The 143,175-nt window shown below is 45.3% G+C and overlaps 2 protein-coding genes across 4 annotated transcripts in view; both read left to right on the forward strand.

Moving 5' to 3' along the window:
* Positions 1-2,765: 2,765 nt before the first annotated feature.
* Positions 2,766-84,789, forward strand: DCX (doublecortin). 3 transcript variants are annotated; one of them, XM_036401926.2, is made up of 7 exons: positions 2,766-2,849; positions 4,357-4,747; positions 15,786-16,126; positions 59,399-59,501; positions 64,214-64,351; positions 70,322-70,416; positions 72,771-84,789. In XM_036401926.2, the coding sequence occupies exons 2-7, from the start codon at positions 4,384-4,386 to the stop codon at positions 72,825-72,827; spliced, it is 1,098 nt and encodes a 365-aa protein (XP_036257819.1). In that variant the 5' UTR covers positions 2,766-2,849; positions 4,357-4,383; the 3' UTR covers positions 72,828-84,789. The 3 variants fall into 3 exon arrangements, with proteins under 3 accessions (XP_036257819.1, XP_054372277.1, XP_036257821.1); XM_054516302.1 differs by lacking the exon at positions 2,766-2,849 and adding an exon at positions 3,287-3,298; XM_036401928.2 differs by lacking the exon at positions 2,766-2,849 and having other exon boundaries at positions 3,877-4,747; positions 64,214-64,336.
* Positions 84,790-100,923: 16,134 nt separating this feature from the next.
* The window catches only part of CAPN6 (calpain 6), a 47,412-nt gene continuing 5,160 nt past the window's right edge, over positions 100,924-143,175 (forward strand). The window contains 11 exon segments of the mRNA XM_036402173.2: positions 100,924-100,944; positions 101,763-101,934; positions 126,585-126,716; positions 127,557-127,765; positions 128,127-128,319; positions 132,619-132,812; positions 134,389-134,466; positions 135,643-135,838; positions 139,028-139,150; positions 141,086-141,288; positions 142,409-142,530. Coding sequence (XP_036258066.1) covers positions 101,770-101,934; positions 126,585-126,716; positions 127,557-127,765; positions 128,127-128,319; positions 132,619-132,812; positions 134,389-134,466; positions 135,643-135,838; positions 139,028-139,150; positions 141,086-141,288; positions 142,409-142,530 — 1,615 coding nt within the window. The 5' untranslated portion in view covers positions 100,924-100,944; positions 101,763-101,769.

Genomic DNA, 143,175 nt, shown 5'->3' on the forward strand with positions numbered 1-143,175 from the left:
GACAATGTGCTGTGCCGTCAGAGGCAATTTTTATATAAGTCAGGAAATTACATAGCAAAGCAACAGGGCATTGACACAGAGCATTTGAGACTGCAGCTCCTGGTGATGCTAAAACCTGGATTTTCTAGGTGTATGTGAAGAAGCTAGCACACAGCATCACACAACCCCTGTCACCTGCAGTCTGCCCCTTTCCAAAGTGTCACAGTTGCTCAGCAATGTCAACAAACATGTATTTATATGGATTTAGTGACACAGGCAAAAGTCTAAATATTACCTTCCTGGAGGAAAGATGATTCACCTGATTTGAAGTAGATAATTTAATGGGAAGAGCTAAATTTATCTTTCCTTTGCAGCTAGATGAAATTATTGATGGGAAGTGGAATTTTCTTTCCAATTCTCAATCACTCACGCTGCCTAAAATTGTTTATAGTATGATGTCTCAGAGGGTGAGTCTCTTCTGATGTAAACATGTTTTGACTGGCATTAACTCCTTAAGGCCAGGGAGGAAGCTCTGAAGAAGAAATGAAGTCAGGAGCAGGCCCTTGCTCTCCTCAAGAAACTGCTGCTTGTTCCTGGCTGATGTCTGTGGTTGAGGTGATTCTGTTCTCACCTGGAGAGAAGCAGGTATGGTGTGATTTCACTGAGGACATGTGAAATCAGTCTGGCTCCAGGCCTCTTCACCTCTGATGATGCTCTGCCTTGTGAGATCCTCCTGGTCTTGTGGAGGGATTAAAGGAGGTGTTCTGGAACACTGGGGGTGTTCTGGGCACTGTTCAGGAGGAACTCGAGGTTTTACCCAAGATGAGCATTACCATGATTTGCTGTGGAATCCTTATCCTTCAGCCAGGGACAAATCCCAGTTCTCCTGTTGGAGTAATTAGTTTCAAATGCTTTTCACAGGAAGTGCCTGTGCTTCAAAACCTTCTGTCCCTGTGCTGAGCAGAGGTGTCCATGCAGACACACTCATCTCACAGTGGGCATGGGCTGGGGTGCAGAAAGAAGAGCCACCTGTTAATGGTGCTTGGCACCCTTTGCTGCCCTCAGAACTTCCCATACAAGCCAAATTTGGGAGATTGACACATTGTGGTGCAATTCCACCTGGGTCTACATCATCCTGCCTGGTTACTTTGGTGTGGTACCTGGATCCTGAGCCATCATCCCAAAGATCTTCCTCTTCTCTCTCAAAGCTGTGTGTGCCACTGAAGGCTGAATGAGGACTCTCCTTTTCTCTATTCTTGCTGCTGCTGTACTTGGCACATGCTGAATGATTTATATTTTTGGCAATTTTTTAAAGCACAGGCAGATTTAGATTTACAGCAGTATTGTGTTAAAGGAAAAAATTGTTAATTCTGGACAGATTAAGCTCATGGTGATGAGCAGCCAGGAATTATCTAATTCAGAAAACAGGACCAAATGGGAAGGACAAGGTTTGAAGTCCCACATACCCTTTACTGAAATATACCCTGGGGAGGACAGACCCTGTTCTTCCTCTCAGGGGCTGATTCCTGAGCGAGGAGAGCAGCTCTGTCTCCTCTGCAGTGATCTGACCATGCACACAAGGGAGCAGCCAAAAGCTCCAGCAGAGGATGTGTGGGAGCCTTTGAATAAAAGGCTGGTTTCAGGGAATAAGAAACTTTTTACAAATGTCATGTGTGAAAGTTGCTGGCAGACAGAGACGAGCTCTCAGTGGGTTTGTGTCAGTGTTGCCTGGACTATCATGCACAGGGCAGACAAAGCTGGAATAAATACCAACTCCTTCTGTGTAAATGTGATACTGCTGGGATGTGCCAAAATGACAACATCTGATGTTTTCACTCGAAACAGACACAGTGTTGTTAGGAAAGGTTTGCTTCTACAGATGGGAAAACTCTCCCATTTCCAAATCCCATTCTTTTCTAATGTAAAGATGAGGCCAGCAGCAGTGGGGTTAGGAGCAGGGTTAGTGGTGCTGCAGCATAGGAATCTCCACCCAGAAAGCAGGTGAAAGATTTTGCTGTCAAAGTGAAAGAGCTCAGTACAATTTTTTAACAGCTGGCTCCTCCTGTAATGGAATCAGAAAATAAACTTCTCTTCCAGTGGGATATGAGCCACACTGGATCTGCTGGGTTTAGCTTGTGCTGGATGACTCCATCCCGAAGCCCCTGGGGGTTTGAATGAACTGGGATTCAGCACTCTGGCTTTGGCTTGTGTCCAGTGTTAACAGAGAAAAAGCATTCAGGGGCACCTCATGCAGAACCACCAAGTGAATTCTCCCTTTCTGCTTGCCAGTGTAAACCACAGATGCTGTGTAAAACCAGCACAGGAGCAGGACTGTGCCCAGTTCCACTGGTCAGAGATTTTCCCAGTTGCCTTCCTAATGCACAGGAGTCTTGTGCCAGCACAGTGTCACACTGTGGGATTGTGACTGTGACCCCCCTGTGCTGCTAATCCTGTAGGATTGGGGTAATTATCTTGGCTTTTTTGCTTTTTTTCCTTTTATTTTTTTTTTTCAGTCGAACCAGATGATTGCTTGGTACAACTGGATTCAAGGGGAAATTTGCATCCTTCCCTTCCAAACACCACCCCCAAGCGTGCCCTTCTAAACCTTTTGTTTTCTGATTTGCTGACCTATCCAGAGCTGGAATCAGCACCTCGTTTTCCCCTCAAACACAGCCTGTGAGCAGCCAGCTGATGGTGAGAGTGAGAATCACTGAGGCAAAGTTACCGTGAGGGGATGGAACAAGGCACTAGGACCTAGGAGGCGTCTCATCCACCCTGGCAGGAATTTCTTGCTTGGAGCTCAGACAACAAAGGCAGAGTGAGCCTGGTTTTCTTTCTCTGAGCATCTCCACCCTGCACGCTGAAAACCGGTGAGTAGAGCTTTCCTGAGTGACTTGCATGCAGAAAAGTAACAGAAAGGAGGAATCTTTTCTTGCTGCTTTACAGCATCTGCAGCTCATTTTAAAATCAAAACCCCGGCATCCTCTGATTCATCCCCGAAGTTGCTTGGCTGTTTCATTGTTCAGTGCATGACACCAGACTGAATCTACCCGGGCTGGCATCGTTGGGGGAGCGTTCCCAACTCGGGGTTTCTGTGTGGAATGCCTGCATTGTCATCTGCCTCCCTGCAGCCTGGGGACAATGATTTTTTCTCGCATGGGTCACGCTGACATTGTAAAATACAGGGAAGGAGCTTCATTCCGGCGAGCGTAAAGGGCGGGGATGAGATAGCAACAGCTTTTCCTGGGTTTATACCTGGCTGCCAAGCGCTGTAAATCCCCTTTCAGCCCTGTGTTAACATGAGAACCACATCCATGAGGTGCATGTGCCTGGTGCTGCTGGGGGAGTGGAAGGGTCTCTATTGCAGCGTTGGGGGGGGGTTTCCTTCTCCTTTTGTGTTGGGGTTTGGTGCAGGAGAAAGGTTCTCGAGCATAAACTAGAGACAGTGCAAAATTCCTGCTGGCTGGGTGTCAGCTCCAGCCCGGCTTTGCAGTGCTGGGAGCCCCCGTGCTCAGAACAATGAAAGGTGAGGAGCAGGGGCGGCGTGTCCCTGGGGCACGGGCACTTCCAGCTATTAAATCACTTAGGGCTGGGAGCGGGGGGTGGAAATAGCCCCTTTATTTTCTCCTCCTCATTAAACGGGAGCAAAAAATGCAATTCAGAGGGGGCTCGGGCTGAAAAGAGCTTACCGAAGCTGCGTTTCAATGACAGATTTTTCTTTGCAGTCATTTCTTCTTGGAGATGTAGGCTGGTCCTGGGAATTGATTGATGGGCTAGGAGGGGGCTGCGGATAGGGGGAAGGGTGGGCTGGATCTCATTGCTAACCCTTATTGAACAGGCTGTCACAAAGAAACTGCTTATTCCCCTGTGACCATTCTTTCATAAATGCCAGTTTATTCTAATGTTAAACATTCAGATGCTCTGGGTCCTTCCGTGATTCGACAGATTGAAGGGCTGACTTACTGGGATCTCCTTGTTTTCTGTTGCCAAAGGAAACCTCACAGGGCTCAGAGGTTTAATTCATTGCCAACTGGTGTTTGGATGAGTTTTTTTGGGGGCTGGGTTGTGATTGTCATGTATCCCTTTGGCCCCAAGTCCCAATTTGCTGCACTTTGAAAACTCCCAGGTGCAGGAGGAGCAGGCAGCTCTCTGGAAACGTGTTCCCTGCCCCCAGTAGTTGGATCCCTTTCAAAATGCGAGGACCCCTCCTACTCTCAGTCCCCAGAATCGATACAAATCTGGGTCAGGGGAGGGGGCGCTTCCCAAATGCATCTGTCCTGCTCCAGACACAGCCTTAGCGTGGTTTTGCTCTCTGGATCGCGGCTCTAACCCATCCCTTCGCCCTCCTTCTCTCCCCATCTCCTTTCTGCCCTTCAGCTTCAGATCTTTAGGGCTCACCAAACTATGGAACTTGATTTTGGACACTTTGACGAAAGAGACAAGGCGTCCAGAAACATGCGAGGCACACGGATGAACGGCTTGCCCAGCCCCACTCACAGCGCTCACTGTAGCTTCTACAGAACCCGGACCTTACAGGCGCTCAGTAACGAGAAGAAAGCCAAGAAGGTTCGTTTCTATCGCAACGGGGACCGCTACTTCAAGGGGATTGTATACGCCGTGTCCTCCGACCGCTTCCGAAGTTTTGATGCCCTCCTGGCGGACCTGACCCGCTCTCTGTCCGACAACATCAACCTGCCCCAGGGGGTGCGCTACATTTACACCATCGATGGCTCCAGGAAGATCGGCAGCATGGATGAGCTGGAGGAAGGTAACGAGCATCAGCATCCCTTGGTGCAGTGTGCAGTGAGGAGGAGGAGGGAGGCATGGGCAGGGGGCTGCGCCGCTCGGGGCTGCCCGCAAGGTCACCTTTCCCCGGCCCTGGGGGTGCCGAGCCCCGCTGTGCCCGCCCGGGGCTGGGGCCACCCCCGCCGTGTCCCCAGCGCCCTGCAGGTGTGCGGCCGGAGGGGCGTGTCCGGCTCATGGCTGTGTCCGTGTGTCCGGCTCCTGGCTGTGTCCAGGTGTCCTGGCTGTGTCCGTGTCGGTCCGGCTCGTGACCGTGTCCGTGTGTCTGGCTTGCGGCCGTGTCTGTGTGTCCGGCTTGTGGCGGTGTCTGTGTGTACAGCTGCTGGCTGTGTCCGTGTGTCTGGCTCATGGCTGGAGGGGTGTGTCCAGCTCGTGGCTGCTGGCCGTGTGTCCGGCTGCTGGCCGTGTCCGTGTGTCCAGCTCGTGGCCGTGTCCGTGAGTCCAGCTCGTGGCCGTGTCCGTGAGTCCAGCTCGTGGCCGTGTCCGTGTGTCCGGCTTGTGGCCGTGTCCATGTGTCCGGCTTGTGGCCGTGTCTGTGTGTCCGGCTCGTGGCCGTGTCCGTGTGTCCAGCTCCTGGCTGTGTCTGTGTGTCCTGCTCACGGCCGTGTCCGTGTGTCCAGCTCCTGGCTGTGTCTGTGTGTCCGGCTCGTGGCTGTGTCCGTGTGTCCGGCTGCTGGCCGTGTCCGTGTGTCCGGCTCACAGCCGTGTCCGTGTGTCCAGCTCCTGGCTGTGTCTGTGTGTCCGGCTCGTGGCTGTGTCCGTGTGTCCGGCTGCTGGCCGTGTCCGTGTGTCTGGCTCGTGGCTGTGTCCGTGCCTCAGGGGCTGCCTCAGGGTGTCCCCACGTCTGTCTGGGCTGGGGTGAGCCTGGCTGGGTTTCCCAGTGGGGTGGGTGGGGATGAATGGAAAGGGAAGAGGGGCTGAGGTATTCCTGAGTGTGGGATGGGCTGGGAAGGGTTCATGCGCTCTGTGTGGGGTTTTTGGGGTATGGTGCCCACAATGTGTGTGCTCAGGGGTGTGGGAAGGGTTTGTGCTCTCTGTGTAGGGTTTTTGGGTATGGCACACATGATATGTATGCACAGGGGTGTGGGATGGGCTGGGAAGGGTTTGTGTGCTCTGTGTAGGGTTTTTGGGGTATGGCACACATGGTGTGAGTGCTCAGGGGTGTGGGATGGGCTGGGAAAGGTTTGTGTGCTCTGTGTAGGGTTTTTGGGGTATGGTGCCCACAATGTGTGTGCTCAGGGGTGTGGGAAGGGTTCATGCGCTCTGTGTAGGGTTTTTGGGGTATGGCACACACGGTGTGTGTGCTCAGGGGTGTGGGAAGGGTTCATGCGCTCTGTGTAGGGTTTTTGGGTATGGCACACACGGTGTGTGTGCTCAGGGGTGTGGGAAGGGTTCATGTGCTCTGTGTAGGGTTTTTGGGTATGGCACACACGGTGTGTGTGCTCAGGGGTGTGGTCAGGGCCGGGTGGGCACCTGGGGGTGTGGAGAGGGGTGCTGGGGTGCGAGGGGTGTTGGGAGGACACAGGGGTCTCTGTCTGGGGAGCTGTGCAGGGATGTGTTGGGAGTTCACACAGCCTGATTAGGGAGGAGATTTAAGGAGCGAGGCTCGTGAATAGAGAAGGGCGTTTTGGACAGGCTGTGCTTGGTGAAATTTGGGGTTTATGCGTGTGGCTGTGAGGAGGGTTAATGACAGGGAGCTGTGGGGGTTTCTTTGCGCTGGGGATCGAGCTCAGGGGGTGTGGAGGTGTGCGGGGCTGTCTGTAAGGGGCTCTGGGGGGTCTGTAAGGGGCTCTGGGGGGTCTGTAAGGGGCTCTGGAGGGTCTGTAAGGGGCTCTGGGGGTCTGTAAGGGGCTCTGGGGGGTCTGTAAGGGGCTCTGGGGAGGTCTGTAAGGGGCTCTGAGGGGTCTGTAAGGGGATCTGAGGGGTCTGTAAGGGGCTCTGGGGGGTCTGTAAGGGGCTCTGGAGGGTCTGTAAGGGGCTCTCGGGGGTCTGTAAGGGGCTCTGGGGGGTCTGTAAGGGGCTCTGAGGGGTCTGTAAGGGGTTCTGGGGGGTCTGTAAGGGGCTCTGAGGGGTCTGTAAGGGGGCCTGGGAGTCTCTCAGAGATGTGCACGGAGGGCACGGGAGTTCGTGCGCTGCAGGGCTGTGAGGAAGGGAGCGCCTCGCTGCCTTTGGGGAGCAGTCGCTGCGCTGGCTCTGGAGCATCCCGGGGCTGCTCGGGGCAGGGCCGAGGTGTCCCTTGTCCCGAGGGGCTGTGGCTGTGCCTGCTCCTCCGCGGGGTGAGGGATGAGCCCGAAATCGATGCTGCTCGGAAGGGGCGCCCTGGGGGAAGGTTTGCTCAGCTGCCAGCCGTGGGTGCTGCCCTGCTCGCTGCCCTTCCCGGCAGGGCCAGGGATGGGATTGCAGGGATGGATGGGCAGATGGATGCTGCCTCCCTGCCCATCCCCAGGCGGGAGCGCGGGGCAGCTCTGGCAGAGCAGAGCGGGGTGGGCAGAGGGCACCGCAGCCACGCTGCTTTTCTCTGCCCCGAGCAATCCATTCTTTGTTCGGACCTGGAATATCCCGTTGCAGGAGGGGAGGTGCTCTTCCCTTTTCCTTGGTGTTTTTCCCCAAGCAGACATCCCTGGACGGTTTGGTAATTACCAAAAAAATCCGCGAGGCTTTTGCCTTTAGCGAAAGACAATGGAAGTGAGGCACGAACTGCAGAGGCAGCCTCGGCTGGGAGTCATTGTGTGACCTTGACTAAAGCAGCTCTCCCTCGAATTCCTTCTCTGTCAGGCAGGATGCTCATCTCCCCAAAATACTTTGCAGGGACAAGAACGTGGAATAAATCTTGGTTTCCATAGAGGAGTTTTCCTGGGAAGAAATTGCTGCCGTTCAGAGCTGTGATGCTTCCTGGTGGAGTTATTCTCAGCCCGTTTACAGCTGTCGAATGGAGGTGTGGCCTCCCTTAATTTTAGAGATTCTGCCATGTTTCATTCTGGTCTCTTAATATGGCCACAGCCTTTCTCTAATGGAAGCTCTCAGTCCTGCTTGTCCTAGGTTTTATGCAAATCTTCAGAAATAACTCCAGGAGAAAATTGCAGTTCTTTATTCTCTTTTTACACTCTTCCTCCCCTTATACTCCTCCTTCTTTTTGTCAGTTGAGAAAGCTTTAGTTGTTACACCTCCTTTAAATGGGTTTTGCTGCAGGTAAGGAGGTACCTACTTCATGGAAATACATTTTTCTTGTGAGGGAAAGACAGGAGATGCTGGCATTTGGGTACTGGCTTTGTTCTGCCAAAATGGCATCTGGAAACAGCACTGAAGAAGAGGCACTAAAACCAAAATGGGATTGTCTGTGTGGCTGTGTCCTCAGCAGAGCATCATCTGGGAAAATAAAACCTGAGCACAGTGAAGACAAAGGAATCCATTTTTGACCATGCCAGAGTAGGTCTGCACGCTGTTATTGATCCCATATTTCTGGGGGTGACCTACACTGCTGTTGCAGAAAAGCAATTTACAACACCATGGTTATAACCAGCCCTTGTGGTGAACTCTGCCCTCAGCTTGGGTGTTTGCATAGCTGTGTACAAAATACTTGAGTGCCAAAATGCAAAATACCTGCATGAAATCCAGAATTTGGGAGTAATTCTGCTGTGACATACAGGAACAGAGCACACACGACCAGGGCCTGTCTGCCTTACAAATTGGCTTTCTGCTTGGAGACTGAGGGTAACCAAACCAGTGCTTGTTGCTATGATGGGGCTAATTTACCATTGTAACTTCCAATAAACCAGTATAATCTAGGAAAATTCATCCAAGAGGCTCATCTCAGTGGTTTGATGGCAAAAACTTGTGAATTACTGACAATATTTCACATCGTGTTCTAAGTACCTGATTACTTCTGATTGAAAAATGTACTTGCATAGTGTAGCCTGAGTGTAGTCCTGGAGGGTAGAGAATGATATTGCACAATATCCTAGAGACAGAGATTTCAGGTGAACAAAACCCATGTGGTGTGCTGTTAATTAACTGGGGCTTGGAATCACCCTTTTGTTCTCCAGACCCAGAGCTCTTCCCTGGCACTCAAGGTTACTCCCACAATGAGATCAAGGGAAGTTTTTCACACTCTTTTTTCACTTTCCTTCCATCTGTTGGGCTGAGCCTCTTGGTCCTTTCCTGTACTGCCCCCTAAGATGTCACATTTTGGAAGTCCTCAGAGCTCTGTCCCACAGGTGCCTTTTGCTGCCAGCTGAGTTCTCCCTCACTGGTCACAGGTTGCTTTTTCCATTCTTTTCCAGGGAGCTGTCTCATCTCCCAGTGCCTTTCTCTCAAAATCCTCCCACCTGATCCTTTTTTCTTCCCCTTTTCAGTCCTAGCAGCCATCTTCCATCACTGTAGTCATTGTCTCAATCCTGACTTTCTATTTTCAGCATTCAGCTTTAATAGAAATAAATAATAAGCTATTATAATAAGTATTAGTACTAATATAATAATAAGCTTTAATATAAATAAATAATGCACCTTCTGATGTTGCTTAGGACTGCATTCCTCCTTAACCTCTGTGCTGGTCAAGTGCAGGGCAGATCCTGTTCCAGCTCATCCTTCCACTCAGGTCCCACTGCCTTGGCTGGGTCAGGAGTGGATGTTGGCCCAAGGTGCTGCTATTTATGGTGGCAGATGAATTTTTTGGAAAACAGCACCATGTGGGCTTTATTCCCCTTCATACAGAATTGGTTCCAGTGGCCAGGGCTTTGGGAAGTTGTTTTGTGGAGCTGCATTTAGTGGTGAGTCACTTGTAACTGATAATTCTGTGCCTTGTGCTGTGATCAAACTTGCATATGAAAGATGCTAAAATAATCATGTGCCATCCTTTGCAGCCTTTCTCACGATGATCATAGAGCAGCTTGCATTTCGTCCGAGTTTCAGCTAAAATTTAGTTCCTTTGGTATCTTGACGTGGTGGTTTGGTTCATTTTGAGCCTCTTCTTGTAGACTTGATGTGATGAGAAGCTGTCCCACCTCAGCTCTGATTATTGTTTGTCCTTTAATGGAGGGCTGGGTAGAGGTGGAAGCTGATGCTGTGCATTGACTTCAGCAGCAAAGGTGGCTTAGGAAATGCTGCTCTTGGCCCCTTGTTCCAGTCCCCATTGTCCCATAAATTAATTCTTTGTGGGACAAAAGGGATTTTTTTTAGCTCTCTTCATAATTTTGCTGCTTTCCCATATTCAGCTTCTTGACATAATGAAATGGACAGTGAGGCACAACCTGGGAGGGAAGGCAAGGCACATCCCAAGGTGGATTTTATGCCCTGTCCTGGGCTGCTTGTTTGAAATTTGCCTTTGTTTCAAATCAAACTCTAGAAAAAGCTGAGTAGGATTTGTTTTGCTCAGTGTGGTTTTATTGCAAATGTTCTTGGGCTGTGTGAGATATTCCACAAAGTGATTCCAAGCTTTTTGTATCCTGTCATGCCCTTGGGAATATTTTCCATAATCTTGTCCAGGAGTATTTAAAGTAATCATAGGAGGGGCTCCACCCTGGAACTGAGGAGTCTGGTGTGTGCTGGGACTGAGGGATTTATAGGAAACATCCTGGAACCTCCACCCAATGTGTGTGTTCCAGTTTGCCTGGAAAAGTGAAGTTTCTGTAGTTTCATACTGCAACCTTGGTAACCTGTGCAATTGTTTTCTGTGGGTGTCTGTTGGCCTGATAGCTCAGCTAATTACATCCTACACAACAACATTTCTCCATGGGGCTCTGTTTTATTTGCTTGCTCACCCCAGCTAGGTGCAGCCAGAACTGATGTGGGCCCAAAATTCTTTAGGGGCATCGTGTGGTTCTGAGGTGATTTCTAATCAAGCATTTCTTCCACTTCTCCAGCAGAACAAGAGGTGCTTCTGTTCGTGGAGGAGCCAAGGGAAGGGAGCTCTTCCAGGGCTCATTGTGCCATGCTGGAGTAGTTCTTTCTAACTGGAGTAGGTCTTTCCAATTGGAGTAGGTCTTTCCAACTGGAGTAGTTCTTTCTAACTGGAGTAGGTCTTTCCAATTGGAGTAGGTCTTTCTAACTGGAGTAGTTCTTTCCAACTGGAGTAGGTCTTTCCAACTGGAGTAGGTCTTTCTAACTGGAGTAGGTCTTTCTAACTGGAGTAGTTCTTTCCAACTGGAGTAGTTCTTTCTAACTGGAGTAGTTCTTTCTAACTGGAGTAGTTCTTTCTAACTGGAGTAGGTCTTTCCAATTGGAGTAGGTCTTTCTAACTGGAGTAGTTCTTTCTAACTGGAGTAGTTCTTTCTAACTGGAGTAGGTCTTTCTAACTGGAGTAGTTCTTTCTAACTGGAGTAGGTCTTTCCAACTGGAGTAGTTCTTTCTAACTGGAGTAGGTCTTTCCAATTGGAGTAGGTCTTTCCAACTGGAGTAGTTCTTTCTAACTGGAGTAGGTCTTTCCAACTGGAGTAGGTCTTTCCTACTCATGAAGCAGCAGCAAGTTCATGCATTTGAAACTCAAGGCCTCCTCCAACACCATATGGAATGAACTCTGCAAGGTGTTAAGTCCACTTAATTCCCGCTGCAGCCCTGGTAAATTCCATGAAACACAAAAGCTGGGCACAGTAGCACATTCTCAACTTTGCAACTGCAGATCTAACAGCCAGAATAATTGACTGCTGCCCACAGAGACTGTTCCTGGAATAACTGTTAGCACTTAGACTTTCAAAATGGCCTCAATCCAGCTTTCCTGATTTTTCTCAAAAGACTTCTGCCCACAGTTCATTATCCTTGGAAAGTTGCTGGTGCATGCTGAGGAAGGATAACTTTTCCTGAAAGCACAGCCTGTCATTTTTGGTATTGTCACAGGGAGCTGCTCTAAGAGGGTTGGAGGATTAGCACTCATCTGGAGCTTAGGGTTTTTCTAAAGGAACCTTCTCCAAGGCAAACCTTATCTTTGCTGAGATCATCCCTTCTTTAGGAGCTGAATAATCTCCTTGTGCTTCCAGCAGATCGGTGCCACTGGGATGTGTCATGCACTTGGAGTAATTCTGTGTGATGCAAGCCTGGCTTCAAATGGCAAATATGATGGTCATGACAGCAGCTCTGAGGTCTGCAGCCAGCCCAGCCATTGCTGAGGGCAGGCAGGAGCAGTGAGGAAATGCCTTGGCTGCTTTGGTGGCACCATAGGAATTGTGACACCTCTGGAGCACCCTGGCATGGTGACAGTGCTCATCCCCCTGTGGGCTCTGCAGTGTAAAAAGGGCTTCATGCTCTGAGCTGGCCCTGCACTGAACCAACACCGTCCTTGGCACCAGGGGTTTTGTCAGGATGATGCTCTCAGCCCCAGTGCATGAGTGTGTCTCTTTGGGGCTCCCTTTTTGGGGTTTGTTTGGAATTAATGACCTGGCTGTCCATTGTACCTTCTCTTGCTTGCAGTGGGATTTCTGCACAGCTGCTTGCTGGCTTGAGACATGCTCCTGAAAATATTTGTGCACAGATTTTTGTGCTTAGGGCTGGGAGCAATGTTCTTCTTGGAGCTGTTTCTTTTGCTCGTGACAAGATCTCACATCCCCTTCCCATCCCTTCTGTTATGCTGAGCACATCTTCTGCTCTCACGCTGTGTCTGTCAGTCATATTTCTGTGCCTGGCACAGTTGTACACCTTGACTTCTCATTACAGGCTTAGCACAGACAGATGTGGCACAGAAACCCACAGAGAGCCCACTCCTCCCTCCATGGTAGCTCTATTCCCTGTAAGGTTTCTCTTCTTTATCATCTCCTGGCCACATTGTGCACTTCAAAGCTTCAAAGTTCACAGGTCTCCAGCCCATGCTTGCTCAATCCTGCTACTACCATGGTAAGGTTTGAGTAAAACTCCACTGTGGGAGGTGAAATACACTGTGGAAAGTGTGTTCCTGGCTGGCAAATGCATGTGCCTCAGTGAGGAACCTGAATGATGATTTTGCTGCTGTTTGAGGGTCATAAACTGAGTCAGGGAAGACGTTGGTTGAAGTGGTTTTTAAATGAAGTTAAAGCTTCAGGTCACATCCTTAGGTCGGGGAGGAAGGGAAGAGAAGCTCCTCTTCCCTGGAGCTGCGCTGCTGTGACTGCAGAGATGCTGCTGGGAAGAGCTGCTGCTCTGAACTGCTCCTCTGGGGTGTCTCTCCAAGGAAATGTCTCTCAGTTTTAGAATGGAGTATACAGCACAGATTTTATTTGCTGGAGTTTGGGCTCAGTGGGAGAAAGGGCAGATTCCATTTTGCACTCGTGAGTGTGAGCACAGCTCGAGAGGCCAGTGTGTGGATGTGCACAGCTGCCCAGGATCACATCTGTGGAACAAGCCCCACAAGAGCTCTGCCTTCATACACTGTTCCCTTTGGTGTACAGTGGTGTAAATCCCCCAACAGCTGTGCTGTGCTGTGAGCAGCTCAAAAGGACTCAGCTGGAACTAAGGGTAATGGTACTGTACCAGACAGTTCAAGAATCTCTTCAGCTTACTTTAAAATATGCCACTTGTTAATAGAAAATATGCTCCAGCACCTCAGGTGTCTACAGAACACAGTGCAAATGTGCACTTTCCTTCACTGTGAAAATTATACAGATGAAGTTCAAATGCAGATGAAAGCCAAGCCTTGCCACACTTCAGTGGCTGATGGTTTATTTCTGTTTTTCAGGTGGGGAAGCAGAGGTGAATGTGAGGTCAGGAGCTGGCACAGGGAAGCTGGGGTGACAGCAGCATTCAAATCACTAATTCTTAGTGCTGCATTTAAACAGAGAAATCCCTATTCTCAGAGGATAATGCACAGTTCTGCTGAGCACACTTAGGAGGGCTCTGCTGCCCGGGGATTATGGGCTTGGGAGGGCTCAGGTTCTTAGGATGGTTAATTCGTGGGAGCATTCCAGGCTCCTTGCTGCCCTTCTCCCAGTCGTGGAACTGGAGAGGAGCCTGGGCCTGCTCTGCACCAGGTGTTCCTTGGCTGAAGCAGATGAATAAACCACAACTTATCACTTATTAATCAGAAAGATCTGAAGTATTCAAAGCTTCTGGAAAAGGATATCCCCAGAGGGAGTTTTGTATAATGCATGGTACTCTGGGGGGTATATTTGAGTTTTTATTGAGTCAGATTCACAAAATGTTGGGGATTAAGGAGCTCCAGCTATGGGCAGGGCTGCATGGTTGGTTTATTGAGGGGTGTTGCTGTCAGAAAATAGAGATTTTTACTGTTTGTTCAGGCCAAAAGAACCTGCTGGTGGGATTATTGCTGGTTTGGTCTATACCCACTGACAAAATGCCCAACTGAGTGTTCATCATAAACCTTGTCAGTTCCCTTCTATATTTGTATTCCATCTTTAGAAGGGGAAACAGAATATCTGCTTCCTTTTGATCAAGGATTTTGGTCATTTTTATACACCTGATGGAGAGGAGCTGCAGTTGGTGATGCAAACACTATGAGTGGGCATCATGGTGGCAAATTGGGTACAAATGTGGGGTTAAAATAAGTGAGAATCCTGCATCTTTTCTATGGCTGCTTGTGGCATCACACCCTGGTCAGTAAAAGGGACAGAAATACGAAGAGGGCTGTTATAAGCCTGTTAAAATCTGTTTATTGTGTGTCTGCTGTGGTGTCACCATGGGTTCTGGTGCCTCCATCAGAAGTGCAATTTAGTCAGCAGAAGGAGCTCCAGTATGAAATTTATCCTGGGCATGTTATGTGCCTGGGTCACGTGAAAATCAGTGGGATGTTTGGAAATCCATATTTTGCCAACTGGATGTCAAATCCTGTCCTAGAGATCCCTGAGTGGGAAGCCAGACTTGGCTGTGGGATAGGCTTTTCAAAGATGTCTGAGCCTTGGAGTTTGCAGTCAGGGGCAGACAAGGAAATGCAGCCAATCTGTTTTTGGTAAAGAAGGAGTTTCTTTTTTTAAAAAAAAATTGTCTTTCAAAATAGTTAAATCTGTATTTTGATTTCAAACATATTGTAGTACATGAGAAACTTAATTCTGTAAGATCAGACAAAGAAAACACCAGAAGAGACTCTAAAATCCTACAGGTCATGCCTTCAGTTCCTATTAAAATTTTATCTAATGGCGAGACGAAAGCTTCTTCCTCCAGCAGTGAGTGACTTTTTTTCAGTGCAGCCTGAGTCATTTCAGACCAGACAGCTACATTCCCTTAGGGATACTGGTTTACAGTCTCATTCTAGTAATAACTCTTCCAGCATCCATCAGATTTGGAGGCCCGAAAGAAGCTCCTACAAATCCTTTAAGGTGCTTTTAAAACCTTGGATAGATAGGATCCTGTAAATTACAGACAAAGCCTGAAACTAATTTTGGGTGGGATAGGGAAGGGCTTTTTGGGAATTACTAAAAAGACCCTGTAACTCTTCTCTGCCATGTCTAAATTTGGATTTAATGTATTTTTGGTTGGTATCAGCCATGTAAATCAAGGAGTGGTATTTGGTACAGTGTTTAATCTCAGCTGCCACTAGGTCTGTTCCCTAATAAACCACTGATGCTCCAACAGTGCATAGCTGTTATGCCTGCTAGATTTATCAAGGCTACTTTTAGTGGAGACTGTTCAGGACAAGATTTTGATTATTCTTCAGGCATGATGCAAAAGGCACTTTGTGGATGAGTGATGTCCTCTTGGCAGGGAATGACACACTGAAGTAGCATCTAGGTCTGTAAAGATAAAGGGAAAACTGGCAAATTTATAAAATAATCGAGGTGGTCAAATGAATTTGGTGTTCTGAAGCTTTTAGAAAGCTTAGCTGCATCTTCAAGTACCTAAATACTTTTATAACTCAACCTCTCTCAATCCCTGGTTCATTGTATGTATTTGCTGATGGCTGACACCCTTACTTTGTGGAAATACCAGCAATATTTAAAATAACCATAAACATAGCATTAAAACAAGGCAGAATGTTTTAAGAACAAGCTGTCGTGGGAGTGCTAATGGAAACAATTATCAATGGTGTGCATGATTTGTGGGGGAAGAGCACAGAGCTGGTGCTTACTGCAGAATCTCGTTTCTTCCTCAAGGCGAGAGTTACGTCTGCTCGTCCGACAACTTCTTCAAGAAGGTGGAGTACACCAAGAACGTCAACCCCAACTGGTCTGTCAACGTGAAGACCTCTGCCAACCAGAAAGCACCTCAGTCCCTGGCCAGCAGCAACAGTGCCCAGGCCAAGGAGAACAAGGATTTCGTGCGCCCCAAGCTGGTGACCATCATCCGCAGCGGGGTCAAGCCGCGCAAGGCCGTGCGCGTGCTCCTCAACAAGAAGACTGCCCACTCCTTCGAGCAGGTCCTCACTGACATCACTGAAGCTATCAAACTGGAGACAGGGGTGGTCAAAAAGCTCTACACCTTGGATGGGAAGCAGGTAAGAGGTTTTTACAGATGTTACGTCTTTTTGTCCCTCTTGTTGTGCGGCTTTGCTGACTCAGAGCAATTCTTGAAGGCTAAAATTAAGCTGAGATGATTGCTGCCATCTGTTGCCTTAGAAGTATGGCTTCTAATGCCAGTGGTTAGGTTACTAAATTTTCCCTGATATTAATACCAAGTAAAGAATGTAGCCATGGGTCTGGGTGGAGCAGATGCTCGCCCTGCACGCTGGCGTGCGGCGCGTGTCCTCTGGGCCAGCTAAATAAATAACAGGGGGGCTTGGGCTCACAGCCTCCAGCTGCACTGGCTCTGGACTCACTGGAAAAGCTCTCCAGCTCTGGCTCCACTCAGAGAAGTGCTAAGATAAAGCGATTGATCCAAGCCTGCTCTTCTGGCCAGCTCCAGAGTGAGCAGGGAAAGTGTGGAACTGTGGAGCATTTCCTTGACTAAATGCAGGAGGAGGTAACGTGCAGAAAGAGTCAGAAATATTTAGCAGGTCATCAAAATGTGCTTCATGTCTACATGTTGCTGGAACTGAAGGAAACATCTGTGTCTTGTTAGCAGCTACACAGCTACGAGCCATTTCGTATTGCTGTATCTATGAAAAGCCTTAAAGGAATGTGGGGGATCATTTTTAGAGCTGGGAAGACATAGATTCTTCAAGGACGATTCTGAGCTTGATTTAACTTTTCTGTTTATTGTAATTGAGGAATGATCTTATTTTTGTCACTATTTTTCCTGCTCCAGATTCTGGAGTCAGGCAGCATGCCTCTTGTGTGGGTTTGGACACTGGTTATTCTAGAGATTGATGGGTTTGCATTAAATTAACTCTGTCCTGTCTCTGGAGAAAGTTATTCAAGGACTAGTTCTGCCCAAGGAAATGCAGATTTTACAAATAAAAATGTTCATCCCAAATGCAGGTTCCTACAATGTCCTGCACAGTCCAGGAGTGCAGTGTAGTTCCTGGGAGAGCAGCATGTCACTCTGACCTGATAGTCTGGTGTCCCTGCCCATGGCAGGGGGCTGGAATTAAGTGATTTTTAAGGTCCCTTCCAACCCAAACCATTCAGTGATTCTTGCTTTGTCTCATCCTGTGTCCTGCACATTAGTTACTGTCTGGTTGCAGCTTCAGATGCACAGAACATCCCATCTGTCTGACAAAACTTTCCTTTCCACTTGTCTCAACACAGCCCTTTTCCTTCCTCAGATGCACAGTTTGAACATGAGAGGGTGCCTGTCCACAGACACAAAAACCTGCTGGAAATGAGCAGTGATACCAGGACAGGTGCACTGGAAACCCTGGGAGAGACCAGGGAAAGAGGAAGGGGATTCTGAAATGACCTGTGCTCGCTGAGGTGATCACACCTGGGCACAGGCCATGCCCTTTGGGTCACAGCAGCTTTGCAGGGGTTCCATGGCTGGATCTGGCCTGAGAGCAGCTCCCTGCTCATGCTGACACAGAGTCCTGCTGTTCTCCCAGCTGGGAAGGGGGATCCTAATCTGAACCTGTGAGTGGCCTCAGTTCTTTGAGAGCTGCTGGCAGCTTGGGGCTGAGATGTTGCTTTGGATGTTGCAGAAATAGGGATGCTCCATGAGCTTCCATCAGACTGCTCTCTTCTCCCCCTTTTAGCTGTTTGCAGGGGCAAGTGGTGATTCCCTTTCACCTCTGGCTGGAGAGCAAGACAGGATCAGCCCTGATATGACATTTAACTTGTTTCTCTGGCTTTATAATTCACCATTTTATGAAATCAGATATTTGATTGCATGTAGGAGATGCAGCTGGGAGTTTCAGTGTGTGCAAATGTACACCCAGCAATGCAGTTATTGAAAACAGTGAGACTGTGATTTGGCAATAATGGGATGTTTGATATTTGTTTGCAGCACCAATTGCTATTGAAGCTTCCTGAGGAGCAAACCTGGGTTCACCAAGGCTTTGTTTTTAGTGGAAGATTTCTTTCAATGCTTGTTCTTTCTAACAGATGTGTGTTCTTAGTGTGGAAGTCAGAGCTAGAAGGTTATGCTGGCTCTTAGGGTTTCCATGACATACTGCTCCATAAAATCTGACCTCCTGACATGACATTAGGGGGTTTTGCATGTCTGATGCTGACATTAGAAAGAGATTACTGCGTGCGTGGTTCTGACAAACAGCGCTTTATTTTCAGGAGGAAATATTCATGCAAAAATGCAAGCTGCTCAAAGCTGAAATACTGACAAGAATCCTGACAGTCTGTCTCTTTGAGTGCCATCAGAGGCACGTTGCTCTCTCTGTTGTGAAATGATAAAATTTACAAAAGGAACGTACAAAGGGAAATCATCCTGCCTCAGTCCACGAGCTGGAACTTAATGAGGGGAGATGATTATTTTATTTATAGGCATTTCCATAGTGCTCATCAGTGCCGTAATCAAGATGCTTTAGAAGTACAGACAGTGGTGGCAGTGACAGGGTGGTGTGTGAATAATTACATTTCTGTGCACTGCAGACCTGCTGCAATTGGAGTGCCAAAGCAGCTAATTGAGAGCTGGTGGGCTGTGTTTGAATAAATGTAGCACTCAAAACAACAGTGGGGTTAGTTATTTTAATGAAATTGTGTCTTTTTATGTCTTGGGTTGGCTGGAGGAATATGGTCCTTGAAGCTGCTAAATTAGCATCTTGTGTTTAAGTAGTTTATTTAACTTGCACATATTTCTAACGTCTGTACTCAGGCTCCTTCCCTCCCTGGAGCACAGCATTACCTCTTGATGCACACCCCTGAGCCCAAAAGGCTTTTCAAACAGTTGACCAAAAATGAGCGTGACAGGGGATCACAACAGAGATTTAACTTTGGAACTTCCATGGCTGTACAGGAAATGGAGTGGGTGAGAGAATTCAGTGCATTAAGCAGATGCTGTAATGGGCCAAATTCAGTACTTGGTTCTGTGACTACAACTGTGTAGTGTTGAGATATAAATATTGACAATTAAAATACACACATCCAGGATTTAATTTGGTCAGGCCTGTGGATCATGCTGGAAAAGAGTTATTTTGGTAGATTCTTCCTCCTTTTTTTAAACTCCTGGTTCTACCCCATGTCCCAAATAAGTCTGGGTTCCTGGGAGCCCTGGCTGCTTCACAGACACACGATGACAGTTCCTGCCCTGGCTCGTTAACAAGCCAAATTAGAAAGCAGAATTTGAGACCGTGGATGGAGTTTCTTTGGGATGTTTTGAATGCAGTAGGCTGAGCTAGACCTTGCAGAGGTTGTGTGGATTTCCTGTCCTGCTCATGCTTGAGCTCCCTCCTCACCATGGTGCACAATGGGTCGGTGTTCACAGGAGGCTGCTCCACCCCTGGCAGCCCAAAGCTGCTGCTGTCAGCACCTTGCTTTGCAGGTGGGCTCTGCCTGCATTCCCCCTGCCTCTCAGTGACCTGTGAAAGCTGATGTTCTGTGCGCCCTGAACTCCTCTTTGCCTGCCCTGTATTTTATTCCAAGGCCTGTGAGTTGTTCAGCCAAGTGCCTGAAGAGATGCAGTGACAAAAATCAATCCTTTTTTTATTGGTCGTTGGCTGAGTTTGGTGATACTCTGAAATTCATCAGGCATCAGTCTGAAATTCATCAATCCAGCTGTACTTTAGCATTAAGATATTCTTTTGTGACGTGGAATTTCTTCTTTTTCTCCAGCTGTTTTATTGCCATGCCTTAATTAACTAAACACCCCATTGTGTGACCCAACAATTATCATCACCAAAACATAAGCAGAATAGGCGCTGTTCAGAGCAGGGAGAGCTTGTGTGCTTCAGCTGCACATAAATAGAGATATTCTGGTCAACAAGCAGGGAGCAGATTGTGGTTTTAGCCATGATAACATCAGTGATCTCCTCTGGCCTTTGAAATCTTCAAACATGGGGAGAAGTCTCCCATGCTCTGCTCATTGGCTGTTCCCTTGCCCAGACACTGTGCTGCTGCTCCAGCTGAGTGTTAGCTGTCTCATCAGATGAAATTACATCCATTTCCATATGTCAGGGCACTTGTGACTGCACTCCCAATAGAATTTCCAGTCTTAATAAAATGGTCCCCTCTAGCAGCCTGAGCTTTGATAAGGATATCAAGTGGCAGGTGATGAGGGGAGCTCATCCTGTGTTTGCAAAGCTGATGCCAGTGCCCTAGGGCCCAGCCCACCTCTCCTGGCCAGGCAAGAAGTTGCCATTTCATTTTAGATTTCCTGCACTGAGGAAGGGCAGCAGCCATAGAGGGAGAAGGATGACAAAGCTTACAGCAAGTTTAAGGTTGGGACTTGGTGATCAAAGTCAATAAATTAGTTGATAATAAAGCATCTCCTATTAGTTGATAATAGGAGATGTTGATTAGTTGATAAGTTGATTAGCATCTCCTAAATTAGTTGATAATAAAGCATCTCACTACATTAAGGCATCTCTACAAGTTGCACTGGAGAAACCAAACTTTGGAGTTGCTGCCCTGATTTTAAGCTGGTATTTGGAAAAAAAGTAGTAAAAAATTAATCACTCAAGTGTTGATAACAGCAGTGGACGAAACTCTTCCAGGATAATGTAGATCTATTGATTGTATTAATGAAATTGTATCAATGAGACGTGGAACAAGGTTTGTGCTGAAATGGAAAAATGCCTCCAACAGCTGTAATCTGTAATTGGTGCTGAGGAAGGAGGTGACACCTGTGTGACTGTGCCCATAACATCTGCACTGCTGGAAGATCAGAGGGAGCCTGTTCCCTGCAGAGCCCTAGCAGGAGTTAACTCACACCCTGAGGCACCAGGTTCAGGGTTACAAAGTGAGCAAATTGCTTTGTGTTACTGCACGTGTTCTGGAGAAGGATGTCAGAACAACTCCTCCCTCTGGGCTGTTGGCTGCCCTTTAGGATGCTGAAGAGCTGCCTTGGAGAGACCCCAGAATATGCAGTTCCATGCACTGGTGTTGTCTTCTTTTTAAAATTTTTTTAAACTTTCTGATGTTGACATTCTTGTAACGAACTTTCTCACACACTTTATGTAAATAACTTATTGTTTTGCATTCTTTTACAGAAGAGGAGAAATTTGATGGACTGTTGGTTTGTCCAGTGTCATTGGAGAGGTGGCACTGTCACCTTCCAATCCCCTGTCACTTTTAGAAATCTATAAATGCTGGAGTCAGAAATTAAACACCCTCTTTTTTTACTTTAAGAAAGCTGTCTTATACTGAGACACTGGAATTCAGCCTTGGAGGAAATTGGAGGGAAGAGCAGGAGAGGGGTGCACTGTGTTCTGTGTCCCACCTTCTGTAAAGCTCCTGCAGCAGCCAGTGCCAAGGGGAGTCCCACCTTCCCTCCCTGCCTCACAGAGCTGGAACAACAAACCCAGATCTGCTTTGCATCTGCTCCTCAGCCCTTTCCTCTCGCAGCTTCTTCTGAGATTTACCAGGCCCCGTGTAAATCTCCCATTTTGATAGAAGAGTCCAGGTCTGGCTGGGCAGAGCTGAGCAGGCAGGATCCCAGCCCACACCCCTCAGGATGGGGAGGAACCCCAGCTCCCTCCTGCCCAGGGCTGCTGCAGATGCTCTGGCCCGGGGTGCTCGCGTGAGATCACTGCTCTGCAGCAGCAGGGAGTCATGCAGGGAGGATTAGTAATAATGTATAGGCTGGAGAACTTCTGAACCCAGCCACTTACAGAGCCAGACAACACAGCCTAGTTCTCCTTCTTCAGGGAGCTCTCAGTGCAAGCTGCAGCTCCAGCACTGCCTGATTCATGCAGTGACTAGACACCAACACAGACAAAACCAATTAGTCCACAGGTATCCCACAAGGATTTCAGCACTCACTAGAATGAGCAAGCCCAGCTTCAATGGGTGTGTAGCTAAGTACTTAGGATAAAATATTCAGAAGGCTTCCTGAGATGTTATTTGGAAACCTTATGCTTATTAATTTCTGTTTCCCCTGTGTCTGTGGGCCACAGAATCTGGGTGAAGAGGGCCCTGTCTGGAGTGCTGTGAATCCTAATTCCTGTGTTTCCTAAAGCTGGCACAGGCTGATCCCAGCAGCTGAACTCTCCATCAGACCTGTTCTCCTGTGACCTGGTTACCACTGGTGTGGGTCCAACCACTCCCCAAGACAGGTAGTGATGGAAATAGGGGAAAATGGATTTAAACTGTCAGAGGGCAGATTTAAATTAGATATTGGGGGGGAAAAATTCTTCCCTGTGAGGGAGGTGAGGCCCTGGCCCAGGGTGCCCAGAGCAGCTGTGGCTGCCCCATCCCTGGCAGTGTCCAGGTGGCACTAAATGAGCTTTAAGGGCCCTTTCAAGCCAAACCAATTCTATAATTCTGTGTGTAGAGCAAGGGGAGGCAGGGGAAGACAACATCATCTTGCAGACTGTGCTGGGTGTTTTGCCATTGCTTTGCCTCACTCTCAGGCTCTGGAGGAGGTGCCATCCCCTGCCTGCCATGCACAGGGCTTTGTGTACTCACTGGCACATTGCAGATCCTGGCTGGGGTAGGAATCTCTGTAAATCCATTTTTCTCTCAAGGCAGTGAAGCTCCCAGTCCATGAGCAGGCTCCAGAGCTGCTGTTTGCTGGAAATGGTTGATTTTAGAGCCATGCACTGACCACGCTCCACATGAACACCTGCTCCTCGTGCCACAGATGGCAGGCTGTCAGAATTATTGAAAGATGCAGTCAGAGCTGACCTGGTGACCTGGGAGTGTTGGCCCCTGGTTCTGCATCCTGGTGCTATTCACACCCCGAAAGAGACGTGTGCTCAAAATTCGATCCTCAGTAGCATCTTTATTTTAGCAGCCCTCTCTGTCATACAGAGTGACACGTTCCCTTTTCACTCTGCATCCCAAGAGAGAAGAGGATTATTCACTGTAGTGCCAGAGGGTTTATCTTGGAATAAATGGGCTGAAAATGAGCAAGGGAAATAAGGCTGAATATCTGGAGCTGTGGACAGGACAAGAAAGCCTTGTTGTTTTTTCCATTGTGAGTTTGTGTCATTATGTGAAACTTGAGTTTCTGGTTCCTTTTTGATGCTTCAGCAGCAATTCCAATGTGAATGAGATTCCCTCCTTTTCTGAGAGGGAGAAGGTTACACTTAAAATATCCTGAACAAGGGTGTGGATTCTTGTAAATGTCTTATTTTGATCACCTGGAATAATCAAATATGTGAATTTCCCCTGTTTGTAATGGGGAAATATCTTGCTTATTCTGAATTCACAGAATAAGCAGAATTCTGTGAATTCTGTGCTTACTCTGCTGTGCCAGGGTCCTTATAGTTAGGCTGTGAGTGGCATCACGCATTACTTTTTGCTCACCTCTCCTTACCTGCAGTAGCTCAAAGACTGAGCAAACACCCCTGAATTCCCTCAGGGGGCCACACCTTGAGGATCTCCGGTGGTTGGTGCCACCTTCCACATCTTCTTGCAAGTTCACCTCTTTTTCTTGACTGCCTGAAACCATTTCTTCTTTTCCCTTCCCTTACTGGCCTTCAACCAAAGACCAATTCTTACTGGCCTTCAACCAAAAAGCTGTTTTCACTCAGTGGCAGGCAAGTTATGAGACAGTTCACACTTTTCTCTAGGAAAAGCCTGCTCTAGGTGTGAATAAAGGCAAACAACCAGGTAACAGAGGCTGGGAGAAATGCTGGGATAGAGCTGTCAGCCAGCACAACAACATCTCCTTCTCTCTTGCCTCTGAAACTGCACATGGGCTGAGCCAGTGATTATCCATTTTTGTGTCTAGTGCCTGTACCTGCATGGAGCTTAAATATTAAGGGCTCTGTGAGTGTGGGAGGTTTTCAAAACCCTCCTCACCCTGTGTTTTGGCCATGATGCCAGTGGCCACAAAGGTGTTTTTATGGCTCAGTAAGGGAAGGAGGGATGGCCTTGCTCCCCTGCAGAGGATGCAGCTTCCATCCACCCTCAGCTCTGCCAGGAGTGACAAAAGACATGCAGAAATGTGTCTTATAACTGTGTCTAAAGGAGCTGAGGAGGAAAAAACCAAGTTGGATGCAATCCCTGGAGCTTTTCCTAGCTGTCTAAGGCAGCCCTGCACACGTGGGGAGGTGCAGAGAGGAGCTGTGGGAGCTGAGGGCTGTCCCTGTGCTCCTCAGGATGCAGCAAATCGATTAAAACAGAGCTGGAACTGCAGGCCTGCTCCTGGAGATTTGCTCAGCCTGAATAGGGGGGAATAAGCAGGGCTAATAACCAGAGCATTCCCTGCTCCCAGCCACAGGCACACCCTGTTCCCTGTGAATGTGCAGCCAGGCCTTGCTGGGTGTTATATAGTGGATATTTAATAATAATCTACACTATTAAACCCAGTTCTAGTTCCCTGGTTAACTGCAAGCACCGTGTGTGTGAGTAAACATGTTTTTATCTGTATAAATACATTTTACTAAGCGTTGTACAACACAGCTCTGCAGCTCAATTTGCTGTCTAAGCAATCCTAACTCTTCCTGTAGTTAAAGAATCCCAGGGACTGGGATTGTTGTGCTCTGATATCCTCGAGCCATGTTATTGTTTTTGTTCCCTAACCCTAATAAATCAAAACCAAAGACACCTCACTGCAGTCTTTAACTGCACTTTGAAAATGTTTGCTTGCTTTTACATTATTCCTGCACATAAATGCAAATCTCAGTGTTTATTACCAGTTTTTAAATTATCCATGTAATCTAAAATAAGTAGGAAATTAATGTGTATTAGCTCATGGTGCTTTTGTATTTTTTATCTTGAAAAATACCTCAGAACAGGGATTTTTCAGCTAGAGTGGCTGCAAGATCTATTCTACCTTTTACTGTTTCTTTTTTCCTTTATTTTTCCCACTCAAATGGGGGATTTAGTTATGAACAAACCCCGACATGGAGAAGATGAGATAATATGCCCCATTCATTAGCAGGATTTTTCCAGGGGATTTTGCTCCAGTCAGAACTGGCATGAGAGGTCAGTCCTGCCAGTGCTCCAGGTCTGAGCTCTGTTATCTGGAGGACAATGAGCTCAAGGAGCTTTGATTGGCTCCACAGGAATCATTATGCAGCCCCTGAGCCTGCGGGGCAGCTGGGGAGAGCAGGGCTGGGGCTCCTTCCTCCCTGCCCTGCCCTGCCCTGCCCTGCCCTGCCCTCACCATCTGCTCCCTGCTGCTTAGCTGCTGCTGCTGCTGCATGCCCTGGGGCTGCAGGACCCACTGCCCAGTCCTGTGGGCATCAGTTCCTGGCCATGGACATCCATCCCTGGCTGTGGGCATCAATTCCTGGCTGTGGATATCAATTTATGCCCGTGGGCATCCAACCCTGCCTGTGGGCATCCATCCTAGGCTATGGGCATCAGTTCCTGTCTGTGGACATCAATCCCTGTCTGTGGACATCAATCCCTGTCTGTGGACATCAATCCCTGTCTGTGGGCATCAATTCCTATCTGTGGATATCCATCCCTGGCTGTGGGCATCCCTTCCTGGCCATGGGCATCCATCCTTGCCCATGGACATCAATCCCTGCCTGGGGACATCCATTCCTGGCTGTGGGCATCAACCCCTGGCCATGGGCACCCATCTCTGCCCATGGGCATCCATCCCTGGCCATGGGCATCAATTCCTGCCCATAGGCATCCATCCCTGGCTGTGGATATCCATCCATCCATCCATCCATCCATCCATCCATCCATCCATCCATCCATCCATCCATCCATCCATCCATCCATCCATCCATCCCTCTATCCATCCCTGTCTATGGACATCCATCCCTGGCTGTGGGCATCAATCCCTGGCTGTGGGCATCAGTTCCTGGCCATGGACATCAATCCCTGCCCGTGGGCATCAATTCCTGTCTGTGGATATCAATTTCTGCCCATGGGCATCCAACTCTGCCTGTGGGCATCCATCCTAGGCTATGGGCATCAGCTCCTGTCTGTGGACATCAATCCCTGTCTGTGGATATCCATCCCTGCCTGTGGGCATCAATTCCTGGTTGTGGGCATCCATCCCTGACTGTGGATATCCATCCATCCATCCATCCATCCATCCATCCATCCATCCATCCATCCATCCATCCATCCATCCATCCATCCATCCATCCATCCATCCATCCATCCCTGGCTGTGGGCATCAATCCCTGCCCGTGGGCATCAGTTCCTGGCCGTGGCAGAGCAGTCCAAGCCTGAAGCACCTCCCTGTGCTCCTGGCAGAACAGTTTCTGGCTGCAGGTGTTGTTTTTTCTGTCTTTATTCAGGTTCTCTGAGCAGGGAACAGAAAAGGGTTTGGGAAAGCATCTCCTGGTGTGTGCACTCTTCTGTGAAAGAAGCATTTCCTCAAGTTATTGCTGTGCCCCTGCACTCTGGACATCTTCTCCTGTGCCCTTCCTCACTCCCTCATGCCCAAAATAGTGCAGGAAGAGGAGCAGAGTGGGACTAATGGTACCTGCTCTCCTCTGTGTGTCTGGCAGTGAAAATACACCAGGAAACTCAGCTTCTGTGCTGGATAAATCAAGTGAAAGACAAATTGTGAAAAAATGTGCTATAACATGCAAAAAACCCTTTCACCTTGCTGATCTATTAATATAAAATAATAAAACCATGGATGAGGGAGAGCCAATAAACATTTGGACTTCAAAATTCATAAGGAAGGAAAGGCTCCTGTGTAGAAACCTGAGGTAGTGATAAGAAGTGAAAATGTTATCACAGATTTGAAACATGTTTAGAAGAAGAAACCAGGGTAGAAATAACTTCTTATCAGAGTAAAGAAAAATACCAATAAACAAGTGGTGTTTACTATCTTCTGGAGTGATCTGGAGGTGGGAGCACTTGGTGAAGATGATGAAAGGGCTGCTGTAATAAAAAACTTGGGAGACTGAGATGAACAGGCAGTGTAATGGATGATCATAAGTTCAAAGCAGCACTGGTAGAAATTACTCTTATATTTGTCTTTTTAAACTAAAAATAGCTATTCTGGAGAGAGGATTGCCTTGCTGAGGCAGGCTAGTAAATAATATCTTAGCAGAGAATGAAAACAGCATGCTAAAGCATATGGTATCCATTCAAAATTCACACAGAAAGGAGCAGCTTTTTAAAATATTGCTGCATTCCATTTATCTTTCCACTTCGCCTCTCCAGGTTCTCAGATGTGTCTCAGAGAATGAAGGAAATAAAGAGCTGCTCCAGTGGCTGTGCTGTGCTCCCACCTTCTGCAGCCTCCAGGAGGGCTGGGCTGGCTCCTGCAGGTGCTTGGAAACTCGAGTTCATGCAGGGTTTTGGAGCTTGGTGAGACACCAAGGGGGCTACAGATGGTCAGAGCCTCTGGAGTGCTGAGTGCTGAATGACCCCCTGCTGCCCAGTCTTGCTGTATTTTTGTGCCTTTGAACCTGGGAGTTTGGCTGTGGCTGGGCTATGGAGGTGACCTGGCTGCCAGCTTCACTTATTTTGGAGACCCAAAGTTTCCAGTTGTGCAAAGATGCTGAGAGAAGCTGCAGCTGTAGCTCTGCAGGTGGGGAATACCCTGAATTTCTACAGCCAGGTGACACATCTTATCCCCCTGCATGGCATGGCATGGTGCAGCCTTTCTGTAAATAAAGGGGGCTTCAATAATGATGAAGGCACATTCTTAGTCTGGGACAAGGTATAATGGTTTTAAACTGAAAGAGGGTAGTTTTAGATCAGATAAAACAAAGTTTTTTAACAATGAGGGTGGTGAGGCCCTGGCACAGGGTGCCCAGAGAAGCCCCTGGATCCCTGGAAATGTTCAAGGCCAGGCTGGACAGGGCTTGGAGCAGCCTGGGATAGTGTAAGGTGTTCCTGCCCATGGCAGGGGGCTTGGATGAGATTCCCTCTAAAGTGCCCTCTAACACAAACTGCTCTATGATTCTGTGGTAGAACCTTTGAAATGAGTTTTTCAAAACTGCATGGAATAACCCTGCTCTTTACATGAGGGACATAAAATTCAGTGTTTGTAGATGTCTTGGTCTTGATGGATATGGACTGTCCATCCTTCAGATGTGCTGCAGAGCCACTAACACAGCATTTGTAGCTTCTCTCAGACATTTCTGTAACTTTTGCTCTCCTTTTAACTACCAGATAGTAAAAATGGAGTGGAGAGAAAAGTACACCCCTCACTTTCCTCCCCACCACCCAGTCTTAACAGGAACTCATAAAATATTTTACTAATGGAAAAAAGCAAAACTCCAGTGCAGCCATTTCAACTTGGTCAAGAATTATAAACTTGGCAGATAAATTATTTGGGGAGAAATGCTGAGAAGCATTTGCAGACAAGCAAAAAATCTGTGTGAAACCCTAAACCTGAGCAGCCTTCCATCATGGAGCTCAGCTTTAGCCCATCATGAACTAAACTTCTCCTTCTCAAATGTGCAGATATCAGGAACCTTATCAACAGCTGGCAGGCTGCAGGATTACATGTAAATGAAGTGTATCAAAGGCTCGAGTTAGGTAGCCAACATTAGGATCTAAGAACGTTATTCTTGCCTACTTGAAAGCCCTTCATAATGGATTAGAAACAAGAACTAACATCTCTTAATACCAGCTGAAATTTGAAGCATCTTTTTTTTTCTGCTTCTAGTGAATTTTAATATTTTGAGAGTAAATGATACTGGGGATTTCCTTCATTTTAGACAGCCCCAGTCATGGAGGTTTGCAAAATGATGTGTGCATTTACAATCAAAATGAAAGCCATAAGGCTGAATTTTGTGCAAGAGACTCAGTAGAGTTGTTGGCAAATGTTATTTTTAGCACTGTAAAGCAACAGAGATCTTTACAGTCTTGGCATTTCTTGCAGTTTTAAAATGGAGAACAGCTCTTGAAATGTCTGCTTTTCCTTGAATTTTCATCCATATAATGAATTTCTTCCTGAACTTTTTGCACTGCTCTTGGCAGCAGGTAGTGATTTAGTGCCAAGCAGTGCAGAACTGCTCCATTTTACACCATTTCTCCAGAAGACCCTTTCTTCCAAAAAGGAGATGCTGGAGAAAATGCTGTCTGATCCTGACATTCATTGTTTGGGGTGTTTCCAGTTGCATGTGCTCAGTGTGGTGTAAACCGGACAGCAGATAAGGAAAAATAAAGTTGGGCCAAAAGTGCACTGAGCACTTTTTTCTCATAATGACTGAAAACCAACTTGTTTTTTTCTTCCCAGCACAGCTGACAAAGACCTTCTTTCTCTCCAAAGCAGAAGAAGGTAATTGCCCCAGGAAATATCTGATGTCACAGATGAGTGGCAGTGTGCTGCAGGTATTCAGGAGTGGCTCTCAGGGCTCCTGGCCTCAACCCAACTGCACTGTGTGACCATGAGCAAGGCAATTAATTTGCTGTTTTCAGACTGGGCTGCTGTGACACATTTAAACTCACAGGGAGCTGAAATGAGTTTGTCAATTTGTCTTTAATGTCCGGGTTGGAAGAGTTTCCATGCATCTCTGTCTTAGCTGCCTTTAGGTAAAACAGGACTCATTTGTAACATTGCTGAGAGCTGGGCAAAGCTGGGGCTCAGGGAAGGTGCCAGCTAGGGTTTCTCAGCCCTGCCTAAATCCTGCACGAGGAATGTCTATTGCCCCTCTCTTAACAGTGCTGTACAATCAGGAGCAAGCAGAGCACACTTTGTATGGCCATTTATCTCTCCATTCCCCCTCCTCTCATTTTATTCACTCCCTGCCTGTGTGCATGGGGATTTGCCTGTTTGCTTTGCTTTCCTTGCCATATTGTTCCAATTACCACACAATCTTTTTTCACCTCCACTTGACTTACACGTGGGTATGACTTACACTGAGACAATGCAGTCGTTCTGGCAGCTGCATCGTGGGCCACCTTCTGCTGCTTTTTGGACCACCAGCTAAGACTGATGGAGAGGAGAAGTGTCAACAGCATTGTAACAGACTGAACCCCCTTCTTTTCATTGCACAGCTCACAGAATACCTGATCTCAGTTCTTGTCGGAGCGTCGGGGGTAGCACGGTCAGGACGGGTGGAGACAGAGATCTCTGCAGCCAGGTCTGGAACTTGGGGTTCATTGCAAAGGGCCTGGGGGCAGGGCCCTGCTGGGAGCTGCCAGGCACAGCTCAGAGCAGGCCTGAGAGAGAGGGGGAGAGAGGATGAGAGGGTAAGAGAGTAAAAGGGGTACGTGAGTAAAAGGCAACAGCCAAGAGCTAAGAGAGCAAGGTTCCCGTTACAATACAATAAATCTCTTCTGTGTTGAATATCTAATTCTCACTAACCAATCTATTACAATGTACAAATCCTACAGCATTTACATACAGCCTATAAGAATCATTACATTACCATCCTGTGTTACATTTTAAACCCTAAAAACTCCTCTTTGGGCCCCTTCTGCCAAGCTGGCAGGGTCTGCTCTGACCCTTGGGCCTGTCTGCAAGCAGAGGGTGTTGTTCCATCAAAAGGGGATCACCTTCAGCTGGCCATGCCATTGTTTTCCAGTTGTTCAGTAACTGAGGGATCTCAAAGCTTGCTTTCATTTCAATCTCGCTTATAGTTTCTATATTCTCAAAATCTTTTGCCAGGCAATCATATTTATAAGGCTCTCCTGTTTCATCTTCCCCAACAAGTTCTGCAAGGGTCTGGCTCTAGAACAGAGTAAGCATCCGGGTTCTGCCCCCTCAGCGGGTGGGATGCACTGGGGGCACTCTCTGGTGCCATATTTAGGCAGGAGACAAAGCTGAGATTGATTCAGTCCCAGCCTTCACGTGTGCTTCCTTTCCATAAGTCATGCTTTCACCTCTCTGAGCCTGGCAGCTGCCAGGGCTGGTTGCTTGGTGACGCTCTCAGCAGCACAAAGAGCTCTCAGCTGGGAGGCTGGGGCTGTCTGTCCGCCACAAACAGCTGGGATAATTTTATTTATCTTTCTCTTGTTCCCAGTAATTGCGAGGACCTGAATCAAAGTCAACATAATAGAAAAGGGAGCACCAGCAGATACTATTTATGGCTTCTTTAGCATGCACCTTTTTCTCCCTGAGTCAGGGAGGTGACAGTGTGTGCCAGAAGTGGCCTGTTATTTCAGAAAAAAATGCAGGAATGAAATGAAAAGCTGTGATTGCCACTGCTGGTTCAGGCAGGCTTTTACCAGGTTCTATATAAAAGCAACATGTGAGATGGGGATTTGGATTTATGAATCATTGTTCCTTAATCCAGTGTGTGACTGCCTGCCTGTTCATTCTTTGTAATAATCCTGTGCTGTGCAGGTCATATCTGTGAAATAGCTATGAATGGCTCCTCCTCTGCCTCAGAAGAGCTCACTGCTCCTCGGGTATTGTGAAAGATAAAACAATGAATAATATGTTGGTTCTAGTCAGGTGTTAATGGCTTTTTGGTAATTTATTTATGCAAGGTGCTATGTGGTGACAAATAAACCCTAAAAGTTTACAGTTCACTGCTGAAATGCACACTAACATGGATAACCTGATGTATGAATGCTGTTAAACTCCAGTCTGGGAAGTGTTGTTGGTTTCTGGCATTTTCCTACCAGATCAAAAGCCCTGAGGTGCCAAGAAGTAAAACTACCTTTTGAGAGTTTGGGCTGCTCTGCTCCCCGGGCTAAAGTCAAGAAAGATTGAGGAACATGAGCTGAAGTGGAAATGAACCTGCCTCACTCAGTGCTAAATGTGGCATGCAGAGCTGCTGAGGCAAAGGGCTGCATTGGTGTGATCTGCTCATCTGATTGTGAGAATGAGGACTCTGAATTTTAGTGCCTCACACTCATGAGCCGTCATAGCAGATGTTGTAGTGGACACCTGGGGGCTTTAGACCTTTATTTATGCCCACATGCCTGCACAGGGCATTATCACATGAACCTTTTCAGTGAATAAACTGCAGATGGGGTGGAATTTCTTTCTTAAAAAACACATACTTAAGCCATAATCTCTTTCTTGCCCTAAAAACATTTTGTCACTCTAATACAGGCACTTCTGGCACAGTTTTCATCCCTGAGCTGGTGCTTCCCAGATGCTTTTTGCATGCGTGGCATTTGCATGGATTTTGCTGATTCTAAATCTAGCAGTTCTCCTCACCGATTACTTTTGGTTGTCTGGAGACAATAATCAGGGCAATCCTCCAGCTCATGCTTTGGGGTTTACAGCGATCACTGAAGGGATCAGGGCCTTTCCAGGCAGCATCATGCAGAAAGATGTAAGTACATTTGTGAAGGAGGAGCTTCCCTGTCTGCTGAAACAGGGAATTCAGCTCTCAGCCCCTGACAGAGGCTGTGCATCAGCACCGATGAACTGCTCCTCTGTGTCAAATCCTTATGTAAATGCAACAGCCTAATCCCCCTGCCCTAACAGGAATTTCACACCTTAATCCTCACTGTGTTCAGGGGCAAAGACATTCCTACCAGGCAGTTTGAGGAGCCCATCCTTTTTGAGGGAAATCACTGGGTATAAGTTTGTGGTGCTAGGGAAGTCTAGTCTATGATTTGTAGGGAAGACTGAAGCATGTCACTAATAAAAGAGAGGGGATTATGTTCCTAAATTGTCAGTGGATTTCAGGGGATTTGCCACACCAAATGAGGCCATTAACCTTCCAAGTCCTTCATTTTGCCCCTGGCTGACTCATTGCTTTAGCTGGAAATGCTCCCTGGGCATAGCAGTAGGGTGTGCAGGAGTGGGAGGGACAGGATTCCCTCCTGACCCCTGCAGCAATGCAGGTTGTGCCCTGAAGCTTGACACAGCTCCCTGGGCCCTGGGCTTCCACTGCTCCGGTTGGAGGAAGTGTCCATCAGTGCAGGTGGTGTCATTCTGAATAAACCTGTAATTCACATTATTATGTAACCTCCAAGAGGTTCTAAAAAGGCTGGAGTACAGCACGTGGCAGGGACTGGGCAGTGACTTGGACTCATCTTTTTTTATAGAGATGGGTATGAATCTCTCAGGCATGGAGATTTATTTCTTGCCCAGCTGCAGTGCCTTGTCCAAAGCTCACTGAAGTCTACAGAGCACTGCCACAGGCCATGACCTCAGTCTGATGGTCCAATGCCTTCCATGACAAGGGGAAAACCAGCACTGCTCCTGAATTGTCACCTCTGACAATAAGGATGCTCTGCTTTCCCCTCACAGGGAGGGGAAGTTGCCTCACACACAGAGGCTCCTTTCTCTGCCTCAGAAGGGCCACGTTTGTCTCCCTTGTGCTCCTGGTTGTGGAGATCATTTTGGGTGCCAGCTGACCTCCTGGATGTGCTGCTATGGAGCATCACTCCCCATGCTGCTTGCTCTCCTCCTCATGCCCTGAGCATGGGTCTCACCTGGGATCCCAGCATGGTGTGTGCACAGCTTTACAAGCAGCAGTGGTTAGTTGGCCATTTGAAGGGAACCTGTGTAAATGTGTCCTGTTTTTCCCACTGCCAAAGCTTTCCCAGACCAGCCTTTTGTTTTACTTCATTCCTCACTGCAGAAGCTTGTTGCTCCCTGCCTGCTCTCTTGTTGTGGCTCCAGCCCTCTGGGCTGCTCTTTGTCTACCCTGTTGTTACTCCATGCTGCACTCTGGACTTGCTTTTCACCAGTGCACGAATGAGGCTCTTCAACAGTCCCCCCTTTATCCCCATTCTCAGCAGAGCCCATTCTCCCCTTGCAGCATTTGCATCCAAAATGCCAGCACACTGACTCAAATCTGCTGCTACACAAAATAAGCCTTGATTTTATGTTTTTTTTTTCCCCCTGGCCAGCTGGCTGTAGAAAGTTTTGTTCTTTTGTAACTCTAAATGCTTGTGTTGTTTTAAATTGGATTTGACTGTAGCTCACTTAAAGTTTGTGGCTTTTCCTTAGGAATGATATCACTGTCCCAGCCAGCTCCTGTGGAGCAAGGACTGGAAAAAACTACTTAAAGGCAAACTATAATTTAGGAATCAGCAATGTCTGATGTAGCAAGAAATGCAATTTTGGAGGGGAAACCATTACCCGGTCATTTAAATGCTTCTGTCATTTGGAATAAACCCATCTGTAACAGCAAAGGTCACAGCATCCCCAAGAGCTGCTTTTATTTTGTATTGTTTTCCTTGTGCCTAGCATGGAGCTGGTGACCTGTGTGCAGGTCTGTGCCCTCCTGCAGATGTCCCTGCCCTGGCTGGGCTCAGTGTGTGGTTTTAGGGAACCCCTGAGAAAGGCAGAGGCAGCTGGGGCAGTAATCAAGTCTCTGGGTGGGTCCCCTGCAAATGCAGCTTTTTCTAATGGTTTTGATAATTGCATGTCATTTTTTCAGCCTGACTAAAGCAATTCTGATATTTTCTGGTCTTGATGCCCTGCATCATCAGCATTTTCTTGCACTAAAGGTGCCTAAGCAGAGCCTGGTCTCTGTTGCCCAGTGCTGTTTCAGCACTTTCTGCTTTTTCTCCCATAAAAACAGTGCATCTTGTTGAATGCAGGAATGGACATGGCTGGAGCTGCCTCAGCCTTACTTCAGATTTTAAATAATACCTGTAAGAGGGAAAATATCCAAGCTTAGGGAGAGATGAAGCTCTGTGACACTTTGCAGGTGAGGACCTCAGCCCCAGCCTGGGAACATCCCCAGTGCCACAGTGTATTTGTAATAACTAGGCATGACACTCAAGGTTTCCACCCCTTTCCTCCTTCCTCTTAGCTGGGAGCAAGATGCTGAGCTCTCAGTGGAGAGCTGTGGAAGAATTACTTGTGGGTAGCACCCATGTAATTGATGGCACAGGGTGGAGATGCTATTTCTGGTAGCACTCAGAACAAACATATTCCCAAAGCACAGTGCATGCAGGTCTAGACTTTGCAGAAATCCATTAGCAGGGCTGGTATGGGAGTTGTCTGGCTGTCACATTTAGGGATGTATTTGCAAGAGAACTGTTAGAAAAATAGATCCCTTTTGACAATGGAATATCCCCAAAGCAAGAATTTGAGACGCTGTAAACAGGAAGGTCTGAGGTGCTATTTGCAGAGGAAGAACTCACATAAGCCTGGGTCACTCTATTAAAAACAGTGCAGATTTATTGACTTACACTGGCTGATAATCTGTTCCTAAAGCTGCTTTTAAGATCAAAGTAATGTAGTTCATATTGTTTTCCTTGTCCTTCCTAGCAGTGTTGCTTCTGTCCCTTGTTTAAGTGCTAACAGTTTAAAAATGCATTTGGAAAGGGTGCAGAGAGGATTTTGAGCATGATACTGTTAGCAGGAGCATTCTTCTGCCAGTCTCAGAAATTACCCAGTTTTCTCTTAGGTCAAAGCTGCCATTTTATCCACTTAGGCACCAGACAAAACAACCTTTACTATTTTCTCCCTGCCATCATCTGAGGCAGCTCCAGGCAGGAGGTTCAGCATTTGTCCTCTTCATGGCTGCAGAGGAAAAACAAAATGTGCAGAAGAAAAACCTCTCCTAAATTATCCCAGCCGAGCAGCTCAGGGTAATTTCAGCATCCTTGCAGCAGAGTTCTCTGAGCAGAGGGGAGGTGAGGGCAGTGGGGCTGAGCATGCAGCATCTCAGTGCAGCTGGGCTCTCACATCTCCCCAGCAGCAGGGATGGAACCCAGCACATCCTTTGTCTGAGGAATTGCCTCAGCCCTGTGGAAAAGCTGAGCTGCTCAGGCTGTGGCAGAGGAGCTGCATTACACAGGAGAGAGCTCTAAGAAATACCTTCTCCTGCCTGCCTTCCAAGGGATATTTTCCTCTGAGGTGCTTGCCTAATTATCTTATTTTCATTCTGTTTGTGTCACTGGCACGGTCAGAGATGGACTGTCAGCCACCCAAGCTCCTGCTGTCCATGATGTGGCCCCTTTCCCTCTGCTGCATCACTGGAGGGTAAAACAAACACCTTCTGAGATGCTGCTCTGGCTCATTAATGTACAGGGATGTGCAGAACAGACTGGAGCAGTCAGAAATACTGGGATTCAAATCTCATCCGAGAGTCTGTAAGCAGAACTGGACTTTATTAATCCAACCATTTGTCTGTTTACCTGCAGAACACAAAACAATCTCCCAATTCCAGGCTTCCTCCACTTCTATGGGGGTAATTTTCAGATTTTTCTTTTGCTTACTGAGCAGACATCTACTCCAGCTTGCACTTGGCTTCTCCACTGTGCTGGCCATCAGCAGGCACGAGTTGTCAGTGCAGCAGCAAGTGACAGGGAAATGAACCTGGACAGAGGCACTGAGCTAGGGATACACTTAATGTGCTGAGAGGAAAATAGGAAAATGTCTGACTGGAGAGGAGGAGAGCATTATATTGAACTTGCAGATACAAATGTGTGTACCAAGAGGCTCGGTGTGCCTGCCCCAGAGCTGCCACCTGTGGTGTCAAGCGCTGCAAATTGAGGGCACGGCCCCAATCTGATTGTTTGTAAACTTGACACACTTGTAATTTAGCAAGAGTCTAATCCTATTAGTGGAGGTGCTTGTTTATTGCCCAGCTGGCCACAGAGCCCCTGATTTTCTGTCTTCCTTTGCAGTCTGCTCTCACTTTATGTTGGTGTAAATGGCCGAACAAAGCCTGGCGCTGCTGGCAGTGGGGTCTGAGGGGAGCTCTGCTGGTGTGAGGTCCCCAAAGCCAGAACAGATCAGAAGCAGGGCACATACAGGGCTGTTGTGCCTTGCTGTGGTAGCTCTGCTCTGCACACAGCCCTGGTGCTGCAGCAATTGCCATCAGTGCGGGTGGCTGGCGGGTCAGCAGCAGCAGCAGCTTCCGCACGTGCCCGTGGAGGTGAGGAAAGAGACATCTCTGCACAGCCCAGTGGGCAGAGGATTCAAACATGTGTCTGTACAGGTGAATGGAAGGATGCCCGTGGGATGTGCTGCCTCCTTCCTGCAGAAAAACATTAAAATTGTTTAGGAGGCCAAATGCTCTAAATCCAGCACGGCTGGTGCACTAGACTGGAAACTGTTCATCCTCTCGTGGAGCTCAGGAGGGGCATCAGGAGGTCCCAAAGTTCATTTCCTTGGTTATAAGAGGTATCCAGTCTGATGATTATTTCAGCCTTATCAAATAGGTCGCCTGCATTTGCTTGCTGGAGCAGATCTCAAGTCTGAAGGGCCTTGGGTAAAGGTAAGCACTGGTTCTGTCAGGGGTCTGTCTTGGGGATATCTTGGGGATTTTATATCTGTCTTGTCCTTATCTTGGGGATAAGGACACTGAGCAGAGCCATTTGCTTGGCATCTCCATCTGTGGATCAGTGCTACTCTAAAAGTTGTCACTGGATGAATTATAACCAAGAGACCAGATCTTGGAAGTCACCAAAAAGAAAAAAAAACACCCCCAAAACCTGTAGGAGACAAGTGTCCAGTGCCTTCTTAAACTACTATAGTGAATTTGACCAGATTCTTCTCCATTTTATTCCAGCATTTATAGAAAATAGGTGGACACAATTTGGTCCTTGAACATCAGGAATAAAATTATACAAAAGAACCAACATTTACCTCCTGGGGAGATGTTATAATAATTCCTCTTGCTTGCTATCCTTCTCTTTCTCCCTAGAATAAGAAAGAATATGGATATTTTAGTGTACAGGTTACCAATGCATGGGGCTTGGATGGGTTTTTTTGGTATCTCTTCAGAGGAAAAAATTAGTGCAGGATATTTTAAGTGATGTACTAAGTTAGTGCAAATTAGTCTTGTTTATTTGCCTGATGTAATGGAATAAAAAGAAAGCAGTGCAAAGGGAGCCAAGTCATTTTCTTGCAGTCTGCAGGAGGGAAGTTCAGCACATCTGGAAGGCAGCAGCATGGAGACAGAGTATTTGTAATTGAACTGGCACATGGCAAAAGAAATGTTGGAGCAAATCTGCCTCAAAATAAGGGTGGTGTCAAATTGGGCTCAAATTCAGTAATCACAGGCACCAAATGGATGAATTTAAGTTCAAAGTTTAGAATTGCTGTGATCACTGTGGTTATTCTGGGCTCCTTTTTCAGACGGTCCCAGCAGGCGGCATGAAAGATTAAAAATTTTCATGTAAGGACTCTGATAGGGAAAGGCACTTGCTCCTGCAGGAATTCAGAGTGGGAAGTTCAGGGAATATTGATGAAATGGGGAAGTACTTGTGATTCAGTTCAATATAGGACACTCTTTAAATTTTCCAGCCCTCAAAAGCTCAGTGGTAACTTTGGTAACTTGCATAAATGGATTTATGCCTCAACAAAACTGGATTACTTTGGTTGAGCACACCTTTTAATTTGGCGGAGAAAGAACACCTTCCAAAACAAGCAGTTAGTCAAGCATAAGAACACTCCAGGCAACTCATGCTTGATTAGATTATTCAAGGGTGAGTCAGACCAAAACCCAGGGAAATCAAGTACAGTTGGTGTTGGATGTGGGAGGTGATGCTGCATCCTCAGGAAGGACAGTGCAGCTCAGGTATGTTACAAATTAAGTCAGTGCTACATCTCGTTTTGTGGTAGGAGATGTCACTCTGGTCCCAAAAGCAGCCAAGAGCCCTTCCCTCACTGATCTCTTTTCATTTTACACCCTCAGCCCTCTTGGCTGGTCCAGGTCCCCCAGCAGGTACCACACTGGAGAGGTTTCAGCATTTCCCTCCTCCCCTGCTCAGCCCAGTGATCCTTCCCACACCTCTCTCACTCCCCCCACTAAGGTTCCCTACAGTCCTTGGAAGGTTTATTTCTATTTTTCCTTGTCAATTAACCAGGCTCCCAGCTGCATTGTGCTGAACTGCTGCACTGTGTGCACTCCATACCTGTTCGAAATTGCTCTTCCTGGACAAAGCATGTAGGCAAATTCCATTTATCAAAGTAAGGACTTGGAGGAGAGCACAATTAATCTCCACTTATCCCTGGAGGACCTCCAGGTGGAAATGGGGCCCGTAGGTGTGAGCAGCTGAAATAACTTGATTTTTTTCACAGCTCCAAAACGAACAAAGAATTTCTTGTGGGGGTAGGTGTGCATGAAGAGTACAGGATGAAATGAGAGGGCAACAAACTGGCTGGTGACCTGAAGCTTGGGATCATTACTTGTGCCATCTGTGGCTGGTAGAAGAGCCTCTTTATCATTATTTTGCCATAGGGAATGATTTGAAAGAGCAGGAGAAGGGAATTAGCTAAAACAGAGTCAGCAGTGCTTTTGCAGCATCCTTTGCAAACACTGAAGTTCTGTTTGGTAGAAGATGCTTTCCAAGCTGCTTTGCTGGTTGGATAAATGGCCTTACCTGTTCCTGAAGCACCTGGATGCACAGGGAGTGTCCTGCCCCTGCTGATCCTGGCTGCAGGAAGGGAATCCTGCCCTCCACCACACCAATCCTGCCCTCCTGCCCCACCACAGAAACACACTGGGTGGGTGTACCTGTCCCCCACCATGCACCAGCTGCAGGCAAAGTGGAGAGCTGCAATGGACTGATAAAAACCACCTTGAAAGCATGGGCTGGGGGATTTTTCAAAAACTGGGTAAACATATAGCAAAGGCCACCTGAGGCTGGTGGTACTGCCTGTCACCTGCAGGGGTGACACTGGGGCAGTTCTTTGCATTGTCAGGACACATCTCTGGGGTTGGTTTGTGCCAGTGCTCCTTTTGCTGTGTAGATGGGGGATTGTAGTAATTACATAACTACATATCCTCTGAACAGAGAGAGCCGTGGTTCTCCCAGGAAAATCCTGGGAAGCTGTGTAGAAGCTGTGGGAAACTTGGAGGAAAGAATTCCAACAATTATTATCTCTCTTTCTGTTGCCATTGTTATAGGTATGGTTTTCCAGAGTGTGCTATTCATAAGTTCACCAACAGGTGAGAGAAGATTCCTAAAGAGCAATCAGGTCTTAGGTCCACCATGGTTTCTATAGGAACTGTGAATTTCTAATAATAAAGTGTCTTTTGATGCCTTCTGAGGATGGAGTCTCTGTATCACCTTTGGCTGTCCCTGACACCCCTTTGGTGACAGGGGATGGTGGGAACCAGCTGGGTTATGTCACCCTCAGAGGGAGAGGAGAATGACTGAGTTTAGCTCAATTCAGCCAGTTCAGTGCCTGTGCTTTACTGGCCCAAGAGCAAACTTTGAAGCCTGCCCAGACAGGATTCTGGCTGCAGCCATGGCAGGGATCCTGACCTGTTCTCCAGCCTTTGTATCTGTGAGATCCTGTCCCAGGGGCCTCCTGTGCCCATCTGCTCCTGGGAGCTGGGTCTCAGGATGCTAATCCAGCCCTTTGGAGCCGGCCAGGCTGGGCTTTGTTCTCTGCCCTTCTGCCCAGAGAACATCATTTGCTAAAACACTTTTTTCTTTCTCTTTTTATTTCCCTGCTCCTCTGTAACAAAATCAGGGTATTGATTTGGATTTTCAGAACTGCAGATAATTTGGGGCAGGAGCTCCTGAGAGGAGCTCTCTTACCTCAAGTGTTGAGGCACCAGCAAAGTGGGGGCTCTGAGGGCTTCCCAAATCCAAAATCCAATACCTCAGGGGTAGCTTTACCTTGAAGGCCCTCACACTTGGACACTGCCTTCCCAGTGGCCTGAAACACATTGAAAAAGTGTCAGTGGTGCCCCTCACTCTTGTGTTTCCCTGGGCATCATTGGGTGCCCACAAAGATGGTAATTTTTATATCTATATAAAAAAATTATAATTTTATATATTTTATAATATATAGATAATAATAATGGAATAACAATAAGAAATTGAATAATTAAATAATTAAATGGAGTAATTAATAAAATTTAATTAAATTAATGAATAAAAATAAAATTGTAGAAATAATTTTATTGATATTTATAACAATATTTTATATATAGATACTATAAATATATTGTATTGTTAATATATATTTATATAAAATATATTATATTGTTTATATATTTATTTATATTTTTGTAATAATTTTTATATTTTATTTTTATATGTAGATATATTTTATATTGTATATATTATATAGAAATAAAAATATATATCTTAAAATAAATTAATTTAAAAGTTTTAAAAAGACATTTTAAGATATATATTTATTAAAATATATAAATATTAAAAATTGCCATCTATATATATATACATATATACACACACACATATATGCGTGTGTATGTGTATGTTTCTTTAATTCATTTCTGTAAATCTGCCCTGATGTGTGTTGGGAAGGGGATGTATTTTGTACTGCTAGAAATAAATACATACAAATTTATTTATTCAATTTCTCTTAGGGAAACGGCCTAAAATTAATGTGTTAAATTTGAATGCAAAAACACATATGGCATTTGATTAAAAAGACATCACTCTGCAAGTGGATTGGTTTCAATTATTTTGATACATTCGTGGAGCTTTATTCAAATGCTCCAAGTTCTAACATGGGTCATTAAAGCCACCAGTGATTTCTGTAGACAGGAATCTATTTCTTTATAGGAACTAATTTGATGTAGGACCTTCAACAGCTGCTTTGACATTTTGTCCTTGAGGATCTGATGGTGAAACCACGACCTCATTTCCTCTGGGATATTGTAAAATATTATATTGTGTGTTCTTTCAAGATGTGAAATCATCTTTGTGTGCTTGCACATAAGGATATAAATATACATGAAATATATAAACATAAGCAGACATGTACAGCTCTGCAGACATGATCTTTTATGCATTTTTAGGTGGCTCTTTATAGGATTAGCTTGGGCTGTGGAGTGAACTGAATAATCAGACTGCTCTACATCCTTCTTGCTGAGCTCTTAAAAGCTGGGAGACTCCTTTGGTGGGTGAAATAACCTGTTGGAAATAATGTACTGCACAAATATTTGTGGTTTCCATTGCCTGATCTTGCAGAGTGTGGTGCACTGCCCTGGCCATCCACAAGCCAGCCTCTTAACTCAGAAACAGCAGCTCAGAAAAAAATAAAGAAAGATGGTGAGCATTGGCTTATCTTTTGTGCAAATATGCATTTTTCTTTATATTTTAGCAAATAACAATCTGTATTTCCATGAATAAAACTTAGTCCAATCAGGATGACTGTGGGTGAAAGTAAAAATTCAAGTTTTTTTGGTTTATGTGGGTAGAGTGGCCATGGATGTTGTATCTAAAAAGCTGGAGGGTGAAAGTTTGTGGGAATGGCCTGAGTGGAGCTGGGAATGGGATCATTCTTGTGATGGAAAATCACGGGCTGAGAAACCCAGGGAGGGAGAACTAAACTGGAAGCACTACAGAAGGAAAACAGGAGCCTGGAAGGATCATTCCCTCCTTGGGACAGGAGGGAATCCCAGCAGTCACCAACACACAGGGCTCCATGCAATCATGGCTTATTAGGCACCATTGCAAAAGCAAAATGCTGGAGGAATTGGTACAAACAGTGCAATAAAATATGCATCAACATGATGAAATATGTATTGGAATGAATGCTGAGTGGGATGAGCATTATTCTCAGCTGAGTGCTGGCCTTGGCAGGGCTGGGTTAGTGGCTGGACTCAGTGATCTAAAGGCTCTTTCCCAACATAAACCATTCTGTGATTCTTTCCTGTCAGGCAAATCAGACAGGCTGTAACTTTTTCTGGGGATTTGTTATGTTTCTTACTGCACAAAATGCTCCTCCTCTATGCTGAGACTGTGCTTTAAAGGAGGATTTAGCCCCTCCTGGTTTCCCCTTCCCAAGGAGGGCAGGCAGGGGCTGTCCCAGCCCCTGGGGAAGGACAGTGTGCTGATGCAGGCTCCAAGCCACAGGGCTGTGCTGGAAGTGGAATGTCACATGTGAGAGTTGTTTTTGTGACAGTCTTTACAGAAAGAAGGAAGAGATGAAATATTTTCTGTAACTCATTCCCACTCCAACACATGGAGAGGAAGAACGAGGCAAACCCCAAGAGGGGAAGCCCTGGGCTAAGTTCTGCCCTGCCTGATGTCATCTTCAATTTTCCTGAAGACATGAGAGTTGGACAGGGCACAAAGGAGGCAAGGCACTGCAATTCTGGCAGTGAAATGCCAGCGAGGTCACAGAATCACAGAATTCACAGAAGAACAGGGTTGGAAGAGACCTTCAAGATCATTGAGTCCAACCTGTTCCCTGACACCTCAACTAAACCCTGGCACCCAGTGCCACATCCAGGCTTTGTTAAACACACCCAGGGATGGGGACTCCACCACTTCCCAGGCAGAACATTCCAGAACTTTATCACCCTTTCTGGAAAAAACTTTTTCCTCGTGTCCAACCTGTATTTCCTTGGTGCAGCTTGAGGCTGTGCCTCTAAGGTCTCTTATTACCAACTCTTCCCAGGGATGTGGAGGCTTGTAAAGGTCTCCAGTCACTGTGGAAGGACACAGAGCTCTGAGTACATCTCCACCAAACAAGATCTCCTCAGGAGGGAAACTCCAAGGCTCCTGTGGTTGTGTTTTTAGTAGCTGTTTATGGGTTTGGCTGTGATCCTATTGTAACTATTACTATTAATCATATTCCTATCATATTCCTGCAAGCACCAGGGAAGGTTTTCCTGAACAGATTAATCACTAATGAATCTGTAATCTGGCTTTGATCACTCATTCCTTTTGAATGCTGGTAGGTGGAGTTTACATGCCAAGATTTTCTGAATAATGAAGATACTGCCCCTAAGGACCCTTTGGAATTAATTTTTTCAAATTTGGATCTAATATGTAAACTGGGTTCCCGTAGTTATCAAGAAGAAGGGACTCCAGCAAATAATACAGATACAGAGGCTTCCACGTGCTCCTCTGGAGATAAAAAGCAACATTCCCTCTCCTTCTGGAGAAAGCTGGAGCAGACAGGTAGTAGAATTGCAGTCACAAGGGCAGACAGGGTGTTATCAGAGGAGTTTGAGCAAACAGCTCTTGAAAGGTTCAATTTCTGATCCTTCCACACCGTGGCTTCCAGCACTGAGCCCTTTTGCAATGTCAGCAGCACCTGACAGCAAATATCCAGCCAATAATTATGATCAGCTTTGACACAGCAAAGTGTAAATCTCGTGTCTGGTGAGGCATGAGTGTCAGAATACGGTCTGCACAATAGCCAAAGGCAGTGCAAATTGTAATTAAAAGCATTTAATTTAAGTTAATCTTCATTAGAAACATAATTATGTCCGCACACAAATTGCTTCAATGTAATTGTCACAGTTGTAAATACCTAGTTCTATTAACCAGCTTTTCTTCAGAATAAACTGGTTGGGAGATTATCAACTGTTTTAGAGCAAAAACCCATTAGTGGATCTGTGGCACGTGTGTGTGTGTGGAATTAGACCAAACTCAGCATCTTTGTCCCTTCAGAGTGGGACTAGCTCACACATCCCCCAGGGCTCCAAATCATCCACTGTGCAGAGAGGAGAGGATGCTGTCTTGGAAGTTCAATAATTCATTAAAAATTGGTTGTAGAAAAGCAGAACAAATGGCCCTCCCCAAAAAACATGGCTTTCCAGGGATGTTTTATCTTCAATGGCACCAGCTTCAGGCTTGTTCCTGTCTTGTAGTTTTGAGCATATGGGAAAAGTCCACTTTCCATGAAGTTTTCCTTTTCTAATCTGATTATCAATGAAATCTGTCCATGGATTTGCCATCCTGATGCCCACACGAGAGCTGCAGGTTTTAGGGGCTGAGTTCCATTAACAATGTTCCTCTGCTGCTGCTCAAGTGGCACCTACCAACCCATTTCTGGAATTCTTTCCCTCAGGTCCTTGATTGCCGTGGGGATTTGGGCAGGGAATTTCCCCAGTGGGGTCTGTGTGGTTGGAATCACATCTGCTGCAGAGGAGTGCAGAATGTGACACACGTGGGGCTCTGACGAGGGCAGCCTGACCTGAACCCAGAGAAGTTTGGGAGTGCAGGATTTATCTTAGGAAAGGAACAATTCAGCCTTCTTCACTGCCTCAGGAAACAATGCCATGAATACATGTAAGAAATCAAATAGCACTTGGGAGATGAGCAAAAATAACCTTGTAAGCGGAGTTGAATGCTTCAAATGGATGTCCCAACAACATAGTTTGAAAGTAGAGGGAGTTTTTAACTCTTGTCAATGCTCTTCCCAAATAATCTGCACTGTTTCTGCTAATTGGCATAAATCTTGCCCTGTAATACCCATAGCAGAGATTTGCACAGAATCCATTGCTAATCCTATAAACTGGTGAGTTTGATAAAGTGGGTTGCTCTGGGCATTGCTAATTTTATTTCCATGCTTTCACTTGCTATCATTCATTAACCCCCAAACAGCAGGCTGGGGGTGTACACAAACAAGAGAGCAACATCATCTTATTAGGGGCTGTAAGCATGAGTGGGAAATTACAACATGATGAATATGTACACAATTCAAATGGGATCCCTTTCCTTGTGTGTTGCTGTGATGCTACCTCCTGGAAAAAAACCAAAATCAAAACAAAACCAAAGCAAGTTGTCATCAGCACATTCCAAATTAAATCTAGTTCAAGGAGATTTTACATTGAATGGCACTATTTTTCACAGGTACCCAAGGCACCTCCAGGTGGGACACAGCTGCTGTTTGTGATCCATTTTTTGTTTCAAATTACCTGTTCCATTGTTCCAATTCTGCCCCACACTCAAGCCTTGATCTCAAGGGCTCAGAGTTTCTCTCTGGGTGTGCTGCTCACCAGGGTAAGCCCAAAATTCCCCCAAATTCTGGGACATCCCTCATCAGCATTAGAGGAGCTGCAAAGGATGGAATAAAAGCACCCCAGGGCTCCTCAGAGATGTCCTTTAATGCAGAATTGGAGTGGATAGCTGGAGCACAGTGGCAGATCTTACAAAAGTGATGCTTTATCTCTAATTCAGTATAGGTGAGTTGAAATGGGATTAAACGGGCTCTTTAAATGACATTAGAAAGGCAAAGGCTCATCATAAGATAAGACTTCCCAGATTTCCATTTGCATCCTGAAGAGAAGAAAAAAAATCCCTTCTGGAAAAGACTGGAACTTTTTCTTCTACTCACTGGCCTAAATCTTACATGCAGTAGCCAGAATAGCACTTTTTTGAGTCACTATGTTATTGTGATATAATGCTTAGTTCTATGACCACCTGATGTGGTCATAAATAAATAAATGTATTATTTACATTTATTTATATAAATGTATATGTATATAAATGCTTATGTTTATATAAATGTTTATGTATATAAATGTATTATTTACATTTATTTATATATAAATAAATAAATGTATATTTACACATAATGTGTAAATACACATTTATACATTATAAATAAATGTATATTTATACAGCCTCCCAGTGAAGGAGATCTGGGTGCAAAACAGCATCTCACTTAGTGACCAGGAGAGTTTGGTTTGCACACATGGTCAGAACCCAGCTGAATAAAACTGTGAAGTAATTAAACACACCCAGGGACAATGGGTGCATCTACAGGACCAGATCAGAGAACCAGAGGAAAGGGACAGCAGAGTTCTCAGTAAAAACTGAAATATAAGTCAGCTAGGATAAATGAATTTAATACTTGCCTTGCTGTTACAAAAAAAGTGAAAAGGAGTTGCAAAGAGAATGTACCATTCATTATCTAAGGCTGATTTTCTAGGCAGCCAGTATTTTTCTTTTGTCTAAGAAGGCTGCCTTGGAACTAAAACAATGCAATAGTGTAGATTATGTATTCTCTGGGGGAAAGAAACAAAATATTTTGCCTGGACTACAAAGGGAGAAGAGTGTCAGGTTTTTACAATTACTTTGGCATGTTTGAGTTCAGGACAGCAAAAGCAAAATGCTTGTTAAGCTGTTGTAGTGTGCAGGTATCATGGCTGAGTTGATGTTCCAGGAATCGACTGCACCAGCATGTTAATTGTCAGGACATGAGTCCCTAATTCTTTCATAAGGATGCTGGTGTTGCCTTATTTGGTTACAGATGTTGCACTGCCCGGGCACACAGGGGGAAATTCGAGAAAGTTGTTTTAGCACAGTGACATTTCAGTGAACTCCAGCACCAAATTCCGGCTGGAAATGTATGTTCTGAACAAGATTTCTTCAGAGACACCAGGGAAAGCACAACACTGGTTTTGTTACAACTACCTCTCTCCACTGATCCCTGCTATCCCAAGCCTCAGAAATGCTGTTTTTCTGCAGTTCTTGAGCCCAACTGGAATTGCAGACATTCAGTATTTCTTAAAAAAGCTCAGCCCTGGCTGTCTGTGCTGGATGTTTATGGGAGTGCAGGAGCAAACTTAAAGCACACCACTGAGGGGAGGGAGAGGCTGATACTGCTGGATTACCTGTCAGAAATGATCTGCCTCTGAGATGGAAGGGTAGGGCAGCAAAGGGAGGCTGTAAAACCTTTGAGGGGGAAAAACTAAAAATACAGAGTTTCAGAAGTGCTGTCAGTATGATCAGGGAGCAAAGCCCGAGTGATGCTCTGTGGAATTCTCCCGTGGATTTGCACCAAGAGGCTCATGTGCCAGTGTGGCCTTGGCCCTTCTATTTACATGCCTGCTCATGACTGCATCCTCAGTGTCTGTGCAGTGCCTGCACATCCATTTATGTATGAGCAGCATTCCCATCGTGAGCAGACAACAAACCTCGTTTCTTTCTTGGCATCCACAACAAAATTAAACCCTGAAACAAACAAAAAACTCCACAATTACAAGCCAAAAAAGACACCTGCATCTTTAAATGGGTATTATTAATGTGTCAGCTTTGCTAAACCTAACAAAGGGTTATTTAAAATCTTTCTGTTTAACTGCAGTTGCAGAGTTTCTGATCGCAGTCACAAAGAGGACTCAGAATGCTTTGACCCAGGGCTGCTGGGCACATAATTGAGATCAGAAACTCACTCAAAACCTGCAAAGGAACAAAAAACTCTTTTGTGCAGAGGTGAGGATCAGCAGGAAGGGTCAGGGGAGGAAAGAATCTGCAATATCCACCCCTGGCAAGGCGAAGAGCACTGTGAGGTGCCCCCTGTGTTCATTCCTGCCTCACAGCAGAGTGGGGATGCCAGCTCAGGCCATGCCTGAGGCAGGACAGGCAAGCACTGTGTGACAGATGCCAGGCTGGTGTCCTGCAGGATCCATTGACCATGGAAATGACACTCAGTCTCTAGGGGTGAGGGCTGGGAAGAGCTGGACAGGGAAGGATGGGTGAGGAGCTGAGGAATTCATGCAGTGAGGGACAGAGGAGTTAAAAATCCTGATGCATCATTCCTGTGGTTCAAAGAAGCAAAGCAACACCCAATTATCCCAGAGAGTGCACAAAGGGAATGGCAGGGAGTGCAGCCATCTGCAGCAGGCTGATCTGGGAGCCCTGCAGCCACCTCTGCACCATTCCAGGGGTGGAATGTGCTGTTTCCTAGAGATTGGCAAAGAAACAGACACACTTCTGCTTGTAAGTCTCTGGCCACCTCCTGTTTCCATCACATATCTCTTGGGGGAATCTCATAGCAATTAGTTTCTAATTGCTTCAGTAGTCTACAATTGATTTGATGAGAAATGCCATGCAAATGTAATGGCTCTTGCATGTTTCACAGGAGCAGAAATTAATTGCATCATAATTTTAAAAACTGGCGTTCTTTCCATTCCCCCTTCCTTTCATCACATAATATTTTACATTGCAAAAAGAAAGGTCAAATATTACAAAGTCATATTTTCATTTCTCTAATCAGGTGCTCTTCTGCCACTGCTCAGTGGCACAGCTCCACCCTGATGTGCTCTGTGTGTTTGTTGCTGAGCTGTAATTTGAGTGGTTGCTCCCCAAAGCAGTGTGGGCCCTGTAATGCCTCTCCCAGGTGCTGTTTCGTTGGGGTAGGAAGGTTTTGACCTCCTGCCTTCTGGAATCCCTCCAGTAAATCAACTGCATCTTGGCATCATCTCCAAATGAAATCTGCTTGCCACGCAGCAGCGAGGAGACGTGATGGGAGTGTAAAACAGGACAATTTTTCACTGCAGAAATACTTGAACTCACTCCAGACAATTATGCAGCCTGCCATTTTACACATCATCTATTTCACTATTCCTGCATCAATTATTCCATTAACGTTGCTGCACACTAAGCTAGAACCTCTCACTGGTCCTGCAGGCGTGGAAGGGATGAAATACATTGCAAAAAAAAGGAAAAAGAAAAGGTATTTTTATGTGAAAGGCTTTGGGACATCCATTTCGGCAGCCTCTCTACATGTGCTATACAAAGTATTTTTATCTCCCAGCCTGCTTAACACTGTTAATTTCTACCCTAATATGGTTTAGCTCAGGACATAAAGCTGAATTTTCCACTACTCTGTTCTCTGTCAGCTGAGTTGAAAAGACCTGTTAATTAGAGAAAAAAATAGTAGCTTTATTCAAAGATTAACAGAAATTAGGGTGAAAACAAAACTCTTCTGATGGGGAAGGGATATGCATTAGCTGTAAATTCAGGATATCTCCCAAAACACAAAGAACAGGTTCAGACTTGTAATTAAGGAAGAAAATTTAGCTCCCTGGAAGAACAGCTTGATAACAATTGTTACTTTCCTTTAGATTTCATGTAGCATCTGTTACAATTTAATTTTTAAAGGCCGCCATTTTTAATTCCCATTAATCTCCAGAATTAACAGTGTGATAAAGATCCTGGCAAACATTGAAATTTAACGAGTCAAAATGCCTCTAGGAGCCTTTACAGAATATTCAAAGAATCGAGCAACAGCACTGATGCTTTGAGTGAGATGAAATGCAAAGCCAGTGCTAATTAGACACAGACCAGTTGCATCCTCCCTTAATTCAAGAACTTGGCTGACTTCGATCATGGGCTGTAAATGAATTTATACTGCTGGAGGATGGGACATTTGTCCCTCACTAGGTTTGGAAATGTATTAGGAAGATTTACTTAGTATTGTATTTGCAGGGCACCCCTGACGAAGGCAGGAATGATGCATCTGACTCCATGTTCTCAGAAGGCTAATTTATTATTTTATTATACTCTATTATATTAAAGAATACTATCCTATACTAAAGAATACAGCAAGGACACTTACTGAATGCTAAAAAGATAATAATGGAAACTCCTGACTCTTTCCAGAACCCCAACACAGCTTGGCCCTGATTGGCCAAAGAGTGAAAACAACTCCCAGCAGAATCCAATGGAACAATCACCTGTGGGTAAACGATCTCCAAACACATTCCACATGTGAGCACAACACAGGAGAAGCAAATGAGATCAGAATTGTTTTCCTTTTCTCTGAGGCCTCTCATCTTCCCAGGAGAAAAACTCTGGGCGAAAGAATTTTTTCAGAGAATGTGAATGCCACAACTTAGAGGTTGAATACTTCACACTGGTGGCTTTTTTCCATGAAGGTTGATAGCAGGAATTAAAAATATCAACTCCTCGACATGTCACTTGATGGGGATGTCTGTAGGATTGTACAGATGCACAAAACAGAGGGGCAGACCCTGTACCTGTGCCCAGGCCCCTCACATCCCAAAGGATTGGGGCACACACCCTGTACCGTGTCTGCCCTGGGCTGGGAGACCCAGGATGGCTCACATGAGTCAAAACCATTTGCCAAAGTGCCAAATAAGATGGAGGGAAAGCATTTATCCTGTTACTCTCTTGATTTATTGTATTTTGTTGTTTTTTGGTTTTTTTTATTGCCACTCTTGAAAAGAAGGTGATGTAGGCCAAACAAGGCTAGGCTGCTGTGTCTTTTTGAGTGAGATTTGTGGGGTTTTTGTGACTTACTCAATCCTAACCAACATCTGTCTACCACAAGTGCCAAGGAGGATGAGGGTGTCCCTTTGGAAGTGTGTCAGTGTGCTGCTGTGCCAGGAGAGATACAGCCAGTGCAAAATTTGCTCCTCCAGAGAAATGCTGGAGCCTGACTTGAACTGAGGTGTCCCCAAACTCTCCTGATGCACTGATAAAAACAGCAAGTCTGACACTCATTTCTCCCCAGCACCTATTTTGGAAGGCAGTCACTGATGTCAGCAGGATGTGGGACAACCTGAAATAACTCCATTTCTGAGAGAGGCTGCCTCAGTGAGTAAAACACATCCACGTGCTACAGGGAAACTCATCAGTCATATTTGATGTCATGTCCTTTGTCACTCTGGGTGACTACTGAGGACAGAATTTTCTCTCACGTCTCTTTGCACCATATCACAGAGGATGTAGGAACAAATACAGCTATTTTGTGTAATCCCCATTTTCCCAGACCTTTATTTGTGCTGGGATGCTGCCCTGTCCTCCCATGGCTGCGTGTTGGGCAGCAGCTGGGAAGAAGAGTGGGTTGAAAAACAGTGGATTTCCCCCTGGAAATGGAAATGCATGGATACATCAGTTTTGTCCCAAACCACTCCATGCTGGCACAGAGTACTGTGTTTGTGTGTTTGTGTTGTAAGCAAGGTGAGGATTTATTTCCCAAAATCTCCTCATCACTGGCAGTGCCTCATTCAAGAGAGACCTGCTCAAAGCTGAACAACAGCCTTTCCCTTTTGTGAAGCTGTGCACAACAGGACAGCAACAGCTATAGATTTTAGGGTTTTTTTGGAGTTGGAAATCCCATTAATGGATATTCCAGCCTCACCTTTACAGCCTCCCTGTGTCCTTACTTTCAAGACTCCCATTTCTATTAGTCTTGCTTGACCTTGGCCATGTAGTTGTGCTACTTCCAAAGTCTCTGCTGCTCTTCTGTCATCCAAAACTGCAGTTTCCTCTCAAGAGTGATGAGGGGATGCTGATTAGGATGCAGTTTTCTGAATTCCTAAGTGCTACCTGTTCTGGGGCTATTTGTGCTGGCAATCTCTCCTTTCAAAGTCAATCTGTCACCCAGAATTCCTCATTTTATGGTTTTCCAGTGGAGAAATGGTGATGTTTTATATATTGGTGTGCATGGCTGTGCTCTTTGTTCCCCCAAACTTCACAGCACGTTTATCTCAGCGTAATACCCTCATGAATGCAAGAGCAAGCCTTTCTTCTGCTTAAAAAGAATCAACAGCCTGAATATCTGTTTCACAGTCTCCTCCATATGTATAGGCAATGGGATAACAAACTAACCTTTCTCCCAGAGGCTAATTGGATTTCACACAGTTTGGAAGCACCACTAATTCATCAGAGATATTAAAATTCAGCTTTAACATTCCTACTGAGTAGCTTGGCTCTTGACCTCCCTCCCTCCTGTTATTTTTTCCATTCTGTTTCAAACTTACCCATTTCCAGTTCTTAGATAAACAGGCCCTGTGTGCTGCAGCCCCTTGAGAGCAGCATTTCTTCATGCATGAACTCTTACAAGCTGCTGTGGACATACATGCATGAATATTCCTTATTCCACTTAAATAAGCATCACAAATGCTTATCCTAGAAATAATGCATATTGGTCAGGAGCTGGTGTCCCTACTCTGCTTCAGTTGCCTCATAAAGTGAGCATAAGCACTCATTATCAACCTGCTGGAGTTATACAGCCTAATTAGGAGGATCTGCAATTTTCAGCAACAAAAAGGTGTAAAGCTTCCCTCTGGCATCAAAGAAAACATTTGGTTTGGTCATGACTGGCCCAGAACTTTCTCTTCTGTAGGTGAGAAAGGAAGAAAAAAAACCTCTGCAGGAGAGTGAGTTTGATTGTTTCAATCAAACTGTGTAGGTAGGGCCTGAATGCTCTCTGTGAACACAAGAAAAAGCTGAGATCTCTGAATAATGCATGAAGGAATGGGAAAAATCTCTGTGTTTCTATTGAGAGGTCACAGAGAAACCCAGATGGCAGAGGTGACTTCTCCTGCCCTTCATGGTGCCTCACAGGAGTAGGGGACAGCATGGCCATGCTCTGGCCAGGTCCCCACGTGGACATTTGGTGGCCCAGGGGGGCAGAGATGGAAGAGCAGGTGACAGAGGCCCCTTCCTCACTGCTGGGTAGCTCAGAGAGGGCTCCCCAAAGTGCAATTGAAATGTTGGTGTGACACAGGCTGGGCATGCAGGGGTGCTCTGGGTCCACTCTGCAATGTCAATATTTGTGCTTTTCCTGCTCCTCTTTTTATTGCTTATCAATTTTAAGTAGTATTTTTTTTTTTCAGGAAAGCAGATAAGTAATTCTCTTTCTGTGAATGCAAATGTGGACTCTATTGAGTGGGTGGGTGCATACTTTAAAGAAATAATTGAATCCAAACATCTCTTATTTTTAAATGCAGGAAACCAGAATCTAATAAAATGTAAATCAATTCAGTATCTGCTTTGGGCTTGCAGTCTTCAGACTGTTAAAAAGAAAAATGCATTAAGTGCTGTGCATTCCAACACCAACATCTTTATTTTCCATTGCATTGCCTTAACCCTTCAGTCTTCTGAAATCTTTTTCTTTGTGGGTGTGTGGTGAGGACCTTACTACCCATGTTCATCAATTCCTTCTGAATCTTTGTGGGTCAGTCTGAGTGTGTTTGGTTTCTGTGCTGGGCTTTGCTGATTGCAGACACCCAAGTGACACATGATCATAAAGCACAATTTCCTTTGTGATGTAGGGCTTTGGCTCCTCAGACCTGAAACAAGCAGGCCACTGCCAATCTGCCTTGGAGTACAGCTTGATGGAGTGTAAATAAATCCCTGAGATTGCTGCTGTGAGTTAAAACAGAGTTTAAAGAGGTTTTAGTGCCATTTTCAGCTCATTTAGCTCTTGGTGCCTGTCTGGCTGCTGGTCTGACTTGCTCAGCTCAGTGCTGAGAGAGAAAGGACAGGAGCAGGCACCTAAAGCACATTAATTGGATTTATCTGATTATTGGTTGTGCTCAATTTTACAGCACCTATCAAAGCAGCCTAGGAAAGAAAAGTGTGTCTTAATTCAGCTCTGTTCTTACAGACATGCAATTGTCTTCTGGGGTCTTTTGGGCCCTTTTTTGCCTTTTTCTGTAGACAGTTTTCCCCCTGTTCTGACCTTTGCAAGCCTACAAGCTGAAGAACTGTGATGATTTAATGAAAGCAAGTGGAGACCTGTTTTCTTTGAACATAACCATTAGATTTGCAGAAATTTAGGGACTTTGAAGCTACTTATGTACTTATCATTGTTCTGCTGCCTAAATTCCTAAATGGGAGGGAGATTGCACAGAGAATGGTTTACAAAATCATTATGACTGAGGAGAGAGCTGAAAATAAGAACATTTTCTGAGTGAAAAGGACACTTCTCTGAAGGGTGAAGAGGATGGTTCAGTTCACCCTCTGTCACTGCTGTGTCCATGATTGTCCTGGAGGGACAGGGAGGGACAGGGAGGGACAGTGTCCATCTCCTGTGAGGGACACTGAGGGGCTGAGAGGGGCAAAAGGAGCTGGGGAATCCCAACCCCTCAAAGCACCCCAGGCTCTGCACTGCTGGGTGATTCAGGCTGAGGCTGAAGTCCTCAAACTTTTTATTTCTAATTCTTTTTCATTGTTTTATTTATGAATAAATCCCAGTTTCTAAATAGTGCTGCTGCCTCCTGGAGGAAGCTGGGGACAGCCAGTTACTCTGAGCTGTGCCACTGTGGCTCTTGTGCTTTTACTGCTCCTTTTCCAGGTGAACTCAGAATTCCTGCCTGTGCCAGCACAGGCATTTCAGCAACCTGTGAGCTCACATCCAGGGATATGTGTGTGTGAGGCAAGCTCCATTTTGTCAAAATCCTGAGAAATGCTTAGTTCTACAAGTGCTGTATTGAAATGAGGCAGGGCTCAGCAGCTCTCACAAGGCTGCAGCTTTTCCTCTCTGCAATTAAAATTGCTGCAGCAGACCCTGATGGACTGTCACTGCAGAAACCTCAGCTAGGCTGCCCTCTCAGGGAAGCTTTTTCTCATATAAGCAGAGAAGGATTTAATTTAACTAGGGAAACCTAAGGAATTGCAAACTAATCTCTACAGCCTTCTATTTCTTCCATAATATGTATTATAAGGGGGTTTAAAGGTCAGGCCTTGGCACAAAGAAAAATGCTACCATCAGACCTATTAGGAATAATGACTTTGTAAGAAATAAATTGACTGGGCTGTGAAGATATGATTTCCTTCCTTGGAATTGCTTAAGCTACAGGAATTGGAGAGTAAACATTTCATGCATTATGATCCTTTCCCAAGTCAATATTGTCCTTTCAATCCTGAATTTCAAATCCAATACTATCCTCCCTTAAACAAAGGCATGCTTGGAAATCAATGCTATTTATCTTGTCTACTGTAGCCATAAACACCAGTTTAATTTTTTGTTATAGATGAAAATGCTTGGAGACTGAAAACTGCAGAAAGACAAATTCTTCCTATTTTGCTGGCTCCTGGTGTCATTGCTGAGGGTGCATGACAACAGCCACCAACAAAATCACCATTTTCAAGTGGCAGCATTGCTCCTTGCACTATCTGACTATTGGGTTTTGTCCTGTGCTTTAATAAATTTATAACTAAAAGAAAAACACAGCATTAAAAAAAAATTATTTTCAGGTTATCATCTGGGGTAAATTTTTGGTTGTTATGAAGCTTCTTTCAGGGTTGGTTTTTTTTCATGGTGTTCCAGGTAAATTATTGGATATAATTAGAGTGATAGATCAGAGTAAGCTAGAGCAGAAAATATTCTTTCAAAAAGTCCACACTGATTGGGGGGAGACTCATACTACATTTATTTATTTATTTATTTATTTATTTATTTATTTATTTATTTATTTATCTATCTATGTATTCATCTATGTATTTATCTATGTATTCATCTATGTATTTATTTATTTATCTATGTATGTATATATTTATTTATTTAAATGGAGGAAACATCAGAAAAAAGACTTCTGAAGGATGCAGAGAAGACCAATAATGTTATTTGGGAGTCACTAAAAGCCTCTACAACATTAGTGCAGGTAGAGGTTTGGCCTTGCCTGTCAAGAACAACCCTTAAACATTCCATACTGGTTAATGAGGTCTCAAACCAGTTATCCCAGCATGGCCTCACTTCCCAGCTTCATGTCCTGCAGGGATGAGCATATCCAGGGCTTTTTCCTGGTGCGTTTCTTTTTTCCATTTTCCCTTTTCCATGCCCCCCTCAGACAAGCTGGCTCTGGTGCTCTCAGATCCAGCAGAGAAATCACATTTTTCCCCAAAGAAAGTTCACTGCAGTGGCTTCCTCTGGGCAGGAACCCATCTGGGACGTGTTTCAGGGGCTCAGAGCAGTGATCAGGGTCTGGGGTTGAATAAACAAAAGGTAAATAGAAAATACCACACACGTGGTGAACATAAGCAGCAGAGCTACAGGCCCCCCAGCACAGGAGCCCAGTTATTTTCTGAGTTTTAGAAAGGTTTTGCACTGTTTAAGGAGGCTGGGGTTGGGTTTTGGCTGCCCTTTCTGCTGTGTTGTGGTGAGCTCTTAGTAGTGGAAGTTACAACAGGAAACAAAAAAGGAACAAATAGGGCAAAGGCAGAAGTGATTGTTTCCTGAATATTCAGAGTTCAGCAAGTAGATGATTGAATTCTGTACCAGCCTCCAGTGCTCACCGGCTGTTCATAACTATTATTTTATATATATATATGTAAATATAACTACTGTGTGTATTTACACACAATAACTGCTCCCTGGAGGAGCAGGCATGCAGAAAAGTGAATTGCAAGTGTCTCTGTTTGAAATGCAGTCAGGTTCCTGCCCGTGGACACTCTGGGACTTCTCCATTGTGTTTGGACCCTTGGATCTGAAGATTTTCTTGATTGCCTGGACTTTGTTTTTGCTTGGGGTGGTTGTGGGCAGTCAAGGACAAAATCCACACTTGGACTTCTGACCTGGAGACAACAAAAGCCTCTGTGGGTTCTTTCTGATGTCATACAAAAGGCTGGGAAATTTCTGAAGCCTTTTGATCCAAGTTTAGATCACAGATTTAACTGCACAGTGGAGCAGAGCAACCCATGGGTCTTTTCAGTGGCGCAAGTGTGGTACTTAGCATTCAGATGGGAACTGGTGGGTTGAGCCAAACCCAATTATTTGCAAATGAACCAGTGCCACACATCCTCAGGGGGAGGGCTGTAATACCAAGTGCTGGTTTGAAATGTCATCTTTTCTTTGGGAGAATTCTCTATAGATGAAGTTAGCTATTTTCAATCTAATTTTAGACAATCAAAAATAGGAATTCACTGGAGTTAGCAGAGGAAATTTTAACTCTGATCATCAAAGGCATGGCAGATTTCAGCCTGCTCCATTTTGAAAGTCATGACAATGTGAAAAACATTCTTTTCACTGAGGTTTGGCATTGTAACCAGAGCTGGCACTCACGGGCAGTGCTTTAATTATACATTATACTAACCAGTGTGAAATACTGAGCCTTATTAAGATAGCCAAAAGCCTTCTTTAGAGTTGATTTATTAGAGCTTGAAATTAACTTTTCACAGTCCAGCTCCAGGAGATCAGCAGATACAGAAGCTCAGCTCTGCCTCCAGTGAGCTCCCCATGGTGATCTCCAGTGCTCTCTGCAGTCCCTCCCAGTGCCCAGACATGGTAAAACCCTGCTCAGCACCAGCTCTCAGCCTCTCACCTCCATTGCAAACACCAGGGCTTGCTGACCCTGGGCTTGCCTGGAAGGGTTTCCTGGGAAAGTGGAGCTTTGGGAAGCCACCCTGGGCTCTGCTGGGTGCTGGCTCTGCTGGAGCTGTTCCACCCTGGGGTGATTGCAGGTGAGCATTTGTGCTGCTCCTGACACAACAGTTGGTCAGGGCATCTGGGATATCAGGAGAGTGTTAGGAATTGTTAAAGCAAGTCCATCATCTGCAGATCTCTGCCAGCTCAAAATGGGGAGGAGCTCCCAGCCTGATGGGATTTTAAATTCTTCTCTCAGCAGCCTGAAAGCATTTTCACATTTCTAAACTCCCAGCTATCAGTTCTCTGATTAAATCCATGGATCTGGGGCTCCCACATCCTGTGCTTTGTTTCTGTTTGCTGCTGCAAGGCAAGGCAGAGTTTGGAGCTCCAGGTGCTGCAAGATAAAACTTCCTCTTATTGAGGGTGGCAAAAATGGGGAGCAAGGCACTCAGTGAGGGAGAGGCTGGCACAACACCTGCAGTAAATCTGGATTTAAATGGTGCTGTGGTGGGAATGGTGTCCTGTCATACTTTGGGTTTCTTCACCAATAGCACAGAAAAACATTTTGGCTTTAAATTTGTCACCAGGATTGCTCAGGAGGAGTCACAGCTCTACACCTGTGCTTATCCCCAGTGATTCTCTGAGGGTTTGGGCTCTGTGGGTACCAAGACAGCCCCAACACAGGCAGTGGTGTCACAACCCTGCCAGTGTGGCACAGGGGCACCTCTGTTCATATTTTAGAAGTTGCTGTGTCATTCCTTCAGGTCACTGATGTATCCTGTCAGCTGGGTGGGAAAGGCCAAACCTCCAAGACCTTGCAAGGGAGTTGTTTGGGGGTCTCATCTCTGTTTTTTGGGGTTATTTAATGCCTTTGTTAGGCTTGACCAGCCCTGGGCAGTTGTGTGATGAGCACCAGCCCTAGGGAAAGCAGGACCACATTAACCTGGGGTGGGGGAAGAGCAGAGAGGCAGAGCCCCCTTCTGCTTCCCCAGAGCTGGGCCCCATCAGGACTCTACTGCAGCCCCACATTTCTCTTCACAGAGAAAAGCAAGGCACAATTCTTCACAAGGATATTCTTATCTCATTTGCTGTGCCTGTGTTGTGCCAAAGTAGAATGCAATATGGAGATTGTTTACCCACAGTGATGGTGTTTTGTTTCCTTGGCCTGTCAGGCCCAGGTGTGTGTGTGTGTGTTGGGACTGTTGGGGGACAGTCATGAGATTCTGGGCAGTGTGTGCAGGGTTGAGTGTTGGGAAGGATGAAAGTTTGACAAGGAAGTCTCACAATATGTGTGCTTGGCAGAAAGATTTTTAAATGTTGAGTCTGATGAAGGAATAGAGATGGAAGCAAGTTTTGATATAGAAGAAAAACTTTGCTGAGCCAGTCTCACTGGATAACCAAGGGTGTGTTAGTTAGAATGGGTTTTATGGCTTAGAGCAAAGGATAAACCCACCCCAAACAAGAGGATATTTTTACCAAGCAGAAAGAGAGCACAGGCAAACAAGTCAGCAAATGTGGTAAGTAGAAAAAAGGTCTCAGAATTTTCCACTGCAAGAAAACTGAAAAAGAACTTCTAGCTTAAACTGTAATGTACTGACTTTGAGTGATTGGAGAATAGTAACATGAATATGGTAATTATAGTAGTTATGATAGGCTATAGATAATAGTTAAGGTATAGATTGGTTCTGCTGTATTAAGATGCTCAGCAAAGTATAAAATGCATTGTAACCTAAACCAAAGGGTCTCCAGGCCTGCCTGCAGCTGGAGCTGACAGCTGTGGGCACAGCTCTGTCACCCACAACCCTGGATGCTGTAACCTCTTTGGTACAATAAACTGCATTTTCAAGAGCTGCCTGGAGTCCCACATCTCTCATTCGGGCTCTTGCAGTTGAGTGCTTGGCAGATTCTGTTTAGATGTAATGTAACATTGTGTAATATAGTATAGAATAATATAGCACAATAAAGTAATTAATTCCCACTGAAATGCATGCCTCTGCTCTCCCTGCAGGTGACCTGTCTGCACGATTTCTTTGGGGATGATGATGTGTTCATCGCCTGTGGCCCTGAGAAGTTCCGCTATGCACAGGACGACTTTTCCCTGGACGAGAGCGGTAACACCAAACCCACCCTGAGCCTTTCCTGCACTGCCCTTCCCCTGCTCCTGCCTGGTCCCAGTGCTGCATGCTTCTGGGCTGGTTTATGAGACCCAGTACATGGAATTTAACTACAGGAATGTGTGTGACCGTGTTCACAGGGGTCTCAGAGTGAGGGAAGAGACGAGGATCTCACTCCATGTTTCAGAAGGCTTGATTTATTATTTTATGATATATATTACATTAAAGCTATACTAAAAGAATAGAAGAAAGGATTTCATCAGAAGGCTAGCTAAGAATAGAAGAAGAAAGAATGATAACAGAGGCTTGTGGCTTGGACTCTCTGTCTGATCCAGCTCACTGTGATTGGCCATTAATTACAAAGATCCAACATGGGCCAATCCCAGATGCACCTGTTGCATTCCACAGCAGCAGATAATCAATGTTTACATTCTGTTCCTGAGGCCTCTCAGCTTCTCAGGAGGAAAAATCCTAAGGAAAGGATTTTTCACAAAAGATGTCTGCGACAAATGTGTTTTCTGTTGACGGAGTGACAAAACTGTCCTTTGTCTCTTCAAAAAGGAAAGAAGCCCAGAAGTTTCTCTCTTTGAAAAAAGCCACTTCATAGGCTCAGGGGACAGAATTTCAAACTCAAGGATAGCTAATTGGACAGAGGCCAAAAAGTCTCACTTGGGCAATTTACTAGAAATAGAAGTGAACAAAGGAACTGATGGCTTTTGTGGGGTGTTTTACCAGGAGCAAGAACCTCTTGCACCTGGCTCGGTTTTTCTGTTTGTTATTTTGCCTTTTCTTAAACCTTTTTGTTTCCAACACTGCAACAGAAGCCATCCTGCTGATTTTTATGCCTCCAAGGGTAGCTGAGCTGTCTTGGGTGTGTTATAGACCTCTGAGAGCTCATGAGACCTGGCTCAAGAAGGCTGCTATGACATTTAACATCCTTTTGGGATACTTATCCAGTCAGCAGAATTATAATCAGGCAAATACTGACTGAGGTATAGTCAGAATAAATTAAGTCCTACAGAATTTTGACATTTACTGCAAAATCTGGGAGTGTTTATACTTTCAATTTTCTCCAGTCACATTCAGAGAGATGCATTTTTCTTGAGAACTAATCATCCTTATGTAGACATATGCATATTAAAAATGGAAACAAGCAACAGTTGAAAAAAAAATCACATTTCCACTGCTTACTTCTACTGATTCAAAAAGCAGGGCAATAATTCCCTTTTTGGGGGCATGGCTGGGACAGCACTGTTATTTTTCCTTGTCACCACTGCCAGCAGAAGTCTGTAATAATGTGAGTCTGTGATCAATTACACCATGAAATCTTTGATTTTACAGAATATACAGAGATTACTTGTAGGACTTATCACCCACCCCACCTGGCAACTGTACCCACCTGTCTACAGGTGCCAGTGAGTGCAGCAAGAGGAAATTAATGTCATTTTAACCATTTAAACTGAAATAAAGTGCTCTCCAAGCATGTAGGCACACTTCCCAAAGCTCTAGGTGTGTTGTGTGAGGAACACAAGCCCCATCCTGTCCTATATGCTGCAAACTGGCTCTGTATTGAGGACCAAAGAGGATTTTTGCTGGATGCCAGGAAGCCAAGCAGCCTCTAATCTCCAAACACTGAGTTTTTTATTACTCCCTTGCAAGCCTGAGTTTATTTTAGTGCTTCCAAAGTGCTTCTTTAGGTACTTCTGACCTGTGTACTCCAGATGAACCCATTTGATGGTCTTGGGGTAATTCAAAGGAAGTTTCCAAGGTTCAGCTGAGCCTTTGCAGGCAGAGAATAAAGCCTGTGTCAGGCTGGGGAAGTGATCTGTAAGCTGAGCTTCACGTTGTTTTTCACCACTCAGCAGCTGAGTCAGCTCCACAGGGAGCTCCACGCTGGAAAACAGCTTGGATGCAGCCCTGGCAGAGCAACTGGATGGAAATCCCAGCCCTCTGCCTCCTCTGGGCACTGCTCCCTTCTCCAGCTTGGATTTCTCTGGCAGAAGGAAGCCAAGTTTGCTGTTGGGAAGGCAGTGAGCAGCTCCAGAGGTGTTTTTGGAGGAGCCTTGCAGCTCCCAGGGAGCAGATGAGGAGCCTCAGCAGTGTTTCCCCATTGCACACCCATCACCCTTCCTCCTTCTGGAGCAGATGCTGCCAGGAGAGCTGCAAATCCTGAGCTTTTGCAGATGAGTGTCGCTGAATAAAATCTCCTCTGTCATGGGGGAATTTCTCCTGCCTGTTTGCATGACACACACCAGGATTGCTGGTTATTATGTTCACTCTGGCAGGACGTCAGGAAACAAAACGAGAAACAGCACAAGACAGGATTATGTCATCTTTTTCCTCCTGGCTGCCCACCACAGCTTCCACCCTCTAATCCTGCTGCTGAGCACCTTCCAGATGACATTGCTCTGTCCCTTTTGTACCCACTGGTTTCAGCATGGTGGAAATGTCACACTTTGGTGACATTTAGAGGCCTTTTCGCACCAAGCTCAGCACAGCCAGGTTTCCACCTCCTGCAAAAGCTCAGGGATTGCCTCTGACACTTGCCAAGGGCTGAGCTGGAGGAATTCCTCAGAGTCAGCCTTTCTGTGCTGGAAAATGCAAAGCCAGGTTTCCTTCCAAGGAATTACTCCCCTGGGAAAAGCATAAATTTGGAAGCTCTTGCAAAGACCTAACATGAAGTATTTTTACTTTTTTGGTTTATTTTTTTTTTAGTGAGTAGTTCAGGTGACTAAACATAGCTGCCTGACACCCTTTGAGTCCCCTCACAACAGCAGAACTGCTCTTCGTGTATAATATAGCCCCAAAAAATTTGGGCTATATTAGGGCTGGACCTCTACAAGCCTTTCAAGTGACATCATCTGTGAGAATTCAAGTATTTTTGAAGGAAAAAACCACAACCTTTTCTATCCCTGATTTACAGTTTAGAAAATTGATTTAGCAGGAGAGAAAATAAGCTGACTGTAGGTTTAATTCTTGCCATGCAGCATCCCTGGAGCACAAGGCCTCCTCTCCTGACATTCTTGTGCTGCATGGCCCAACAGCAAAACTCTCTCAAACCATCCAGAAGGAGCAGAAATGGAGCCTTGGCTGGCTGAGAATGAGCAAAGCCTGGGGAAAAATTGAAGGCAATTACATTTTTGTAGATACACTGATATATAATTAAATAACACATACATTTAGGTCAGACAGCTTGCTTTTGGTTGACCAATTATTTATCTGCTCTGTGCTGTCTTAATTCCATTGGAGACTCCATTCCAGGGGTCCTCAGTGTGGAGCATGTGGGGCTGAGCTGAACTTTTCCATAAAAAGCTGCCTGCATGTGGAACACGTAATTCACATCTGGAAAAAAGACACATTTTTCACATCTTGGTGAGGACAAGCTGTTAGAGGAGATGAGGTGGAACCAGCTAACATTTGACAAAAAGGAAATCCCTTTTTTATTGCCTTCTTCTTAACTGGGTTAAGTTAATAACTTGAGGGGTGGAAAGTTCCTTTTCTGTTAGCTGTCAATGTAAATAAAACCCAGTTCTGAAGATCAGGCATGCCTGAAATCCTGGGACACGTGGAGGTTTGTTAGCATTTCAGTTCCCCTCTGCAGGACTCTGTAGACCATGTTTACATTTTCCACTCTTCCTGGCCTATTTAGTTTTTAAGGAAGCACAGTTGGGGTCCTCATCTGCTCACATCTTCCAGTACATAAATCTGCTGGGCTTGTTTATACAAACCTTGCTGAAAGGGATGAGTGGCCAGGACAGAGGATGTGCTTTGTGAAACCATTTTGTCTCCTGTGCTTTGAGCATCTGAAAAGTTGCAGCTTGTTGAGGACAGAAGAGGCTGGTTCCAGCTGGGTGAAAGCCTCCTGGGGCAGCTGCCCCATCTGCCACTTGGAGGCTTCATTTACAGCACACCAGGAGCTGTTTGCTGGCTTTCTGCACCTGCAGAAAGGGCACTCATCATTCCTGGGACTGGGTCTTCACCAGGAGTTTGACCATGTTCACAGGGGTCTCAGGTTTAGGGAAGAAATGAGGATCTGACTCCATGTTTCAGAAGGCTTGCTTTATTATTTTATCATATATATTACATTAAAACTATACTAAAAGAATAGAAGAAAGGATTTCCTCAGAAGGCTGGCTAAGAATAGAATAGGAAAGAAGAATGATAACAAAACCTTCTGTCTCGGACAGAGAGTCTGAGCCAGCTGACTGTGATTGGCCATTAATTAGAAACAACCACATGAGCCCAATCCCAGATGCACCTGTTGCATTCCACAGCAGCAGATAACCATTGGTTACATTTTGTTCCTGAGGCCTCTCAACTTCTCAGGAGGAAAGATCCTAAGGAAAGGATTTTTCATAAAAGATGTCTGTGACACAGGAGGGTTACAGCAAATTAACTGGATTTTCTTGAGTGTTCCCTCAGTCAGTGTTGGCCATTTTCATTGTGCTCAGGAGAGCCAAGGGAAGGGCAGAAAATGTTTGGTGGGAGCCAGCCTGACACCACAGAGCCTCAGCAGCTCCTCTAGAGGAGCAGAGCTGTTCTCTTTGCCCTCCCCTTGATGAGTCTCCTTTCAGCCCTGGAGAACAAGGGACCATATCAGCTTTTCCCTTGCCCTTGGGATTCCCTGCATCTCTCTGGGGAAGCAGGCACTGAGCTGCCATGGCTGTTCCACAGCAGGGCCATAACCAGGTGGGTCTGTGTTCCCCCAGAGTGCCGGGTGATGAAGGGGAGCCCAGCAGGTGCCACGGGCAGCAAATCCTCCCCCACCCCTCAGAAGAGCTCGGCCAAGAGCCCCGCGCCCATGCGCCGCAGCAAGTCCCCGGCCGATTCAGGTAACCACCAAGATGGTGAGTGATTGTTTCTTGGTGTCTGCCTTTCACTGTGCTCCAGGGAAAAGCACAAACTCCCTGTGCTTGCTAAGGAAACTCAGGTGTCTCTTGGAAACAAGGAGCTAATAAATATTGGGAAGGAATCTCCTGGTTGGTGAAGTGCGGTCGCGGCTTGAGGTTGTTCCAGCCATAGGCTCACAGCTCCTTCCCCAAAATGTTTTAAAAGAAGTTTCTGTTCCCCAGGCAGGAAATCAAGGCCCACAGTGCTCTTAGATGGTCCCTGCAGATACAGAGTGATTTAGGGTAACCTCCTGTGCAAAGCAAATGGTGATTATTGCACAGGTCAGGAGTGGCTCCTTGCAATCGTTATTTAAAGGAGACCAGTGACCTTGCAATTGCAGAACTGCTGATGGGCTTATTGATGGGACACTGAGACACTCATTCAGTAATGGAAGAGAGGGAAAATGGGAATCCTAATTTGCTGCAGCAGCTTGCACCATTTGAAATGGTTCCCTCCTTCTGCAGCAGCACCTGGGTTGGCAGAACACGTGGGGAGCTGCAGGGCTGTCAGTCCAAGGCTGGGCTGCATATTGCAGTAATTCTGGTAATTGTCAGTCTTTAGAGTCATGGAGAGTTTCTGGGGTTATGATTGATCTCTCACCTGCCTGCCTGTTCTGTTCCAAAGGAGAACCAGACATGGCCTCTGACTAAAATGGCCAAATCATCAATTAAACATGTCAGAGTTCCAGGAGAGCTTCACAGCTTGAGTTCAGGTGTCCCACACCATCAACACAGCTCATATAAACTAAAAATTCCTTTTCACCATCATGCTAACATGCTGCATATTGCATGGGAACATCACACAACAGCTGATCATCAGTAGAAATGGGATTATTAGTCAGAAAATTCTCTTGGCAGTCGTCAGAAGGATTTCCCCCAGGAAGCAGTTCATTTATTTAGGGTGTGTGGGTGTTCTTCAGCTACCTAAAGGGACAGTGTGAAACTGGTTGGCACATGCCAAGACTCTGTATTTTTTTAAAGAACATTTCTTTCTGAGGTGATTTTGCATTCATACAGTTTTTCTTCAAGATTCCATTGTTGGCTATTCTCAAACTCAGGCTTGCCATAATTTAACCATTTTCACAAGCCCAAATGCCTGCTGAAGCTGTGTAGGCACATTGAAGGCACAATGGGAAATGTGATTTACAAAACCCAGAAGTAACACTCAGTGATGTGGGAGTCAGCTCATGCATGAGCAGCTTTAAACCTTCTCCACAAGCATCAGGTGCTGAGTCCCACCAGAAGCAGAGCATAGATTTTAATATGAAATGGCAATTATTGTGTGCCTGATTTTAACTGATTGAGCGACTCCAGGCCCAGGATGGTGACTCATCTGATGAGCTTTAATGAACACACTTAGCAGAGCTTTTCAGGGGGGGATTAAAACAACCAGAAAAACTGAACAATAACCAGTTCCTGGAGTTAAGGTCAGTAATGAAGAGCAAATCAGGTTTCTTTAATCCATCCAGACAAGAGTCTTTCGTGCTTTCCTGTAATTTCAATAAAGGAAAAAATGGCACTTGTCCTGCTTAATGAGAATAAAAAGACTGAGCTCTTTTAGTACTGAAAAATAGAAGACTCTTGTTTTCTCAGGGCAGAGAGAAAAAGAATACTATTTTGTATTCTTGTATTGAACTGGTAATAAATTAAGTGGATTTACACATCTTTTAAGAACCAATATTTACATTTAGATGAGATTTTGGAGTTATCACATTCAAAAAGCAAAGAAAGCTGAATGAAGTCTGATTAATAAAAGATGATCTGACCTATTTTTTTCCCCCCCAGAATCTCTCCCATTTAATGTGTGAAACTATTTTAAAGCAGTTTTACTTCAAATATATGCAACATTTCTGCTGTGTGTTTGCTCTCCTACCCATTTGTACCTTTTGTCTTTGTTGCCTTTCCCTCTGCTGTGGTTGTCATGTGGAAACTCACGAGCGTTTCCTTGGTTTTGTGTTGTTTCTGTTCTTCCCAGCTCTTTTCTGTGCACGTTTCTGTATCCTATTCTCCCACCAAGGTCTCCAAGGCCATTGTGACATATCTGGGCACTGATGTCTGGGCAGGTTTGGAGGGGAATCTTTGGGTGAGAGGAGTCTGAGCCCACGTCCCAGTGAGCCTCACTGTGGAAAGCTCAATCCCTTTAGGCAGCCACAGCCCTTCAGTTCCCAGGATATCCAAAAAAGTGAGGTGGCAAATCCACAGAAGCAATTTAAACATTATTTTCTTGGCACAGCGCTTTTCTCTTACCATGCAGTCATTTAAATGAATGAATGAAAATTAAATGAATGAATGCAGAACAAAGAAGTGTGTCCCTGCTCCAAGGATGGGAACTCACCCCAATCCTTGTATTCCCAAGGGAAATCCTTTCTCCTTTCCCTCACTAACACCCAACCCATCTCTGTTCTTCCCAAGTAATGCCAGTGGATTTCTGGCAAAATTGGAGTTACAAAGCTTCTGTGTATATCTAACCTCAATCTTTCTTCCTAGGAGTCAGCTTTGCTAAAAGACCCAGCTCAGAGCAGTGAAATCCATACAAACCTCACCTGCAGGGCACCAGCCAATTCCTTCTCCTAACGTGGCAGAGGAAAACTGGGCATGAGGAGCCTCTGTGCTTCTGCTCTGATCCATGAGATCTAAATGGAGTAGGGTCAGCATGAAGTTTGGCAGAATTTCTTTAACAGACTGCTCCAATAAGGAGTCAGGCTGAGCAAAAGCCAGAGCTAAATCTCAGGGGAGAAATACAGGAGAGAAAATAATGATGTCATTTACCATTCTTTCTTTGTTATAAAAACTTGAATTTATCTTACACAAACTGACATGCCAAACAAGGGTTCAGTTGTATAAAAACATGTGTTGTGATGGGAGAGCTTATGATTATTAAAACCAGGACAGTCACAGGTACCTAAACTGAAATTTGAAAATGTCTTTGCCTTGATTTGGCCCGGGGAGAATATGAGCAGGGCTCTGAGGCTGCTGCAGGACCTTCATGTCTCAGTCCACTAATGGACAGAGGGACAAAAGCACATTCAGCAGGCAGCAGCAATTAGCAAACAGACCCAGAGTGTCCGTCTGTCCTGGCTGCAGGGCTGCTCCCAGGGGTCATTATGGATGAGTGTGTCCAAGGCAGCAGATGTCTGGGGAATGCCATGATGCCTCAGGTTTGGCTTTTCTATTTTTCACATTCTGTGCTGCTTTAGTGGGTGGGTCTGGGTTTCATATGAGGGGATGCTGAGCTCTGTGCACAGAGCAGGGGCACAAAACAATTCCTGCTCCAGCTGGGACCAAGGACAAATGATCCAAATCTCAGCCCAAGAGCACAAACACCGTGGGCTGAGAGAGAAAAACATCAAGGATGGGACTGCATGGGCTGAAGCTGGAATGGGACAATGAACTCTGGATCCAGAGCCCCAGTCATCCCAGCAAACCTAAGCAACACTCAGGGAACAATTCCATGTGAGAAAACTGCCTAAAAAGGGGCCTCAAAAAAGGCTGAAGAGGGACTTTTGACAAGGGCATAGAGTGATAGGACAAAGGGGAAATGGACTTAAGCCAAAGGAGGGCAGGCTTAGACATTAACAGGAAATTCTTTGCTGTGAGGGTGCTGAGGCCCTGGCACAGGTGCCCAGAGCAGCTGGGGCTGCCCCTGGATCCCTGGCAGTGCCCAAGGCCAGGCTGGACAGGGCTTGGAGCAGCCTGGGACAGGGGAAGGTGTCCTGCCATGGCAGGGGTGGAATGGGATGAGCTTTAAGATCCCTTCCAACCCAAACCTTTCTGTGATTCTAAAATACCTGTGGGGGAAGCAGACAGAGAATTCAGTCTCCCTGGATCTCTCATCTCAAATACGACAAGAATATTCTCCATCCTCCCTCTCATGTGCTGGACAAGTCTGATTTCTCTCCTGAGTACAAACTGCCTCGTGCACAGGGGGAGGTGAGGATCCTGTGGAAAAAAGGTGCACATGCTCCTTCAATTAAAGAATATTACAGATACACTTTAAGGTAAATCGATGTTGCAGAACAAATTCAATGCCATGAATAAGCCATAATGCACAAAGAATAAAATGGTGGAAAAACCCCAAAGAATTTAAAGGAAAGCTGGTTCTAAAGAACAGTTCCTGATAGCTGAGTGTAGGTGAGATCCTGAGCTACCCTAAATCAACAGCAGATTTTAGTGGAGCAGCAGTGTTATGCACCACCTGGGACCTGCTCTTTGCCTCCTGTTATTTTCTTGCATTTCAGTTCAAAGGAAATGCAGGCAGGTTTGCTTATGAGCACTATTCTTCATTAGCAGGCAGAGAAAATTAAACTGGGCTTCTTCATTGTTGCTCCCGCTGCAAAATTCTGCTGTCTTTGTAATGATATCCATCCATCTCATTCCATTTCTGATCTGGATGTCACATCTGGTTTTTTGTTGATGCTCATAAAATATTTACATGCCTGCTGTAGCACTTAAAACTCTCATTGTATTAGGGAATTTCTGTCCTGCCCTGCAGCAATCACATCCATTTTGCTGCACACTGGCTCTGCTGTTGTTCCAGTCTTGTTTGTGGAAAGGAAATTGGGGTTTCTTGCAGAGTTGTTAGGTGGCATTCTTCAGCTTAGGAAGGATCAGTGACAATTGGAGATAAAGAAAGAGGCATTTTAGAAATTGGAAATGGATTCTAGCTAATGGAGATTATATCAGTCCTCTTGTTCCCCACATTTTCTTTAATAGGAAACACAAATTCACTCAGTGAAATAAAACATAAAAGAGATCCAAGTTCTTTTTTACTGAATTGCCTTCATTATTTGGCATACAGTTATAAAGAACTCTACTTTTTTTTCCCACCAGCCTGGAGGGCAGCTCATTTTGTAGAGTGGCACAGCTCAGTGCAGGAGCCAGCAGGAAACAGCTCCTGCTTTTCCAGAACAGGTTTTTTCCCCTATCAATAAAGCATGGTTTGAGTAAGATAAGGAGGTGAAGTGTCACACTGTTCCCCAATTATCTATAAATCATTATTTCTTCCACCTTTTAAAAATATCCATTTCCTCACTTAGGTGCATTTGTGATAGGAAAAAAGCTGTGTGTGGTGAATAACCTTCTTCCAACAGAGTAGGAAGTGCATGGAAATGATGGATGTGAAGGCAGAGGACCCACACCACCATGAATTTGTTGCTTTAAGGTGCTGGCAGCTCCTCCTTTGTCCCAGGGCTTTGAGCACATGTTTCTTTTCATACCTGCTTGACCTCTGCCTTTGCTGCAAACCTGAGCTACTCCTGTTTCTGACAAGGAGGTAACAGAGGAGAGCACTGAGGTTTTCTGAGGCTTTAAAGTAAGAGTTGTGCTGGTTTGGCTCTTAAAAATACAACATTCACACATTTTGCTCTATGATACTTTATACACTTCTTCAGTCTCCTCCAGACACTCAAGTACTTGATGAATTTTAAGTAACTGATTTGTAGATTGAGCTGTCACAATTGAAAGCATAATTCCATCAGGCTCTTTGGTCACTTAATCCCACCCACAGCAAACTACATCCAGGGCATTCCATGCTGCTGTTTGTCTAATTTTTCATTTCTATAATTGACATCTCATCTTGCTTGGGTAGGATTCAGGATATCTTCAGCCTCTGGTTTCCAGTCATGCCCTTAAACAGTTTGAGAACACAGAAATTGTTTTTCTGGTGATATGTGCCTTGGATTGTCTTGGTGAGTATTTGTTGGGTGAAATATTGCTCCCTCAATTTATTTTGTATCTCACTGTATTTTGCAGCTGAAATCCTTGAGTTTTGTTTACAGCTATGCTGTTCACTTGGTTTGTTCTTTTTTTCCTCCTGCCTAACATGAATAAACCATGGTGTTAAATGTTTGGAGGCCTTCCATCTCCCCAAAGGAGCAAAGCCTTCCCCTTGCTTGCCTGATTTCCAGCTTGTGTCTTGTTTCCTGCCAGCCAACGGGACCTCCAGCAGCCAGCTGTCCACCCCCAAGTCCAAGCAGTCCCCGATCTCCACGCCCACCAGCCCCGGGAGCCTCCGCAAGCACAAGGTATTACGTTTCTTATACCTTACTACACCTCCTTCTGCCTCAGCCCCTCAGCTCTGGGGGACCCTGAAGTCATGGCCATATCCTCTGGGAAAATAACAACAACTCCTGGTGTTCAGACAGGGGAGTTTGGCCCTTTACCTGTAAAAGTTGTCCTTTAGGGCATGGTGGTGGGCAAAGAGCACTGGCCTGACTTGTCCTGGAGTTGATAATGTGTGCTGGAGACCATCCAGAGGTGGATGGAGAGAACTTAACCATGAGTTTGTACCACTGTTTCAAAAAATCATTGATGGATGTGGTTTCATGTCAACCCTCCTGGCCTGAAAAGCTTCAAGTGTTGGCAAATCAGGCCCATTAAAGAGCAGAAGCAACACAAATGTTACTGGAGCTCTCAGACATCACTTTAATGATGCTCCTGAAGAATTTAAGTTTTTTTTAAATTATTTAAGGCCATGCCCTGTTTTACAGGAAGCAGGTGATTCTTACAGCTGGTGTGGTAATTGTGTTGTGGAACAGGCCAACAGGTAGCACAGCATCCTGGCAGGGACCAGGAAACCTGTGCTGGCTCATGGATAATTCATGTATTGATTTATTTAAAAGGTACAGCAGCTGTCACAGCTTTTTCAGTTCCTGTTATTCAGGGCCACTCTGTGCTGAGTTCTGACTTTCATTTCTGTGGGCCTTTGCATTTCTGGAATAGCCACAATGCTGCTTCCAACAGTTTTCACTTGATACGGGAATTGGAGCTTGGGCACAAAAGTGGGTGAGAGAGGAAGTCAGGGGGGTTTCTCCTTAGTAAAACAGAATGCACCTCTCAGCCTGACTCTGAAAGCATTGACTCAAAGATTTTGAAGAGTAATTTAAAAATGCTGGTGATGCTGAGGTTTTTCAGTCAGCAGCCACGTGGAACCCACCATGGGGCAGCTTGCAGGGGTTGAACCAATTCTGTTTAACAAAGGCATAGCTGAATCCAAATGAAAACTGTGTTTTCCTCAGGTCCTCACTCTGCTCTCAGCTGCTCAGTCTAAGTTTGAGAAAACACACCAAATTTAACACAATGTGTCCAGATTTATTGTTCATTTATAATTGAAGACAGAATCTGGCCCATGGTCTGAGTTCATCAGTCGAGCAGAAGTAATGCTGCAAACTGCATCCTTTGCTTCAGCATTAGGAACAATAAATATTTTCCAAACTTTCCATCTCATTGAGAACTTTGGAGGTGAGGATTTGTTCCTTGGTCAAGACACAGTAAAACTCACCTTTTTAATGCTTTATGTATGTTTGCAGCTGGCTGATTTATGACCTTTCCAGTGCAGCCCTGAGACCATTTGTAATAGATGGTGACTGCTGAGGGCAAAGCCAACCCAGCTATGATTTTCTCCACTAAGTTAGGCCAATCAGCAAACACAAATTCAGCATTTTAGGTTACCAGAATATTCATGCATCATTGTCTTTCTTCCAGGAGCAATTTCCTGCTTATGATGAAATCACTTTTCTTTTTTCCCCTTAAAGCTCAAGTGATAAATGCTTAGGTTGAGCTCACCACAAAGTCCTATTTTACCTCTTCTTATATCAAGATTTCTGTGAATTTCCTTCCTGAATATTTCGGTTTTTCTTCATTTTGCTCAGTTATTACCTGTGTGTGGGTCAGAGCTCAAAAAGATTCCAGGAGAACTCTTGAGCTCATTCCTGTACCTTGTCCCACACTGGACTTTAAACGAGTGGAATAAAATGGTTACCCCAGAAAGGGACACTGGAAAAGCTTTATATTGAGCATTTGATCCAAATAACAAACTTGGGATTATTTTATTAACCTTTCCAACTGATTGTAAGTTACTTTAAAATAAAGAATAAACCATGGAACACGTGATTTTCCTGGAGATTTGTCCTGAGGGCAGCTGTCAAACCAAGGTAAGACTCTTACTGTGGACTTAGGTTTAAAGAGGTGTGTTTAAGGCACGATGCTGCTCTTTCATGCATGTGCTGGAAATGCCATGTTGATCCAGAACAATAAAAAAAACATTTCTGAAACTTATCCCTGAATAGTCATCAGGAACAGAGATGCACTTGCTGGAATGGCCACATTGATCCAGAACAATAAAAAACCCCTGAAACTCATCCCTGACCAATCATCAGGAGCAGAGATGCTCTTGCTCCTCTGTGCAAGGAGCCTGCCTTGGTTTTAGCCTGTTGCTCCCTGGATTCTGGTGATCCCAGCCCAGTCACCAGCGCACTCCACCCTCTGGAATGTGAATTTCAGCCTCTGGGCTGCCCAGAGCCACTCAGCTGCTTCCCTTTGCGTGGCCAAGGGTGGGAGCTGATGGTGAGGGTTAACATTTTCTCTTTTCTCCCTACAGGACTTGTACCTGCCTCTGTCTTTGGATGACTCGGATTCCCTGGGAGACTCCATGTAGAGTGAGATGTCCACGTTGCATTTGGGATACAGCAAAGTACCTCTGCCACACAAGCAGATCGGTGACTGGTGCTTTCAAGTCAAAGGACACACAGTTAAATGTCGTTTTTGTTCTGTGATTTCTCCTCTCTGTGCCACAAACCAACACCTGCCAGTCTATAGAGATAGAGGGATACCATTCTTCTTAGTCACAGGGGTGCAAAATGGGCATTGTGAGAAATTTGGGGCCTCCGTGCCAAGGATTCCGTGCATTTCCCATTTTCTTCTGTTGTTTCTTCTGCTGCTGCAACCATGTGGTTTTCCTGGTGTTAGTAAAGTAGCTCCCCTGGAGGTGTGCAAATGGAGCCCTTGCTGAGCAGTTTGCAGGCTGGAGCAGGGCAGATGATGTTCTCCACCTGTGCAAACTGCCAGCTCACCTGCTCCTCATTCACAGCCCCAGTTTTGGCACCTGCATTCTAAAGAGTCTTGGTTTTATTGTGGAGAGCAGGAAGGGAATTTCTAGTTGGATGCTTAATATGCCAGCAGAAGCTTGGATGAGATTAGGAATGATTGTGTCAGATGCTAAGTAAGGTTAGTACAATAATTCTAATTATTCAAATATTGTTTGGGATTTTTTTAATAATTAAGTAAAAAACCCCCATAAATCAGCTGAGTTATCTGGTGTAGAACATCTTCCACATGCAATGCTGCTAGCTGGTAACAAATATTTATACCTCCCCTATGGTATCTCTCTATCTCTGTTTGTAACAGTAATGCCTTGTGAACAGCCAACACTGAAAACACTGTGAGAATTTGTTTTCAGGTTTGACACCCTATAGGTCACTTTTTATAGCAAAAAAATCAATACACTTTTTATAAAGGAAAACCTTTTATCTGTGTTTTGGGAGTAAGGATTCAAGCTCCTTCTTTTTTATAAAAGCTGGTAATTTTCTTTTGTTTAAAAAACACGTTCAGAAAAAAAAAAGTACAAAAAAAACCAACCACAACTGCAGAACAATAATAACAGCAACTCAGTTTAGAAATCTTGTCATCACTGCCAAAACAGACACGTGTAGGGGGGAAAAAATGGTCAATTCAAAATATTGAATGTTTTGATAGTTTTTGTAATGTTTAAGACTACGTATTTGGTTTTTTACACTTCAGTATTCCTAACTATGGCCAGATTCTCTACTTATATAACAAATGAAGTTTTGTGGTGTTCTAAAAACCTGTATTTTAAGAAACTCTTCTATCTGAGAAAAACAAACTCGCTGTATTTAGAGAAGCTTTTGCTTTTATTAATCAGTAATGCCTCCTCCAGAATGCAAAGTTCATCTCCTCACGCAGGCCTGGTGGTTTTTACTGCGCCAAAGCTTCGTCCTAGGCCAGCTGCCACTGCCTCCCTCCCTCATGGAATAAGCTTTGATGAAACTGATTCTTGCAGAACTTTACCTAAATGAAATCTGTGCAATCAAGCCTTTCTTTGTTGCTCTATTTGCTTTTTTTTTCCTTTTTTTTCCAACATAGACACCTACTCCCTGTTGCCTTGCAACCCCTTGTGGTTAGGATGGATTTCATCCTTGTGATGTTTGATGCTCCATGAATGCTGGGCTGTTCCCAAAGCCACTCCACGTTTTGTTTGCTTGCATTGCTGGGATGAAACAATCTGTGCAGGCTGCATCTTTCGAGGCTCGTGTGATCATACTTATAATGCAACTTTTTAAAATAGATTCATCAGAGAGAGGCCAGGATTGGGAATTGTCAAGGGGTCAGAGTTATCATGCACCAAATTTGCACCCAGTAGTCTTAGTGCATGATCATTTACAGCCAGAGTTTTGCACAAGGAGCCATTTGTTCTCACTGATAGCTTCATTTGATTGAATAACTCTCTGACTGCACAACTGCTAAATGGTCATTTTAAATATTGTAAATAGAATCCTGGGGTTAGTTCACAGGCTAAGGGCTCGTTGAGGGTTTGTGGGGGGAAGGATGGTGCTGTGGACAAAGCTTGGGTGCAGCAGTCAGCACACCTCTAAGCCCTTGGCATTGCTGAATTTTGTGTCTGAATGGGAGCAGGTCTCTGAGTAACCCTGTGCCTCAATCTGTCTGTCTGTCCCTGCAGGGACAGCTCTGTTCTACCTCACTGGGGGTTGTGAGGCCAAGTGTTGGTTAACATTTGTCAAGTGCTTTCAGATCCTCTAACAGAAGGTGCTGAAATATTCTGGGTGCAGATTTGGTTATGGGTGCTAATTTTTGGCTGTTTAATCCTGTGAGTGCTACTGTAGAAGCTGGTCATGAGCAAAAAGGACTTTTTTAAGCATAAGGATGTCAAAGGCCTTGGTTATGCTAATTACAATATTATTCATCAGAGCTTTTGTCTTAGGGAAAGCTTTAGTGGGACAGACTACTTAACATGCTTTTACCCTCTCCTCTGTTCTGCTGGTGGAAATCCCAGAGTCCCTCCTGAGTCTCTGCCTCTCCAGGGACCCTGAGCAGTCACCACGGATGGACTGGAACTACAGTCCAGGCTGTTGTCACACTGTGACAGAGGCCATTCCTGTCACAGTCAGGGTGAGCCTGTCCTGCCACCTTTCCTCAGACAGACCAGGAGACCAGCCATGCAGTCCCACCCAGGTTCTCATGCTGCTCAGTGCAGGATGCTCACCACAGATCCAGCAGGAAACCCAAATCTGGGCTGCTCTCTGCTCAGCAGCCTGAGCTGCTGGAGCCGCTGGTGGAAAGGAATCTGGGAGATGCTCTCACCCAGTTTGTGTAAGAGAAAGCAGGATCCCAAGGGAGGAATGATGCTTTGTTTGGATGGTTGTTGGGCAGGGCTTCCTTTCCTTCCTGCCAGAAGCTCTGTTTGGTTATTTGGAGATGCTTTTCCTGGTGGAGCATCACTGAGGAATCACTGAGCTCTTCCTCCTGAGCTGCACCTGGTGACACATCTCAGACCTGATCCTGCCAGCTCTCCCTTGGGAATGCGGCTTTGTTTGCATGAGGATCATCCTGTGGTGGGGCTGAGCCCAGCAATTCCTTCAGGGAATTAGGGGGACCTTGAAAAGGCCTAAAAGGATTAGAATTAATTGTTCAGTGGGAAAAATAGCCATTCAAACCAGCAGAAGCCACAAAGAAAACAGGGTATGAGGTCAGACTCCCAAGTTTTAGGAAGCAATTTTCTGGGTAGAAATGCCTGGGCAGTGGAAGTCAGTGAGCATTTCAGCTGTAGCATAGAGTGAAGTCTGTATTAATGCCAATATTGCATGAGTTCTTGTACAGAAATGCATGTGGAATGTTACATACATTCAGAACTAGTTACCTTTGGCTTTGTAGGATCCCTCATCTAGATTTGAATACTAAGAGAAACAGTGCACAGGCATCAGACCTTAGTTACTGAAACAGAAGAGCAGCTGTGATTCAGGAAAAAACCTAAAAGCTTAAATTTTAGCAAGTGCTTTACTCCTGCTGACTTTTCACGAGATTAAGCTTGGATTTGGTCAGAAAGCTTTCCTGAACTGCTGTGAATTAGTAATTACTTCCAATTTACTATGGCAATTCCAGACCCTGTGAGATCCTGGAGCAGATGATAGTAATTCCACTATATACTCCACAGTTCACCTTTCATATTGATTTTTTTTTTTACATTTACAAGCACATAAACTCCACATGATATGAGGATTTGCCATATTAATTCTGCTATAAAAACCCTGTCTAATTTGCCTCATGAGGCTGCCTTTAGTGCTTTCAGAGACTAATTGAATCACTGAGACTATATTGTTTTAAAACAATACAGTATTTAAAAACAAATTGGAGAAACTCTTAAAATAGCAGGGCTTTGTTTCTTTGAAATCTGTCTTTATTCAGAATAATTTAGCAAATTTGCATATTAAGATCCCTGTTTCAGACACAGTCATTAAGAAGGAATAGTACATACAGAAGGGTTTAGCATTTTTACACTCAGGTGATGGTCTTGACTGTAGAAGATGAGAGGAATGCAGCAAAACCTTCAGCCTTGGGATTTTTATCACTTGTAAAGCATTTATAATCCTGAAGTTTCTGGTTTAAAGCCTCATCTGGTGTATGATTTGGAGCTAGTTCAGTTCCACCAGCTAAATATCTTGAAGTGATTTGGAAAGAGTTTGATAATGAGATTTTACTTTGCGGTGGGAGTTGGAAGCAGCTTCTCCCTACCACTGTCTGTGTTTCCAATATCTGCACATTATTTATTGTCTTCTCAGGAGTTAGAAACCTTAATTACGTTATTTCCATCGATAATAGAATAATCCTGCTTAGAAAACAACTTCCACATCTCTCTCACCCTCAGCTAACACACGTGTAGGCATACAGAAATCCACACACTTGGTCGAGCTGCCATTTCTCTCTCATCTGCTTGTTCAGTACTTTTGAAGGGGAAAAAAAGGAGGCAGAACCAAAACCTGTGGCAAACAGCAAAGCAGGGTCACACCCAGGCATTTCCAATGGGAAGCAAGGGCATTAAAGTGTTCGTTTCTCCTTATCCACATGGAGAACATTTCCTGGGATGCCTTTTCATGCCTTTGAGGTCAGTGCTGCTCTTCCTGCTGCTTCCCAGCACAGCGTGTGGGAGTGCTCTGGGATTCCAGGCTGGATCCCTACCCAGACACTGTTCCAGGGACAGCCATCCCTGGAAGTGACATCTTCTCTGCAGGGGCCCAGTGTGGATTTTGCAGCCTGAGCCTTCCCCAGCGTGCTGAGAGCACTGCAGTGATTTTGTTGCTGACCTCCGTGGTGCCCCACAGTCATGCAAAGCAACCAAGAGTTCTCTTCCACTGTAGTAGAGGCAGAATCATTTTTAGAGAAAGGGATAAAAGATAGCCAAGTGAAGTAGATATAAAATTAGCCTAGAAAGTGTCTCCTCAAGCTAAGACAATCCATAACCAGAGAAAAGCTCTGTAGAGGTGTGTGTTTGCCACACACCAGGTGCTGATCATGACCACAATGGAATAAAACAGCTTTTGTTTCCTTGTGGTGACTTAGGCTCCAGGTCAATTTTCTGGTTGCTGATGGAAGCAGGCTGGGACAGTGTTTGGGACTGGTGAGGTTCTTTGTAGAAGCAAATGGATGGCATGAGATAAGGATCTTTTTTCTGTGTATCTAAAGAGTCAGGCCAGTCCTTACAACAGGACAAGTGCTTTACACAAGACACCTGGAAGGGATCCAGCTGGAACCCCACCCTGGTGTGATGAGAGCAGGAAGGTGAAGACTTTAAGTGCCTTCTAACATCCCCTGGGCCTCAGAAGCAGGACTGTGCATGTGCCCAGCAAGGCCTGGGGTTCAATGGCCTTGACCAAAGGAGACAGGGCACACTTGAATTCTCGAGGTATGAAACCCATCTCAAATATTGCTGTCTCCAGAACCACAGAATTCTCCTGGCTGTCCCATCTGCATGAATCTGAGCCTCTCCACAGTATCTCAGGAAATGTTAAAGCTGAGTCTTGTGTCTCACAGCTGCTCCTCACTGTGGAGTGAACAGGGCTGGGTTCTGCTGCAGCGGTGGTTGATTCTGCTGTTCAGATGTTCTTCATCCTCCTCCTCTGCTCCTGGCTCGAGAGCTGCTCTCTCCTGGTGCCTGCAGGTGAAAGGCTGGGAGCAGCAATGTACAGACCCCCCTTTGCTTTGTTTTGTTTCCTCTGGAACAGTTCTAGTCAGTGATGACGGAAGGTCTGAGGCCAAGGTGACAAAGCCATGTTTTAACAGGGAGAGGGGAGATTTTCAGGGAATATAAAGTAGGTGGATGGAAAGGGTTTTTCCAGCAATGCCATTGCACAGCTGCTCTGATAGGATCCCAGCTGCAGAGCATGGTGTGAGTGCTACACCTGCAGAGGAAAATGTGCAGTTTTGGGGTCACAGACCACTACCCATCCCTTGGGACATTGCTTAGAGGAGGTTAAACACACCAACACCTATTTTTGGCCAACAGATGAGCTTCTGGGCAAATGAGAATCAAACCTAGTGGATTCAGCAGTGGGTTTCAGAGCTGTTGGGGTGTGGCACACTCTGGACAGATCACTTCTCCTTGTGCCAGTGCACAGGGGGCTGGTCCCAATACTTCCCTCCACCTGTAGGGTGCTTTGAGATAAGCTGATACAAAGAGCTTGATTTTAAAATGTATTCATTGCTCAGCAAAGTCTGAACACGTTACAGAAGCAAACAGGCAACTCTCTCACAGAACTCTGGCTCCCTCAAAACTCTGCTGTAAAAATGTTTAAGTATTTCAGTCATGGGGAAAGAAAGACACCTCATTTTTAGTTCCCCATTGAAACCATGGGGGAGCCAGCAACAGCCCTGGGAGGAAGGAGGTACCCTCATCCAGCAGCCCCTTTCTCTCCTGCCTGATACAGCCCCTACTGCCCCTCTTTTTGTTAGATGTACGTGCACATACCAGGGCAATTCGTGCTAGTAGTCAAAATATGGGGCTTCTGTTTACAAACAGTGATTAAGTCTAATTATTTCAGTGGCTTTCTACCAAGAAAACAGTGGGCCAGGTGTTGAAAACCTTCTTGTTTAGAAAGTGTTCATGGTCTACATGGGAGAGAGCAGCGTCCTTGCTTAGTGCACCTGAACTCTCCTCCTGTGACTCTTGCTCTTTGTCTCCCTGAACTCAGGGCTCTTGAGCCAGTTTGGAGTTTCCCTAGGTCTGACTGTTTATCACTCAAACTGAAGAAAAAGGAGGATGCCCAAAGGGAATTAACAAATCTTGGCAGTAATTAATCTGTCAGCTGGAAAAGAGAAAGCTGGCATCATCAGGGAAGATGGCATGATGGAAAACACAGGGAATGAAGGGAGAAGCCTGGTCCTTGGAGGAATGGTGGGGGGTGTTTGTTAGGAGGTAGGTGCTGAGTCATGAAATGAGCTGGAGCTTCAGAGAAAATCCAGTGGCAGGGAGAGCACTGGACATGTCAGTGCCACTGATGTGTGGGAACAATGAAAGACAAAAGGCAAGAAATTCCAGGGACAAAGAAAGAAGGAGACTGGGGCTAGCTGAGGATCTGTGGCTCGGTGTGGACAGAAGAGCAGCAGCAGCTCCTGGCTGTTTGTTGAGAGTTGTGTCCCTGCAGGTACCTAGGCCAGGGCATGGTGTCTGTCCACAGCAGTGTCTGTCCCTCTCCCCTTGGCAGAAATAAGGCCAAACCTGGCTGCAGGCAGGAGGACCTGGTGTGGAGCTCCTTCCCTGCTGCTGTTTAGTGTGACTGTGTTCACAGGGGTCTCAGGTTGAGGGAAGAGACGAGGATTTGACTCCATGTTTCAGAAGGCTTGATTTATTATTTTATCATATATATTACATCAAAACTATACTAAGAGAATAGAAGAAAAGGTTTCAACAGAAGGCTGGCTAAGCTAAGAATAGAATCAGAAAGAATGATAACAAAGGTTTGTGGCTCAGACAGTCCGAGCCAGCTGACTGTGATTGGCCATTAATTAGAAACAACCACATGAGCCCAATCCCAGATGCACCTGTTGCATTCCACAGCAGCAGATAACCATTGGTTACATTTTGTTCCTGAGGCCTCTCAGCTTCTCAGGAGGAAAAAATCCTAAGGAAAGGATTTTTCATAAGAGATGCCTGTGACAGTTTAGCTCTGCTGCCAGCACGTGCCATCCCTCAGGGGGAGAAGGAAGATCCAGGTTTATTTACACTGCTCCCTGGGTCAGATCAGAAACAGCAATCACTGATCAGCCTGCCCTGGCCTGGAGAGGACAGACCTGGCACTCTGGGGGATGTATGAGAATAATGAGGGCACCTGAGAGCCTCCCACCCCCTCCCACAGGGCTCAGCCAACTCTGGGAAAGGGGGCAGCCAGGGTGAAAAGGCAGCACAGACTCCTCAGGGAGGGTGTGCTGTGTGGGCACAGAGCTGATGCTGATCTTGCCCAGGAAATGCCCAGCCCCTGTGTGAGAGCTGCTGCAGCCACACAGCCATGGGAACTCTGCGCTGAACAAGGGCACCTGTGTTTGCACTGCTTTTCTCATGAGATCTTTTTCCTAAATTCAGTTGAGTTGCTCATGAATTTAATCCTAAACCACAAAATAACTGACTCATCCAAACACTTTTTTGCTCTACAGTCTCAGATTATTTATTTTGTTGCATAAAGATTGCATCTCTTCTATTTCCATAAATTCTCAGACACTCAATATAATGCAAGCAGAACCCAATACACCTAATTTTCTGCTGCTTTAACCAGGCAGAAGCTCCTCTGTAATTAATTTATGAATCTATCTGGTCCAAGGTTGGTCTCCTGTTTCAAAGATTGATTGCAGTTGATAATTCTTGTGTGATTGATTACTTGAGTGCAGATTCAGTTTCCTGGGTGACAGCTGCAGCCTTTGCAGAGAAAACCTCACTGACCCCAGTTATCAAGTGATCTCTTGTATGGACCTTGAATAGCAAGTTATAGATGGGAGATATTTTGTATAGTTGAATTATAGTTACTGATAAAGCTGAAATAGTTTGCTGAAATACATTACAAGTTTTAGAATTGAAAATTAAACAAGGAACCTCAGCAAATCAGGGCCTCCTCCATATTTTTTGCTCCTAAAGAGTGTTGACTTTATCTCACTTCACTCTCACTCGGTCTACCAATAGACATGCCCTGAGCCCAGCAGGTTTATGGGACTAGAAGTAGTATTTCTATTTTTACCAGTATTTTTCTACTCTAGTCCCAGCTAGTACCAGGCAGAACAGAGATTTGTGGTTGGCTTGGTTTTTAGAGAAAAGCATTGCCAAATGCCTCTGAAATAAAAAGGAAGGTTGGGGTCATTTCAGGTGACTCATCTAAACTCAAGGCTGCTTTTGAATTTTATCCAAGCTGGTTCTTCCATCTCTCTTTGCAAGAGTTATTGATAGGAAGTGGAGCTAAATTGGAGTCACATTTGCACAGGGGGGGTTGTTGCAGAGCACTGGGACTCACCTGGCGCGTGCAGGCAGGATGGAACACGGTGGTGGCACCAGGTCAGGGAGAGCCAGAACCAAACCCTGGCTCTGGGAAACCCATGCAGAGGCTCAGACTTGGGAAATACCTGTAAGGGACCAAAGGATTCCAACCTTGGGTCCAGGCCCAGTTCTTAACGTGACAAATTCTATTTTCAGAGAATCCCTGAGAAACATTTTGTGGGGTTTATTTTTGTTGTTGTTTGGGGTTTTGGGGTATGTTGGTGGAGTATTTTGTCTTTTTTTTTAAATTACAGCATGGCTGCTTTTCTCTATCTGCTTCCAGCCACTGCAGAGCATGTATGGATGGACTTGTAATTCACTTTCCTCAGCAGGTGGCAGGTGAAATCCTGTGATATTCTGTTTCCCTCTCATGCTGACCATACAGTCACAGGGGGGTTGCAGAACACACAGCTTTATTTCCTTTCTCTCCCTCTCTTTAAGACAGAGGAGCTTTTTCCAGATTTAGTGTGATGTCTAATGATGCATTTGCCTAAAAAGAAGAATGTCTAGGGAATTAATTGCACTTAATTGGTGTTTTTAGATATGGTGAAGCAGGAGTATTGAATGTAAGAACAAGGAAGCCTGTGAGTTATAATTACATGCTGAATTCTGACATGTGAAATTGTTGTTAGTTTGCTTCTTATTTAAATGATGGGTGATCCAAGCAGCTTGAGCACCATGGCAATCCTAGTACAGCTGTGATTAGCAATTAGAAGACACCCAGGGTCTTTTGGAAAGAGGAAACCCGTCTAGCCAAAACTCTTCTGTTCTCTGAAATGACACATTCCCCTCCATAATTCTCTGGATTTTTGACACAGTCTAGTCTGGAAGCACAGGAAAGGAGGATCAGCCTGCTGGCTTTGCTGTCACTAGCCTTTGTCTGCTTTCTCAGTAACAAATCCTGTCCCAAGCTGAGGTGAGCAGCCTCAGCCTGAGCTCCTCACGCTGCTCTTGCCTGGGGAGCAGGAGCTGCCTCTGCTCAGGACCCTGTGGCTCCCAGAGCTGCAGAGCCACCACCCAGCACTGCTGAGGGAGGGAATGTGCAGCTGAACTGGCACCTGATGGTGGATTACTGTCTCAGACCATGCATTGAGTTCGTATGATTTCCTCATTAACGACAAAGCTGCAATATAATATAATAAAACTGAGAGGCCACGATGGATTTTCTCTTGTGGTTCAGAGGGTGGGGGTTGGAGGGGCAGCTGGGTTTAAAGTTTAGCTGGTATACTTTAAACTCTGTGTACATAACCTTGGAGGACACGGGGGTGGGAAGGGGTCTGTGGTTATTTTGGTGGGATTGGTAAACTTCAGGATGTTTTTGTTTAAAGAGTAAGGTATTTAATTAATGACATTGTACAAAGAATTATTAATTTAAATTGTGCTTTTGTTCTCCTACCCCAGACCTGTCTAACCTTTCTTTTTGGCAAGCCTGCAGCAATGCTGATCATGTTGACTTTTGTACCTTGGGGGAGTGTGTGGAAGGGGAGGGGAAATGCTTTTCTCTTCAGACAAATAACGTTGCCCATAGTTAACTTCCTGCTTGGATATGTACCTTGAATTCCCTTTATGCTGAATTTTTATGTGAAGGTCTCTTCAAAGGGACAGAACAAGCAGAGGTTATTCCAAAAGATCTCAACTGTATCATCTTGTAATATATTGCAGCTTTATGCCAATGATTCCTTGCTTACCTGTACACAATCCATGCATGTTTTGAACTAATTTTGCATTCTCCATTTGTGGTGAGTTACTTAGCATTTTAACCACCTTTTGTGCCATTCAACTTGTACAGAAAACATTTTTATTGATGTTTTAAAGGGAGGGGGAAGAAAATAAAAAGACCCCTTCTGCTCTCTAGTTGTAGGTAGAACTCAGTTACTTAGCAAACAGATGTAGATGAGTGGTTGTAGTGTTAGAAATGTTGGCTTGCTCGTGAACAAGCTCTTGAGAGTAAATGCATGGTCCTGTACCTCTCTTTTCTTAATTAGCTCTTCCTTTCCTCCTGGAAAGATTCTCTCTCTCTCCCTCTCTCTTACTCTGTCTTTGTCTCTCTCTCTCTCTCTCTCTCTCTCTCTCGTGGTTGTAAAGTACAGATTTGGGCATAAATAAAACAATAAACGACCAGGTTTGAAAAGCAGTTCTCAACAGGTTCTCTCGGGGAACGTACTTCTCGCAGTGCCTTGCCTTGGCACGTTGATCAGATCCACCTTGCAGGATACAGCAGGAGGAGATCAGTCCCCAGTGCCTCTGCCCGAGCTGGGAGCAGGTGCAGCCTTTGGAGGGTTGGCTCTGCTGGAGGGTGAGGTGCTGCTGGGCCGCTGCAGCTGAGGCAAGAGGCACGAGCGGCGTTGGCCGTGGCCTCCACTCCTGCTGGGGTGCTGGGGTTGTCCCTGGGACTCGTCCCACGGCCCCTGATTTGCGGAGTTTGCACACGCTTTTGATTTTCCTGGATACACAGCAAGGGGGTGGGGATGGGATATGGGAATTATGTTGTTGGGGGGGTCTGTAAACAACTCCTTCTCCACACTCCTGAGCTCTGAGTTGAGCACAAGGGGCTTCTTGTTTATTAGCTGTGGTTCTGTTGGCAGTGAAAGACAAAAAAATGGGCAAAGTCTTGGAAAAGATGGGGTCACACACAAAGACGCATTTTGTAAGAAATGGACTTAAAGAAACCCCAAAAAGCCGTGCCACGAAATCACAAAGTGTACCTAGATCCACACCTCTATTCCCTATGGCTCTTCTCCCTTAACAGAATTTCCTTTTGTCAGAAGATTTGACTAGGAAAAAATTCCATTTTTGTGAGGTGTTGTGAACTGTTTTTACTACTTGTAATAACCATCCCGGGTCTGAGTATTCTTGTAATGCAATGCCATGCAGCAGAGAACCTGTCCACTTTATAGCTTTGCTCTCAATATTTGTTACTCATTGTTTTCTCATCTAAATGTACATTTGCAAGATGTGTGTAATGTCATTTTCAAAAAATAAAATTTGGTTTCAATATCTAGGCCGATGAAAACCTTTCTGAGGCTTTTATTTGTTGAGTGTGTGTTGACTGTGACTTGTGAATTATAGAACACTCATTCATTGTGATACCTCAGCTTTCCCAAATCTACCCCACTTGTATAAATGCAGAAAAAAAAAAAGAGGCTGGGGATGGAATTTGATGCCCCTGAATTAATTAAGATACAAATCTGCCTGACTGAAGCAGCCCAACCTGTGCAGGACCCATCCTTTTGCCTAAAGGGATGAGCTCTGTGCGGGTCCCACTCTGGGAGAAAAGGGGAAAATAAGGGCAGCTCTTTCCCTGTGTGAGCACTGCAGATCAAACTGCGGATTCAGAGCAGCAAATGTGGCCCCCATCTGAACTCTGCCCTGGCATCCAGAGCCTGGGCAAGGCCCGTGCAGTCCCACATGAGTTTGGGGAAGTTTGGTGAGATTTGAGAGCTGCACTGTGTTTGTCCTGCCTTCCCACACAGGCCTGAAAAAGCTCCAAGTTTTCCCTTCCCAGCCTCTCTGTCAGAACCACAGTGAGGACAAAAGCTTTCCTCCCTGTGAGCCCTGAGAAATGACAATAAAGCTTGGGCCACCAACCCATCGCCCCTCTTGGCAAAGTGCTGGCACCCACTTGTGTCTGGACAGCCAGAGCAGCACAGACAGTGCAGTTCTGTTTGCAGGGAAGGGCCACGAGGAAAAAAAAAATGCAGTTCCCATCATGAAACCAGGAGAAAACCACACTCAGGGCAGCCTTTATGTGAATGTGCATGGGCTGAAACTGAAGGAAATGTTATCAGAAAAGCAGAACGAGTGCTTTAGAAAACTCTCTGCTTGTGTCCCTGTGCACTCGAGGAGCCAACAATAAAGCAGCCTGATGTCTCATTCAGGGGCTGTGTGCTGGATCAGGTCAATAAAATCCTGGAGGAAGTGCTCCTGCCCATGCAAAATGTTCTGAAAAACCTGCTGTGTGCATCTATCACAGCTATTCCAGGGACTCTGGAGAGAGAGTTAAAAGGAAATCTAAATGCTGGTAGTGTGGCACCCCCAACCAGCACTGCAAGCCATTGGAAATGATGCTGCTATCTTTGCAGGAACTCCTCTGGCACATATGGAATCACTCCAGATTTATTGTTGTGTCAGTGAGAGCAAAATTCAGCTCCACAGCCTGGCCTTCCTGCTGCATCAGCCTGGATCTAGACAGAAATGAACATCAGGGATGCTGGAACATGTTGGTACATCAGAGCAGCAAGAGTGTTTGCTTCTGAAAAGTCTCAGTCCAAGTGTGTCAGCCCTTATGTGGTATCAGTTGCTTGGACTGAAGTAACTTCTGGCCTGGTTCAAAACCCCTTGGCTGCTGTCTTCTGCTTTTCCTGGTTTGTGAAGACAACAGAGAGGAGAATATTAGAGCCCTGGAAATGTTGCCAAACGTCTGTGTTCAGATTTTGGGCTTCCTGAGCCATCAAATCCAGAGTCTGACCCCACTTTCTGCTGCTCCCTTTCACCATCTGCCATCAAATCTTGTGATTTAAAAAGCTTTTTTCAGGTTGTCACCCCAGGCTGGCTCTGTGCTGTGCTCCAGACAACACACCAGGCAGTGCTGAGCCACGTTCTAAAGCAGAGGTGTCCCAAAGGATGGGAGTGACCATAACCATGGGGAGATTCTCCAGGGAGCTGTGAAAACCCCTGAGTGGGATGAACACCCCAGTGGCACTGCTTTAATTGTATCAGTGCTTTGTCAGCCTCATCAGGCTGACCTGCATCCTTAGCTGCCTTAAAAACTTATGCAAAAGCATTTAATATCCATATATTCTGAACATGAGAGACCTGACTAAGAGTTCCCTGGTCTGGTTTTGGCTGGGAGAGAGTTAATTTTCTTTGCAGTAGCACCGGCCTGTTGTGGTTTGGAGTTGGTGTGAGGATAATGTTGATAACACTCTTGCTTTCAGTCATGGCTAAGCAGTGTCTGTGCTCAGACTTTTCAGCTTCTCATGCCCTGCCCAGAGGGGAGATTCAGGGCACAAGGAGCATGGAGGGGTCACAGTCAGGACAGCTGACCCCAACTGACCCAGGGATATTGCAGACCATCTGGAGTCATGCTTATCACATAAACTGAGGGAAAGCCATCCATGGGCTGGACAACTGCATTGTGCATCACTTGCTTTGTACATCGTAATTCTCTTTTATTATCATCATCATTAGTTTCTTCATTTCTGACACATTAAACTCTCTTTATCTCAACCCATGAGTTCTCTCACTTTCACCCCTCTGACTCCTCCCCATCCCCTGGGAAGGCAGTGAGTGAGTGGCTGTGTGGGGTTGGGGTTAAGCCAGGGCTTGGGGTTAAACCAGGGCTTGGGGTTAAACCAGGCCACCTGAGATCATCCCCCTGTGTGACAGGGCAGGGGCTGAGCTGGGCAGCACTGCTGGGAGGCAGCACAGCTCCCTCCCTCTCTGATGTGGCCTTGGTGTCTTTGGGGACATCACAGGGTCCCTGTGAGTGCCACAGCCCGTGGAAGAGAACACTGGGGGAAGCAGAAGGACCTTCCTGGGATCTGCTCAGGTCTTCAGGGTTGGTGGAACAGGAGAACTCAGTTGCTCTTCTTGGGAACAGGAGGGGGACAAAGATGCCACTCTGACATGGCCTCAGTTTTGCTGAAAAATAAGGCACCAATGCCAACATAAGGTTGAATTAACACAGGACAGAAGCCTGGAATAACCTGCAGCCAAATCTGTCATCAACCTGTAAAATGGTGTTTCTTCCAGTGCTGCCTAGAAAGGTGAGCAGCACCTAGAGCAGGGTGCAGCAATAAAACCTTCATTTTAAATTAACACACGACCAGCCTGGCCTCTGGAGAGAGCCATATTTGTGCAAGCAGGAAAGAAAATCTTTGGAAAATGCCATTCTGTCACAAATTGTCCATGCTTTAATTAAGAAGTCCTCATCAGGCAGGAAGATAACTATGAGATCCATGAGGGGAGGAACACAGTTGATCTATAATGAAATCAGCTCTCAAATGAGGTCGCCCACCCAGGCACTGCTTGTGCACACGCCGTGGGAGCAGGAGCCCAGTGCAGGGAGATGAGGCCAAGCTTTTGTAGCTCTGCAAATGAATGGGTCATGCTGTGGGTGGGGAGGGGACACGAGGGGGGGAACACAGTTACGTGCTGGAGAACTTGAGGACAAGGGCAAATGTGTCCTCCTGTGCTCTCCTCTTAAAGGACAATTCCCTTATTCCTGTGTTTTGTGACAAAGTGCCCTGGAACAGGCTCCAGGCACACACAGGCCAGTGCAGCATCCCCACAAGGCATACCCCATTAAAACAGAAAACCACCTTTCTGTCCCCTTGACACAGATTTAGGTACATAAAACCAAGCCTGCCCTTAATATCCTTCATTTTTTAAATGACTCACCATACTCTGCTTTTCTGGTCAGAAAAGTAGATCATCTAAATGCCAGGCACCAGAACTAGGAAAGGACTATTTAGAGCAGTAGGCTAAAACTCAGGAGACTTTTAGCTCTTGATGTGGCCACAGGTTTCTGTGTCACCTGGGGAATCACCTGGGACCACAGAAAAAACACAGCAAGTGCCCAAAATGGGCTTAGAATTTCTTTGGTCTCCAGGCACCAGCAGGATGGGGATAATCACACTTCCAGCAGGACAGTCACACCTGCAGACTCCACATGAAGAGTTTCACCTGGGAAAAAACAACAGCACAAGAAATCACCTGCACTGTGAGAGCAGAGCTGGCACCTGAAACTGCAAGAAGACAAACATTCACTAAATAAAAAAATGGCATTGCATGATCAACATGCCACCAAAAATGGCATGTTCCAAGGTGGAACATCCCAGTGTTCAAAGCAGATGTGAACTGCAGTGAGCATGGCCTGGGCACTGCAAAAAAACCCTAAAGCTTGGTGCAGTGGGTTCTGTCTGGGGGTGCAGAGCTGCTCCTGTGCTGAGGGAGGTTTGGACAATGTTCCTGCAGCAGCAGCATCCCACAGAGCAGGAATGACAGGGCAAACATGAGCCAAACCCCGTCCAGCTCCTGCCAACATTAAACAAGGCTCTGATTTCAGGCTGTGTGAGAGGGGCAGCGCTCCTGGAGGCCCTGGAATCTCTGATGGAGAAGGGGAACACGCTAAGCCTGAGCACATTTCTCATGACCCTGAGACAGGAATGGCTTTATCCAAATCCCACCGCGAAACAAGAGTGCTACAGGCAATATTTTAAATATTTAATGTTTACACAACACTTGGAATACAAATGGCAATTCAAAGAGAAGGGAACTCCTGTCTCTGTGAGTTCCTCAGGGAGTTTTCTCTTCATGTGTGTTTTTCAGCTTGATTGACGCCTGCCCACACAGAGGGCGAATGGCAGCAGGGGATGTGTCCTGTGTGCCCCAAAAACACCCGTCCTGCTCCACTGCACAGGACCCTCACTGCCAGAGAAGTGGGGAAGAACTGGTGATTTCAGCTCCTTTGGTCCCCATCCCACTGGGCTGCCCCTGGGCAGCTCCATCTCCTTCCCTGTGGCATTTATTTCAGCTCCACGTGGGTTTGGGTCTGCCTCCAGTGCTAAGTTTTTATGTTCCCTGTGGCCCCAGTCCTACAACCTTTATTTCATAAACATTACTTACCTGTGACAGAGTTCACAGGGGTTTTTTGGATGAGGGAAGAGACGAGGATCTGACTCCATGCTTCAGAAGGTTTGATTTATTATTTTATGATATATATTATATTAAAACTATACTAAAAGAACAGAAGAAAGACTTAATCAGAAGGCTAGCTAAGAATAGAATACCAAAGAATGATAACAAAGGTTTGTGGCTCAGGCCTTGTGTCCAAGCCAGCTGGGCTGTGATTGGCCATTAATTACAAAGATCCAACATGGGCCAATGCCAGATGCACCTGTTGCATTCCACAGCAGCAGATAACCATTGGTTACATTTTCTTCTTGAGGCCTCTCAGCTTCTCAGGAGGAAAAATCCTAAGGAAAGGATTTTTCATAAAAGATGTCTGCAACACTTACCTAGTAAACGAATAAAAAGATACAACAAAAATACTGTATTACAAAACATTAGTGGAACATAAAAGCAACATAATAACAGAACAAAAAAACTTTATGGATTATATTTTTAATATTACTTCAAGCTTTACTGGGCCACATCCTGCAAACTCCTCATTCAAGGACAACTCTCCCCACACAGGCTCTGCACCAGCCTCCAGCAGTGCCTAGGGTTAGGGTTAGGCTTCTGAAAACCACAAAGCCCAGAGCTCCAGGCACAATGCAGCTGTAAAAGGCATCCCAAGGGGGACAAAAACCAGGATGCCTCCCAGACCCAAGCTGGCACCAATGGCAACTCAGGCTGGTTTGTCAGTGCCAAGTGGCTCCTGCAAAGTGACATCAGGAACCTGGGAGGATGAGTTTTGTTTGCCAGGGAAAAGGGCTGGCGTTGGTGTTCGGGCCTGGGGGCCGGAGTGGCTGGCTGGCTCCTGAAATTCCACATTGCATAGGATGCCTCCCAGACCCAAACTGGCACCAGTGCCAGCTCAGGCTGGTTTGAGAGTCCCAACTGCCTCCTGCAATCTGCCATCAGGAACCTGGGAGGATGAGTTTTGTTTGCCATGGAAAAGTGCTCGTGTTTTTGTTCAGGGGTGTTGTCTTATGTATCAAGAGTTCCATTATCATTATAGTGCAAGGATTCCATATCCTCAGAGTTTTGTACCTCCTCGATGTTTCTCGTAGGCATCTCCTCTAAGCACTGACTGTTCCTGGTCCTTGCAGTGGTCATCTGACTCCAGATCCCACCAACCCACTCTTTTATACCACTGTTCTTATTGGCTACAGGTGTGGCCTGTTAAGATCAGGCCTGCTCCTAATCTTTAGTAATTGGTCCAGCTACAACTCATTGGGGGATAAGATTACATTCTCTACCACCTTCATTTACTCATCCTGTACCCCCCTACACAGGGGCCTGTGGGTGCCCAGTCATCTGCTAGGGTTCTGAAAAGCACCAAGCCCAGAGCTCCAGGCACACTGCAGCTGCAAAAGGCATCCCAAGGGGAACACAGAATTATCAAAACATGGCTCTGTCTCTGTGGCCCTCCACTCAGGGCCATAGCCCCCTGTAGACTGACATTGGTGGTTTACTCTGAGAAACAATCTCACCAGGTTCCTGATGGCAGTTTGCAGGAGGCCTTTGAGTCTGCCAGGGTAACCAGAGTTTTATTTCGCTGCAGATTTGCTCTGGGCCATATGGGGTTGCCCCCTCCTAACCCTTACCTTCTCCCCTCAGCCCTCTTCTGTAATGTCTCCTTCTTGCTCCCTGCCCCTACTCCAACTTCCAGCCTGGCTCTGCCCCATCCCTCTCTCCCCCCACTGCCCACCTGTGACTCCCTGCAGCTGCACATGGGAGCCCACTGCTGGCAAGGCATAAACATGATATGGCTGGGGGTGAAACCCCGTGGGGCAGGGACAGGGTAAGGACTGAAGGGTTGGAGATAAAATGAAGATGCTGCCAAGAACCTGGAGCAGCTTCACCTGACAGCAGTGGGGAGATGGAGAGCTGGAGTGGAAACTGGGCTGGCAGTGAAGTAAAGCTTGTGAGGCTGGAGCTGAAAGAACTGTGGGGTTGGGATGGGAGAGCAACTGTAGTGGTGGAGCTCATGGTGGGGCTGGGCTGGCAAAGAAAGGCAAGAGGTGCAGGGAAGGGAAGGCAAGGAAAGGTGCATTAAGGCAAGGGAACACAAAGCAAGGGAAGAATATGCGAGGTCAGGCAAGGGAGCTATCACACCTTAGCTACTCGTCCCTTCCCTTGCCAGTCCCACCTCTCCCTTGCCTCGTCTTTCTCACCCATCCCTTGCCCTTCCCACCCTCGCATCCCTGGGCGATGCCGCCACCTCGCGGCCGCGTTCCCCCCTCCCCGGGCTCACAGGAGGGAGGGAGGGGAGGATTTCGTGTGTCCTGCAGGGAAATAAATCCCGGGGCCCTTCCCTCGCAGGGCTGTTCCCCTGCTCCTCCTTCCCCCTGTGACCAGTCTGCCTGGAAAATAACTCCAAACCCCACTTCAAAGCCTGCAGGGTAGTGCTGCCTTGTCTTTTTCGAATTTTTTCTGCTGATTGTGGTTAAGGTAGTTGGGGGTTGGGGGATAAAGCCTGCTCTGTACACATTCAGCCTCTGTTACAGCTGTACACAGGGGCAAAGCACAGCCCCTTCTGTGACTTTTGTTTTAGGGATTGTCCTCCTTTAACTCAGTGCTAGCAAGCCACCAGTCTGGGGCTGATCCCTTACTCCAACCCCTCATGTCATTTATGCTTTAGGACAAAGTAGGAAGGAACCTGTTATCAAAATTCCACAATGTGAAGGATGAGTGATCCAGGTTCAAAATGCTGTTGTTGAGCAAAATCAGGCATGACTGAATACACAACTCTGAAAATTTTCAGTGAATCTTGCTTAGTTTTCAGATTTTTTGGCTCTTCTTTATTCAAACTGCTTAAACTAGAAAGGGTAGAGTAAACATGTAGGATTTAAGTCGAATCTCTGCTGGAAACCACCTCATGTTTTATTAATAAATTGCCCCACGCAATTAAGTGAATAATAGATGAACATATCTCTGGTGGGACACAAGAACCTGGCAGTGGAGTGTGTGTGCAAGGTGACGGGCAGGAATTCCTGAAGGTGTGATGGGCTCTGAGCTCAAGGTGCTGAACATACAGATGTGGGGTATAGAAGACCTTGTGAAGGAGCAAGTTCTGGTGGTTCCTTGCACTGTGGTGTCTCTTTACAAAGCAGGCTGGCTCTGGGCTCTGGTTTGCTGCTGAGGGTACAGGAGGAGTCAGGTTTAGAAAGCAGCAAGTCTGGAGTAGGGGAGAGTGTGGTGGGGCACTGCTCAGGGAGTGCAGGCTGTGCAGGAGAGCAGGGAGCGAACTGGGGACACCAGGAGATGCAGCACAGCCATGGGTGGAAACCAGTCCAGAGGAGGTGACACATCCACCAAGGAAGCTAAAGGCTGCAGGGTTCATTCAAGGATTTCAGGTACGATGTTGTAAGGTTAAATGGTTCACAATAACTGAGACCTCTTTTCCAGGTTTTTGGGGTTTTTTTTCCATTAGTTGCCATCTGTGTAGCTCATCTTGCTGCCTGTCCAAAGGAATTTCTGTTTCTGACAAGACTTCCAGCAGGAGCTCCTCCTCAGCCCAGACAAATCCCATCCAATTCTTGGATTACACCGCTCACATCAAAAAGTTCTCATGGTTTTGTTCTGCACTGGATCAAAGCAAAGGCAGCTACTGCGAGACCACTTCTTATAAGCTGTGAATATTATTATCAGCTCAGAGAGTGGAATTTTGTTGTGCTCTTGTGGGAGTTTTCATGTTCTTCCCTCAGCTGTGCAAATGAATCACAGTGTGCGCGTAATATACAGGCATCAGCTTTTTATTATGATTTAAACTCTGGGCTACTTACTCAATCAGGAATTGGAAACACATGGCTTTAGTTTGTAAGGCTTTTTTACTCAGGGAATGGTAAAACTGTAGTGGCAGCTTCCAGGGACTTTCAGTCCAAATTTCAGCGTGCGTTCTAAAGGAATTGGGGTAAAAGAGCAAAGAGTCCTGTGGTGAACCTTGCAGTACAGAAATTTGTGATACTTCTTAATCTTCTTCAGAGTAGTTTGTGATGTAACTCATCCCCTGAGGTCCAATCTCCTCTAGGAAATTTGTTCAATAATAATGTTGAGGAGAAGGAATGAACCTATTTGTAAACTTAGACCAGTTATGCAAAAATGAGGATTAAATGGAGGAAGAAAACGGGGGAGAATATATAAAACTATGGTACAGATGAAATTTTGTAGTGCATTTTGAAATGGTGCTTGTTCACAAATGGGACTACATTTACTAAAATACAAATAAAAGCCACGTAATGGCAAAATAAAGGTATTATAGTCCTCAAATCAGAAAAAATTCAAGTCAAATTAACCCAGATGTTTAGGATTTACCCAAGAGGAAATTGAGGCTGAGCAAAGTACGGAGAGAAGCTTGTTTTTCCAAAACAATTTCTTGTTGAGAATTTCTTTGTGTCCTGCTTTTTATTTTGCTACAGCACCTAGAAATGTATTATTTTCTGTGTTCTAAACTTTGTTACCCCCATAAAGTGATACCAATTCCTTTAATAGGACAGAGAGAAAAGAATGAGTGCTGTGCAGTCTAATAAGGAATGTAACTTTTTTTTTTTCATGGTGCACATTAATCTGCTGTTTTCCCTACAACCCTACAAAAAAAAAAACTTAAAAAAAAATCCAAACAAACCCTGCAACTCTTGCCAAACAGCCTGGCCTTATCTCCTTCTTTAAGAGTTCATTCACAGTTCCAGCCACAGCTGATGGTTTGTGTGTCAGGAGCGCAGGAGCCTCTGCACTTTTGGTCAGCTCGGAGCTTTCCTGGTGTCCCTGGGACATCCCTGGAAGAGTTGTCCCAACACACACCCCCCTGGAGATGTGATCGTGGTACAGCCCAGAGAATTGCACTGAAGAAGCCGAGGGATCACTGTTTGCAGGAGCTGCTTTGGAGCTGGGTGTGCCCCAGCAGGTCTGACCCCAGCCAGGTGAGTGCCTGACGGGTGTTTGCTGATTAACACCTTTAACACCTTTGTCACCAGGAATGAAAGCTCTGTGTGAACCCTAACGAGCCAACACAGTGAGAAAATGCTTTGGATTACTTGAGTTTGTTTAATATATAGTTCTTTCAGAAAGTCACAGCTCTGTGCCAACTCTGAGCCAAATTTATTGCAGGATTTATTACCAAAGCGTGGGTACTCTCCTTTCTTCTGGGACAACCAGTTCTACTCTTCTCTCTACAGCCATCCTTACAGTTATTGTCCTTTACAGACTGAGAAAGTGTGATTTGATCTCTGCTCATATAATTCCATTTGCCATCCTGTCTCTGATCTTCCAAAATATTGTCAGTTCTCTCCGTGGATTCTTTCACTGTGAAATTCAAGGGTTTGTTTTGGTTTTTTTACTTTATTTCGTTTTTCTTGTGAAGGAGAGATTTTTGTACTGTATCTAAAAAAATTGATAAGTGGATATATAAAATAATGGAGTGGCCTGATAAGGAGTTACTGATTAATTTGCAATCTCTTTTTACCGTCTTTATTTAAACTAACTTTTCATAAAAGGCAGAATGGAGAGGTACCGGAATTCTGAAGAAAGCTTTTTCCTGTGCTTTCAGCACAAAACCTTGGCTTGAATGAATTAAGTGACGATGCTATTTGCATTTTCTTCAGAGCTTTTTATGGATCACTTGATTGGATTAATGTTAATTGTAACAATTGCCATCTACTGTACTAAATGACTTTTAAAAAAATCTAACTGGAATTGTACCTCTCTGATGTTAACTGAAAATGTGTCTGATTCTGAGGCTATGCTGGAAGCCACTGAAGGACAAGTTTTCTTAAAACATGAGGACACCTGTGCACTTTGGAAAATCCTGAAAGGAGCCATGGGTTTTGTCTCTGCTTGCAGTGATCTTTAAGAATTTCAGGATTTTGTTGAAGGTTTCACCTGGAAGTCAGGTGGAGGCAAAAGTCTTCTCTGCTGCTAATGCCATTGCTTTTTAAATCTTTGCCTTTGCCTAGGGGGGGGGAGAGAGAGCAGGTAAAGTGTTTCACGGGCAGCTACTGTGGGTAAACTCCCATGGGGAGAGGGAGTCCAGCCAGAGTTTATCCCCTCTGAGTGTGTTCTCCAGGACTTTGACTGGTTTTGACTATGAAGTCAGCATTGTACTGCTGAACAATCACGGTGTATATTGATATCACTCTGTTCTCAAGCTGAAAGATCCCACACCCCCTGACCATCAGCCAGCCCTACAAATCTGGGGTGTTTCTGCTCCTGCCAGGTGCAGCTGCTCCCCCTTGGGCACAGTCACAGCTTTCCTCAGCAGCTGTTTGCTTCTCTACTCCCATCCTGAAGGGTCAGAATGAGTTTGCACTTCATCTCACCGAGAGCTGGTGAGGTGGAGAGAGAACGAGCTGTGAAAATCAGTGGCAGGTTCTTGGCAGAGCTCCTGCTCCACTCCCGGGCTTAGGGAATGTCAGGCTTGGTCCTGACCCAGCACCCGCCCTCTGCAGTGCAATCTGAGTTCTGACTCCTGCTCAAGTACCACACAACCTCTCCTATCCCAGTGAGATGAGAAAGAAGAACCCTGTTAAGCACTGTGCTGCTGCAGTACCAGTGTTGTAATTAATTTTATTGTGGAAAAACTTTGGTTTATAGCCTGTTGATTCTGCCAGGCCGCCATGCTGTCTGTGAAAGCAAACAGCTTGTGGGCTGTCCAGTTGCTCTCCCCCACATTCCTGCTCAGAAGTGATAGGATATGGGTTGGGATACTCCCAGATGAAAATATGTGGTTTTCTTTCTCGATTTTAAGTGTGGCAAAACTGCACAGCAGAACAAGGTTGGCATGGTCCTGTTTCTGCAAGAAGGCAAATGCTTGTGTCTCCTTCCCATAGCTAAATCTTGAGCTGAGCAGCAGAGAAACCTTCTTTGTATGCCTATAAAAGTCCTGAGTTACAGAGGCTATAGTCAAACTAACCTTATTTTGTTGGAAAACCCAAATACTGGATGAAAGAAGGGCTAATGCTGCACAGCCATGGCATCCCCAGAGCACACAATAAACTTGGTGTTTCACCCAGTCAGGGAGAGCACTGCCATCCAAAACTACTGAGAACCCTGGATCACAGTCATTTATACTGGACAGGGTGCTATTAAATTATCCTGTGCCGTAAATTTGATCAACATTGAATATATTCTTACTAATGCAATTGCACATCCATGCAACACAGATTTAACACTGACTTTATACATTTTTATTGGCTTATGCAGAGGAAGAGAGGAGACCCAGTCGAGCATAAAGCCTCCCAGTTAATGTCTTGGGCTGTTTAAAGAATTTGAATGAGTAAATTTCTCCAGAAGAGATGCTTCTACTGCAGCAGTAGCAGTGGAATAGCCAAGATCATAAAACCACAGTGTTTATGAAGTGGAAGATTTTCAACTGCTTTAAGTTCCCCTATACTTAATACAGATTTGCAAAGTCACTGTGTTGTAAGGGCCTGTGATCACTCTGCACAGCAAGAAGGAGCAATAACCTTTTCCAGCTGGAGATTTGGAAGTTCCTTTAATTAGTTTAACAGAAACCCAGTTCAGAGTAATTTAAAGCTTTTGGCTGCAGGGCTGCTTTTTTGGAGGCATTCACTGGTTTGATTGTTCTGAAGCAAACTCTGGAGACAGAGATGTTTGGGAAAATACAAAACTATGTTTGCAAACAGTGAAATACATGAGTCCCTGTTTTGCTCTTGTAGTCCAAACAGTGGCTTTGAGGTTTGGTGAGGAGTTAATGTTGAAGGAGCAGAGTTTGGAGCTGGGATGTTTTTTGTGCTGTCAGGACAGGCACACAACTGTGTCACAGACATCTTTTCATGAAAATTCCTTTCCTTAGGATTTTTTCCTCCTGAGAAGCTGAGAGGCCTCAGGAACAAAATGTAACCAATGGTTATCTGCTGCTGTGGAATGCAACAGGTGCATCTGGGATTGGCCCATGTTGGATGTTTCTAATTAATGGCCAATCACAGCCCAGCTGGCTCGGACAGAGAGTCCGGGACAGTTGCCTTTGTTATCATTCTTTCTGATTCTATTCTTAGCCAGCCTTCTGAGGAGAACCTTTTCTTTTATTCTTTTAGTATAGTTTTAATGTAATATATATAATAAAATAATAAATCAAGCCTTCTGAAATATGGAGTCAGATCTCCATCGCTTCCTTCAACACAAGACCCCTGTGAACACCATCACACAACTGCAGGTACAAAAGAGAAACCTGAGAACCAGGTGTGGCCCTTAGTCCTGCCAAGGTGACAACTTGGTACCTGCAAATGGACAATAATCTTCAAACTGGGTTCATACAATAACAGAATGCTTTGGGTTGGAAAGCTCATCTCATCCCACCACCCTGGGATATCTTCCAGGCTGCTCAAAGTCCAGTCCAGCCTGGCCTTGAACACTTCCTGGCATGGGCAACCTGTGCCCGTTCTCAGGAAAGAATTTCTTCCTGGTATCCTAATCTAAACCTCCCCTCTTTCAATTTAAAACCACTTTCCCTTGTCCTATCAATCTCTGCCCATGTAAAAAGTTGCTCTCCCTCTTTTTTTTGTAAATTCCCTTTAGGAACTGAAAGGCTGCTCTAAGGTTTCCCTGGAGCTTTCTCTTCTGCAGGCTGAGGCACCCCAGCTCTCTCAGCCTGGGAGGCTCCCCCAGAGCATGGAATATGCTGTGTGCATCATTCCTGGCATCCCTCCATGGCCTTCCCAGTCAGGGGCTCCTGAACCAGCAGGAATGTGGGCCTGAACTCAGGATTCTCAGGAAGAAGCAGTTTCATTTTCAAAGTTTTGTCCAACCGTGGCCTTAAATCCTGCCTGGAAATGCACTTTGCCCTTTTAGTCCTGGTGCTGTGCATGGAAATTCCTTGGAGTCCTGCAGCTGGAACAGCAAAGTGGGGTGTGTGATAGAATTTATGTGTTACAACACATCAAGCCTCCTCCTTGCAGAGGAGTTTCATCTGGCACCAAGGGCCCTCTGCAGCTGCTTGGCCTTTGGGGCTGGAAATGCTGGGTTTGGTTAGGAAAAACCCAGCCCTGCTGTTCCTGAGCCCCTTGGGCCCGGATGGGAGTGGGAGGGATGGCTGGGCTTAGCAGCTGCAATAACTGCTCTGCCTGGGTTTTTACCCTGCATGTCACTTGGTCACACATAGTAACCAAACTGGGATGAGAGCAGGTGAATTCTGTTCAGGTTTGTGTGTTTATTGCATGAATTCAAGGATAAGGAGGGTGTAGTTCTCCCACACACACCTGTCTGGACAGTCAGTGCTGTTTGTTGTGGATCTCCTGTGTAGCAGCTGGGGGAGAGAACGGTTAAGACAGGGAAATGTGAGTGTAAAGAAACACTGTTGGGTAGTTTAACACTCAAAGCTTGCCTTAATGCTCTGGTGAATACCTGGATTTCAAGTGGATGTCCCTTTAATTTCTGGCTGCTGCTAAGGCCAGGAGCTGCTATTTGCCCAGTGCTGAATGGGATTTAGCTGTGCTCTGGCTGGCTCCGGCAGAGGAATCATCTCTGAGAATCAACTGTAAGTAAAACTGAGATTGTTCTATGGTCAGGCTGAGGAGGGGACTCTGCACCAGCTCCACTTCACTCTTTTGCTGAATCCCTTTTCTTAATCAAAATAGGAAACTCTCTGGAAAAACAGAGGGGCAGAGAAAGACTAAAAGCTGCAAGGTTGAAAGCTCAGTAACATGAGGCCTCCTGTACTTCTGCTGATACCCCAGGGGATTGGGTGACCTGTAGAGCTCTTCAGCGGTTTTTTCCCCCTTCTTTTCTCCTCTGTCCCTCCCCTGCAGTGGTCCCTTCTCTCTGCAGAACCACAGTGTCTCTGGGCTGGGGTGCAGTATTTTTAGGACTGTGTTTCTTAGTCCACTGTGCACAGCTGATGGGTATCACATGGCAGAGCAGGTGCCAAGCCCTGCAGTGTTTCCTCAGCCCTGCAAGGTTGGAGTGCCAGCTGAGCCAGGGTAAAGCTGTGGGTGTGGAGCAGGGGTTGCTCTGCTGCCCCAGCTGCAGGAAGGAGGAAGGAGTGTGTGCTTCTTAGTTTGGGAGCTTCAGTCATCAACTGAGGGTCGAAAACTGGGAGCTGCTTCAAAAATAAACCTTGGAATGGGAGCCAGGTCTGCCTCAGGCCATGTCCTGGTAGGTGAATGCTCCAGGAGAGGTGGGCTCAGCTGTGCTCCTCCATCCTCAGCACTCAAACCACCAGGCTGTTGTATAGAAACTGCCCTGGCATTCTTGATGGAGGGCTTTCCAACAAGAAAGAGATCTTTTTATTGAATTTAAAATGGGTAGCTCTGGGTTCCTGTGAAAGTGGGTTCCTCCAGATGGTGATGAGACTTCAGTTCAGGGCCTTCTGGGGAGGCGTGAAACATTCAGCAGCCAGGATGAGCAGCCCTGGGAGCCTGAGCCCCTAAAACACACTGCAGATATCACAGGGAGCCTGGAGAGGGGCAGGAGAAGAGGCTGGCAGGAGAAGCCTCCTCCTTGTTGGTGTTTCCCTCTCTGTGCAGCCCAGGGCAAGGCAGTGCTTTGTCACCACCTTCTGTGCATTGCCACAGAACATTCCAGGCTGTTGTGGGATGGAGTGTTAATCCTGGAAGGACTCACGTTCCTGTCTGGCAGATAGGTGGGGAGAAAGGGCAGGGGAATGAGGTCATGAAAGACCTGTCTCAATGAATTAGGCAGTGACAGAAACCTCATCACCCAGGGGCTATTTTAAAAACAAATAGACTCGGTTTAGAATGTTAGATAGGTCATGGGGAATTTTTAATGACCAAGAATGCCAGTTATCATGAAATAATCTATATCCCACCCAAATTAGTCAGACTATTTTGTTGTGGTCCCTGAGATACCTCTGTAAAATTGACGAGTTGTTCTACACTTGAATTTGAAGAACTGGTTTGTGGGGGGAAGCAAATCTATTTGCCCTGTCTTGGGAGGCCACCTGCCAAGTGAGAGGCCTTGAGACTTTTTATTGAGGGAGATAAGTAAGCAGAAAGCAATAGAATCACAAAATGGCTTTGACAGCGAGGGATCTTAAAGCCCATCCAGCCCCACCCCCTGCTGTGGGCAGGGACATCTTCCACTATCCCAGGTTGCTCCAAGCTCCATCCAGCCTGGCCTGGGACACTTCCAGGGATGGGGCATCCACAAAGAGCTTTCACTCACAAGAACAAAGACCACGATAAATTTGATGTTTCCAAGTGTTCCTCATTACTCTTCTGTATTTCTCTCACTGTGCTCACTTGCACACCTGCAAAAGCTTGGTTTAGTTTCCTGCAGATTTGTGGAATCTCATCCAGTTTGTGCTGCAGGTGGCTCAAGGAGCACCAGCTGAGCTCCCTGCAGCTGGACACAGCAGGTGGCTGCCAGGACCGTGCGGTGCCATGCTCCAGAGCAGGATGTTGGTTAATTCAGCCTGCACTTGTCTTTATTGCTGTAGGCAAGGAAGGGGAGATACATCTCTAACTCCAGCCTGTGTCCAGAAGGAAGAGGAAAGGGACTGACACACAGAACCTTTCAAAAGAGGGTAAGTTCAGATGCTCTCGCCTCTCTCTCTCTTGAAGCGGAGATAGCATCCCTCATGTCCTCCAAATGTCAAACTACCCTGAGTGATTTCTGTAACTGATTCCTCATTTGTAAAATGTTTTAAAGCAATTTATTTGAGCTCTATGGGTGCGACCATAAACCTGCCAAGTTTGATAATCAGGATTCTGGGAATTATGGTTTGAAACACGTTGTTCGGGTTTTTTATTGTTGTTGTGCTTTTTAAAGATACTTTTAGTTCTCGTCAATTATTTGCAAATATTTTCTCCTTCTGGGAAACTGTTCCCTGAAAAGTAACATGAAGTTCAAAGATGATAGTACAAGCCAAAGTATTGTCACTTAAATTAAGATGGAGAAATGTGGAAATCTGGTTTTGGTTTTTTTAGGCTCAAGATTTGGAGTAGATAATTTGAGCTTTAGAGACCAGAAGAGGAATGTAGGACAGAAAGATGGCCCAGCCCTTCACACATGGTGCAGACTGAGAGCCAAGCCTCACTCTGCTACCTTTCCAATCAATTAGACAAAGCAAAATGTTGGGTTTGTGCCTGGCCTGGGCTCTTTCCTGATAAGAATTCTGTTCAGACAAAAATATGATCCCTATCTATAAGATCTTCTTGGGTTTATACTTTCCCAGTCTTTAACCTAATCTAATTTATAATCTGGGTTTTTTTGTTTTATTGTAAATAAATCAGTGACCTCATTTAGAACAAGTTACATGCTCTCTTGTTCAAGACCAGGGAGTGGTACCAGCTATGGACTTTCAAGAGCCTTCATAGTTTGTCCAATATTGATCTTATCTAGACAGAGGATGTCCTCATCAGTGCAGCTCTTCCGAGATCAGAGGTACCACGAGCTGAAGGGGCAGTGCCTCCAGCAGGGGATCCTCTTTGAGGACCCTGAGTTTCCAGCCTCGGATGAATCCCTGTACTACGACTCAGCAGCAAAAGGGAAAGTGGAATGGAAGAGGCCAAAGGTAATGGATGGGCATGCTTGCACTCCTGCTGGCTCCTCCAGCAGAGACACTTCCACCAAGAGGTGTCTGAGCAAAACTTTGTGTCTTGGTTTGGAAAACAGGAGTCTGCTAAGGAAGGCAGGAGCCTCCCCTGAAATGGAGAATGTAAACCCTCCCCACCCCTCCGAATTGCTGTAAATTTTAAATTAAGGGGCTCTCAGGCAAAAATATGGGAGTGGAAAATAACAGTTCTTTAATAGGGAAGGAAAAAAATAAAAGGATAAAATAAACAATGCAGCACACTAGAACAACACTGCCAGAGTCAGAACCCAGCCTGACACCCTGTGGGTCAGGGTGCTGGCAGCAGTGCCATTGGAATTGTGGCTCAGCCCTCCTGCAGTGTCAGGGGTGGCTCTGCTGGAGCAGGGATCCTGTAGAGAAGGATGGATTCTGCCTCTGAAGATCCAGTGGAAGGAGAGGCAGCTGCTGCTCCTCTGGGGAATCCAGTGCAGAAGCCGTGCTGGTGTTCCAGAATCTCCAGATTATATCCAGGCAGGAATGCTTGGCTCCTCCCCCTGGGCTCACATCTCCCAGTGGGATGCTGTAGTTCTTATCAGCCATGCAGGGACATTCCATAGCTGTTATCAGCAGGTGTCCCCTCCTGAGGGAGGAGTGATTGTGGTCACTCAAAGAGAGAGATAAGGCAAACTGCCCACTTGACAAAGGTTATCTGCCATACAGATGGTAATGGAAAACATCTTGCATTGCAATCTGGAACACTTTGTTCTGTTCTGAATTGCCATCCTCTCCCTCAGCTGTTTCAGTTTGGTTCTGGTGAAGCCTTAGCAGCAAATTCTACACAGAGAGAGTGGGAACTTCTCCTTTATTGGTTGATGCCAGCTCTGGTCTCTGCATGGCTGTGCTGAATTCACAGTGGATTTTGTCTCTGACTTGTGTAGAACCTCAATTACCCACCAGTGATTTTCTGTGCCAAATGATCAGCAAATGATCTGTAAGCAACCAAGAATGCTTGTGTCTGTTTGCCACTTTTACTGGCATCTTAACGGGAAAACAAATATGTCATTTGCTTTGAATTGGAACTAATGTAGTAGGCATTCCAAATCATTAATACCACCTATATCTGTGGTCTGTTAATTCATTTGCTCTGAGGTTTTATGCTTCACATGTATTTTTAAATCAGTTCACAGCCATAAGCAAACAATTCAGAAGAACAAAAACCCATCCCCAGTCTGGCTTTCCATCAGTGTCATCTGTTCTCTTACTGTGACAAGTGTAATGGAGAGGACAGTGGAAGCCTCCAGCCAGATGTATGCAGTATTTTTGCCCTTAAGCATGATGAATCACTCCTTTACTTCACCCATGTCCACTTTTGGGATTGGAGTTCATCTTCTGGAAGCACAGACTTGGGTGTCTTTCCTTAGAAAACACAATGCCAATGTGATGTCCTTCATATGCATCTGGGGCTGTTCTGTGTCCTCTGTGACAGGGAACAGCAGATGAGGCTGACCAAGGCTGGACTCTCTTTGCCAGGATGGCCTGAGGTTGCTTCTCTTTTTTGCTTCTCTTCTTCTTTCCTGGTGGTGCTCATTCCTCACAGCAGCTTCTCTACTGGAATTCCAGTGAGCAGTCCAAGGGTTGCTTTCCTTCTTCTCATTTCAGTTTTCCAAGTAAGACATGAGACTGAAGAGTGGGGAGAAGTAATTTGGGAAAGAAAAAGAAGACATTCCAAAGTCTGTGGGTTTATTTTTATTTCTGAGCACTTTACTGTTTATTGGAGTCTTTCATCCCCTCCTAGAAGAGGAAATACTGTGCAACCATTCACAGTGAGGTCAGGAAGAGTGTTTGTTCTTCATAAAAGATGTGAAGCAAGAGCTAAACTCTAGCCAAGGATGCCATTTTGGGCCATTCTTGTACGTATGAGATTGTTCAAAGTGGTGGTCAGTGGTTTGAAGCCTAATTGTAGGTCAGTGATTTCCTTTGCATTCAGTTATTACCCATTAAACAGGATGTTAATGTAGGAAACCTCACATATTAATTAATGTTAGTTAATTAATGTAACATATTTATCCTAAAACCAAGCACAGATTGACCTGACCCTCCTGAGATGTTGAACCATATCCCACCAGTCCCTGCCCTCTGCCAACCAGAAGTTCAGAGGGTGAATTCTGGTGTTGATGCCAACAACACAGAACCACAGAATCTTCTAGGTTGAAAAAAGACTTTTAGGTTGAAAAAGCCTTCTAAGATCACTGAGTCCAACACTTACCCAGTCACTACTGAGTCCATTACTAAGCTGTGTCCTTAGCACCAGCTCTCTAAGAAACCACTTCCAGCAGCAGTCAGTTCCAGTGCTTGACAACCCTTTTGGTAAAGAAATTCCTCCTTGTATCTAATCTAAGCCTCTCCTGGTGTGTGAATCCTTTGCTGGTGTTTCAGAACGTTGGGGTCTGCTAATACCCCAGTTCCTCTGAGAGAAACCTGTGAAATAACTGGGCTGAGCATGACCATTTCAAAGGTGCAGCATCTTCCAGAGCCCTTCAGCTCATGCAGGAAGCCTCCTGGGGAGGTTCTCTCTGGAGAAAACCTGCTGGTTTGTTGGAAAAAGGGTAAGAAACATTCCCTCTGGTTAGTGGACATTCTTTCTGCCTGCTGATATTAGCATCATCCTGCTCTTTTCCTGTGATTTCCTGGAGTTTCCCCCCTCTGCCAGGCTGAAGTGGGGCTGGGGGCAGCTGTGTCCTGCCAGGAGGGGGGGTCCTTGGCCACCTGTTCTGGTTAACACTGCCTCTGTGTGGTGGTCCTGCTCAGCATGGCCTGAAAATAGCCAGCAATTCCTGTCACTGCTGAATGGATGCTTTGTCTTATTTTTAACTAAACCTCGGGTTTGTGTGAACTTTTTCACTGACCCTGCAGAAAGGATGGAATCTCAAGGACATCTTTGTCAGTGTTAAACAAACAGCAGTGATCCCCCAAGCAGGGCAGGCAGGCATGTGAGGAAGGAGTGGGTAAGTTTGCTTCAGAGATAAACAGGGTTCTTTAGCTATTCACAAAGGAAAATAGTCTGATCCTACAGAATGAGGCTTTTATCATGTGCTTGCCTGGTTTCCCTGCTTGACCCAGTGTTTTTAAGCCCTAATTCTGCTTTCATCTGCATCTTTGCTTTATGAGGGGGCTGTGATTGCACCCTGATGTTCTGGGAAGACAGAGCTGGTCTGTGTCCATGAAACAGCACAGAAAGGCACCGTGAGGCAGGGCTGCTGATCTGCTTCCCCAGAAACCCCTCCTGTGTCCCAGCCCACTGAGGGACACTGCTCTGTTTGATTGAATTCCCATTAACTCCAAAGGTCAGATACCTGGCTGAAGGTGGGCAGTTGCATCTGCACAGCCCAGTGCCCTTTTTCCTGGAAATACTGCATGCCATGGGCCTCATTCTCCACTCTTCTCACCAGTTTTCCAGCCTTTTTCAGGGGTGGTTATCACCATGGAAGTGAAAAGTCCAGGAAATAAGGCAGTACTGTGTTCTGGAATTATACAGTGATAGGAATAGATGGAACAAGTGTCTCCCCACTTCCCAAATTGGGGTGTGTGTGGGATGAGCAGGTTGGTGATTTATCCAGGGCTGAGGTGCCAGAGGATCCAGGAGCTCTGACTTCTGCACCTTCACATGTTTATTGGAGGCAGCACCAGCTTTTGTTTGCTTCTAACTGGTGGGAAATGATCCATTGTCTCAGGAGCTGAAACATCTTCATATTTACAAGTGCTGATTGAAACCCTAAACCCTCCCCTCCCTTGTTACCTGAAGGCAGAGGAAGCTTGGGGCAAATCCCTGTGTAGGCATTTAGTCTGGGTGAGCTTTACATTTTGCATTAATGTTCTTTGTTCCACAGGATTTGTGGTCTCAGTGTCCTCCAGAATATTCAGCAATAACCCAGTTGTCATAAATTTCATGGAATGAGGGTCATGAAAGATTTGGCTGTCAGGTTAAATGTCCCTCAGATGTAATGCTCTTCATCATTTAATTCCTGTCTCCTCTGTAGCTCTGTCACTCCAGTCTTACCCTGTTTTCCACTTTGAACAAGACCAGAGACATCTGCTTATGTTTGGGACTGCTGTGGAGCCCAGTGGTGCCTGCAGGAGAGGGAGGTGTCCTGGCACTGTGTCAGGCTTTGAGCAGTTCCATGACCACTGCAAGAGCAGTTTTGGGGCATGGAGAGGAGTGGCAGCTCCTCACACCCTGGGATATCTGCCAGGATGGGGCCTGGGGGGAATGCAGAGCTGGAGGAGAGTGGGTATGAAAGGGGAATGCCATCAGCTGGCATGGCAGTGATGTGCACTCCTCTCAGAGCAGCTGCACTGCTGCCTTCTGTGTGACAAATGCTGGGCTTGTAACAGCCCCCGTGAACAGGGACACTTCCCTGGTCTGCCAGATCCCCTCTCCATGCTCCCAGCTCCCTTCTGGAGTGTGGCTCATGGTTCAATGATCACTTTTCCGCATCTGAATGTGCCTTTTTCATTCCTTCAGCCCCCTTTTTTTCCAGTTAAAAATATGGAGCAACAGCAATCATCTTGCTTAATTAGAATAGGGGTCCCTCCCCACCTCTCCTCCTCACCCCTAAAGATTTGCATGATTATAGTTATTAATACTTATTCTGCAAAGGCTACATGTACTGAAACAGCTGAAGTTTAGGCTTCTGTTTCCCTGCCTATCCCAGAATTGTCCACATTTCTCTGCTCTTGGTGGTCCTTGACTCTTGTTCAAGTGTAGGTAAACACAAGTTGCAAAGCTCTGTGTGCTGACATTCGTGTTTGCACTGGAAATAATGGCACCTGTGGCATCTGGGGGATGAGGAAATGTGTTTCAAAAGGTGCTGAACTTCTGCTGAGCTTTGAGGGAGCTCACAAATCCTTTCATGTGCCTCAAGCACAGCTGGGGACACAAAGGTGGTTTCAGGTTGTAGGCTGTGTGAGCCAGTGTCTGGTGGTTTTGCTTGTTTGCTGGGCTTCTCTGGGACCTGTCTGTAGCAGAAAAGGGCTGTGAAAGACTCAGCTTTGCACTAAGATGAAATCAATCCTGTACTGTCTTCTTTTCCTTGTGTGTCTGTCACATCCTGGATCTCTACACCGTGATGTTGTCCTCACAGAGAGTCCAGCATCCTTCAGTGGGTGACTTTCAGACATTCACTCCATGAGTGCAGCTGTACAGGGCTACTGGAGGATTTCAGGACTTTCTAGATGGCACTGGTGATCCTCTCAACAGGCACTTTGTGTGCTGTAATTAGCTGTGAGTACACTAGCAGGGAGGCTGTTTGCCATTGCTGGAAATAGTTTTCCTTGCCATTAAAAGCAGATTTAGCTCGTGATCTTCAGCTACAGCTCATTATCTGTGGAAATGTTGAAAGTCAGATATTCCTTTGTTAACTGCATGTGTGTGTATATAAAGAGAATGATTGCAGTGCACCTTTTTTTTTCAGAAGGGCTTAAGCCTTGCAGACTCAAAAGTGGTATAAAAGGTCATAGGCAAAGTAGGCTCTGACCTCAGTTTAAACCCTTCATCTTAAAGAAATGGGAAAGCTATTAAGAGCTAAGCGCTGGGGAGCAGTCTGCCCTGGAAGATAATCACAGATTGATGGGGAGGTTTCTGTACACATTAATCATGGTTTTTAGGTTGAAATTGTGGAGGCAGGGACTGTGTACTCCTCCAGACATGGTGCAGTCCTCTGTTAGTGTAGAGGGGGTGGGTGAGGGGACAACAACAGGCAGATGCGTGTCGCAGACATCTTTTCATGAAAATCTTTTCTTTGGGATTTTTTTTTCCTTCCTGAGAAGCTGAGAGGCCTCAGGGACAAAATGTAACCAATGGTTATCTGCTGCTGTGGAATGCAACAGGTGGATTTTTGATTAGCTCATTTTAGATGTTTATAATTAATGGCCAATCAAGGCCCAGCTGCCTTTTATTATTATTGTTTCCTTTCTATTCTATTCTTAGCCAGCCTTCTGAGCTGAAACTTTTTCTTCTATTCTTTTAGTATAGTTTTAATATAATATATATCATAAAATAATAAATCAAGCATTCTGAAATATGGAGTCAGATCCTCATCTCTTCCCTCATCCAAAGACCCCTGTGACCACTGTCACAGATGCAAATAATTCCTGAATGATGGTGAAGCATCTTTTCTTTCCTCACTGAGGACAAACCACGTACCCCAAAGCTCCTGCAAACGGAGTCTGGCACTGCTGCAGTTTGAGGGGAGCTCTTCCAGCTCCTGGGGGCCCGGAGCTGTGGAGCTGAGCTGCAGCATCTGTCCCTGCCGTGCGGGTGTCGCTCTGCAGAGCGGGAGGAGCCGCCTGCCAAGGGCTGGCCATGGCAGGAGGGACAGACAGGCGGCTCCCGGGCAGGAAGGCGTTAACCCCATCCCATCCCAGCTGCGGGAGGTTGGCACGGCTCCCGAGGATGCAAGTGGCAGCACAAAAGCATCCTCTCCGCACCCGTTGCCCTGGCAACTGCACATTCAAAGGGCGGGATTGGCAGCGGGATCCTGCAGGAGATGATGCAGTTGCAATTAAGTCGAATTGTCTTCACGTTGTTAGAATTAATTCTGAGCTGGGAGGGAAGGGGAGGGGTGGTGGAGGTAGGACAATGAGCTGCCACCCCTCTGAGATGCCGGCGTGGGCAGGGCTTCATCGTGCTCTGGGCTTCTTTAAGGGTAAATTAGTGCTGGCACTTGGCTTCTGAACCTTGGGGGTTTTTTTGTTGGAGCGACTAAAAATCAGCCTCGGGAGCTTTATTTGTTTAATGAGGGTGGCTTTGGTGGAGTGAGTGATCTGCTGTGCAGCTATTGCTGTTCTTGCATCCTGGTGATCCACAAACTGGAAATGTAGGGATCACCGAGATCCATGGGGATTGGGCTCCTAGGAGGAGGTGTCCAAAAGTGGGACAAGGAGGAGGTGTCCAAAAGTGGAGGAGGTGGCCAAAGTGGAGGCAAGGTCTTTCAAATCCAGGTCAAAACAAGTCTCACCCCTTCCTGTATGGCTGCAATTCTGGATCAGCTGGGTTCAGAATCTTCTTTTATTTGGTGAAATCAGTTGTTTTGGATATTTTTATCAGCGGCTGGAAATGTAATGTCATTTTCAAGAGAAGTGTGGCTGCCTGGTTTTGCCCTGGAGTGATGAGACAGAGGAGGTCGATTGTGATTTGGTGCATGAGATACATGGGAATTCACTGAAATTCAAAACTTTCTAAAGCACTTAGCAGCCAGGATTTTGAAATCTAAATGTAATCTAAATAAGAGTTCTAATAACTCAAATACATGATGCACTGATCTACAGAGATCAAAAAAGTCACTGGAACCCCTTGGAACTGGAATTCTCATTTTACCAACCAAGAATGGAAGTTCTCATAGAGCACATCATGATAGAATAACATTGTCATTCTTTGTGCTACCCTAATACAATCCTGTAATCATTTTGAAATTAAGAACAGTCCCAGCTGTTCCAAGGAATTGATCATTTTGAGGAGCACACACATTTTGTAAGAATGGAAGGGAGAAATAGTGGTTTTTTTGTGGGAGAAAAATACTGGGTTAAAATACTTTTTGGTTTTAATTTTAATGTTGCAACTTTTCCCCAAATGTGCTAATAAAGCTGAAATATTTATTGAATTTTTTTTCTTGGAGGCAAGGAAACATTTTTCAGCCCTGAAGTGCTTTCCCTTGTTGGTGATTTAGGGTATTTAGAACAGCATGTTCTGATGGTGTCCAGCCAAACAATTCACTGAAAACATTATGGGCTTTGTTTTATTTTTGCCCTTCTCCCATTATTATTTTCTCCTAAGGTTTTGAGGTTGGGTTGTTTATTTTTTTTTCACTGAACATGTTCTGAAGAGAAGATGTGGCACCCTGGCAGGTGAAGATAGGCAGCTCCAGGCAGCTGTTTCCTACAGACCATTGCTCTTTTTTGGCTGAGAAATAGCACAGGTGTATTTTTTTTTTGGGAGTGTGTTTGTGTGTTTCACAACTGGGAGGTTCATTTGGGATTTCTTTTTTCATAGCTGGATGGAAAAGGAAGAACCCAACAGGAGGATTTTTGTTACATCAGGCATGTAAAACGTGCTTTACAGCTCACAACATCTGAGAGCAGCCTCCTGAGGAACCAGGAAGACTCCAAAGGAGTTTCCTGTATTCCAGGCTGATATTATTATCAATGTGTTTGTTAGCTAATCTTTTCTGGAGCCAACCTGCAGTGCAAAGGGAACGGCCTTTATTGCCACAGCAGAAGACACAGCCCCCACAAAATATACCTTGTTGAATATAGTAAAAATACTTAATAGTCAGCTGAGGAAATGTTATGTTGATCCCAGGAAAAGGGGCTGGGAAGGTTGAAATGCCTACACCGTGGCTACTGTGCTAATTCATGTTCAACATGACACTGATCCTTTCTCTGTGGCTATGACATCTCTGCTGCAAGCCCTGCCTCAGCTTCTGCAGGTGTTCTGCTGTCACCAGACAAACTGGAAAACGTGTGTTGACTTTGTCTGCAGGTTTGGCCTATTATTATTCTAAAGTAACCTTTGTCACCAAAGCCTCCAAGTAATAATTAACAGGCTTGTCTCTGGAAATCTGATGGGCATCGGACCCTGAGAAAATCCTGTTAAGAGCAAATATTTCATATTGGATTGCATTTTGCTAAAGAGAATTTTAAATTAAACAATATAAACTTCATATACAATTATCAATTTCACAATGTAACCACTTAGCAAGCTTGAAAATCTTGATTAATTTGCAACAGCATTTCTGCCTGTGATGAGACCAACCCAATTTCTAACACAAAAATGAAGCCTGGATGGTGGGCTGTGAGGGCATGAACCCAGAGCAGGCAGGCAGGGATATGTTTACATGGACATATGCACATGGATGTGTGTACATGAATGGGGCAGGAGCTTGGGAAGCAGGATGCTGAAGGGTGAAGGCTTTGGACTTGCTTTGCCACCCTGATGAGGTCTCTGGTGTCAAGATGACCCTGAGGTGTTAGAAAGTCTCTTTTTCCCAGCCCCAAGACCGAAGAAGGAGTCAGGATTCTTCTGTTCTGGTGTTCAAGGTTGTTTATTTTCTCTTATCTATAACATTCTTTCTCTGACCTGCTGAGGTCTGTCCAGCAGGTCAGTCCATGGCACACTGCCTGCCCTCAGGGCAGTGTTGTCTTTTATACTAAAAACTCCATGTACATTATTTACGATTATTTTCCAACACCTATCACCTATGTCAGACAGTGAGCTTCTACCTTAAACCAATCCAAAAGTGCCAGCATCACCCAGAACATGGAGGCCAGGAAGAAGGAGAAAGAAGGACAGGGTACACCCAAATTCCTCCATCTTGGGACCCCGAGCCCTGATTCTAAAAACCCCAAAAATCTTCTTTTCACCCTGTGACAAACTAACTATCATTCTGCTTAAACTTTTGTGGCTTTTAAATCCTCATATAAGGTTGGTAATTTTTTCCATGGGTCAAAATCAAAGGCACAGGGGTCTTGAGCTCTGTGCCAAGGTCTCTGAGCCCTCTGGCAGGGGCTGGAGCCATCCAGGGCAGCCAGAGGGATGTCCTGGGTTCTGACACCACCCCAGGGCAAATCTGAGGCATTTGGAAAGCAGGCAGAGCCCCAGAATCTGTGCTGTACAATTTCAATGGTGATAGCTTTATAAGGGAAATATAATTTTTTTTTTTTTGTACTAAGAGTAGTGATGGGAAAGAGGATGGGTCCAAGGAGAAGTGACTGGGCTGAGCAGCCACCAGACACAAAGGGTTGTTGCAGATGTGTTGTTAAGCAGTTCCTTTCCCAGCTGTTCGGGTCCTGGAGGCAGGAAGTGGAGCAGAGCTGTGTGTGGTGCCCCCAGGACTCCTCTCACACAGCCAAACAAACAGGGAGGAATCTCTTAATTCCCTGAGTCCCTCCCAGCAGTTATTGCTGGCAGGGGCTGGGATTCCACTCTCAGCCTAAATGGCGAACAAGACATCCGAAAAATAGGAGGACTCCAAATGATGCTACCCACAACCACTGCATGCCTCGCCCTAACAGGAACAGCATTCCTGGCAGGATTCTACTCAAAAGACCAAATCATTGAAAGCCTAAACACATCCTACCTAAACACCTGAGCCCTGCTTCTAACCCTTCTAGCCACATTGTTCACCTCATGACCGTATTAGCACAGACCGGCTTCGTTCGAATTCCACCCTTAACCCCAGTAAATGAAAACAACCCCGCAGGAACTTCCCCCATCACTCGCCTTGCACTCTGAAGTATCCTGGCAGGATTCCCCATCACCTCATTCATCATCCCCACAAAAACCCTTCCAATAACCATACCACTTTCCACTAAAATAACTGCCCTGATTGTAACAGCCCTAGGCATCGCTTTAGCCCTAGAAATTTCAAAAATAGCCCCAACACTCATCCTCACAAAACAAACTCCTCTCTCAAACTTCTCCACATCCCTAGGATACTTTAACCCTTTAATCCACCACCTAAGCATAACCAACTTCCTCAATGGAGGACAAAACATTGCCTCCCACCTAATTGACCTCTCCTGATACAAAATACTCGGCCCAGAAGGACTGTAGCCAACCTGCAACTAATAGCAACCAAAGCTGCCACCACCCTCCACTCTGGCCTAATCAAAGCTTACCTAGGATCACTCCCTTTATCCATTCTCATCATCCTCATATCCACATACAGAAACAACCAACGGCCCTCAACCTTTGTAAAAACCACCAAATCCTGAAAATCATCAACGACGCCCTAATTGACCTCCCAGCACCATCAAACATCTCAACATGATGAAACTTTGGATCTCTGTGAGGCGTTTGCTTAATTACTCAAATCGTCACAGGGTGTCGTGTCCAGCTGTGTGAGCCTTGTCCAGGTCCCATTTCCCAGGGTCTGCAGGCCACATCCAGGCTGAGGCTGATAGTATAGGGATAAAATGTTTCTAAAGTCATGGTATATTCAGGGGAGGTAGAAAGAAAGTTAGGCTTTGTAGGCCCTGGGAAATGTTAGGCCTTGTGTTTGCCAGATCATGTGAAACTGCACCTGTGTAAGCAGTATATGATAAATGATATAATTGTTAATGTGATGATTGCTTAGTAATTAGATATAATTATTGTTTAATTGTAAGAAGAATCATGAGAAGCTGTGTTCAAGGATTTGAGGGGGATCATGAGAAACCCATGCTTGCATGAAATCAATGTATACAATGGAACAATGGAAATTTAATAATATGTAGTTATAGAATGATAGAATATAAAAAGCATGTTCATCCCAAAGCCATGTTGGAGTCAGATTTGGGTCTGTACCCCTGACACCCAGAGCTCTCAATAAAAGCACCTGCATATAAACATTCTGTGATTATGTGTTCCTGAGCACTAACAAGGTGAGTGCAGGGTGCTGTGGCTCTAGACCAGAAACCCTGAGAACCTGATAAAATTCCATTTCTGTGTCTGAGAAGGTCCACCAGGGACAGGATCAGGAATTCCACACTGTTGTAGGATTTTGTGTCTCTCCTCACCTTTCTGCAGCAGGCTGGTGATGCCCAGCTCTGGCAGAGTGCTTCACCCCAAAGAGATCTTGTGTGTTAATTTGAAAAATGAAAATATGGGAGCACACAGTGCTCCAGAACTTGGGAGGGCCTCACTGTTTTTGAGACGAGTGTTTAATTTAAGAAGCTCTATTGAGACTGAAACAGATACTGTTTTGTACTCTTGGGGATGTTATTTTAAGGATGTGTCTTTTCTAAACAATAGAAACTTATAAACATAGTTTAATTCAGTTTTAGTCCCACCAGTGATTTATGCTGGTACACCTCAATATTAATATCAGGGTTTTTGGTCCCTGGCTCCTTTCAAAGCTTTGGGAATCTCACTGTGTTCTGTTTGTCACCTTGTCTGTCCCCCAACAGGCTGAGTATGGGAGGCATCATGAAAACACTGTTTGGCATGTTTCCATCTTGCTTTCTGACTGGATAAAACATTCCTCCCATAATATTCTGTCCTTAATGTTTTCAGCTGGGGAAGTTGTGACATGTTCCTTTCTGGAATTGCCGAAATGTTCCCAGAATTGAGCTGTTGCTCACCCTTATTCTACGAATTCCATCATTTTATTTTTATTTTGCCTGGAAAATCTTGTTAAGATGGGGCTTGCCCAGAAGAAGAGCTGAGCAAGGCACCATAAAGCCTGGAGGTCTGAGCTCTCCAGTGCAGTCTGGTGACTGAGTGCACCCCATATGACATCAATGTGATGGCCCAATCCCACTCCTGATGTCAGTCAGAAAATTCTTTGGTTTTAGTTGTGCCCTTTGTTGCTGTCTGCATCCTGACAGGAAGCAAAAACCCCACAGGAAATAAAGGCCACCCTTTATTTCCATAGGATGGAGTGGCAATTTTGGAAAGTGGCAGCTTGCTCAGTGGGATTATTCACCCAAGTCTTGCAGGACTATAATTAAAGGCAAACATTTGTAAATGACATGCATGCTTGCCAAGCAGACAGCTCTCCAGATGCCAGTATTCTGTTATCTTCTCTCTTGGCACTTTTTCCAGTTTGTATTTCCCTCCCTCAGATTGGATGAAGGCTTTCTTATGTTGTTGTGGTTGTTTCCTCTAAAGAAAAAAAAAATATTAAACTACTTCAATGTCATTTCTAGAGCACAAACAGTACAATTCCAAGGCTCTGAATGTTTCTTTAAAGTTTAAAATGTCAGGTTTCATTTAGTTGGTTCAGTTGTCATTAGATGAAAATTGGTTTCTCAAACCGTTTCTGTTTGTCCTGAGGCAATGTGGTGATGGCAAGAATGACATGGTAAAATTTATTTTGAGACTGTAAAACAAAAAGCCTGAGGATCATATCCCCAGCTAGCATAAGTCTTCTTACAGTAATTGGTAGTTCATTGATTTAGTCTTCCAAAAGAATTAAATGTCTGACTTCTCTGAAGCAAAAATTACAGCCTAAACGTGCCAGTTGCAAAGGAAATGGAGGTATTGTTCTGTCAACACTCTTCAGCAAGAGTGGAAAGCATCCACATCCAAAAAATGCTTTCTGTGTGAAGAGCTTCATGCTTTTGTCATATTATTTCCATATTTAAAAGAGTATTTGGGATGAGCTGGAATTTGAGGTTTAGTAAGCCATTCTGCCTTCAATTTGCAGAGTAATTTGTTTGAATTTCATGCTGTGTTCCTGTGATTCAAATGTATGTTTCCTTCAAGATTAATTCTATTTAAAGATTAAATAAATATGTATGTTTTCTTGGCTAAAAAGAAGCTTTTAAAAATCCTTCACAGCTGAAAGAACCTTTTAGAACTGCTTTCTTGCCTGTATGTGGCAATGTTTCTAACTTAATCACAAAGGCTCAAACATTTTGAATTTGCATTTTTTTTCCAGCTTTCAGGAAATAAAATGTTGCTCCTCTGGAAAAAATACACTTTTTGTTAGAGCAAGGGTTATCTTACAATTATTCAGTTCTTGCACTGAACTTTGGCCAGCGTTGGAGATGGCAGAGGCCACCTTGAGCTCCTCATGTGCATCAGGAAATGGAATTTGTGTCTGGAGCTGTCCAGGAGCCATCTGGGCACTCCTGGGCTTGGGAGATGCACAAGTGGCTCCCTAAGGTCTGCTTAACAAAGGGTGTCTGTGGTGTAGAAAGCACACTGAGGTCTGATTTTTGTCTGGAGACAGCACTTTCTTGTCTGATACAGTGAATAATTATCAAAATGGGGTTGGTTTTTTGCCTAAGACTGTACTGAATCTTCAGTCCTGTGATGGTGAGTAAAAAATTAAATCTCATTTAGCAGTGATCCACCTGTGGGCTGAGCTTTGGTGTGCATGTTTAGAGCTTTATTCCTGCTGCAAGTTTACCATGGGAGCTTTAAGGATGCACTTGTGGGACTGATAAAAGACAAAAATTCAGGAATTTGTGAGTGACCACTGCTGTTTCCTTCTCCCTTCAGATAAGGGCATTTAAGCCTTGGATTTTCCTCCCTAAATGGAGATGTGAATGCAGCACCTCATCCTCTGGCCTCTCCTCCCTCACTCTCTAACTCTGTTCTCCACAAATAAAACTCCTCACAAGTGACAGTTGCCTAAAAGCTGCTTTTCACATTTGGGCCCATGACCTCACTGGTCAAACAGCTGGTGTCTGCACTATAAGAGGAATAACTCAAATTTAATCCAAATATTTCAGATGTAACCCAACCATGGCATTTCTCCTTCCTGATCTTAACGAGCACATTTATTCCCCTAAAATGCTGAATGTCTCATGAACCAAACCAAAGCTGTATGTGCCCGTGGACAGAGGTGGATTGAGGAGACTTGCAAGCACCATCAGCCCCTGGTTTAGCTGAAGTGAGGATGATTTGCAGCTGAGGATCTGCCCTGCAGCTCTGCATTGGGTGGAGTGCAAACTGCAGACCCTGAGGGCCAGGCTGTGCTTGGAACACACAGGGACCCCAGGTTAAGCTGCTTGAGCAGACATTCCGAAATCTGCAAAGAATTAAAAACCAACATCACCCCCAGTGAACATAATGGCTGAACTGTAAACGCTTATGTTGTAAGACAAGGGAAAAGCAACACTGACAAACCTCAACATTATTAGAAACAGGCTCCTCTCCTGTCTTTTGAGAGTTAAGAAATGTTTCCTTAGGTTTTTCACTGACTTCACTTTAGCTGTTAGTCCCTGATTAAATAAAGATGATGAAGTTCTCACAGCAATTCCTAGATATTAGTAGAGAATCTTCATCTTCAGAGGAAATTTTGTGGTGCTTTGAACACACAACAGGAACTGGACGTCTGGATCCCTTTTGTTTTACCCAGAATGTGGCTTCAAATCCATAATTCCAAATCAAACACTTTGTGTTCTCTGGGAAGTGCTGTGAGGTTGGGCTCTGTGAATGCTCCTATGGCTGCCAGTAGTCATTGCAAGAGATAGGAGGGAGATTATTGGGATTCCAAAGATTTCTAAGCTGGTAAATCAGGAGGGTAATTTCTCAGTGATGGCACTGATGTTAGTGTTTAACAGAGAAATTTGTCTGAAATGAAGTGATGAATTCAACTCAGTGTATTTATATCACATTGGGAAAATCAAAAATTAGCTCAAGCAGTGAAAGAGCTATGGAAAGAAACAGCTTGATATAAATAGGGAAAAAAGTTTCTTATTCTGTCTTTGCAAGCAAGAGGTCTCTCAAATGTCTGAACAATTTAATCACAAAGATGAAACCCACTGTGCCTCAGCTGGGATAAAGCCATGACCAAGTAAATGTTCTGACTCCACCCTGACAGGCTGAGTCCTCCAGGCAGCCAAAGGCTCTTGTCCATGGATCTGTCTGACTGAATCTGCTCTAGTCGTTGTTTTGGGTTGAAGCAGAAGAGAATCTAAAATTAATGATCATTAATGGTGCTAGGAAGCTTACAGACTATTTAAACAGTGGTAGAGCTCCACATTTTCACAAGTCCTTAAGTGATTACAGCATACAAGTTCCTCTGGCTTTTCCATGGTTTGGGCTTTTAAGCTGCACAATAATAATATCCAAAGGGACATGCAGAGTTTGTAAAAACATTAAAGCATATTCAGATGGTTTATCCTGGAAATTCTCTTGAGGCTGGAATGAAGAAATCCTCAAGATCACTTTGTATAACAGCATGTTATCCAAACATATTTTATTCATTTTAGTACTCTAATAGCCATCTGTGCAAGACAAAATCATCTACATAGAGGGAAAAGCATGGGCTTGATTGCCTGGCAGATACAGCAACTGTGATTTTCCTTAATTTTTCTTTGGAAGTCACTGATGTGGGTTTTTCAGTGTCATCACTCAAAACTGAAGAAACTTATCTCACATGCTGATAACTTTATTGCTAAATGAAAATCTTTCCAAGACAAAGTTTAAAAAGTTGTTTTAGAGATAGAAGCTGCTGTTTGTTTTCAAGATGTGTAAATCAAAGCCTTCCTGGTAGTTACTGTGAATTTATGAGTCTGTGATACACTGATTTGGCTGAGTCATAAAAGTGCTTTCAGTATTCAGGATTAAAATGAAGGCTGCTGTGTCACTTTTGAGGCAATATTTTCATAGCTTAGAATTTGAACCCTCTATCTTCCTGAAAGAAAAATACTCTTGTTTACATGTTCTAAGGCTCCTCTTTGCCAGAAAGGATGTCCAGACTAGAATTTAAAGTCTGATATGTGTCATGTTGGGACAGAGACCCTGCATAGACTCTGACCTTCACCGGCTCAGCAAAGCTGTGCTGTGCTGGCTAGAACAAAATTTCTATTAAAAACCAATTCCAAATCCAAAATTTGTTACAGCTAATAGTCTATGAAGCTTGTGTCTTATGCTCAGGGCTTTATGTCATTTTACAGTTCCTCTTTTTATGTTATGAAGTAAACATCTAGTCCAGAATGGTGTGGGGTGGATTTCTGTGCAAGCTGCCACTGGATAGGCCTTGAACTGTTATCCCAGGCATTCACAGATTTTTGCTTGAGGCAAAGAAGTGGGAGAGCACCTCAAGATGCAGTCTGAAAAAGATGAGAAGGCTGGGAGAAGAGGATAAAGGATTTTTATCCTTAAGTGTCCGAGATAAATGCCATGATTGGAAGATAGTGGAATGTAGGCTGAAACAAACCCTGCTGGAAAAGGGATGTGGAAAGGAGGAACGTTTTGCTAAAGGGGTTTATGCTCTTTAATGTGGTGTTTAGACTTATGCTTTTTAATCTTTGTAGTCTGTGCATTGCCACTGGGCAGGGGAGAAATATCCTTTAAGGAAAAACAAATCATCTCCCAGATTAATCAGAATTTTCAGTCCAGACAATGTTTGGATGACTTGACTTTAGTTTTGCCACAAAACACTCAATGTAATAAAAAAAAAAAAAGTGACTTTGCTGAAATCTGCCTGATACTCTTTTGTAAACAGCAAATTCCCTTCCTCAGACAAGGCAGTGATGGAGAATTCCATCTGCATCAGTTGCCAGCCCCCTGAGACACAGCAGAAGGTCAGACTGGACAAGATCATGGCCCCTGAGCCAAAATGATGCTCATTATCAGGCAAACAAATATTTTCCTCCCCAGACAGAGCTGGACAGTCAGGAGTACTGACCTGGGAATGGTTTATTCCACACTGCTCCAGTGCTGAATATTTCAGTGCTGTGAAAAAATGTGTGTGCCTTTTTCCAACCTCCTTTTCTTATTGTTTTTATTCCCCATCTGAGGAAACTCATCCAGGAATTTGATGGACAAACATGTTTTGAGGAAGCAATAAAAAGCTGGAGCTGAGCAGTGGGTGGCCTTTGAGTGTGGTGAGTGGCCCTAGAGCCCAAGTCTGACCTCAGCCACGTCAGGGGGTTTAGGAAATGATGTCAGGGAGTTGCTCCAAGGACTGGCTTTGTCCCTGGCCATCCTCCTTTATTGCATTTAATGCAAAAAACATTTCCCCTGCTTTGGTGCATGGTTACATTCAGATTTTCTTTCAAATGCTGCTACTACTTTTACCTGTTTTTCATGGAGCATCACCACCTCAAAATAACAGTAAATCCTTGTAAAAGCATTTTGCAAGAAAACTTCATATTAGTGATCCTAAAATGGTCCCTTTAGGATGGAAAATTATCACTTTTTCCCAGGAAGTTGAAACATATACCTTTTTAACCAATTAAATTGGGACTTTGATTAAATTTTTTCCCCCCCATCATGTCACAGTTGCTGTAGCATTGGAATAGTTGAAAATCAAGTTTCCTAGGGGTTGGAATTGCTGTGGACTGTTGGTTTATATGATCAGTAGGACACAGGGCTCTCTCCTGGAATTGCTGTGGACTGTTGGTTTATATGATCAGTAGGACACAGGGTCACAGCAGCATGGCAGTGGCAGGGTGATGCCTGTGCACTGCCCTTTGGAAGGACCTGAGCTCTGCTTCCAGGGGAGTTTGGATACCTGGCTGAGAGAATTCGATGTTGCCTGAGGTGAATCCTGTCCTACGAATGGCATCTCTGATTGCTGCTGCTGGGGAAAAGTCACACAAATTGAGTTTAGAGAAGGGAATAGGTCCAAGGGGAAGAAGGCAGAAGGCAAAGGCTGTGTTCTGGTAAATTCAGTGAAAATCCAAGTGTTCTTCTCTGTCGTGAACGGCGGAAGAAATGCCTCACACAATATGCGTGAATTGCAAATCTCAAAGTTTATTGAAAGCTCACACATATTTATATTGGTGTTAATGAAGCTTATACATATTGCAAAAGCTGAGCTCATTATTGGTTAAAGCACACTCAGATCAACCACACCTACTTCTATGCTCTAATGATTATTTTGTTTCTATGTTTGCATTCTTCTAGCTTCTCTACCTAGGATATCTACATTTTCTGGCAAGCAATTTTCTCCCCCATCTTCCCGTTTCAGCGAAGGTCACTGTGACCTTTGTCAGTGATTGGACACAGGTTACATAATCCCCAGCTTGTTTCCCCTATCCTTATCCATCGGTATCACATCGAAATGGCCTTTCTCAGCTAACCAATTATCCAAAAAGCTCTCTACACTTCTCAAACAAGGCAGCTTTTCTCTAGAGGTGTTATGGATGTGCTGCAGTTCTGTAGCAGCACAAACTCAGAGGGTGCAGCAAGAGGTGATTTGAGGTGGTTTGTCCTTGTCTGAGGGCTCTGGGAGAACAGCAAATCTTTCACTGGAGTCTGCAGTGGCAGAGGACTGGCAGAGCTTCAGCAAAGGCTTTGTCAGGAGGTTCAGGAGGAGGTCAGCCCTAGGGCCCATCACTCAGTGAGCCCTGCCCAGCCCTGTCAGCATTCTGGAGAGAGCAGCTGTGCTGCTCCAGGGGTCAGGTGAAACCCACAGACAGCCAGGATACACACCACACTGCCCAATTCCAATTTTTTGGGGGGGTTTCTTCCAAAACATTGGTTCAGATCCTCCCCAAGCACACGTGTCCCACAGGCAGGGCAAGGCTGAAACCCATGGACTGAGCATTAGTCACCACTAGCCCCAAACTGAAAAAGGAAAAAAAGAACACTATAAAAATGTCTGTGATGCATTTGGTTTTGTAACAGGATTTAGCAGAGAGGGAGGAGGGGCGAGAAGCATTTCTCAATCCCCAGATAGCTGAGTTTTCTTCTACACAAGGCTGGAGCTCTGGCATGTCCTTCCCCTTGCTCCTGTGCTGCTCAGTCTCTCTTGAAGCAGCACTGGGCATTATCTCACTTTCAGGAACTGCATGATGGGCACAGAGCTTTCAGAGGAATTGCACATCCTGAGCTCAGGGTGGACAGACAGAAACCTGGGGCTAAACCTGCCCAAAGTCCCCTCCTGGTCTCAGTTTCAGTCGGGTCACGTCTGACCCTGGGTTTTTTTGGATGCCTCCTGTGGGGTCACTTCTCTTTTTCCACTCCACAGGCAGATGTTTTTCAGCCACAACAAGGTTTAAAAGTCTTTAAGAGTATCCAGTGCAGTTGGGCTTTGTCCTTTTGCTTCTTGGGGCTAACTGCAGGTGCTGTGGCACACAGCCTGTACTGGGGAGAGCTTCTGTGGCCATGCCAGCACAGCTGGGGTTTACTGTAGGATGGACAACCCCATTCACCTGTTCAGCTCCACGACCACACGGTGCTGTCTTTGCTGCCTTCCTTTAGATGAGATTGGTTCAGTGCCAGCTGCAGCCAAAGCTGGATTTTCCCATCCATGTTCAGAAAGAATTGCCTTCCCCCTGCTCCCTGCACTGCCTCTGCAGGAGTTGTCTCAGGATGATGTGAGGCTGGGAGAAGGGAGGAAAATGGAAACAGTTCTCAGCTCTGACAGAAATCAACCTGCTTTAAAGAATTTAAGGCAATGGTGACTGAGCTTAAGTAGATCAGTCTGATAGTGCCTGCCTCTGTAGGTCTCATGTGCAAGCAAAGGTGGATTATTTGTCATGCTAGGGCTGGGTTCTTTAAAGGGTGCTGGCAAAAAAAGAAGCTCTAAAAACCTTTGAAATGTTGCAAACAATTACTGGTCTTCTTTCTTATTCCCTTGACTGAATATCTGTTTTTCTCTGAGACAGCTGACAGGCCCTAATCTGTTAAAAAATCGTGTTTCCCTTTTCGTGGATGTCTGAGATCTCTCTTAGTGTTTTACAGTTAATGTTTTTTAAAATGAAGCTTCAGCTAATGCCTGTGAAGACACACAGCTAATTAATTAACCCTCTGAATGTCTTTCTCCCTATTTCTAACCAATGCTGCATAACTTTTAGTTAATGAATATTGGTAATACTCACACCAGGAGATGCATCTTCAGAGCTAAGGGGAATTTTCTCCTTCAGCTAAATTCCTCCAAGAGTCAATGCATTTATCAATGCACAATCAGCTACCTGCTGTACTTTCAGTGGTGCATCTGGTCTCAAATAAAACCCATCCTTTCTTTTTAATTTTTTTTTTAATTTTAGGGAATTGTGGCAGAACAACACACAAACCATTTCATGGCTCCAGTGAAATGAGTGGCTGTTGTCTCCATGGTTCACATTGTTTTGCAAAACTCTTTCATGGGGATGCATAGCTGGAGAAATAAATTACACTTTCAGGTTGTGTTGCTGGAGTGCTACAGGAATCTCCCCCATGAGAATTTTCATTGCTGCTTGGATGAGGGGCTAGGAAGGCAGGTGTGGGAATTCTGTAGGATCCAGACTGGGATAGGATTACAAGCCAGTTGACCAGGTTGCTCTGTTACAAATAAAGGGACCATTTAAAATCAGGAAAAAGGGGTTTGTGAGCCACTTTGTTCCTCACAGCATTAGTGTCTGAATGTCACATATTCCAACTACAGAGCAAGGATGGGAGGTGACACAACCAGAATTCTGCCATGCAAATGAAAGCCTGGTAGGACAATGAGGGCATCAGGGCTTTCAGCAGAACCACGAGGCCCTGAAACCTCCAACCTCACTTCCAGACTGTTCCCAGCCCAATTAGAGCTCTGCAGATGGTGTTTATTTCACTGTGTACATGTGTGAGGGGAGAAATGGGGAGAGCTCTGCACTTGGGATGCTCCCTGCAGGCACAAATACTGCAGCAACTGCTTCTGTTGTGGGGCTGTGTCAGAAATAGGGGGGCTGTCAGGCATTAATGGTGTGTAGTGGGATCCTGTAGTAACTGCCTTTAAATGTTTCCTTGGAAATGGGAAGATATTTCTCTCCTTCACAGCACAGATGATGCATGATGAGCCTGAGAAAAAGGATTGGGGTTAAACCATTGTGTCTGCAAAGGAGGAGGTTCTGGTGGAACTCACAGCCCCAGTGCTTGGGTGCTTAGGCAGCAAGAGAGAGAAGGGATTGGGGCTCCTGAAGTGCCTGGATCACCTCTCCTGTCAGTGTCTCCTCCTTGGAATTCCTCTGATAGTAACTGGCTTGATCCTCAGCTATCCTAAATTGGGAACATTATATTGTCACAGACATCTTTTATGGAAAACCCTTTCCTTAGGATTTTTCCTCCTGAGAAGCTGAGAGGCCCCAGGAACAAAATGTAACCAATGGTTATCTGCTGCTGTGGAATGCAACAGGTGCATCTGGGATTGGCTCATGTGGTTGTTTGTAATTAATGGCCAATCACAGTCAGGTGGCTTGGACTCTCTGAGACACAAACCTTTGTTCTCATTCTTTCTTCTACTATTCTTAGCCAGCCTTCTGATGAAATCCTTTCTTCTATTCTTTTAGTGTAGTTTTAATATAATATATATCATAAAATAATAAATCAAGCCTTCTGAAACATGGAGTCAGATCCTCATCTCTTCCCTCAGCCTGAGACCCCTGTGAACACGGTCACATTATATATCCTAACTGCTGGAGCATTTAGAAAAATATATTTTTAAATGTTTTTTTTCAATGTCTATTTTTACATGCTTGGGGCAACCAAAAATGCTTAAAGACCGTCAAAAGGACTGCAGAATAATATATTGAAACAGCACATTTCTAACTTGTGTTGGGGGAATTGTGGCTTAGATAGATAAAAGTATTCCTAAGAATTTACTGTATGGCATAAATGGTGAAAATCACAAAGCCCAGAAGAGAGCAAAGAGCTGAAATGAGCTCTAGGCTGTGCCTCAGTGTTATTGTGTCTCATCTGAGCCACACAGTGACAGTCACCACAGAAGCTGTTAAAGTTACATTAATTCTTTAATTTATTAATTTATTAGTTAATAAAAGAAACAGAATTGGTGGCATTTTCTTACATTGTTCTTCAGCCCCAGAACTCCAGGGCTCTTAGATGGTTTAATCAGAAAGGATTTATCAGGCAGGATCCTGGAGAATTTGGTGGCTCTGATGGGAGCAGGGAGATTCTGTTTCTGAGCTCTGCTTCCCATGTTTGCTTTGGACCCCAGCACTCAGCAAATGCTGATCTCATCCATAAATTTTGGCAGCTGGCACATGCTGCTCTGTTTTTCCTCTGAGGACTTTGTGAGATGCAAGACACACTTAAATTAAAACATGGCAGTTTAATGTGGTTATTTTTATCAAAACAAACCAAATAAGATCTTTGTAATACACAGCGGTGCTTAATTTCTTTCTAAAACTAATTAAAGTTTTGGCTTCCACTAGTGACAGAAAAGTTTGGACAGTTTTAACCCCAATGGCTCCATTTATCCCTCATTTATTATTCTAAGAAAATAACATTTTGAAAGGAAAAACAAACTAGAAATTATTAATGCCATAGATGCCAGGAAATGGGATATAAAAAGGAATCTGGCCCATGTGGATGAGAGATGTGTGCTACCACTATGAAAGCCAAGTGGCCAACTGATGTCCAGCCCTGCAGCTAGGTGGATTCACATCTCTGAAGAGCCATTCCATGTCAGAGCATCCAGGGAGGCTGAATGAATCTGTCCACGATGCTGATGAGCATCTTGTCTGTGCTCTGTTTTCCTCCTGGGCACCATTCTGTTACTCAGATTTTTGTTGAGGTCTCTTAATAAGCTTTGAATTTTCTCTAAGTGCACACACGTGAGAATTCCTGACAGGAGAGCAGTGTCATGCAATGATCAGTTGTTTGTTTCCCAAAAGGCATTTAAAATGTCTGTTTATTTTATGAGAATAAAATAAACTGTTATTTAATGAGAAAAGCCTCCTGCCAAAAATATGATTTCCTTAAGGAGAACGGCTGCAGCTCTATGAATTCCATGCTGTGAGCTGATTTCAGGACCCATCAGCTAAACCAGCCTGGGTTTTGAAACCATCAGCTGAGCACTGAGGTGGCTCTTTTCTCTGGAAATGAGTTAATCTGGCACTGATTTGTCAGAGTCACATCAGAGGGATAGATGCCTGTGGTGTGTGGCCATGCTTGGGTTGCACTCCTGCTATTTTGGGATCATCATCTTTAATTGCCAAAGGGCAGAGAGAATTCCGTAGGTAAGGAGCACAGCTCCTCCTCTGCTGCTAATGGCACACAGGACAGACTGCAGGAAATCTGGGGTCCCCTGCCATTTTGAGATGAGATTGAGTTACTTATTCTGCTTTTCTAATGCTTGGATATAGGATCATCTCCACAGTGTTGAAATTCAGGTTTATTAAACTGTGAAAGAGCAGAACTTCTCTGCCATCTTCTCAGCCAGGAAGAGCAGTGACTGACAGGAGAGTGCAAGGAGTAGTCACTGGCTTGAGCCCCGCAGGTTCCACACCAGTTAGGGATGAAGCGTTGGTGGGAGGTTCCCTCTCCGTTCAGCAGGACACCTCTCCCAAGGGTTTTGTGGGGACAAACACATCACTGCTGCAAAATGCACCCCTGTGCCTTTCCCATGGTCCAGGAAACTGAGGGTTCTCCCTTTAGTGCAAGGGGCAATCCAGGGAGGAGTAGGGAGACATCCCAGCCATGCTCTGGTGGGAAGCTGCATGTGGATAGAGATGGAGCCAGGAAAGGAGGGACAAATAGCTCTAACAGGAGCCGGAGCCATGAGAGTTATGAGACCCAGAGAATAAAAAGTGTGCTTCACAAAGAGTGTTCTCCTCCTGCTGTGGTGCTGTGGGGTCACTGCAGTGACCCAGGCTGTTGGTGGAGGAGGGTTTCCAGTGTGTCAGCCAGAGGAATGGCAGGGAAGATGATGCCTTGGAGTGGCTACCTAGAACAAGGCAAAGGACAAAGTTAAAATAATAAAGTGGGTATTTATTAAAGGCCTTTAACAGGTTCACCTTGGGCAGTGCAGGAGCCTGGCAGAGGCTACACCCAAGATGGACAATGGTCATGAGCTCTTTGGGCAGATCAAGTTTGCTCTATTTGCATATCAGAGGTTCATTCCCCAATTACAGCTTCAGGTAATGAAGTCACATTCCCTCAGTTTGCTGCCCCCCAATTTACTTTTGTTTGTACTTTTCAGACCCTGAGGCTGTAGACTGTCCTTGGGCTCCTGGCCCAGAGGAATTGTTTTGTCTGACCAAAGTGTGAAGACAGTAGTTAACCCTTTATATGAAGTGTAGAGTTATGCACTATCACAGCACAGGATTTGAAAAATATAAAGGCTAAAATCTTAAGGCAACATTCCTCCCCCCTTTAGAGGCTTGACAAGGAGAAGCTCAGAGCTCAGGTGTCAGCAGTATCAATTCCTGCTGCTTTCCTTGACTGGATGGATGCTGTGATCATGTCGGGAGTGGAGTCTCCAGTAATCTCTGGTTTGCTTTGCCAGGACCTCTGTGAAGATCCCCACCTGCTTGTGGATGGAATGAGCTCCCACGACTTCCACCAGGGCAAGCTGGGGAACTGCTGGTTTGTGGCTGCGTGCTCCTGCCTGGCTTTGAGGAAAAGCCTCTGGCAGCAGGTGGGTGATTGGTGTGTGTGGTGCAGGAAACAAAGCAAATAAACCAAGCTAACCTTGGTTGTTTTTCTCCCTAGGACTAACAAGGGGTGAATTTTGGTGGATTCAAATCTTCCCTTTCTTTAACGTGTTCCAGGGCAGTCTGCCCTGAGAATAAACCTCAGCACAGTGCACTCGCTGAACTTCCCCTTTGTGAAAAATGCATGTTTTATGATTGGCTTTTCACAAATATTAAAATGAATATTATATGTGTTATGTTAGAAAGATATGCTGTATTAATTTTCTTGAGTAGTGTGTTAAATATAGTTTTAGGTTATAACATAATGTTAAAATAGCAACTATGTATGTAGGATATTTTTTTAAAGAAAGGAATGAGGTACTCACATGGAGACAGCAGCCACAGGACACCTGAATCTTTCAAAGAGAATTTATTGCTCTCTTATCAGAAGAAACGAACTTCTTCCCACCTCGCTCAGCCCTGAAAATGCTGTCAGGATTCAGAGGAAGCAGCTGACACTGCCCAGACAGAATCCTGTGTTTGAATGGAATTTATGAATCATGTATGAGATGTATGAATATGCAACAGGCTGCTGCTTTTAAGGGTTAATCCTCTGTTAACGTGGGTCCTTTTTCGGGCTTATTTTGCCCAGAAAGAGGTACCTGGACTGTTTGTAACTCTTTGTTTTTATTGTCTCCTATTGTCCTAAATCCTAATTGTCCAAATTTCTATTACTCTAATTATATTTTTACAACTATCTTTACAACCATTTTATTACTATTAAACCTTTAAAATTCTAAGAACAAGTGATTTGGAGTTTTTCCCACCCTTCCATGGTTTCTCAGGTGATTCCAGACTACAATGAGCAGGAGTGGGACCCCAAAAACCCAAGGAAATACACTGGGATTTTCCGTTTCCGCTTCTGGCGCTTTGGGGAGTGGACAGAGGTGGTGGTGGATGATCTGCTGCCCACAGAGAATGGGAGGCTCATCTACTGCCATTCCAACGTGAGGAATGAATTCTGGAGTGCTTTGCTGGAGAAGGCTTATGCTAAGTATGAGCTGGTTCCTTGTCCTTGTAGTCCTCAGTGCTGTCCCTTTGTCTGTTTTGTCTTTCAATTCTGTCAGACTTTCCATGGGTTTTAGTTTTGCTGCTGGCAGAGAACCTAAAAAAGACTGAAAACTCCTTCTTTAATCTCTGTTAAAATCATAAATGACTGCAATACTGTCTACTTCAGCAGCCCAAATCCTTGAGGATCCTAGAAACCAGGGAAGATTTATCTGCAGTTTGCTCAGGCTTTTTTGTTCTGTTCTGTTTTGTCCTTAGTGAGACACAAACATGTCCCTACATTCAAGCCAAATTAGAGCACTTGTTCCAGTCCCCTGTAAACTGAGAACGTTCTGTGTTGCCCCCAGGCTGGCTGGATCCTACCAAGCCCTGGATGGAGGCTGTGCTGCAGAAGCCCTGGTGGATTTCACCGGAGCAGTGGCAGAATCCATCAGTTTGGAAGAGGGCAAATATGGTGAGGTTATTTCTGAGCAGATGAAATTGTTTGAAGACTTGATGAAAGTGCATAAAAGAGGAGGCTTCATCAGCTGCTCCATTTCGGTAAGTACAGAGACGGATTGTAAGGGTTTATTTCAATGAAAATATTCTGGAAGAAATACCATTATTGGTATTTGAGGATGTTGAGTATGTCCTTCCTTTGCATGGTTGGAAAAGCTTTGTATGGAGAAATCTAGCAAGTGCTTCCAGCTCCAGGAGCCACTAAATACAATCACAACTGCTTGTGCTGCCACTTCACTGTGTGTCTGAAATTCTTTTTTTCTGCATGGTCACAGTTGTGAATTGACCTGAGGTAAATCCACCCTAATTTACACAGCAGATAGCAGCATTCAACTGCTTTATTGCTTAGAGAAATCTCTTTAGAGAAAACAGTTCTGGCACAGAGCTGCTGAGACCTCTTGACTTTGGTTGTGCCAGTGCAGCCAGGGTAACAGTGGAGCTAAGCTGAAGGGCTGAGCTCACCTAGTTATTCAGGTAATGCTATTTGATATTGAATATATTCAATATAGTCCATATATTGGATAATCTCCCCACTGGCATTAACCTGCAGAACTTGTCTGTGCTGGCTCATGTGGGGCTCAGGTGCCTCAGTGCCCACATTAGGAGCCCATGGTCCTGAAGTTCCCTTGGTCAGTAGGGAGGGGATGGTTTCTGGGGAAGATTTACCCCTCTCCAGTCCCGTGCTAGAAGATGGATGAATAACAGCTCCCACAGGATGCTCTGTGCTTCACAAAGCACCCATGGCCCAGCCCCTGGCCGCAGGAGGAAAACCATTGACAGCTGGACTGAGCTTCTTCTGTGCAAGTCTGCAATGTCAGGCCCTGGCTGGAGAGTGCTGGAATCCTCACCTTGTCCACAGCTGTTATCACATGTGAAAGGCTAACAAACTGCAAAGGCACCTGAATATTTCCTTAAAAATTGTTTTTAAGTGATTTTTTAAATCATTTATCATGAACCATTAATCCAGCAGACCAGAGAAAAGGGATCATTTTCTAGGAGCTGCAGGGTTGGCATCTAAGTGCACTTCAGCATCTTCCTCCCATTGCCACTGCTTCAGTTGAAGGCCTTAGTTGATGCTGATCTTAGTTAAATCACTCAAACATTTTGCTTTAATTTCCCGCTCTGTGAATGAAGATGATTCACTCAGAAATTGTGAGTATGAAGAGAGTTGTGGAATTGTCAAGAACAGCAGAAAATCAGCTGTTTTGGGGGTTCCTGAAAACGTTACCTGTTGATCTGGCCCTGGCCATGCATGGTCCTGCATCAGGGCCTGGCACCAAAGAGGAACACCTGGGCTGGCCTCAGCTCTCTTCACAGAAAGCAGGAGGCACAAGCTTTCCCAAATCCACACAGCATTTTTCCACATTCACAAATCCACACAGGATTTTTCCTGGGAAGGCAGTGAGAGAGGGGAAGAGAAAACAACTCTTATCTCTGTTCTGTGCTCCTGTTGTGGAATGTGTTAGGAAGGTTGCTTACCTGAAGGGATTTGTCAGTTGGATTCTGCTGAGGATTTGTTTGATTCCTTGGCCAGTTGGCTCAAAGCTGTGTCCTGGGTGCCTCAGACAGTCATGGGTGTTTCTTTAGTATTCTTTAGTATCTCTTTAATATAGTGTAGTATCTTTTTAATATAGTTATAATATAGTATTAAGTAATATAGTATGGTTTTAATAAAGGAATTGTTCAGCCTTCTGAATCAATGCCAATCATTCCCCACATTGGGGGCACCCTGAATTTGATACACGTGGTACATTCTGGGACACAAACTTTACCCTGAGATAGAACAGGGACTGTCCCTTCAGCAACATCAGGAAACAGCTCAGAAACAAGAGCTTCAAGGTCTTTGGGTTTTGTTTTACCCTTTTTTTTTTTTTTTTTCATAAGGCCTGAATTTTTATCTGCAAGAATTCCATCTGATTTGCTCAGAGCAGACTGCCTGGTGTGAATTGTTACTGCAGACATTGTTTCCAGAATGATGGGCTGCTCCCAAATGCTAGAGCAGTTCTGTTTGTTAACAAGAATTTACTGAGGTGATTGACCAGGACACGGGGAGCTGTATTTTAAAGAGCAATTAATTAGGCAGTTGTAATGCTTTCACTGATTCCTGGCATTATGTTTCTGCTTTCCACATTAAACACAAATGCTTCTAAACATTGATTACAGAGTTTGCCTGCATTTGTCACTTTTTGATGTAATATACACCGAGTGGAGCTTGGTAGGTGTAGAATATTTAATACTCAAGTGGCTTCATTGCTGCCTTACAAACATGTCATCATTTGCTTTGGATTACAGAATGGCCCTGAGCATCACCATTTCGAAATCTGAACAGACAGGAGATGCTTCAATATCTCATTTGAATAAAGAAATAAATAAGTATCTTCAGAATGAGGTGGGAAAGGCCAGCAGTGAGAAAAGCCTGCGGGTGATAAAGGCAGCAGGAGAAGTTACAGACTCCTGTGCTGTCAAGGACTCTTTGTTTGCTTTTAGTTGTGAAAAATGCCAGTGAAAGTGTTACACTGGAGGGAGCCCAGAGCCAGGGGATGTCAGCCAGGCTGGGGGAACACTTGAGCTGATTCTCTGGGAGCTGCTGTCGGTGAGAGGCACAGAGGCCTTGGTGACACTCTCACAGTTGCCAGCCCATCTGTCAGTTCCAATTTGATAGGAATTTCTCCTTCCATCCCCCCCCCCTTTTTTTTTATGTGATTTCTTACCTTTGGGGCTGAGCACTGTTGTATCAGTGCAACATTTGCCTCAGGACAAGGACCTTGTCTGTTTAGACCAGTTAAATTTTGAAATGGGTAAAAATATCTGAGGAAATACTATGTGCATTTCACACGTGTGGTAAGTCCTTATTTATATTTAAATATTCATATATTTATACTAATCTATTCATGTCTAATTATAAAAACATATTTCTATTTAAATATTTGCATTAGTAACACCAAGAGACCACACCTCTTGCTCTCTCCACCCCAGCCAAAGCTTGATTGAGCATTAATTAGGTAATTACAAGTTTACACACAAGGATCTGCACTGAGTCAAATCTTCCTTCCTTGATGTCCAAGGGAATGAGTGTTCCTAGGCCCTGTGGGTGATAGATGAGAGAGACTCAAGGATGGCTTGGCTGGATTCAGTGAGGGTGAGGAGAACCTGGATCCAGGACCATCAAAACACCTCAAACATCTTTGTATGGTGCTGCTTTTCTGGGTTTAGGTCAGGAGATTTGGATGCATTAAATGAAACTGTGCTATTTTACAGAGCTTGACTATGTTTATGTATTCTTAGATCAGCATCTGATCAAGCCTAGAGCAAACAGGACAGTTTAAGGTTAGCTTAGGGACAGTTTAGGAACAGCCTGATCACTGCTGGAAACTGGGATTTTTATGTGGAGTTTATGATGAGCAAACCCAGTTCCTAAAGCACCCTACAGATCTTCCCTTTGCCATGTAAGAGAGCCCTGCCAGGAGTGAGTGAGGTACAGGGCACAAGTGGCTTAGAAGCTTTTTCACTTGTGCCTGTGCTCTCCCATTTTTACCCACTGGCAGTAGTTCTTCCTATTAACTTATTGCTTTATTCCAACACAAGAACAAGCATTGGACCAGCAGCTAAATTCATGAGTGCCCAGCTGAGGACACCCCAGACAGTCTGGGCACAGCCATCAGTGTCCAGAAAAGCCATTTGGTAGAGATGCCAACATTTTGGGAGGGCTGATTTTCCATCAGCCTTGTCCCTAACTCTGAGGCCAGGAGGAGACAGACTGGCTGCAGCAGGCAGAGTTCCCCTGTGCCCTGGGATTGTCTGGCACTAACAACACCACACTAGTGAGCTCCCAGTTCTGATTCCCAGTGCTGTTATTATTATGCACAGTAAAATCACTCAGGAAGAGAATGCAAAATTTTTCTTGTCCTTCCCCTTGAACATGGAGCTGTCAGCACAACAGGTCCCCAGCCAGGTAATAATTGATATAGACTCCATGTATTTCAGAAGGCTGATAATTTCTTTATTAAGAAACCCATATTTTTTACCCTAATTCACTACAAGTGGACCTAATTGGTCCTTTAATTAAAACACCATCACCATTGGCTAATTAAGAAACCACAGCCTGCAGGGGCTGTTTGCTTGACCAAATCTCCATAACACATTCCACATGTGCACAACACCAGGTCAGCAAGTGAAGATAAGAATTGTTTCTCATTCTTTTCTCTGATCCTCTCACAGCCTTTCCCAGAACGATGCCTGGGAAAGTTGTTGGTCTCTCTGTGTGGCCAGAGAGCAGCTGGCACATCAGGTTCCCCAGAGATGTGAGTTCTTTTTGTTCAATTGTCATTTTTCGTGCCCAAGGAGTCCCCTGGGCGGCCCAGTGAAGCAGAGACAGCGATGGGGCTGATCGTGGGCCATGCCTACTCCGTGACTGCCATCAGGAAGCTGCGCCTCGGGGACAGCCTGGTGCTCTCCTTCAAGGCAGAAAAGATGTTCATGGTCAGGCTGAGGAATCCCTGGGGCAAGAAGGAATGGCTCGGTGCTTGGAGTGACAGGTAAGAGCTGCAAAGCCAGTGCCAAAGGGTGAAGCTGTGCTGGGGCACTGCAATTTGTGGGTAAACACTGGTGGGACACACTGATGCTCTGAGATGGCTGGGCCTCTTTGCCATCTCTGCCCATTTTCCTCTGAGAAAACGAGCATGTTCTGGAGGAGTCTATGGCTCCCTGGACCTTATTTACTGTTTACATCATTCTTCTGGAACATGGGAAGAAAAATAGCTCAGGAGTCAAGAACACAAGGCTTGTTCCCAGCTTCACCACTGAGCGTGTCTGTGACTCAGTTTCTCACCTGTCATTTCCAGCTGCTAAGGACAGTAAAAGTCTTGTAGATAATTTAAGTGACTGGTGAAAAATGCTGTAAATGTGCCATATTGTGGTTTCTTTCTAATTAACTTTCCAGTGAATTTTCTTGTGGGCCATGGGCTTAGCAGGTACCTCAGCAGCAAGAGAAATGGTTGCTGGAGGGGATGTCTCCCATCATGGGTGATTTATACATGAAAAATATGTGACAGTTCAGCACTGGGCTCACCAGCTAGTATTTAGTATTTAACATTAACATTGCACTGTTCTCAGGAGCAGCATATCAATTTCTTATAGTCTATGCTTTAGCTAGCAAAACTCTACTACTTCCAGTGAGATTGGTCTGGATGAAATGCAGAGAATGCACAAAAGAGCTGCTGTGTCTTGTTTAGCTGAAGCCCTTCGGGTTCTCCAGTAGCCTGGCACAGCTGCCACTCACTGAGCACTCTGAGGGTGGCCCATGGCTTTTGGTCTAGCAGAATTAAATTGACAATTTCCAAACAGGTTAAGAAAATGGCTGTTAGGGTGAGCATCCTCCCTTCCCTCCTTCAGCTTTAGCCTCCAGGTGCTTTTGGAGGGGCAGGGGGGAGTTGTGGCTCTGTTTGTCTGGTGTAACCCATCAGGACCAGGGTCTGTTTTGGGTTTCAGCAGGAGGCTGCTGGAATTTAGGGTCTGTGCTCCCCTGCAGCAGCAGGGGCTGTGTGCCTGAAGGGTCTGTGCACTGGAATATCCCTCTGCACACTGGACACTGTGCTCAGGCTCCAGCAGTTTCTGCTCAAAGGCCCCCAGGGAAATCTCAGACCTCAGGCCTGTTTTATTAAGGTGATTAAAAGACAAAGAGAATACTCTGGTCTAAGTGAAGCGTTCAATAAGCTCCCGAGGAGGAAAACCAGGTTTCATTTGAGGGGCCTTCAGGGAATGGAGTCAATCTCCTGTGACCTTGGAAACCAGCTGTTTAAGTGTTTAAGAGTCCTAATGGAGGGTGTGACAAAGGAAATCAATAAAGTTCTGCTCTAGTTGAGCCTATTTCCTATTAATCTCTTTCTTCTTTAGTAGCTTTCAAATCAATTAATGTTTTAAAACCCCTCCTGAAAGCCTCACACTTTCATCAATATCATCTGCCCTTTCGGTACCCTGATATTCATTTTAAAACCACAGAGCAGGAGAGATTTTTGCTTCATTTTTTTTTCCAGGTGAGGGTTTTTATTTTAAATTATTAATCATCTTTATTGTTGATTTTTTTTTCCTCTTTTTTAAATTATTTCCTTTTAGCTCTGAAGAGTGGAAGAAAGTCAGCGATTCTGAGCGCAAGAATTTGGGGCTCACTGTTGAGAACGATGGAGAGTTCTGGTGAGTGGGAGTGATGAGAAGGGTTTGGAGACACTGGCTACACTGAGTAGCTGTCATTAATCTGCCATTTAACAGCTTCAAAAACAGATGGGTAAAGTTATCCCAAGGTCTGTTTCTTTCAAACTCCCAAGGGATGACAGGGAAGAATAATAAAAATGGATTTAAAACTAGGAGAACCAAATTAGTAGCTCTCAGAATCTATTGCCTATATTTAGGATAATCTCTCAGAAACCAGGAGAGCATGTGCTGGTTTACATGACACAATGCCCAACAGTGAACATTGTTTAGACCAGTTAAATTTTGAAATGGGCAAAAATATCTGAGGAAGTACCATGAGCATTTCACACCCTGTTTACTGAGTACTATGCCTGTCTGTAGGTCAGCCATGGCTGAGGCATCTAAAAATAGAGTTGCATCCAGTAAATTTTGATATTTGTTGTTGGTGGTGTTTTCCAAGTGTTCATTCTCTATCCAATGTCTAGAGCTCTATTAATTTTGACCTTGCTTAAAGCTTAGATCCTTAGCCCAGCAGGTCCTTCAGGAGATGATCAATATTGCATCAAGTGAGCTGGCAGGGCTCACAGTGAAAATCATTCTGTTGGCTTTGTCAGGACTGGCAGCTGCAGGGTTTGGCTCTGGGCCATGAATAAGCCAGGACATGATGGTTATTCAAAGAGCCAAGCTGTTTTTGCTGGTGTTGCTCTGCAGTCCAGCCATTCCTTGAGCAGGCACAGCTGAGATGGGGTTAAAGAAAAGCTCTGTCCAGAGGGCAGAGGTTGGAGTCGTGCTCAGGGACAGATGTGACAATAAGGACTGCAATAGTGATGAGTGGATCCTGCTTTAATTGCAGGTGATCTCTTTGGCCTTTGCAAGATGTGTTATCAAATCCAGCCTGGGAGGTTCAAGCAGTGCTTTAGGCTTAGGAGATGCAACAGGACAGATCCTGATCTGACCAAACACACTGAGTGATGCTGCTCTGAATTAAAACTCTGTGATTGTGGTTTCACAGGTATTTCCACATAGAAAGCTTTCCAGTGAATCAGTTTGTCCCCTGGACAGCTGAGCAATGCCTCCTCTTCAAATTACTGGAAGATTTTGTTTTGTTTTGGCTCTATGCATGAATATCACTCTTTATTTTTAAACAAACCATTACTTCCCTGGTGTTCCCTGGAGCAGGATGACGTTTGAGGACTGGTGTAAGAATTTCACAGATGTGGACATCTGCAGGACTGTGAACACCTCCTGCTTCAGCCTCCACAAGACCTGGGAGAAGGAAATGATGTATGGGGCTTGGGCAAAGCATCCAGAGCCCCTGCTGAACCGATCTGGGGGCTGCTTTGATAACAGAGAGACCTTCCTGCAGAACCCCCAGGTGGGAACCCCTGTGTTTTGTGAGGTGTTTGATAACAGAGACCTTCCTGCAGAACCCCCAGGTGGGAACCCCTGTGTTTTGTGAGGTGTTTGATAACAGAGAGACCTTCCTGCAGAACCCCCAGGTGGGAACCCCTCTGTTTTGTGAGGTGTTTGATAACAGAGACCTTCCTGCAGAACCCCCAGGTGGAAACTTTTGTGAGGTATTGAAATGTACCCACTTTAGCTGGGGCTCCTGAAGTACCCACCCTGTTTAGGAGCTGGCAGTGACTACAAACCAAAAGATCTCATTGTCCTGGGGGTGTGCTGTGTGCTGCATGTTTTGGTGCAATTTCTCAGAAGAGTTTTTATATTTATTTAGGACTGATCATGCTTGGGGCTGCTGAGTCACTCACACAACAGAATTACTGACATCCTGCCTGGACTTCTTTCATTTTCCCGGTCATAGAAAGGCAGCAAGTCTGATTTTCTATAGACAGAACTCACTTAACCCCCTTAAACAGCTCAGGGATTTGATCCAGTGTATTTAGTTAGTATCCCTTGGCATTAATGTCAGATTCTGGAAGTACCTGCTCTCTTCCCCAAGCTCACCCTCTCATCAGCATTATGGAATTTTCCTTGCTCATCCTACCTGGTCATTTCAAGCTATTCAGTTTATCTGTTCATCCATTCCTACTCCCTTTCCCACCTTCCTGCCTTTCTCTCTCCCAGCACATGCAAATTCAGATATAGCATTGCTGTTACTCTCTCTGGGGTCTGGCACTTACCCTGGTAGTTACTACTTTGAAAATGGATCTTTCTGTCCAGATTAATTAAAGATATTTTTGAATCTGCTTCTGTGCACTTGCAAGGGAGGTTTCTGCCTGCAGCCTGTGTTTTCAGAGCAGGATGCTGCAGCAGTGCAGCCTCTGCTGCTCACATCAGATCTCAGCTTCCCAGCTCATCCTGCAGTTCCTCACTGCTCTGCCTTCTGTCAGTGCCTCATTTCCAGGGGGTGAAGTAATTCAGGTATTAATTCTGTGAGATTCTGGATGTGTTCCAAGAGCTTGTCTGGTCTCATTTGTAAGTGTTTAGCTGTCACAGAGAACAACATGCACAGTTCCAGCTGAGTGCAATGCCTGATGCAGTGGAAGGCCTCTGTATTCCAGTGTTATCTCTGGGCCAGTTGATTAAAAGGCTCTTAGCAGCAGTGCTGGAACACATTTCTGTTATCTTAGGGCCATTACAGTTTACTGTGGCACACCCCACCATAATCTAGAGATAATCTCTCTGTTCTCCTGGCACTGAGGCCTCCTGTGAGGTTTATCTGTGCAGAGAGGGATTGGGCCACTTCCAGCCCCTTTGATAAGGCAATTTCAGCCAAGTATTTGTGTATTCTACAGTCACCTACTGACTTCTAGATCATTGCCTTCTGAGGTACCATCAGAAGAAGGTCACAGTTGCAGAGCTGTCACCACACCAGGAGAACTTTCCTGGTTCCACTTGTTGTCCTTCCACCCCTCCATGGCCTTGGAGCACCCTGGGCTGCCTGGGGAGGCAACCTGTGTATGGCTCAGGGATTAAAATGTGCCTTAAATTAAAATGTGGGTATTGCTGCATCTTTATATCTCACTTTTTAGGTTCTCTTACAACCCCTGGGACTCTCCCAGGGCCCTGTGCTTTCTCTGCTGCAGTAAGGGATATAAAACACAAATCATAAATGGATGGGACCTTGCCCAGCAGAGCTCCAAGGCAGAGGGATGTGGATGGTTCTGTAGCCAAGGCAATCTCAATACCTACCTCGGAGCAAAGCTCAATAATTTGGTTTTTAGCAGCAGTCAAAGGAAGAGGGAGGAGGGAATTGAACCAATGATGGTATTCCTCTCCATGCTGCCAGGGAATTTCTACTTAAATCAGAACATGTGGTGCACATGGTACCCAGCTGTGCACTGCTACAGGTTTATGTTTCTATTTATTTTCTTCACATTTAAAAGTCTTTGAGGATGGGTACAGCTTGAGTACAGCATCTGTCCAAACTTGGGGTAAATAATGTCCTCTTCACTCCTCTGGTCCTGACAACTCAGGTTTGCTCTGTGCATGCTCAAAGCAAAATTTAAAGGACTCTCGAATAATGAACAAATTAATTCCTTATCATATAAAGAAATACCTGTCTGACCTTCTTTTGTTCATACTTATGAACTGGTCTGGTAGTGATTTTTAGTAATGTAACTGTTCAAGTCAGATTTAGTAAGATTTATTTACTTGATACTTTTGATTTTAAGATCCTTATTATTAGCATTCATTTTCCAGCTATGCATTGCTGGGAACATCTGCTCCATGGAGAACTCTCCTTCTTCCCTCAAATGTATTTCCATTTGTCTCCTTTGTATAAACATATGTCTTGGTTTGAAAAGCCAGGTGTCTGCTTAGGAAGGCAGGAGCCTCCCCTGAAATGGAAAATGTAAACCCCTCCCTCCAAATTGTTATAATTTTGAAATTAAGGGGCTCTCAGGCAAAGATATGGGAATAGGAATAACAGTTCTTTACTAGGGAAGAAAATTTAAAAAATAAAATAAACAATGCAATAATACAAAAAAAACCCCACAGCCAGAGTCAGAGCAGTCCCTGTCCCCTGTGTGTCAGGGGGTGGCACAGCCCCATCCCATGGGGGCTCAGCCCTCCTGCAGTGCCAGCTGTGGCTCTGCTGGAGCAGGGATCCTGCACAAGGGGGGAGTTTTCCTCTGCAGCTCCAGGGCTGCTGGAGATGGGCCTGGGCTCCCTCTGGCAATGCAGGGCAGCAGAAGCTGCTCCTCTGGCAATGCCCTGGGCAAAGGCTGCTGGCCTGTCCCAAAGCTCAGATTGGATCCAGGTAGGAATGCTTGGCTCCTCCCCTGGGCACAGCGTCTCCCCATGGGATGATGGGATTGGATCAGCCATGCAGGCCATGGACATGGACTCCTTGCCCATGGACAGAAGATAATTAATAATTAATGGCCCATGGACAGCAGAGATCTCCTGGAGGGAGGAGTGGCTGTGGGAGAGATAAAGAAGAAACTGCCCCAAGAACAGAACTGCCCCAGCTCTGACAGATGGGGACAGACACACACCCCCATTTCCAACCTAAGATAACATATTTCCTTGGTGATGGCTTTACCCTCAGCCTCCTGAGGGTAAAATTCCAACAGCTTTTCTCTCTCCTCTCTCCTCCCAGTACCTCTTTGATGTTAAGAAGGCCCAGGACAAAGTGCTGGTGTCCTTACAGCAGGAGGATCGCCGCAAGTACAAGAAAGAAGGGAAAGGAGACAACATCACAATTGGCTTTGAAATCCTCAAGGTAGGCAGCCAGCTGTGCTCCTGGTGCAGAGCTTGGTCAGTTTGCTCAGTCCTGCTTCTCCCTGACAGTGAGATCTTTGGCAGCCAGAGATCATCTCTAGATAGATAGATCTAGATAATCAGTGATCTGTTCATCCATTCCTACTCCCTTTCCCACCTTCCTGCTCTTCTCTCTCCCAGCACATGCAAATTCAGACCTATAACTTCTCTTACTGTCTGTGGGGTCTGGGCACTCACTCTGGTAGTTACTACTTTGAAAATGGATCTTTCAGATAATATATCAGGATTATCCTGGGGTCTGGCTCTGTGCTCAGACTTTGTGTGGGCACTGCAGTCTGGCCTGGGAACTCAACTGATTTTAGTTCAGCTCAAACTCTATTTGAATAAATTTCATTTATTAGAGATAAATAAATTTTATGTCTTGCAAAAGAATTTTAAGTGTTTCCCAAAACTTCCTAGAGAAAGGCAAAATTATATTAATACTTAAAACATGCAGGGTTTTTCTCCTTCTTCTGCCTCCATTTCACCAGCAAATACAGCCAGGAGAATGAGGTTGAAAAGTCTGCAGTTTTTCTGTTGCCCCTTAGAAAAAAAGTCTTTTCAAAAGCTGGACTGGTGAGCAGGAAATGAATATATGGGAAAAGGAACCACAGGGATCCCAAAAGGTAATTTAATTGCACTCTCAAGGCAAATTGAGTAAAATGAAAACACTCAAACTCAGAGGAGGGAAGCAAAGAAACAGCAATTTTTCTACTCTTTCACTGAGGATTGGGGTAATCCTGTCATCTGTTGCTACAGCTCCTGGGACTACATTAAATCTATGGCCCTACCCTAAGAAAAAGTCAATTTTTAACAGTTGGTTAGATCTGCTGACATCTGCATCACACCTACTCATTTGCCAATCACCTGTTAACCACATATATTGAAAAGTGTTGTTGCAGGAAGCAGAATAATTTCCGTTGTTCGTGTCTGTAATTTGGAAAGGCTTGAAAAAGAAAATCACACCTTTCTAAAAGCTTCAGTACTCTATTTTTATTTCTAATCAATAATTTTTCTATTTTAGGTATATTCTAACACACCAGGCTCATTAGCATGACTAAAGGCCTTGGGAAGAGAGCTGCCAGAAAAGAATGAAGGGCTGCCTTTGCTCAAGAGCTGCTTGAGAGAGAGGTTTAGATTTAAACTGGCAATACCAGTGCTCTGGGGAGGATGTTAAGAGTTAAGCACAACTTCAAGGCTTAGAAGAAAACATGCATAGTTATTCTGTGGCTTTTGTATTCAGGAAAGGGGAAGGGAAACCCAGCTGTGTGCATCTGGATTGGGAGCCTGCTGTGAAAGGCTAGAGAAGGGAGACAGAAGGATCTTGTGTCATAGTTGAGATGGTCACAAGACAAAGCAACGCTCCATTTTCAGAAGGCTTCAAACTGTTTTTTTTTAATAGCATGCATGCTTTTTATACATTCTAACAAAACTCATCAGTTTACACTTTACTCATTGGTCATGAGAGACAAACAAAGTGCTCATTGGAATAGGCAGTTGTAGGTTTCTCTTCTTTCTTTCTTTCTTGGCTTCTATGTCAAGGACCTTGGTAGAAAATTCTTTTAGGGATAACATGGATCCTCTTATCAAACATGGATTCTCTTATCAAACTTCTCTCTGGCTCACAGAAGTCTCTGTAAAACCTCTTCCCGTGGGATCTCAGCCTTGTCTTTGGGCTGTGTGTCCATCTCTGAAGTGTTCCAAGCTCTGCAGCAGCATCACATCATCTCTTTCAGTGGGCTCCTGTCTTTGCCAGCCCCAAACTTTCACCTGCCACAGCTTAACTGGATGAGAAAACACTTCCCAAACAATTTGCCTTGTTGGGTCAAAAGCTGTGTGGTGCTCAGGGAGAGCCCTGCCCTCAGCCCTGCTGTCCCTAACCCCTCTCCTGCTGCAGGTGGAGGACAACAGGAGGTACAGGCTGCACAAGCTGACGGTGCAGGAGAGAGTGGCCACATCTCCCTACTCGAACACACGCAGCGTGTTCCTGAGGAGGACCCTGCAGCAAGGCCGCTACGTCCTGGTCCCCACCACCTACACCCCAGGTGTCCCCACAAAATTCATCCTCAGGCTCTACACAGATGTGCCCTCAAAACTCAGGTGGGTGCCACTCACAGCTGCAGGAGATCCTCCTTAGCCCACAGGCTGCAGTTCCATGGGAGGGGTTGCCAGGTTGTCCTGCAACTCACTGGCTCATGTGGCTCCAGAACTGGGCCCTGGAGACATCAGGAGCACCTCTGAGAACATCCAGGTTTGTACATTGTTAAAAAAAAGTTAGAAACTGTTGTGAAATAGTTGGTAGATCGTTAAGCATGTGCTGTTAGTTTGGATGTTATATTGTAAAAGGGGTTAAAAGGGTAGTTATAAGAAATCCGGTACTCAAGGTACCAGAACACACCTCAGTAAAGTGCGCCACGAGCCAGCCTGGACAGAACTGTCATGGCCAATCGAGCACCTTAAACCTTCATGCAAATGAAGGATCCAAAAAGAAACCAATCCAAAGGGACAAAAAACAGGATCAAAAGGGGCTTCTGACCCACTGAATCTGTGCTGCTCCATCTGGGCCATCGGGGCCATCGCTGCTGAGCAGCCCCAGCGCCGGCGCTGCAGAACCCTCGACGGGAACGCTCCTGCTCGGCCCGGGGCCCCCTTGCTTTGGGCCTTTCCTTTTCTTACAAGAAATGCTGAAATCACCTTAGCACCGGGAGCCTGCTCTTGTTTTTATCCTACATGGTCAGGAAATGTTTAGTTAAGGGCATCTTGGATGATTCCCTTTGAGTCTTTTGGCTTTTTTACTTCAGTTCTTGTAGTGGCCCCCAGTTTCAGGTCAGGACCTTGAGCACTGGTGCTTGTGATTACAGTGATAGTTGTTGTTTCTGTGGCCATCTCCTCTGAAAGCAGTGGCTGCTGCAAGAGTAGAACCAGTGCTTCATGAATCAGGCTCACTGTATTTATTTCTTGATTTGATAGTATTTTCCACTATTTAAAATTGGGGTTTTTTTCACCACTTTTGCTTCCACGCAAAAGATAACACAAATTTGTTTGACTTTGCTTTGCTCTATTTTTATTTCTCACATCTGTCATTTCTGCACCACAGAATTCAAAAATGGCAGATGAGGAAAAACTACAAATCTCATGTTCTAAAAATGCCAGATTTCCACAACCATCGATTGTTTGCTTGACATTCTTTGCTTAGGTTGCTTTTTCCATGATTTTTCAGGGAGCTGGAGGCAGATAGGCCTAAAATGACGTGTTGGAGTCTTCTTTGCGGCTACCCACGCAGAGTCACCCAGATCAAAGTCCACTCTGCAGAGGGTTTGCAGAAACAAGACAGATCAGGAGGTAAGTGCAAAGAGAGTCTGGAGGAGTGGGATTGGCTTTCAGTCTTCTAAAGATGATTTGGGTTGATATGTAAGCAACCAGAAATTATCCAAAGAGGATTTATGGGATTTGTTCTTCCATCTTGCTGTAAAACCTGCTCCAGAGGAGAGATCAGATGAATATGGGGATGCACAACAGCAAGTTATGGGCAGGTCCATAACTGGTCAGGATGGGCAGGAGTAGCCAGACCCTCCTGAGGAGCTAATTGTGGGGATTAGTAAGGTTCTTCTGTCAGGCCTGTGTATTTTCTAAATGGAAAATATCCAGGAGGCAGCTGAATGGCACAGACTCATGTAGTGTGTTACATTTACCTCATTAGAGCACTTCAGGGAGGACTTTTTGGTTTTCAAACAATCATTTTCAGCTGGGTAACGTAGAACAGGAGTTAAATGCTTTATATAGAACTGTGTGTCTGTCAGAGGAAGTGTCCTGAAGGACACCAAAATGCCTTTATAGCACCTGATGTTGAGTTAATTAGGAAACTTGTCCAGTTGTCATTAGCTTTTTAATTTTCTGATAGCCTTCATTTTTCACAGCTCAGTGCTGGTTGTTATTAGAGCCCTGTTCCAGGCCAGAGGAAATTTATTTTATTTTTATTTTAAACGT

The sequence above is a fragment of the Molothrus ater genome, chromosome 14 (assembly GCF_012460135.2).
Source record: "Molothrus ater isolate BHLD 08-10-18 breed brown headed cowbird chromosome 14, BPBGC_Mater_1.1, whole genome shotgun sequence".
Lineage (NCBI taxonomy): Eukaryota > Metazoa > Chordata > Aves > Passeriformes > Icteridae > Molothrus > Molothrus ater.

Coding starts and splice junctions, on each gene's coding strand:
- DCX (XM_036401926.2), top strand. CDS start 4,384: ATGGAACTTGATTTTGGACACTTTGACGAAAGAGACAAGGCGTCCAGA. Junction 64,352..70,321: donor TTCAGGTAACCACCAAGATG/GTGAGTGATTGT, acceptor GTTTCCTGCCAG/CCAACGGGACCTCCAGCAGC. Junction 70,417..72,770: donor GGAGCCTCCGCAAGCACAAG/GTATTACGTTTC, acceptor TTCTCCCTACAG/GACTTGTACCTGCCTCTGTC.